The 141,867-nt window shown below is 45.8% G+C and overlaps 4 protein-coding genes across 41 annotated transcripts; 2 read left to right on the top strand and 2 right to left on the bottom strand.

Moving 5' to 3' along the window:
• The first annotated feature begins 2,770 nt into the window (after positions 1-2,770).
• On the top strand, positions 2,771-21,548 carry ROBO3 (roundabout guidance receptor 3). The gene is made up of 28 exons (XM_086382975.1): positions 2,771-3,040; positions 6,022-6,348; positions 6,643-6,800; positions 7,497-7,617; positions 7,715-7,853; positions 8,160-8,287; positions 8,670-8,794; positions 10,802-10,973; positions 11,275-11,480; positions 12,051-12,132; positions 12,432-12,597; positions 12,796-12,962; positions 13,837-13,958; positions 14,138-14,363; positions 14,585-14,706; positions 14,936-15,107; positions 15,227-15,412; positions 17,266-17,289; positions 17,381-17,423; positions 17,631-17,770; positions 18,315-18,509; positions 18,675-18,813; positions 18,986-19,198; positions 19,591-19,739; positions 19,859-19,969; positions 20,150-20,317; positions 20,791-20,975; positions 21,296-21,548. Exons 1-28 carry the CDS (start codon positions 2,881-2,883, stop codon positions 21,305-21,307), a joined length of 4,158 nt encoding a protein of 1,385 aa, XP_086239101.1. The 5' UTR covers positions 2,771-2,880; the 3' UTR covers positions 21,308-21,548.
• A 1,672-nt stretch (positions 21,549-23,220) lies between these two features.
• ROBO4 (roundabout guidance receptor 4) lies at positions 23,221-37,966 on the bottom strand. Of its 2 annotated transcripts, none has more exons than XM_086382973.1 (18): positions 37,860-37,966; positions 36,949-37,278; positions 36,586-36,743; positions 36,283-36,403; positions 35,644-35,771; positions 35,324-35,552; positions 34,955-35,067; positions 34,096-34,264; positions 33,769-33,954; positions 33,601-33,643; positions 31,122-31,258; positions 30,736-30,999; positions 26,440-26,547; positions 26,120-26,258; positions 25,742-25,987; positions 25,255-25,613; positions 24,031-24,237; positions 23,221-23,893 (listed from the first exon to the last, which is right to left on the bottom strand). In XM_086382973.1, exons 1-18 carry the CDS (start codon positions 37,921-37,923, stop codon positions 23,883-23,885), a joined length of 3,012 nt encoding a protein of 1,003 aa, XP_086239099.1. In that variant the 5' UTR covers positions 37,924-37,966; the 3' UTR covers positions 23,221-23,882. The 2 variants fall into 2 exon arrangements, with proteins under 2 accessions (XP_086239099.1, XP_086239100.1); XM_086382974.1 differs by having other exon boundaries at positions 33,769-33,949.
• Positions 37,967-53,796: 15,830 nt separating this feature from the next.
• HEPACAM (hepatic and glial cell adhesion molecule) lies at positions 53,797-91,518 on the bottom strand. Of its 3 annotated transcripts, none has more exons than XM_086382972.1 (7): positions 91,380-91,518; positions 60,333-60,674; positions 59,129-59,410; positions 58,739-58,838; positions 57,424-57,653; positions 57,211-57,281; positions 53,797-56,012 (listed from the first exon to the last, which is right to left on the bottom strand). In XM_086382972.1, exons 3-7 carry the CDS (start codon positions 59,259-59,261, stop codon positions 55,710-55,712), a joined length of 837 nt encoding a protein of 278 aa, XP_086239098.1. In that variant the 5' UTR covers positions 59,262-59,410; positions 60,333-60,674; positions 91,380-91,518; the 3' UTR covers positions 53,797-55,709. The 3 variants fall into 3 exon arrangements, with proteins under 3 accessions (XP_086239098.1, XP_086239096.1, XP_086239097.1); XM_086382970.1 differs by lacking the exon at positions 91,380-91,518 and adding an exon at positions 70,791-71,842; XM_086382971.1 differs by lacking the exon at positions 91,380-91,518 and adding an exon at positions 70,791-71,842 and having other exon boundaries at positions 57,580-57,653.
• Positions 91,327-140,626, top strand: CCDC15 (coiled-coil domain containing 15). Of its 35 annotated transcripts, none has more exons than XR_015157300.1 (18): positions 91,327-91,558; positions 91,920-92,108; positions 94,498-94,647; positions 95,482-95,673; positions 100,965-101,078; positions 103,696-103,818; positions 105,843-105,959; positions 106,214-106,627; positions 107,561-107,680; positions 110,260-110,334; positions 110,636-110,758; positions 111,228-111,350; positions 116,624-116,682; positions 117,913-118,005; positions 118,305-118,408; positions 137,641-137,817; positions 138,303-138,451; positions 139,716-140,626. XR_015157300.1 is itself a non-coding variant. In XM_086382953.1 (18 exons), the coding sequence occupies exons 2-18, from the start codon at positions 91,929-91,931 to the stop codon at positions 139,835-139,837; spliced, it is 2,400 nt and encodes a 799-aa protein (XP_086239079.1). In that variant the 5' UTR covers positions 91,327-91,371; positions 91,920-91,928; the 3' UTR covers positions 139,838-140,626. The 35 variants fall into 35 exon arrangements, 19 of the variants coding, with proteins under 19 accessions (XP_086239079.1, XP_086239078.1, XP_086239085.1 ...); XM_086382953.1 differs by lacking the exon at positions 116,624-116,682 and adding an exon at positions 115,934-115,957 and having other exon boundaries at positions 91,327-91,371; XM_086382952.1 differs by lacking the exon at positions 116,624-116,682 and adding an exon at positions 115,934-115,957.
• The last annotated feature ends 1,241 nt before the right edge of the window (positions 140,627-141,867 follow it).

Below are 141,867 nucleotides of genomic sequence, written 5' to 3'. Positions count from 1 at the left end.
TGAAAATGTACAGGGCAGAGACTTGGCTGGTGGCCAACTGGTTAAGACTCTGAGCTCCCACTGCAGGGGCCGAGGTTCAATCTGATGGTCAGAGAACTATGATCCCGTGTACCATGAAGGGTGGCCAAAAAAGAACAGGAAGGAAAAAATGGTGCAAGGCTACTGTCAAGGCTGTCCATCTGACCTTAAGGAATGGAGGCTGGGCTTTTTCTGCCCACCCTCTGCCCCACCCTCCACTAACTCCAGGGTTCCAGGGGCCCTGCCTGGAGGGACTGGGACTTAGGCTGCAGTTGGGAGGTATTTATTCTTCAGTACACCCCAGCTGAGTACTGTACCCTCTTGGTATTCAGTTGAGCTGATTCAAAGGGAGCGTATTCTAGAGATACAAAGAAGTACAAGGAGGAAAAGAGCAGAGAGAAACAAGAACAAAAGGGTATGGAGAAGAGGTGAGGTGTAGAAGAGGGCCGGGAGATTTGGCCCAGGAGAGTCTGGGAACGGAAGAGAGTGGCCCCACTTTGTCCAGCCTCCACACCTAGGATGCCAGGCATTAGGAGGCAGCCTGGCCCATGGGCTGATTCGCAGCCTCCGCTCAGGGAACCCTGAGCAAATAGCCCTGATCCCCACATAAAGGGCCAATTAACTGTGCTGTCTCTGGGAACAAATCCGCTAACAGGGTGACAAGCCCCCAGACGCTGGCAGGCCCTGTGTTTGCTGAGAGGCCGACCGGGAGCAAATCAGGGGATTAGGATGGGGCAGGAACCACATGGCGGGATGCAGATTTCTGTCTGCTGCAGCCAGGAGGCTGGATTCCTGTCCCGGCTCAGCCTCTGGTGTGATGGAACCCAGGTGACCCTGGTGGGTCCGCAGGAGGGGGAGCAGAGGGCTCCTGAAGCATCAGAGCAGAGCAAGTGGTCCGATTTTTCCTGAACAACCAGCAGACCGGCCCGGAGTGTGAAGTCTTCTCATGGGCAAATACAGGATCGGGCCTTCTGGGTTTCTCATTCCTGGAGGGGTCGATTTCCGACGGAAAGATCTACCCCTTACCACTTCTCTTATCTGAATGCAACTTCGCCCTGGAGCAAGGACCGGATCGTGCCTCTTAGGATCCGGTGCTTTAGAAGGAATGTGTCACCAGCGCCTCTCCCACCTACCCCACCTCAAGGTCGGCTCGGATTTAAGTCATCTGGAGGGCCCCAGATTCCTAGTCCAACTAGGGGAGACAGGGTGCTGAAAGAACAGTTCCCAGGGTGCAGCCTCCCTCTGCTTCCCCCTTCTCTCCCCCATCCCGCACCTCTTGCTTCTGGCCTTGCTACCTTGCAGGCAGAGCTGGGTGGGGAGGGAGGGAAGTGGCAGCAATAAGAAGACACCCAAACATTTGTTCATTTGCCCTGAGGATTGAGGGAGGTGTTTTGGGACAAGCCCTCACTCCTCGACTAAGTCTCTGGTTCCCTTGAGAGCTGCCTGCCTGAAATACTCAACTCTTGACTTACCTTAGTCCTTCCCTAACGATCTTGACCTGTTCCCCTGCCTCCTCCCACTTTGGAAGCAGCCACCCCAAAGCTTATTTCATCCTAGAGCCCTCTGACTGAACCGGAACTGCACCATCAGCAGGGCCTTAGCTCAGATATTAACTAATAGAATGCTTCTGGTCTCTCTTCCCCTGATATCCCAAGACCACCTACAGCCTAAGAAACTGTGTGTGTGTGTATGTAGGTAGGTAGGTATGACTTGGAGGTCTTCAGGTATTAAGAACTCCAGGAAAGTTGGAAGCATGCTGGGAGTGGGCGGGTGTGTGGGGTGGGCGGGGATTGTTGTGACCTCCTTCCCACCAAGGAGGATCATTATTAAGTTTGAACAGATTTCTGCGAGTTCTCCATCAACCCCATCTCTTCTCTTGCACTTGCCTTTACAAACACGATATTGCTCTTTGTCTTAGCCCCGGACACCCTAGTTCCCCGTCAGTCTCCTCCAAAAAGTAAAACAACTTAATAAATCAGAGCATAAAATAAGTCAGAATAGAGCAAACAGATGTGAGCTGCTCCTGGATTTCCCTGGGCTTTCGCTTCAGGTTTTATCCCTGTGGAGTATCCTCCAAGAACCACGAGATTAAGAGGTCTGGGGTAAGGATTCTGGGGTCAAGACGCAGCGTCTCATCTCCGGGTCTCTAGGCTACAAAGCAGCGACTGCTGGGCAAAGAGGTGGACGCATCGCGGAATTACTCTCCACCCAGCCCCAGCTCCCGCCCCAAACCACCCAGCCGCCCGCACTCCCGCCGCAAAATCCAGGGACGTGGGAGGAAGTGGCAGTCAGTACTTGGAAAGCCAGAGGAGCGATCTGGGCTTTGCCTCAGTTTCCTAAGGGCTGGGAACAGAGATAAGGGTCTCCTCCTTTGAAGTCAGGCACAGGGGCAACTCCGACAGAGTCTCATCCCTCATCTTGGGTGCTTTGAGAAAGGAGAGAAACTCTCCTGCGGTGCCCAGAAACGACGCGGGACTCCTGGAGCCGGGCGCAGGCCGCGGGGCGGGGACTCCAACTCGCGCGCTAGGCGACTCTAGTCTCTGCCCCTGCTAGTGGCCGTCGGGGCGGGGGTGGGAGGGCGGAGAGAGGCGGATTAATCCCTTAATTACGCGGTGATCGGCGTGGCACCTGCTTTCTGCTGCTCGGCTCCCAAGGGACCCCGGCTCTGGGGGGTGGAGAGAGAAGGAAGGAGGAAGGGCGCGCGGAGGCACGCACGGTACCCAGGCGCGCCGGCAGGAGAGCGGCACCGTGGCTGGGGCAGCGTGTAGAGGCTGTGGAGGGGCTTACGGCTCCCGGCCCGCGGGTCTTAGACCCAGGGGCTGGGCCCCGAGCCCCCAGCCCCGGTCCCCATCTGGTCGCGCCATGCTGCGCTACCTGCTCAAAACGCTGCTACAGATGAACTTGTTCGCGGACTCCTTGGGCGGGGACATCTCCAACTCCAGCGACCTCCTCTTCGGCTTCAACTCCTCGGTGGCGGCGCTCAACCAAAGTCTGCTGCCACCCGGAGATCCTTCTCTCAACGGTAAGACCCTGCCCCACCGGGACTTAAGATCCAGGGATGGGGGTAAGGTGGGAGGGAGGCGCGGACGGGGTAGTCCAAAGCGCTCCTGACTTAAGGTCCGGGACCTAGCGGCGCCCTCCAGCGCTTCCCAGCGCCTCCCGGGTGGTGGGGACCAACGGGTAGTTTGGGACTTAACGCATCTTAGTGAGGACATCGTCGGGAGGTCGAGGGTTTGGGAGGAGATGGCTACTGAGCCCACCACTTCTCACCTCCCCAACCGACGCCCACGGCCACCCCAGGTGAGAAGAACCGGAGTATGAGAGGCCCGGACCCACTGCGCCGAGGGTAGAGGAGGGGGCGCAGTCACCCGAGGGCCTGGGCCAAGCCGGGCCACTCGTTGACCCACCCAGGGCGCAGGTTTCCCTTCGGGAGTCTAAGTTTTCCAAGAACTCACTTAGGACGAGGGTGATGACGCCAAAATGTTTAATGTGTTTGCTACAGAAGACGACAGCGGCGGCGACCATTTCAGGGAAACTTACAAGTTTGCCCCTCAGAGGTAGAACTCACTGCAGGCCCACCCCGGCAGAGCTGCGGCAGGCGGGCAGCGCCGGCGGGGAGGTCATTACCTCTAATTACGGTGATTAATAAATGACTGAGACAGCGCGCTATCCCGGAGCGCGGCGGGGCTGCGGCGAGAAGGGACCGCCGGGGGCTTGGGGAGAGAGAGCCCGATGGCGCCCCTGCCGGCCACATCGGAAACTCGCGCTTCCCTGAACACCTTTGCGGTTGATCCCTCTTTGGAGGTCACAGCCTCCATCCCTCTGCCTCTACCCACCCGAATCTATCAGCACTGTGCTGGGGACTGCAAGGTGGCCAGAAAGAAGACCCGGCCAATGAGTGTGTTTGTGAGCGGGGTGCTCCAGGTGCTGGGGGAGGAGCCCCAGAGCCCCATTAGCATGGCCATTAGCTATTCATTAGCTGCTGCGAAGCATCTCCTGAGACCGGGAATGGCAGGGAAGAAATTCCAGGGAAAGGGCGCCCACAGCTGTGTCTACAGGAATTAAGGGGAAAGAGCCGATGAGAAGGGCGTGGTATGTATGGAGGGAGCAGGGAGGAAGAAATTGGGGGATGATCTGGGATTCCCTAGTCTCTTGACCCTCCTAGGTTCCTAGGGGAGTTAAGCACAGAACCCTCCCCACAGACACTTTGGAAACCTCTCTGCTCCCCCAGCGCTCTTACAGAGTGTTGTCGCCGCACATTGCCTTCTTTAAACTCGAAAATGTAAGGAGGTGCGTTGATGGTCACATTTTGTGACTGAGGAAACAAACTCAGAGAGGATGAATAATATCCCAATAGTCACAAAAGCAGTGTAAAGTTTGACAATATCCAATTCCCTGAGGTTATGTGAAGGGCGGAAAGGGAATATTGGAGCCTGGAAAAATCTGATTCAGGTGGAGACTGTAGAGATCAAGATAAGGTAAGGCGGGCCAGAGAGAAAGAGCCCTTAACTAATGGTAGATTAGCCATATTCTTGGTGCCTTCTCCCAAGTTCTTTACATACACCATGGTCTTATGACAATCCATCACAACTCCCACATACAGGTAAAGAAACTTCGACCCAGAGAAGTTCATAATTTGCCCTAGTTCTTACAGCTAGGAAGTATTGGCATCTGAGATTCCAACACTGGTCAGTTCTATAACATTTCTTGAGCATTAACCACTAAAGGGTTGCCCACCGAGGGTCTGGTCTGCCTGAACGGGAACTGGAATGGGACAGAGGAGAAGAGACGAGTGAGAAACAGAGATTTCCATCTAGGATGGAGGAAATCGAGAAAAATTTCTTCCTTCCCTAAGTGGGAGGGAAACTGATCTTGTCCCAAACTGGTTATACACTCTGCCCAGGATAGCACCAGGCTGGGGCAAACCATGCAGCTTTGTCTCAAGAACTTCTGAGAGCCGGGGCTGAAAATGAAACTCAGTACACCACTCAGTGGCTGGAAGCAAGAGGTCCCCGTGTGTGTTGGAACAGGGCCAGGGTGGGGATCGGCGGGCAGGCAGAGAACCGAAGTGTGGAGTGGTCCTTGGTTAGTTAAGGACACCAGGTTAGGCGAGGCGGCAGCGACGCCTACTGGCCACTACGGGGTACAAATCCATTTTTGACGAAGCTGGGGGGTGGGGTGTCTGAGCTCAACTGGCTCCTGGCTCCTGGGCCCCAAACTGAAGATGAAAAGTGAGCCGAAGTCTGTAGACCAAGTGCGGGTGAACGAATCTGAGTGACCAAGAAAAGTTAGACGAATTCCTCTCTCAATGTAGCCTCTCTTGGCTACATCAACCTGTAGAATAATCTGTTGAAAACTATGCCTTCTTAGAAAAGAAGCGTTACTCACTCTTCGAAGCATCATCATTTGTGTTCAATTCTTGTGACTTAAAAAGACCAGGAAACGTGGTTATCAGGGGTGTCAGTGAAAAGGGCACTCTGCCCAGTTACAGAATCCAAGTTAAGGGCCGCTTCCAGCCCCAGGCCACAGCCCATCATTCGCTTCTTCCCTTTCCTAAGGGGATCCCCGGGCTGGGCCACAGTCTCTCCATTTCAGTGGACAACCAAGTGTCACCTTTTCACAGATCAGCGCGTATAACTATCGCGTATAACAGCGCGTGTAACTATCAGAGTGTATAACCAGCGCGGCTGGGGGACTGAAAACCAGTCGGCTAGAGTCGTGGTCTACTTGCCAAGCCATGGTCCAGTTACTCTGCACTTGAACTTGGCAGGAGAGGAGGCAGGAGTCTTCAGTCTTCCTAGGCGCTTGCGTGCTCTACTGATCATCTGTTCTCAGGCACCTCCTTTCCAGCCTAAGAACATGCGGGGCAGATGCCTAGGAGGAGAAACTCGACCTTACCCAGAGAGAGGAGGATGGGCGGGTCGGCTTCTTTTTCTCTCTGGAGGCTCGCGCTCTCCCCTGATCTCCGGTTCTGAATGCTCTGTGCCATCCACCCCACCTCAGGGTCAAGGATCGGGCCGGAGGACGCGATGCCACGCATCGTGGAGCAGCCGCCAGACCTGCTGGTCTCCCGAGGCGAGCCGGCCACGCTGCCCTGCCGCGCAGAGGGCCGGCCCCGGCCCAACATCGAGTGGTACAAGAATGGGGCGCGCGTGGCCACGGCGCGCGAAGACCCGCGCGCCCACCGCCTGCTGCTGCCCAGCGGCGCCCTCTTCTTCCCGCGCATCGTGCACGGGCGCCGCGCGCGGCCAGACGAGGGTGTCTACACTTGCGTGGCGCGTAACTACCTGGGGGCAGCGGCTAGTAGAAACGCCTCTTTAGAAGTGGCAGGTAGGAGTCTGCTGGTCGTTGCCAGAGCTTCGGAGGGGTGGGAGGGCAGCGGGTAATCCCATCCGAAGCCACTCCCAATCTCATCCCATCAGCAGCCTCCCTTAAACCTTCTCCTTGGCCAGAGGAGGAAGCGGGCCTGGCCTTATCGCAGCCGGAGAAGAGTTCCGGCCTGCGGTGGTGATCCGGCTCTTGCCCCAAGCAATTTCCTAAGTCCTCACCCAGTTATGTCACCCCACACCCTATTTATTCCTCTGGTCATTCATTCTGGCTTGCTTTCTTTCTCCCTTTCTCCAGTCCTCCGCGATGATTTCCGGCAGTCTCCCGGGAACGTGGTGGTGGCAGTGGGGGAGCCAGCCGTAATGGAATGCGTGCCCCCCCGCGGCCACCCAGAGCCTTCGGTGTCCTGGAAGAAGGATGGTGTTAGACTCAAGGAGGAGGAGGGGAGGATCACGGTGAGGGGTGAGACCAGGGCTGGGATCTCACTGGAAGCCAGGTCCTGACCAGGAACATCCTGAAGGTCAGGCCCCTAGGCTAGAGATCTGGGACAAGTGTCAAAGGAGGAAGGTCTGAATCTAAAGGTCTTGGAAGGGTGGGGGTGAGGGGGGATGTCCTGGAAGCAATAAGAGTTTTTAAATTGGGGCATTAGCTGACCAGAGGCTGAGAGTCAGCTACTGAATGGGAGATAAATCAGCATGGGTAGGATGGAATTGGTGTAAGAAGGTGGGGGTATGATGCCCCATGGACTGGTGGGAGGTGCTCTGGGCTACAGGAGCAAAGATACACCTGAGCCCTACCTTGGGCAAATCACTTAAGGATTCCTTAGAGGGCTTCCCTGGTGGCTCAGATAGTAAAGAATCTGCCTGCAGGGCAGGAGACCTGGGTTCGATCCCTAAGTCAGGAGGATCTCGTGGAGATCCTCCAGTGGGTTGCATGGCAACGAACTCCAGTATTCTTGCCTGGAGAATCCTATGACAGAGGAACCTGGCGGGCTCCATGGGGTCACAAAGAATTGTACACAACGGAGTGACTACTACTACTATAAGTGGGTCAACTTCACTAGTCGTCTTCATTGGCTTGCTGCGAGGATCAAATAAACAAGTGTGCTTTCATGGCTATAAAGGACCGAAGTCTCCATGATTACTCTGCAGATCCGTGGAGGGAAGCTGATGATGTCACATACTTTCAAGAGCGATGCAGGGATGTATGTGTGCGTGGCCTCCAACATGGCAGGAGAACGGGAGAGTGGGGCAGCCAAACTTGTGGTCCTGGGTAGGCTTGTGCGGTCTGGGAGTTACGGGAGTGGGCAGCCCGGGAAATGAGTAGCTGTGCAGACCCACTGACTCTTCACTCCCCCACCCCTCAACAGAGCGTCCCTCCTTCCTGCGTAGACCAGTCAATCAGGTGGTCCTGGCTGGTGCCCCCGTGGACTTTCCGTGTGAGGTGCAGGGGGATCCCCCTCCTCGTCTACGCTGGCGCAAGGAGGATGGGGAACTGCCCACAGGCAGGTGAGAAGCCCCTTCCTACTGCCTGTAAGGAGACCCAATCAGCTCGAGAACATACCCAGCCCTAGAAAACTGGAAAAAGAAAAAGAAGGTAGATGCCTCTCACTGGACCATGCAGTCTGTTCCCAGAGCCTGTGGCCCTGCCCCAACCAGTCCCCACCTCCATTCATGAGTCCATGAGTACCAGCTTCTGTCCCTGCAGAGGTCTACCTTGTCCTTACGTGCCCTGATTCTGGTGTCCGTCCTGGGGGATGCTAGATGGGGTCTGTAGTTGTGGCCAACCCAGCCTGGGGGTGGGGAGGGGAGCAGGTACGAGATCCAGAGCGACCACAGCCTTCAGATTGGGCGTGTGAGTGCTGAAGATGAGGGGACATACACCTGTATGGCGGAGAACAGCGTGGGCCGCGCCGAAGCATCTGGCTCCCTCATTGTTCACGGTGAGGGCCCCCCTGGGCTGGCCTTGGCGGGCATGGGACGAGGGCAGATAGAGGATGGGTGGAGGTGGAGAAGGCGGAGAAAGGACAGAGCAGGAGATATGAGTGGGTCCCCTGAGACTCCAGTATTCTTGCCTGGAGAATCCCCGTGGCCTGAAGAGCCTGGCAGCCTACAGTCCATGGGGTCACAAAGATTTGGGCATGACTGAGCGACTAAGCACACATACCCTGAGACTTCTAGGAGGAGAGGAAGGAGGAGAAAGCTAAACAGGCTTGAGCAGGAGACAGATATCTGCTCCTCCCTAAGCCAAGCTCAGGCTTCTTTCTCCTGTTCCTCCCTTAGTGCCCCTGACTCCCTGTTCCTTTATCTCCCTCCCCTTCCCAGTCCCACCCCAGCTGGTGACCCAACCCCAGGACCAGATGGCAGCTCCTGGAGACAGCGTGGCTTTCCAGTGCGAGACCAAAGGCAACCCCCCGCCTGCCATCTTCTGGCAGAAGGAGGGAAGTCAAGTAGGTGGCCAGCTCCCAGGGCCTGTCCACAGCTCCTCCTCTGGGTCTCAGCCTCCCTCCTCTCACATTCTGCAAACTTCTCTCTGGGCTTCAGTCTTACCCTTCCTCCCAGAAACCCATGCAGGTTATTTGGGAGGATTAAATAAGATAATGAATATAAAAGGCCTGGAACAAAGGAGAATATAGTTAGGTGGTAGGGAACAGTCCTATATGGGAATTCTTTGGAGAATCTTTCTGTTTTGGACAAGGCTATCCAGAGGATGTGGGCTTTCTAGGTGGCACTTGTGGTAAAGAACCCGCCAGCCAATGCAGGAGATATAAGAGACTAGGGTTCAATACCTGGGTCAGGAAGATTCCCCTGGAGAAGGGAGTAGCTACCTACTCCAGTATACTTGCCTGGAGAATCCTCATGGACAGAGGAGCCTGGTGGGCTACAGTCCATGGGGTCGCAAAGAGTTGGACACGACTGAGTGACTTAGCACACACGCACGTGCTGAGGATGTAGCAGATCCAATTAGATCCTTCCTCCTCCCCACGCCTGGGCCTGGACTTTAACATCCTGCTCTGGAAAGCAAGTTCCATACCAAAGCTGCTCAGGGTAGAAAGTGACAGGCTCATCTACTTACAAAAGACTTCCACCAGGGGGAGCTCACAGCCACCCCTCTTTAACCTTCACAGGCAAATCTCAGAGTTCTGAGATGAGCCTGTGATGGTTCTACCCTGAGCAGCTTTGGTATGGAACTCAGCATAAAACAAAATTGAACCGGGGTCTCCCGCATTTCAGGCTGATTCTTTACCAGCCGAGCTACCAGGGAAGCCCATAAAACAAAATTTAAGTCTGATTAAACCCACACCACTAGGAAACCAGGCCACCACCACCTCACTGCATATCCACACCCCCGATTTTTCAATATCTTTTCTAGCACTGCGAACTGCTACATTTTAATTATATTTTTAAGTGAATAAAAATGCTGATAATAGGAACTTCCCTGGTGGTCCAGTGGCTAAGACTCCGCACTCCTAATGCTGGGAGTGGGGGAGGGTGGGGGGGGGTAGGGGAATGGGGGGGTGGGGGGGTCTGGGTTTGCTGTCCGGTCAGGTAACTAGATCTCATGCCTCCACTGGGTTCACATGCCCCAAGTAAAGATCCCACATGCCACAACAAAGACCCAGTGCAACTAAGACCCGGCGCAGCCAGATACATAAATGTTTTTTAAATGCTGATGGTAGTAGAGGGTGGGAGTAGGTATCAGAGAGGGGCTCAGCGTGGTGTCATTTTCCCTGAAACCCAAACCTGCTTCCCTACCTTCTGTGTATCTAATGTAAAATGTTAGAACCAGAAAGAAGCAGAACATACTTAATATTTCTCACTCAATCTATTGAAAGAGTTTCATGCAATTACTTGATTTAATCCTTATGCTGCTACTGCTGCTGCTAAGTCGCTTCACTCGTGTCCGACTCTGTGCGACCCCGTAGACGGCAGCCCACCAGGCTCCCCCGTCCCTGGGATTCTCCAGGCAAGAACACTGGAGTGGGTTGTCATTTCCTTCGCCAGTGCATTAAAGTGAAAAGTGAAAGTGAAGTCGCTCAGTCATGTCCAACTCTTCGCAACCCCATGGACCGCAGCCTACCAGGCTCCTCCGTCCATGGGATTTTCCAGCAAGAGTACTGGAGTGGGGTGCCATTGCCTTCTCTGTTAATCCTTATAACTACTCTCTAAGAGTCAAATTTGGGGAAATTGGGTCTCAGGAAGGTTGCTCAGGTTTCCCCAACTAGCTTGCTCAGATTTCCCCAACTAGTAGAGCTGGGATGTGTACCCCCAAATCATCTAATAAAACTCCGTTACTATTGTGAATAGGCTTAACTAGTTTCCCTCAGGTCACAAAACTGGCTAGGGACAGCGTTATGAACTAGAACCTTAGGAATTCTCTGGATCCTGGGGTTGCTGAGAATGCGGAGTTCTCCCTGGCAGCTGCCACTGGGCTCTGTTGCTTGCTCTGTCCCCAGGCTCTGCTATTCCCCAGTCAGTCACTTCAGCCCACGGGGCGCTTCTCAGTCTCTCCCAGAGGCCAGCTCAACATCACTGAAGTGCAGAGCAGGGATGCAGGCTACTACGTGTGCCAGGCTGTCAGTGTGGCTGGCAGTGTCCTGGCCAAGGCTCTGCTGGAGGTAAAAGGAGGTACGTGCCCATGGAGATAGGGCTGGAAGAAGGTAATAGCTGAAAGAAGTCTGTTTTTCTTGAATTCTATGTAATATGTCTGCACGGGGAGGGGCATGTTGCTGGCACATGTCCGTGAAGTTTGGGAACCAGGTACAGAAGCCACGAATGGATGGCTGATCCCAGGCAGAGAGAACACATGGTTATAGAAATCCCTCCGACATCCAGGGGAGGGGAAGTGAAGGGGTAGAGACGAGGACAAGGGGCTGGGTGCCTGAACCCAGGACCCTCCCCTGAGACACCCAAGTTCTTCCTCTCTTAGCTTCCCTGGAAGGACTGCCTCCCATCATCCTCCAGGGACCAGCCAACCAGACGCTGGCACTGGGCTCCTCCGTGTGGCTGCCATGCAGAGTGAGCGGGAATCCCCAGCCTAGTGTCCAGTGGAAGAAGGATGGGCAGTGGCTGCAAGGGGATGACGTCCAACTCAGCGTAATGGCCAATGGTACCCTGTACATCGCCAGCGTGCAGGTTAGGCTCACTCCTGGAGCCCAAGTAACTGAGAACGGCCGCGTGGTCCATGTGCCCCACTCTAGTGCCTGCTGCGACTTGAACTCCATCTCTGCCCCTCTGCTCTCAGACCACCTAGAGCAGGGGTCCCCGATCCCCAGGCCATGGACCGGTACTGGTCCGGGCCTTTTAGGAACCGGGCCCCACAGCAGGAGGTGAGCAGCAGGTGAGCGAGCAAAGCTTTGCCTGTATTTACAGCCAATCCTTATTGCTCACATAACCGCCTGCTCTCGGCCTCCTATCAGATCAGCGGTGGCTGGCATTAGATTCTCACAGGAGGGTGAACCCTACTGTGAACTGCATATGGGAAGGATCTAGGTGGCGTGCTCTTTATGAGACTCATCCCCAAACTACCCCCGCATTCATGGAAAAATTGTCTTCCATTTTGGCACTGGTCCCTGGTGCCAAAAGGGCTGGGGACCGCTGACGCAGAGTGGACAGCATCCTCCCCATCCTCCTATATGCCCACCTCCACCCTTCGCCCTGCCCTGCTCACTCCCAGTGTGCCAGTTCCTCCACCCTCTCCTGCAGGAGGGGCACATGGGATTCTACAGCTGTGTGGCCAAGAGCTCCACAGGGGAGGCCGCCTGGAGTGGCTGGCTTAGGAGGCGGGGTGAGTTTTTCCTTTGTTCTCTCATTTTTTGCCAGCACTCTTCTCCAAATTGGCCTCAAAGTTGGTCAGTACCTCCACCCCAACCCCCAGAACTGGTTTTATCTTCCAAAGGCCATGGCTCTAGCTGTCGGGGGGAGGAGGACAGAAGTGGTACCCGTGGGAGCAGATGTGAGCAGGCTCAGTTCACTCTGTCCCTGGCTCCGGTGTCACCATTCTCACAGCTCCTCTGGGGAGGAGGAAATGACACTGGGGCCATCTTTTCCCCATCGTTCTACTCAAAGATTATCTCCTCACTGCAGAAGACTGGGACGCAACACCAGACCCCCCTGCAGAACCCAGTACCCCTCCGGGACCTCCCTCGCAGCCTGTGGTCACTGAGATCACCAAAAACAGCATTACTCTGACCTGGAAGCCCAACCCACAAGCTGGGGCCACAGCCACCTCGTATGTGATTGAGGCCTTCAGGTACAGAGGAAGTTTCCAATGCAAACCTGGAAAGCTACCGGGAGGCTCCACTGTGTCTGAAAAGTCTTGGCTGTGGTGGGAAGAGGTTTACCAGTTCTGTCTCCTGAGCTGAGGCGCAGTTAGAGGGGGGTGACAGAGAATGGATGAGAAGGAATAGACAGCTTGGGCTGGCACAGCCCTGTCACCTCATTCTTGTAGCCATGCCTCTGGTAACACATGGCGGACAGTGGCGGATGGCGTGCAGCTGGAGACACACACGGTCAGCGGTCTGCAGCCCAGTACGATCTACCTATTTCTCGTGCGAGCTGTGGGAGCCTGGGGCCTCAGTGAGCCCAGCCCTGTCTCTGAGCCTGTCCGCACCCAGGGTGAGTAAAGCCTGGATCTCTGGATCACAGGCATGGCATGCAACACCACAGAGCACCCCCTGACTGCAAGTTATGGCACCTATCTGGTTCCAGTTTCTGTGCTGGTGGCCGGGCCTGGAATAGGGAGTCATGCTTCCCTTTCACTGAGGGAACAAGAAAAGAGGCGAGAGAGAGAAACAGAGAGAGAGATTGATTCAGTCATCTTGGTAGCTCCTCCCTTCTGAGCCTTTACTTATAGATAACAGGACTAGAAGGAAACTTGGAGGGACATCTTCATGTGAGAGATGAGGAACAAGGCCTTTAAAGGTGCACATGGGGAATCCCCAGGCGGTCCAGCGGTTAGGACTTCGTGCTTCCTTCCACTGCAGGGGGCACAGGTTCAACCCCTGTTCAGGGAACCAAGATTCTGCATGCCATGCATTTAGGCAAAGAAAAAAAAAACATATCAATCTGCAAAGAGCCAGCTCATTGGAAAAGACCCTGATGCTGGGAAAAACTGAAGGCAAAAGGAGAAGAGGGTGGCAGAGGATGAGATGGTTAGATAGCATCACCAACACAATGGACATGAATCTGAGCACTAACTCTGGGAGATAGTGAAGGACAGGGAAGCCTGGCCTGCTGCAGTCCGTGGGGTCGCAAAGAGTCGGACACAAGTTAGCAACTGAACAACGACAACAAATATATGCAGAAAGCAGGATACCCTGGCCCACCTCTGGAAGCTCTTCCCCTGACCAGCCATCTCCTGACCCTGGGATGGGCTCCAAAGTACTAAGTAGCGGTCTGTGGGGGAAGGGCAGGGGTGGGACATACACATGCCCTCAGTCCTGATTCCCCATCCCAGAGGCCCTTGCTGAGTGGACTGTTTGGTCAGCAGACAGCAGCCCATCCAGGCCAGTGGAGGACCCATGGAAAGGCCAGCAGGGACTGGCCGAAGTGGCTGTGCGTCTGGAGGAGCCTGTAGTCCTTGGGCCTCGGACTCTGCAGGTGTCCTGGACCGTGAGTGTGGCCCAGGGATGAGCGCAAGGGCAGGCATGATGATGGGGGACATAGGGGAATGCATATGGGAGTGTGCAAGGTGCGTGCTGGGGAAGACTGCTGGGTGAAGGAGGGGCTGGGGCAGGAGGACTTGTTGGCTCCAGCCCCTCCTCTGGCATCCTCTGTCCTGTCTCCCACAGGTAGATGGCCCAATCCAGCTGGTGCAAGGTTTCCGGGTGTCTTGGAGGGTAGCAGGACCTGATGGGGGAAGCTGGTCGGTGCTGGACCTACCATACCCAAGCCAGCAAAGTACAGTGCTAAGGGGACTCCCCCCAGGGACCCAAGTCCAGATCAAGGTGCAAGCTCAAGGCCAGGAGGAGCTGGGGGCTGAAAGCCCCTTGGTGACCAGGAGCATTCCTGAGGAGGGTAAGGGAGTGGGGCACAGCGCTGATGGGTGGACAGGAGGGAAGAGAGAGAGGGGAGGAGGAAGGTTTGCCTCCAAGGGCAAGGTGTGGGGGATCAGGGGAGGAGACACGCCTCTCAGTTCTCTAAGAGGTTAGCACTGGGAGGATGAGCAAGGTTGGGGCTGGAGGGACAGCTTGCAATGACTGTCTGTGTCTTTCTCACCATGCTCCACCCTGGCCCAGCCCCCAGTGGTCCCCCCCAGGGAGTGGCCGTGGCCTTGGGGGGTGAAGGCAACAGCAGTATCACTGTGTCCTGGGAACCTCCGCTCCCCTCGCAGCAAAATGGGGTCATCGAGGAATACCAGGTGCAGGGGTTGAGAAGGGCCTGGGTGGGCAGGCTGGGCAGTGGAGGGAGAGGGTTAGGATCAGGGAGGAGGGAACCTAGGACTGGCTCTGGAACTGGAGACGAGGTCCGGGTAGAGGAGAGAGGTTTCAGAGTGCTCTCTCCGAGTGAATTACGACTGGCCGAGACGTCATTCCCACCATTCAGAGATCCACTTCTGACTCTCTAAGCCCGGGTCTCGGCCTCCCCAGATCTGGTGCCTGGGCAACGAGAGCCGCTTTCATCTCAACCGGTCCGCGGCAGGCTGGGCACGCTCGGCGGTGCTGCGGGGCCTGCTGCCCGGTCTCCTCTACCGGACCCAGGTCGCGGCGGCCACCAGCGCGGGCGTGGGCGTGGCCAGCGCCCCGGTGTCGGTGCAGCTGCGTGAGTCCGGAGCGGGTGGGCGGGAGGAGCTGGGGTTTCGGGAGTGGGGCGGGGGGTGTCATGGGGTAGGGGTGCCTCTACTCCCCTCACCACTCTGACCCCCGGACGCCCCCCAGCAGCGTCCCCGCCGGAGCTGGAGCCTGGGCTCGAGGCGGGCCCGGGGCTGGCGGAGCGGCTGGCGAGGGTGCTGTGGGAGCCAGCCTTCCTCGCGGGCAGCGGCACCGCCTGCGGGGCGCTGCTCCTTGGGCTCTGCGCCGCCCTCTACCGGCGCCGGAGGCAGCGCAAGGAGCTCAGTCACTACACCGGTGAGAACCCAGCCCGGGGATGCCCGGGCGGCTGGGAGACTCGATGGAGGGGTGGGCGGAGCCTTGAGATCTCGCTCCCCTAGAAGGGAGGCGCGGAGAATGGAAATCTCGAGAGTTCAGTCGCTCAGTCGTGTCCGACTCTTTGCGACCCCATAGACTGCAGCACGCCAGGCTTCCCCGTCCATCACCAACTCCCCAGAGCTTGCTCAAACTCATGTCCATCGAGGCGGTGATGCCATCCAATCATCTCATCCTCTAACCTCCCCTTCTCTTCCTGCCTTCAGTCTTTCCCCGCATCAGGGTCTTTTCAGATGAGTCAGTTCTTCGCATCAGGCGGCCAAAGTATTGGAGTTTCAGCTTCACCATCAATCCTTCCAATGAACATTCAGGACTGATTTCCTTTAGGATTGACTGGTTTGATCTCCTTGCATTTCAAGAGGCTCTCAAGAGTCTTCTCCAACACCACAGTTCAAAAGCATCAATTCTTCGGTGCTCAGCTTTCTTTGTAGTCCAACTCTCACATCTATACATGACTACTGGAAAAACCATAGTTTTGACTAGACGGACCTTTGTTGGTAAAGTCAAGTCTCTGCTTTTTCATATGCTGTCTAGGTTGGTCGTAGCTTTTCTTTTTTTTCTTTTTCATAGCTTTTCTTCCAAGGAGCGTCTTTTTAGTTCATGGCTGCAGTCACCATCTGCAGTGATTTTGGAGCCCAAGAAAATAAAGTCTGACACTGTTTCCACTGTTTCCCCATCTATTTGCCATGAAGTGATGAGACCGGATGCCATGATCTTAGTTTTCTGAATGTTGAGCTTTAAGCCAACTTTTTCACTCTCCTCTTTCACTTTCATCAGGAGGCTCTTTAGCTCCTCTTCACTTTTCACCATAACAGTGGTATCATCTGCATATCTCAGGCTTATAGACTTTTCTCCCAGCAATCTTGATTCCAGCTTGTGCTTCAGGAGGGACTCAGCTGCTGGCGGGGGCGGGTTAGGGGGGTGGAGGTCATGGGAGGGGTCGCACTGGAGCTCAGCCCCTTGGACAGAGGCAGGGTGCCCACGGTGGAATCGCCAGCTGTCTGGAACAGCGCGGAGGGGGAAAAGGGCAAACTCCAGAGGGGGCGGAGTCTGCAAAGAGGGGTGAGATTTTGTCCTTCAGACTTCTGGTGTATGTGGAGGAACAGCTTTGCAGTCAGCCCCAGTAGAGAAGTGGGCTTCCCAGGTGACACCAGTATAAAGAACCTGCCTACCAATGCAGGAAATGTAAGAGACTCGAGTTCGATCCCAGAGTCGGGAAGATGCCTTGGAAGAGGACATGGCCACCCACTCCATTATCTTTGCCTGGAGAATTCCATGGACAGAGGAGCCTGGCAGACTGCAGTCCATGAGGTCATAAAGAGTTAGACACGACTGACTGACAAATACTCTCAGTAGAGAAGGGGCAAGTCTGATGGAGGGAGGGAAACTCACTTCCTGGAGCCTGGGGGCTGGCAGAGGGAGTGTCTCCAGGATCCCAGGTGATAAATTATCAAGCGGGGCCTGGATGGAAGGGAGGGGGGCCCGCTGAAAGGAGGATACTCGAGTTCTCCTTCCTGGGATGGTGCCTGTCTGGAAAGATCTGAGGTCTCTTAGATAAAAGGTTCTGTCTTGGCTACATGCAGGAATCACTTGGGGAGCTTTAGAAAAATACTGATGCCTGAGTCAAAGCCTTAGGAATTCCAATGAACTTGGTCCAAGGTACCGCCCAAGTGGCGTAATTAGGACCAGAGCCAGGGAGTGGACAGGAATATGGATATTTCTGACTTTTCTTCCCATTTCCCCTCTTCTTTCTCCCACCGGTTCCTTTTCGGAAGCCTCCTTTGCCTACACACCTGCAGGTAAGACATCTGTCTCTGCCTCCGGGGTGGGGAGTAGGGTTCAAATCCCAGGAAGGGGCGCTTCTCACAGTCTCCCCCTCACCTTCCCCAGTGTCGTTCCCACATTCAGAGGGCCTGTCGGCGGCCAGTTCCAGGTAATTCTCTTAGCTCAGCTCCCAAGAATGATCCCCTCCCCCAAGAGACCAGGCCCTCTGTCCCTGCCTGCCTCCTGGTGCCAAGCTTCTCCCTCCTCCCACCCCTACACTCCCCATCTCAGTCCTCAGCGCCCATTGCCCCTGTCTCCCTCACTTCGCTGGCCTCTGCAGGCTCTCTGTCCCCAGTCTTCACCCACTGTCCCTCAGGCCACCAATGGGCCTTGGCCCTGCTCCCTACCCGTGGCTGGCAGACTCGTGGCCTCACTCATCTCGGAGCCCCTCAGCCCAGGACCCCAGGGGAAGCTGCTGCCCGAGCAATCCTGACCCAGATGACAGATACTACAATGGTGAGGAGGTCTGCTTCCCCCCGGGGAGGGGGGCGCAGCAGCAGGAGGCCCCACACCCTCTCTCCTCTCCACTGCTGGGGTAAACTGAAGGGGACCAGGGCATCCCGTCTTGCTGAGGCTGCTCCATCCTTGGGAGGCTCTTGGGAGTTGAGGGAGACTCTCTTGTGCCTAACCTTTACCCCAGCTTGGGGTTGGGGAAGAAGATCACCAGCTTCCCTGGTGGCTCAGATGGTAAAGAATCTGCTTGCAATGCAGGAGACCCAGGTTCGATCCCTGGGTCGGGAAGATCCCCTGGAGAAGGGAATAGATACCCACTCCAGTGTTCTTGCCTAGAGAATTCCACGGACAGAGGAGCCTTTGGGCTACAGTCCATGGAGTCCCAAAGATTTGGACACAACTGAGCAACTAATACACACACAAACTTTACCCCGGCTTGGGGTGGGGGGAAGAAGTGGGATCTCCTCTCACCCTCCATTCTTCTGTCGTCTATTTTCCTGTCTCTGCCCCACCTGCTCCCCTGGGGCTCCCACTCTCTCCCCCTCAGAAGCAGGGATCTCCCTTTACCTGGCTCAGACGGCCCGGGGCACAGCCGCCTCTGCTGAGGGTCCTGTCTACAGCACCATTGACCCGGCCGGAGAGGAGCTGCAGACCTTCCACGGGGGGTTCCCCCCACATCCCTCAGGAGATCCAGGCACCTGGAGCCCATATGCTCCCCCAGAATGGAGCCAGGGGGACAGTGGTATGACTCCAGTTCCCAACACTCCCCCTTTGAGCCCTGAGCAGCACCTCCCCAAGAGCATCCTCCACGCTTCCCCTCTGGGACCTAGAGCAGCACTTCCTTCTGATGTGTCTCCCCTCTGCCTCTTTCCTGCCTGTGTCTTGTGCTCCCCCATCCTGTTCTCAGGAGCCAGGGGAGGCAAAGTGAAGCTTCTGGGAAAGCCTGTACAGATGCCCTGTCTCAACTGGCCAGAAGCCCTGCCTCCCCCGCCGCCTTCCTGTGAACTGAGCTGCCTAGAGGGGCCTGAGGAGGAGCTGGAGGGCAGGTAAGGATGCTCGCTGCCTGCAGATGCCTGTACACAAAGGACCAGCCCAGGGCCTCCTGCCGATGCAAGGAGGGAGAAGATGCTGGGAGAAGAAGGGAAGGGGCAACAGAAGGTCAAAGGGAGGGTATGAAGCTACTCAGTCATCTTTACCCTCCTGCCTCTTTGCCCCCAGCTCAGACCCAGAAGAGTGGTGCCCACCGATGCCTGAGAGGAGCCATGCAGCAGAGCCCAGCTCCGGTGGGGGTTGCTTGGTCCCTCCGTCCCGAGGAGAAACCCCCTCTCCCACACCTTCCTATGGGCAGCAGTCCACAGCCACTCTCACCCCTTCACCTCCTGACCCTCCCCAGCCCCCCACTGACCTTCCCCATCTCCACCAGATGCCCAGGTAGGGAGGCATATAGTACTTTGCATGTTATAGCCCTCTGTACATATCTACTCAGTGTGTGGATGGATGGATGAACACATGGATGGATGGGTGAATCTGGGGTCTGGAAGGTCTCATGACCGTATCGGGGTGGAAGTGTGACTTGAGGAGAAACGTGGAGACAAACGAAGCCTCTCACTCTCTCCAGACTTTCTCCATCACAGACACCCTGCAAGCTTCCTGGGGCCTTTTAGAGATGGCTTCCCTCATACTGCACTAGGGTGGGAGCTTTGTGGGAGACGTGCTGTGTCTTATTCATCTGAGTATTAGGCTGACTGATTAGCCCACTGCCTGCTCCAGAGTAGGCACTTAGTGTTTGCTGAGCAAACAAATGCAGTCTCGTGTCATTGCAGGAGGATGCCCCTCGGGCCCAGCTCCCCTCTTAGTGTCTCCCAGCCCACCCTGAGTAGCCATGAAGGGAGGCCCGCCGGCCTGGGTGCTGGCCCCTCTGGCCCCCATCACAGCCCCAGCCCCGTCCCTGCTACAGCTGGCAGTGCCCCCGGTGAGTCTGTAGATCCCTCAGCTTGCCCCACACCTCCGCATCTTCCCAAAAGCTTGTTTCCCCTTCACCCTCAAGCCCCTTTCCTGACCCCCTCTCTTATCCATCTCCCAATGCTGCAGGGAAAGCCCGGCCGGTGCCTGGAGAGCTGACTCCTCCATTGCACGGGCCCCGTGCCCGAATCCGGAAGAAACCCAAGGCTTTTCCCTACAGGCGGGAGCACAGTCCTGGAGGTGAGGGGGCCGTGAGCCTAGGAGATGGTGACAGGAGTGGGTTCAGGCTGGAGGAGGGAGCCAGTGAACCCAAACCTCGGGCTGTTCCTTCACAGCCTCCTAATGCCAGGGAGTGGGAGTGGGAGAAAGACTGGGGTCAGGAGAAGCAGGGGACCCTGCTGACAGCGGGTCTCTCCCCAGACCTGCCCCCGCCACCCCTGCCACCACCAGAGGAAGAGGCCAGCTGGGCCTTGGGGCTGAGAGCAGCAGGCAGCGTGTCCTCCTTGGAACGGGAGCGGGAGCACAGTGGGGAGAGGAGACTGGTGCAGGCCACGCCCCTGGGGGCCCAGCGGCGCCCCCACCCAGATGGTAAGGAGGGCCATGGCTACAGAGAGGGTGGGCTTTGGGAGGGCAGCCTAGTGTACGGAGGGTGCCAAGGGTGCGCTCATTTTCAAGCCAGCTCACCCTTGGTCTCCAGCTGGGTTTATGCATCAACGCCAAAGACACTTGTCTCTCTAGCTTTCTCTGGGCAGAATTTCCTCCAGTTCCCAAATCATATCCTTCCCCAGGACTGGAGCCCAGGTCCAGAGTCGGGGCTGGGCGCTCTGTCCCTCCTTTCCCAAGGCCCTCTCTTCGTGGGGGGCTCCCTGCAGGCTTCTGAGCACGTGTTATGTCAGGGCTATGGGCTGGGCCAGCTGCTGCTGCTTCTCAGTCCCCAGGATGGTCTGCCCTCCACTCTTCTTCCAGAGCTGGGGTGGCGGTCAGGGCGGCGTGAGGCGGGGGGAAGCAGCCCTGTTAGGCCCCCTGCCTGAGTCCAGCTGCCCTTCTATCTCTTGCTGCAGAAGAAGCCTGGCTCCCCTACAGCCGACCGAGCTTCCTGTCCCGGGGCCAGGGCACGAGCACCTGTTCCACAGCCGGCAGCAACTCCTCCAGAGGCTCCGGCAGCTCTCGGGGATCCCGGGGCCCAGGACGGAGTCGGAGCCGGAGCCGGAGTCAGAGCCAAAGGCCCGGACAGAAGCGTGGAGAGGTGGGGGCTGGGGCTGGCCAAAAAATGAGTGGAGGGCTAGGGAGGCTGGGCCAAGGAATGATTACAAATAGGAAGGTATCGAGGGCTTGGGGTGGGCTGGGGGAGTGTCAAAAGAAAGGGACTCTGTGAGTAAGGAGGAAGGGAGGAGCCCAGAGCAGAGGTGACAAAGGATGGACACAGATGACCTAACAGAGGGGCCTGGGCTCCATAGGGGAGCAGGATCAGGAGAGGAGCTGATTAGGGAAGAGGCACATCCCCAAAGGGGCCTGTTGGTCCTGGGCCAGGGCCTTGCAAGCCAGCCTCTCTCTGTCTCTCTCTAGGAACCAAGATGACCTTTGACAATAAGCCAGAAGTTCCATGGGGAAGGGCTTGTCCCTGGGCCAGGGATCTGAACTTGAGCCCCTCCCCCTGGTGAATGAGGGCTGAGCAGAGAGGAGCGAGGAGGGGTCTCCTCCTTCTCACGATGATGCCTGGGGCTCCCTGAGGAATTGGCTTAGAAGCCAGAGAGCCAGATCTTTCCTGGCCATCTGAGACCCTTTCATAAAAAAAACACAATAAAAAGAACAGATCAGAGCCCTGAGCCCTGTTTGTGTGGTTTTGTGCAGGACGTAGGGAGGAAGGGGCCTGCGAGCGGGTGTGTATCCTTTGAAATCCTTCAGCCGAAAGCACTAGGTGAGGGCAGGGCTAAGATGCCACCTGTCCTACCTCCAGAAGGAGCTGAACCACTGTCTCCCCAGTTACCACCAGAGGGACTTTCCACATAAGCAACCTCGAGAAACTCTCTCATCCCACCATCCCAGAGCCCCTCCCTTGGCGCCCTCCTCCACAATCCGGAAATACGCCCTTTACAACAACAGCAATCTTTCAAAATTCAAAGAAAGGAGGAGTTCAAGGGGGGAGTCCTGGCCAAGAAGGAAAAACAGGCTTTTTCAGACACCCATCCTCACCCTTTCACAAAGAGGTACAGATGGCCACCTCTTAGCCAGATTAGTGTGCTAAGTTGCTTCAGTTGTGTCTGACTCTTTGCAACCCTGTGGACTGTAGGCCACTGGCCTCCTCTGTCGGGGGGCTTCTCCAGGCAAGAATACCGGAGTGGGTTGCCATGGCCTCCTCTAGGGGATCTTCCCGACCCAGCGATCAAATTCACGTCTCTTATGTCTCCTGAATTGGCAGGGGGGTTCTTTACCACTAGTGCCACCTGGGAAGCCCGATTAGCCAGATTAGGCTCATATGTAATTGGTTAGGCTGGCAGAGAAATTAAAAAAAAAAATTTGGCCACAGGACTTCACTGGTGTTCCAGTGGCGAAGACTCCGCTCTCCCAATGCAGGGGGCCGGGGTTCGACCCCAGCTCGGGGAAGTAGATCCTACATGTGACAACTAAGGCCTGCTGCAACCAAATTAAGAAAAAAAATCAAAAGAAAATTTTGGCCATGAATGCCATAGTTGCCATCACTCCTGATCCCACGGTCCGCACCATTCACTGCATAGACCTGGGTATTGCTCAGTGACTGCCCAGGGCTCTCAGGGAATGACCGCTGACCCCCAACCCCAAGCTTTGACCTCTCCTGCCAGTTTGACCGAAGTGCATACAAATCTCTTTTTCTCATGTGCTCTGCCATATGAAGTTGGCATGTTTTCAGAAGGGGTTTGACCAGGAAACTAAAACAAAATCCTAAAAAGGAAAAGCAGACAGTGGAACGGATGTGTATCCGGCGGGGCACTGAGTCCTCATCCTGAGATCACGACCCTGGTCGTGCTGAATAGCATGCTCGCAGCGTGTGGATTCTGCCCCTGACCTTTCCCTCCAAGAGAGGAGGATAAAGCCCTGCCTGCCCTCCGATGGTTTTCTGTGGCTTAGGCTCTGCAGGTACTGCTCCTCCTCCATTTCTCTGTCCTGTTCTTTGAAGGGTGTCCACCAGCCAACCATTACAGGTGGTTCCTACCTTTCGTGAAATGGAGCTACTTCGTACATTTTAAGAAACTATCTGGGACTGGTCTTGGGGGCTGGGATTGCTGAAAGCAGGAGTCATCTTCACGGGATGAGTTGCTAAGACCCGCAGAACCTGGAAACCCCCTCATCCCTGCCTTTTCTGGATTCTGCTTAAAATCTGAAAGATGCAGGTAATTCTCCCCTGGATAACAGAACAGAAGGAGCGACACCGGAGGATCAGTGAATGCCTGGTGCTGTTCTAACCCAGGCGCCCTCTGCAGGATATGGTGCTCCACGGAGCGATCTCACAGAACTCAAGTCATGGCAGCTTTATGGTATCAAATTCCTCAGTGACAACTCATAGTGACAACAGTGTCAGGAGGGTGCATTTGTCCCACACTTGTCCCACTTCAGCTTCCTCCCTCGATTCATCTTGAACCCTTTGCCTTGGTGCCGAGGCCGGGCCTCACTGCCTCAGTGGAGCCCCTCTTTATGTCCCTTCACAGTGTGGTTGGGGCGAGACCAGGAATGGACCGGAAAAGGCTGAGAGGAGGCCCTGAGACGCTCCCTGCTCCACAGTCCTTTCCCGTGAGCCAGTGTTGTCCTCCAGGAAGACGTCTGGCTCCCCCACTTCCTGTGACCCAGGCAGGGGTGGAGCGGGGAACACACAGGATTTAGGGCTGCCTCTCAGGCCAAAATGACCTGACTGTGGGCATGGATGGAGCAGAGGGAAAGGCAAGGGCTGCAAGCCAGGTAGAGATGACATTTTGCTCCTGGAGGCTGCAGGTCCGCTTTGTTCTTGTTTTGTTTTGCTTTCATTTGTTCCCACAATCCGGAAGGGAGAATGCCAGAAGCCAGGCAAGGTGGACCCCCCAACTGCAGCGAAGCACAGGCCAAGAGCCGCAGTCCACAGCCCCGGCCAGTGGCTGATGGGAGAGGAAGGTCTCGTTCTCATCTTGGCAGTCGGGCGGTCAGCTCAGGAGGAGTCTAGGAGAAGTTGAAGGAGGGTGGAGTTATCCCCCCCTGCTCCTTATCGCTCCTTCCAGACCCCTCTTGACTCCCCCGAACCACAATAAAACCCCTCAGTCAAGATGGATCGCTGCATCAGCCAACCAGACACTTACCGCCAGCTTTGGGCACAGGAGAGCTGAGCTGACTTTTCTGGGAAGAGATCCGAGTTTCAGGCAGCCAGGGAGGCAGCCCCCTTCCCAGCCACTGGGTAGGATTTTTCTCAATGTCCTCCAACCAGTCTGACCTCCACTCCCACGGGGTCAGGGAAAGGGTGGAAGTCAGAGAGAGGTCGTCCCGGGGGGAGGGAGGTGACGAAGCATCTGTTAGGGAGGGTAGAGATTTCTGTGGAGGGTTGGCCTTCAGTCTTGGGGACTAGTTTAGGGCAGAAGATGTGGGGCTGCTTAAGGCATACACTCGACCCTAGACATAACCCAGTCCCACTCGGTCCATCACCCCAGTGGACACATCCCCAGGGTACTCCGCCCCAGGGAAAGGAAAACGTTCATTGATTTCTTCGAGAGAACAGCTTGAACTCTCTCCTCCCAGCTTGGCCCTGGCTTTCTGTCCTAGGTAATTCCTGCTCTCCTGTTCGCCACAATCCTGACTGCTTTTTTAGGGGGAAGGATGTGGAGTTAGGGTTTCAAAGCTAGGTCTAGGGGATATATGTCTGAGGAAGGGAACACCGAAGGGGCCTTGGAAGCCCTCACTACCTGCCGTTGACTAGGGAACGATGGTCCCAACCTGCTAGACACACGAAACAGGGAGCCCAGCATCACCTCACCCAGCCATAGATGGGAGAGGAGGAAGGCTTTGACAGCTCAGCGGGATGTAAGAGACAGAACAGAACTTCCCACAGTGGACAAATCTGTCACTGGGCTGGGGAGGGCAACCTTTCCTGCACCCCACATTTGGTAAGAGGAAGGTCCTAGAGGTAGCTGTATGGACCATGTAATTGGCTGCCTCTGGGCCTTTTTTAAAAAGAAATATTTATTTATTTGGTTGTGTCAGGATGTGGGATCTAGTTCCCTGACCAGGTTTTGAACCTGGAACCCCTGCACACGGATCATGGAGTCTTAGCCACTGGACCACCAAGGGAAGTCCCTGCCTCTGGGCTTTTAACTTGCACAGTTTATCCTTGTTCTGGGTGATCTTGGGCAAATTAATAAACCTATAGGACTTATAGTTCCCTCATTTGGAAAAGAATGATAAAGAATATTCCTCAGAGAGCCGCTGCTAATGCTGAATGTATGTAGTAAGGCACTTGGCCTGGGGGCTGGGACATAGTGACGATGGTGAGGATACTTCGACTCTTTGTTGGGGACAGTGATCTCACGTACCTGTGAAGACGCAGTCTGCCTCCCTCGGCTCCAGACCAAAGCCAAAGCTGTCCGCAGCCACGGCCAGGGCCCGGGCAAAGTGGGCATCAGCGAGGAAGGAGCCATCTGAGGAGCTGACCAGGCTGGCTCTGGCGCTGGGGCCGTTGTCCTCTGAGGCTGAGCCCCAGCCATTGGCCAAGGAGCCCTCACTGGGGGTGGGCGTGAGGCAGGGCCGAGGTGGGCACAGCAAGCCCCTCACCTCGGACCCCACACCTCCTCCAGGCCTGCCCATGTCCGCTAGGTCTGAGGCCGTGGGGACGCTGATGTAGCCATAGGTGATGGGAGGGGAAGGCGCCCTTGGCATCGGAGAGACACTGTTCCTAGGGAGAGGTCAAAGGGGAGATGGCATGCTGTTGGGCAGGGGCAGAAACAGTCCAGTGAGGAAAGTGGAAGGCACACTCCTGTCTCCAGCTTATCTGTATCCTCTGGCTCCCCTCCGGCCACTCACCTGGGGGTCTCCTCACCCTCACTGAGCTCCAGGCACAGGGCCACCTCCTCAGGGGTCAGCACGCTGTCCTGATCCTCCCCCAGGGATGACAGCGACGAGCTAGACAGGCGGCTGGATGCTGGGCTGGGACCAGAGAGGGAAGAGGCCTGGGGGCTGGAGACGTGGAGGGTACCAGAGGGAATGAGGGCGGGGACGGGGGCTGCTGGCGGTGGAGGGGAGGTGGGGGCTGGGGGCTCCCCCGAGTGCCTGTTTGGGGTAAGACAGCAGGATGGTTAGTGCAGTTCTTCCGGTCCCTGCCACCCCTCCCCCAGCCCCCTCAGCAAACACCTCCCACATCCCCAGTGCCCCACCCTGCTTCCTGACCCCAGGTCCTCTTACTGGGTCTGTTGACTCTGAGTGGGGGGTCCACGGGGAGCGAGGGGTACTGGGGGCAAAGGGCGAGTCATCAGCTCACTGGAGGAGCTGAGGAGCTGTGGTCCCAGCGCCCGCCAGGCCACTAGAGCACGGGGCACAGCTCCTGGGGAACAAGAGCCTGGGCGTGAGATTGCAGAACCCTCACTGCCCCCAGGCCGCAGCTTGTCTGTCCCCACCCCGCACCGAGCCAGCCTCCTCAGGGACAGAAGAAGCCAGATGGAGGGGCTGGTGGGCCCCACACCACGCCTCACTCCCTCATTCGCCTCCCAGGGCCCTCCACTCACCTGGGCTTTGGGAAAAGTTCTTGGAGCCTCTGTTGCCCAACTCGCAGGCCCAGAGCTCTGCAGGGTGGCTGGCCCGGAGCAGTGGGGAGCTGTTGGCCTGGTGCAACTCTGCAAAACAAAGAGTTGGGGAGCTGGTGGCCAATCCAGGTGGGCCTTTCAGATCCCAGCCATAGGCTCTGTCTTCAGCCTGATCATCCACTTAAGCTTTTCTCTGAATCTAGAAACAAGAGAGAATAATCTCCCTCCATCCAGGCAGCTGTGATATAATAATGGAAGGAGCACAAGGCTTGGAGTTAAATCACCTGACTCATAGCCTGGCTCAGCCGAGTATTAGCTGTGTGACCTCAGATAAATGCATCAACCTTCCTGAGCCTGTTTTGTTTGTAAGCAGCCACTCCAAAGGATGGTTTTACCAAGCAGTTGAAAAGAGATTGGAAAGTTGCTGGCATCTGATGGTTTTAAAAACAATGTCTGGGGATTTCCCTGGTGGTCCAGTGGCTAAGACTCTGCACTCCCTATGCAGGGGGCCCGTGTTTGATCCCTGGTCAGGGAACTAGATCTCACATGCTGCAACTAAGAGCTGGCTGCAACTATAATAAAAGATCCCACGTGTTGCAGCTAGGACCTGGTGCCAAATAAATAATTTTTTTAAATTTTTTAAAAATTAAAAAAAAAAAAAACCTCTCTACTGTGTACATGACAATTTCCTGATCTCTGTACCCTCTCATCACTACCTCCTACTTTCATGAATTTTGACTCTGTAAAGGCAAATCCTCTTTCTTTCCTTGAAGAGAATCTGTTCATTTCCACTTCTCACATGGTATATATTTCACTTGGCTCTGGATAGTCTTGTCCTGATAAACCTGGTGTCTCTCACTTGGAGAGATGAGTTGAGCTCTCAAGTTGAGTTGAATGAGGAAGACAAAAGATGGGAGCCCCAGACCAGCCAGGTGTGATGGGAGAGAGTCAGCTGGTGGGAAGAGGAACTTTAGAGTAGGACAGTGTGTTGTTCTCACCCGGGTGGGCAATGCCTTGCCTGTGGACATTCAATACGTGTTGAGTGAATGGGTGAATGCACGGATGATATTAGAGGTGCAGGTGTAAACACAAGGTGAGAAGAATCACGTATGAGATGGCAGCTACCATCAGGCCCACGTGGCCGCTTAGGAGACCGGGCTCTGAGTAAATCGTGGCAGTACAATAGCCCCGACTGTGTGCAATGACTTCGTCAGGCCAAAACCAAAATGATCTAAGTTTAAGCCAGAAGAGAAACAGAGTGATAAAAGGAAGGGATTTCCCCAAGACCTGGACTAGAACATCAGTCAAAGAAGAAAAGAAATAGCCTTCAGGTTAATGCCACATGATCAAAAGCCCAGTTAGCAAAGGGGAGCAGAGACCAGGCAGGACTCTCGACACAGAGCTGTCTCGTCAATGTAATATAAAAGATGTGGGGGCCACGATGGGCAGGTTCAGAGTGGGACAAGGCATTCATCAGGGATCCATCTGGGCCCTAGAAACCCATGTACAGTGGCCGAAAACTCACACAATGGCTAGACTTCCTCCACCAGAGTTTCCTCTTGTACTTTGGCTGGTTTAGCTTTTACTCATTTCCTTTAATTGTTGTATGACCCAGGGAGTCCTGGAGGCCAGCTTTGAGTGCTCCAACCCCCACTCTCACCAGCTTTGTCTTGTCTTGGGCCTGGCTTCTTGCCTAAGCTCACAAGTGGTGGCACATGCTGTTGGTGTTGATTTGTGTGGAAGGTGAAGGGAAAAGGCTGTATTTATCCCAGCTCATTTTATTTCTTCTAAAGGATTTTTGGTAACCACCCCCCCAAAAAAAAACCTGCTTTCCACCTTGCTTGGAATTACTTGAATTTAGTGTCAATATTGGAGAAGGCAATGGCACCCCACTCCAGTACTCTTGCCTGGAAAATCCCATGGATGGAGGAGCCTGGTGGGCTACAGTCCATGGGGTCGCTAAGAGTCGGACACGACTGAGTGACTTTCCTTTCACTTTTCACTTTCATGCATTGGAGAAGGAAATGGCAACCCACTCCAGTGTTCTTGCCTGGAGAATCCCAGGGACGGGGGAGCCTGGTGGGCTGCCGTCTATGGGGTCGCACAGAGTCAGACATGACTGAAGCGACTTAGCAGCAGCAGCAGTATCAATATTATTTGAATTAAACTATACACTAATGTTATCAAACTGAGGTGGAATCTTGTTGGGTATACCTGAATTGCGATAGATATTTGAGTGAATTATTTAACGAGGATATTCAAATATGTATTGGCAAAGTGAAGTAAGAATCTGACCTAATGGATGAGACAGCTGTTTTCAGACTATTAGTACAGAGGCAAAAAAACCCAACTAAGGTCAGATAATAAGAAAAAGGAATAAGCAGCTCAAGGAGGGGCACTGAGAGAGACTGCCAGCGTTCGAAGACAAAGAATCAGCAGACTTTTGGACTAGATGACAGCAGTAGAGGAGCTCCATGCCTCTGGATGAGATTTTTTTTTCCCCCACCATCAGGCTGTACCGCGTGGCCTGTGAAGTCTTAGCTTTCTAACCAGGGATTGAACCTGTGACCCCTGCAATGGAAGTGCGGAGTCTTAACTGCTGGACCACAAAGGAAGTCCCTCTGGATGAGACCTTGTGGCTGTTGCTGTTGCCCACCAGCGCAAGGGAGTTACTATGCTGACCCCATCCTGGAGCAGTCATGGCGTGGAGCCGGAAGACGGAGAAAAGGGCTGTGATGAGGACCTAAATCTCTAAGTGAGATTAGGAAACTTCGTCTCAGAATGGGAACCTTTCTTAACAACTGACCATAGGAAATTGCTCCTCTTTTGGGGCTAGCATTAATGTTTTCAAGTAGGACATACATTATATTCAAATCAGTGTGGTTATCCATGAAAAAGCTACTTTAAAAATGAGATTTATGCAACCTCTTTTTAGCTGGTATTTCATGATCACAGAGAATTTCTAATGCAATAGCTCTGAGGCAAAGCTGGAAAGGATGCCAGCTTTGCTAATATTTAGAGTCATAAAATTCTGGATATTGGCCAAGCCCTTAATTACTCTAAATCTATCTTTATCTTGATAAAAGTTGGATTATATCCTCTTAACAAAACTGGCTGCTGAATGTTTATAAATCTTACTAATCAGTACAGGAGGCTCATGGAGATGGCGGAGAGTGAAGTCAGGGTTCAGAAATGGAGAAACAGAGTCAGTGAGAGGACAGTTTCCCCAGGGGTGCTCCCAGAGAGATTCAAAGTAACTTTTGGAAGCAGATGATTCTGGTTTCAAATTTGAGATCTGCAGCTTATCGACGTAGGGTTTAAAACAAGCTACCCCATTCTGATCCTCTTATCTGTAAAATTAGAGAAATAACACCTTGCCAATATGTTGTGAGGATTCAATGAGATAACAAATATGAGTAATGCACCTAACATAGAGTAGTTGCTGAAGAAATAGAGACTGTACTTATTTCTCTCTGGAAAGTCAAAGCAGATAGCTAGAAGTCAGGAGAAAGTTGGACAGAAAGGAAATGCTCATTCTCTGGGAAGCAAGCTGGGAGTCAGTACCTGGGCAGGACCCGTACATGGTGCATAGCACATATGTACACATTACATAGTACAGAGGTCATGCAAGCCTGAGGTTTCGTGCTAGCACTGGTCACACTGCTCCAGGTTCTAGAATTACCCCTGTGCTGGTCAGGCACTTTCATTAGACTTGGAGCTGGTAGAGAGCAAGGATTCTGTTTAGTATCACTGTGTTCCCCTATCCCCTATCCCACCCCTAGTGGTGCTTATTCAGTATTCGCTGAATTGAGCTGACTGCAGAAACAGGACTCACTGCTGGTGTGCAAAACCCAAGCAAGAGCCCCGTGTAAAGAAAATCTGAGGCCTAGGGCTTCCCTGGTGGTCCGGTGGTTAAGAATCTGTTGGCAATGCAGGGGCCATGGGTTTGATCCCTGGTCGGGGAGGTAGGATCCCACATGCCTCGTAGCAACCAAGCCTACTGGCCACAACTACTGAAGCTCCCACTCCACAGCTAGAGAGAGAGAGTCCGTGCACAGCAACAAAGATGACGCATGAATGAAAGAAGATCCTGCGTGGCTCAACAAAGACCCAAAGAAAGAAAGAAAGGAAAACTGAGGCCAGCATACTCCTGTCTGGGTTCGTGGTAATAGGTGGCCATTAGGACAGACTGCGGGTGGAGGGCAGCCCACGACTAGCACCAAGGCTCCCGTGCCCCGTAAACCCTGATTCAGGCTGCGTGCATCCCCCCATCCTTACCCTGCTTCTTTCTGGCCTTCCAGGCCTCTGCAGGGGCCAGAGACAAGCGCGGGGAAGAGAGGCCCCGGCGGCCACAGAGGCTGTCTGAACTGGGCCAGGGGCTGGAGAGCTGGGCCAGCTGGGGTGTGAGCCGCCTGGCAGCTGGGGCCTGGGGGCTTGGCCGGGCTGGGGGGCTGGAAGGCCCCTCGGCGATGAGGGAGCCATAGAAAGTGCTGGTGTCAGGAAGCAGGGGCACCCCAGGGCTTCGGGGATCCCAGGAGATCACTGCGGTAAAAAATGACAGGAGGGATTATGGTGAATGCAGCCCACCCATGGCCCCCTTTCTCCAGCACCCCCGCTCAGCTGCTAGGCCCCCTACCCCCACCCCTGGGGGAGGGCATGCTCACAAGAGCGGCGACCGTCTAGCGGGTCCCGGGGGTCCACTCCCAGCCGACTGCTGAGGCTGCTGCTGCTGCTGAGGTCTCGAGAGCCGGAGGTGGAGCGCCATGTGTCCGCCAGCCAGGGGGAGTCGCTGTGATCCATCCTGGACAATGGGGGTGGGGCAGAGAAGCAGGTGGAGGGAAAACGTGATTGGTCAAGACCTGAGCTCAGCAGATAGCAGAAACGGTAGAGTAGATGGTGGTACCAGCTTTATTCTCACTGCTTTTCAGGCCCCCACAGACTCCGTAAGATCTCTGATCTGCTGTCCCAAACGCAGCGCCCCTTTCTTATCCTGAGATCAGAGGACGTCCAAGTTGCCCCAGAGCTGGGAGGTATCACAGACAGATGGCTGTGTGCTGAGATGGAAAGAATACACATCGGGAGCCAGATCTGGTGCCACCTAGCTGTGCAACCCTGGGCCAGCTCAGTCTATTAGCCTCTCTAAGCTCTGGTTCCTCCAACAGTAAGACCTTCCTTACAAGGCTGATGCTGTAAGCTGAGATGAAGAAGTGAGAGATCACTCAGCCAGCAGTGCAGGAGTTTGCTACCTGAATATTGGCTTCTCTGTCTCTAGCCTGGTTCCCTTTGGATGGGGCGCCATGCCGGCGGGGATCAGACCAAAGCACTTCTCTGCCTAAAACCCTCAGTGGCTCCCCATGTACAAAGATGGAGCACAGCTGCCTAGTGTGGCTAACAGGGCCCTTGTTGGCCTAGCTTCCAGCTCCTCAGCTTTATCTTTTGCTTTGACCCATCCTATACCAGAGGCCCTAGCCCAACCAAAAGGCTTGTCTTTCCCTATAAATAGCAGGCTATTTCTTGCTATTCCCTTTGCCTTCCCTCTTTATTTCAGCTTTAACTTTTTTGTGTGTTTTTAAAAATATATAATTGCTTTACAATGTTGTCTTAGTTACTGCTGTACAATGAAGTGAATCAGCCACATACTTACATATATCCTCTCCCTCTTGGACCTCCCTCCCCCGCACCCCCCTCCCACTCCTCTAGATCACCACAGAGCCCTGAATTGAGCTCCCTGTGCTTTATAGTAGCTTCCCACCAGCTCGCTATTTTACATCTGCAGTCAGGGGAAATGTGAAATCTTCCTCCCGTGGTTCCCCACCCAGCCCCCTCCTTGTACTCCTTGTACTTGTACTCCTTGTACATGTTTCTGTTTCTGCACTCCCAGCTCGGGATTGCATTTACGCGTGTGCCTGTCTCGGCTAGACTGAGTGTTCTCCTGGCAGACAGTGACTCCTCTAAAGAAATGAATGAACAAGGTGATCAGAATGGAATCTCCCTTGAGGAAAAGGATGATGTTCCAGGGGAGACAGGGAAAGTTCAAGAAGGCACAGACTAAGCCCAGGAAGTAGCTGGAAGAGAAAGACCAGGGAGCACAGAGCAACACAGGAACACAGTTATCAGCCAGTATGGAACCTTGCTCTGGGCTGAGAAACTGACAGCAAAATGGGAGCCTGAGAGCTGGCCCATAATAGGTGTTTGATACACTCCTGTGGAAAGACGCAGATCTGGAATGTGAAATCTCTCAGATGAACTCTAATGAGGTAAGGAGCAGGAGAAGGTGGGCAGAGGTGAAATGGTTTAGTGCAAAACTCAACCAATAGGAGAAAAAAAAGGATGTTTTGTTTCTTAGCGTCTTGTCTCATAACTGGAGACTTGCTCTGGCAGCCAAACGCACTCAGAGCAGATGGATGGATACCTGCAGGCGGGCAGGGTTATTGAGAACAAGGAGTAAGAAGCATCACATAGGGACAGAGTGCCCTCTGCTGGAACTGTGGGTGGATTAGTGTGAGAGAAAGATGCCTCAATGGTGGTAGGTGATTGCTGAACTCAAAGGTACTGCTAGGTAGATGCTGGATGTACAGAGAGAATTAGAAATCAGACTGGTCCTCCCGTGCTAGTTATTCTCCATCCAGCAGGAGAGTGCAGTAAGTATTAATGAGATCTCAGTAACAAGAGCACCAGATTAGGGCTTTGGAAGGCAGGTACTGGCCATGTAACCTTGTCTGGGTGGGGCCAGTTACTTACCTGTCAGATGGTGTGATAGTGACATTAATGAAAGAGAAATTAATTCTCACTTGAAGTTCAGGGGAGATTCAGGTGTTAGGATGACAAATTGCCTGGCAGTAGGGGAGACGGGGCTTCCCAGTTTGCGCTAATGGTAGAGAACCCGCCTGCCAATGCAGGAGATGTAAGAATCGTGGGTTCAATCCCTGGGTTGGGAAAGTCCCCTGGAGGAGGGCTGGGCAACCCACTGCAGTATTCTTGCCTGGAGAATCCCACGGACAGAGGTGCCTGGTGGGCTACAGTCTGTGGAGTCGCAAGGAGTCAGACACAGCATGCAGGGGAGACGAATGCTTCAGCCAGTTCTCTGTCCCAGCTCCACTGTCCCTCGGCCCCTCCCTCACCTCTGCCCCTTTCCTGTCTCACCTGTGTTTTAAGATGGCATCCTCACTGGTGTACCTGTACAGACCTGGGAGAGGGCAGGAGGAAGGGTCAGCCCAGAGTCTCCAGCACCTGGCCCAAAGCTCTGTTGCATTCTGGCGGGACCCAGGAAAGGCCAGCCAGTCGACCTGCGAGTGCTCGTCACCTGCTCACCTGGGCCCAGGCGCACCCCAGCTCGACGCCGGCGGTGGATGCACACGGCAATGCCCAGCAGCAGCAGCCACAGCACGACACCCCCGCTGGCAATGACCTCTGGCCGCTTCAAGGCTGCCCACAGCTGCTCCAGGGTCCATGGGCTGTGCGCACTGGGTTGCTGGGCAGCTCGCTCCATGGCCTGCTCTGTAGGGGAATTTGAGCTCAGGACAAGGCAATGAAGGTGGGCAGACAAGGGGGAAGGAGCTGGAAGCATGAGTGGGGAGAGAGAATGGTGGAAAGGGGGCCTGGATGGGTCTGGGTGGGGCCCGAGGGCACTGTCCTCACCTAATAGGAGGCAGACAGGGCTGCTGGGCTGCCCAGCGCCTGCGCCAGTGACTGCAGCCACTTGTACACAGTAGGAACCTGACATGCGCGTGGCAATCTCCAGCTGGGTCTGCTCACCCACCACAGTCCAGTTGGCTGGGGGCAATGAGGTGTTGCCCAGGCTCCAGACCTGAGACACAAACAGAGGTGAGCTTGCCCCCCTCCAAAACCATCACAGCAGTTAAGCCCTTTCACCTGCAGATCAGATTCTGGGTATGTGGCCACCCTGTCCTAGCATTCACCTGGAGACACCCCCACATGCACCCACCCTTCCTATTTCCTTCTCCCCTACAAAGCGGGTGAAACTTCTCTCTAGACTGACAGAGGAGGGACAAAAGCAATCTTCCGAAGTAGGTGTTAGACCAGTGGTTCACACAGATCAGTATGATTTGGGATCGCTTGGAGGGTTTGTTAAAATCCAGATTGCCAGACCCATCTCTGACATTCTGACCCACAAAGCCTGTCAACGGACCAAAGGATCTGCGTTCTAACAAGTTCTCAGACAATGCTGATGTTGCCGGTCCAGGAATCACACGCTGGCACTACTGCCTTAGAAACAGAGAGTCAGTCACAGCCTGGTTTCGTCCTGTTCTGTTTTCCCGCACTTGTGACCCTGGTCTCACTTTCCACGTCTGTAGACTGGGGATAACAACTCAGGAGAGACTGTGAGATGAGATGAGGTCATGTGGGTAAGCGCTTGGCAGTGTCTGGCAAACAGGAGAGTCCCTGCTCTGCAGGTGCCATTTCTTAGTGCCCAGAGCCAGGGAAGAGGGAAGTCTTGGCAACACCATGGAGGGGTGCGTCAGCTTGTGGGGGGTACCTGGTAGCCACGGATGATGCCATTGTGGTTTTCAGCAGGTGGTGGGATCCAGCTCACAAGGATAGTGCCGTTGCCAGGTTTTAGGGTCACCTCCTGGGGAGGAGCACTGGGCACTGGAGGGCAGGGAGACAAACTGTCAGGAATGCTGAAGGAATCCTCGGGAATCTCTTTCTAGGGAAAAGAGCAGGACTGGGGACATAAGGTCCCAGCCATACTGACAAGAACAAGAGCTTCTCTCAGCTCTGCTTTCAGAGCCAGGACAAGAGGGGGCCCAGGAATGGAAGCCACTATTCCTCTTCCTCCTGACTACAGAGGGATAGAAAGGGGCTGGGGGTATACCACTGGGTTCTGGAAGCATCCGTTCCTGACCTTGTTCAGGCAGCCTCAGGAGCAGCACGTTGCTGTCGGGGCCCTGAGCGCGGCCGGAGGACGGTCTCACTTTGAACTCGTAGTCCTGGCCCCAGTGGAGGCCCCCAAGCTCTGCGCTCTGCCAGCCAGCCAGCAGGGCCTCTGCCCACGGGGCTCCCTGGCCCCCAGGGGCGGCCTGGGTCCTGAACAGGGCCGTGTAGGACTGAGCAGGTGCAGCGGGGCCACTCACCTGGAAGACGGAGGGCGGGGAGGACTCAGGGCTCTTGTGAGCAGCCCTTTCTGGAGCTGTGACTGTTTCACCCCTAGGTCCCGGGCCTCACCTTCCAGCTGAGCCATACAGCTGGCCCAGGCTTGGTGCCCTTCTTGGGGTCTGGGTTCAACAGGGTCACGTTTTCCAGCTGAATGTGCACAGCCAGAAGCTCCAGGGGCTCCTTGTAGTCCCGGGGCTCTGGGAGCACACAGGGTGGGGATGGGCTCAAAGGTCAGAGGGAAGAAATTGAAGAGTGGAGCATCCCTCAGCCACAGAGGAGCCAGAACTCCCAGACTGCCCCCGTCGTGAGCTCTCCAATGTCTATCCTCAGATGGGGGATGATGATGATTTAGCAGCTCAGTCGTGTCTGACTCTTGCGACTCCATGGACTGTAGCCCACTGGGCTCCTCTGTCCATGGGTTTCTCCAGGCAAGAACACTGGAGTGGGTTGCCATTCCCTTCTCCAGGAGATCTTCCCAACCCAGGGATCAAACCTGGGTCTCCTGCACTGCAGGGAGATTCTTTACCAACTGAGCTATGAGGGAAGCCCTTGGATGGAGGAACTGCCTCTAGATGAGGTCCCCACCACTCTGACCCTGATCCTGGGTCGAACCCCCACATCGCCTAACCCCAGCCCAAACCAGAGGGCACCATGCTGACTGGTGCCCCCCACCTTGGCCCTGGCGTCAGCTGACCGCCTTCCCCTTACCCTGGATGGACACCCTAGCCCCCCGGCTCTTCCGTTGTCCTGCGCTGTTGGTGGCCATACACACGTAGGTCCCCGCGTCACTCTTCTCTGCTCTTGCCATCAGCAGGGAGCCCTGGGACACCTGTCAGGACCAGGTGTCTTGAGAAGTCTCCCACGTGCGGAGGAAGGCCTAAGGCCTCACGGCCGCCCCTTCCTCAAATACTGCAGGAGACATGGGGCTGGGGCAGGGGGAGTGGGTCAGGACCTCGGGTGTGCACAGCTGTGGCCCGGACAGGATGAGGTTTGGGAAGGGGCTACACTCACCGAGTGCCGCCCTGACTGCAGGGCCAGGGGTTTCTCATCCTTCCACCATGAGACAGTGGGCTCTGGGTGGCCCCAGGGCGGCTCACACTGCAGAAGCACCTGCTCGCCCACTGCAGCGACTGTGTCCCGAGGCTGGACCTGGAAATCCTCCTGGAGGACTGTGGGGAGGACAGAGCGTTGGCACGCAGCAGGCCCCAGCCCTTCCATCTGGGCCTCACCTTGGCACTTCTGACCTGCTTTATATCACCTACCTTTGGGCTCTGCCTTGTGCTGAACTCTTCAGAGCCCCACCTCCCAGGTCTCCCACCTAGGACCGCCCCGCACCCAGCCATCCCCTCCCAAGTCTCCCCACCCAGGCCTCACCAGCCATGGACAGCCGCGCGCCCCGGCTGACTGCCGTGCCCAGCCGGTTGCTGGCCTCACAGGTGTAGACTCCCAGGTCCGTGGATCGGGTGTGGTCGTCGTGGGCACGTCCTCGGGGAGGGGGCCGCAGCAGCAGGAGGGTTCCATCAGGGAGGAGGTGGTGAATGTCTGGGGGCACCATGCTCAGGGGGTGCCCGTCCAGCAACCAGCGGATGGTGGGAGGTGGCTGACCTGAGGCCCGGCAGCTCATCTTGGCTGGGTCAGGGCCCTGGAACAGCTGATCCTCAGGATGGACTAGAATCTGGGGTGGGAAATCCTGGGCCATGCTTCCTAGGGACAGGAAAGGAGGTGGGGCCCAGTCCGACTACCAGTAGGGCCCCCAAACCCCTGCATGTCTCATCTGCCTCCTCGTGTCTGAAAATGAGTTCCCAAATAACATACTGGGGACGTGAGGGTGATCTGCTTATGACATCTGTCACCCCAGGGTTGATTCAGCTGATCTGGCTGGCTAGGCGGGTGTCCCCTTCTTCCCTCACCACTCTGTGTGTGTCCCTCCCGAAGCTATGCCATCAGTCAAAGAGGACGACCGTCCATGATAGAGAAGGACCGGTCTTCGGTCAAGAGTATAAGCTGTGCTGTCCTGCTGGCACCTCCAAATAAGCTCCTAGATAACATGCTGGGAGGGAGGCGAGAGGGCCAGTGTGCACGCGTGGCACGCAGTGAGGGTCCATGGAGCTCTCAGTCTGTTTGTCTCTCTGTCTCGCACTTAACAGCACCACCATCATCATCACCATTGTCTCTGCTACCCCCACTGCCCAAGGGAAACAGAGGCGTAAGGGCCTCCCCTGCCTCGGCCAGGCCTTGGATCAGGGGTGCGCGGGTTAGGAGCGGGGAGGCCCGGCGGTACTCACCCGTGAGGAGCAGGAGAGGCAGGGCCCAGTGGACCCCGAGGAGGCGCGCTCCTCCAGCGCCCATGGCTGCTCGCGGGGCTCTGACCTGGTCCGCAGCACTTGGCCCTACTGCTCTGAGCTCACAGCGGCGGGGGAAGGAGGGGCGGGGCGGGCTGGTGGTGGTTGTTTGTGACCGAGACTCTGCCCCAGGAGGGAAGCAGCTTTGAGGAAACCGATGCTTCCTGCCCGGCCTTCAGGGCCTTGGAGAACTGGGAGGAGACCAGAGGAGAGAGACTCTATGACCTTGACCCATTAGTCATAACCTCTGACTCTAACCTCAAACCCTAGTCTGGGATTTCTTAGAGGTAATCCTAACTGTAACTCCAGGAGTTTCGTTCCTTTAACTCCAAGCCTCTAGTGAACCATTCAATCCCAATCCCAATTCCTTTGTTTCCAGATGACACCCCTCACCCCTACCCCACTGCTAGAGTGGATTAGAAATCCAGGGCTGAGATCTCAGGGCACAGGCATTCTGAGGCTAAAGGTAGAGAAAAGCGACAAGGAAGATAACTTCATGGGGGGCAGTGCCTCATGTCCATTTCCCAGGGAGAGGTGGGGTGGTAATCCAGAAGATAAGGAAGATAAGAGACTCTGGGACAGTCTGGGAGATGCCTATAGTTCACGTAGTCAGCCCAGAGACAGACATAAACTTCTGAGAGACCTTGAGCAAGTGACTTAACCCTTGAAAGTCAGTTTCCTTATTTGTAAAGAGGAATACAACAATTTGTAAAGAAAAAACAACAATAATAGTTCCTACCTTGAGAGATGGAGTAAGAGAAGAGATGAAGCATAAAATCAACCAGAACAGTGTCTGATGCTTCGTATTGACATTGACATTGACATTGAAGTCGCTCAGTCGTGTCCAACTGTTTGCAATCCCATGGACTGTAGCCTACCAGGCTCCTCCATCCATGGAATTTTCCAGGCAAGAGTACTGGAGTGGGTTGCCATTTCCTTCTCCAGGAGCTCTTCCCGACCCAGGGATCGAACCCAGGTCTCCTGCATTATAGGCAGACACTTTACCGTCTGAACCACCAGGAAGTCCACTTGCTTCGTAAGTGATCAGTAAAGCTTAGCCAGTACTGTGATTTATTTATTTTTATGCACACCGCATCACTGAAACTATTTGAGCATCCTTGGCTGGGATATTTTTCAGGCCCTGGAAAGATAGCTGGAGTAAATGACCTTTAAGATTTTTTTCCAGCCCTGGGACTTCCCAGGTGGTCCAGTGGTTAGGAATCCACCTTCCAATGCAGGGGGTGAGGGTTCAATCCCTGGTTAAGGAACTAAGGTCCCACATGAGTGTGGCAAAAAAATAAAATAAAAATAAATTGTTTTCCCAGTCCTGAAATATTGTGTTTAGAGCAGACAGACCTGTAGCTTCTGAGCCTGCAATGTCAGCGCACACCCCGCTTCTCCCCACCCCCTCCCTAGAGATCCGCTGCTCTCCCCTTTCAGAGCCCAGCTCCTGTTTACAGGTCTCTTCCTTCCAAATCTGGAATCTCAGATATTTCCTGGAGCTGTTCCCGGAAGACCAAGGCCAGGCTCTGGGGGCTCAGCGGAAGAATGTCCAGCCTTTGTTCCCCATTGTTCCTGGCCAGCTCCTTTGTGGGGCCCCTAACCCAGCCGACTGCCTCCCTTCCTCCCCCGTCCCAGCCTGGCCTCCACGCCAGCCCCAGTCTCAGCCCCAGCCCCAGCCTTCATAGCCTGAAAGAGGAAGGCCTCCTTCACGCCTTCTTCTCCCCTCAAATGCAGAACAAGTCTGATTAAGACAATCAGGGCAAGAGAACACTGTGTTCTCTACAAACTGGGCATTTCCAAGGGGTAAAGAACAGACAGAGTGAAAGTAACAGAGGGTCAGAGCTGGAAGAATAGAAATTGGTGTCAGAAAATAGAGTTTGGTATTTCAGAAGTGGAGTAGCACAAGGGAAGTGATAATTCCATGGGGCGTGCAGGGTACATGCATGCAGGCAGAGCAGAGGAGAATTTACGGGGTCAAGGATCTGTGGGGCCAGCATGATGAAGGGGGTATTCAGATGGAGACTGAAGTCCGCCAAGGATGAGCAAGTATTAGAAAAATTAAACAGTTTTGTCTGGGCTTCAGAGACAAAGCAGAGCAGGCCTTTCACCTTGCCTCTAACCTGCCTGAACACTGCCCTGACTGTGAGTGCCCTAACTGCCCGATGCGAGGGCAAGACTTGTGGCACCATAGACAAGATAGGGGACAAATCTTGAAATTTTTGAGTCCTTGGAGTGGGGGTGGTCAACCAAGCCCCAGGCTTAACAACATTCCAAGTTTTACAAGACAAAACAAACAGCATTAACAAGAAGCCAGAGATGCAATTTGCTCAGATTGATGATGATATCTGTTTGCATCCTGGAATTATAAATGGGAACCCGAAAAAGCAATCTTTAAGTCTCACACACTGAGCAGATGAGCTGCCTGGGACCTTTTCCCAAGTGGGATTCCAGATGTGCCGTGACATGGGACTTCCCTGCGCTATTTGAGTCTGGATGTTGGTCAAAACCCAATTTGGTGAAGTATCCTCTGCTGTTTCTATTTCACCTTTCTTTTAATGTTACTATACTGAAAGTAAGCTAGGTAATTCTCTAATAAATATTGGTATTGTTTATTTGTGTATAACAAGTGGTTTATTTTGTTAACATAACCTTTGAACCTGAGACGAAAGTGAAAACTTTCGGCAAAACGACGAGGAAGGATGGATTTACTGCTGCTGCTGCTGCTGCTAAGTCGCTTCAGTCGTGTCTGACTCTGTGAGACCCCATAGACAGGAGTCCACCAGGCTCCATCGTCCCTGGGATTCTCCAGGCATGAACACTGGAGTGGGTTGCCGTTTCCTTCTCCAGTGCATTAAAGTGAAAAGTGAAAGTGAAGTTGCTCAGTTGTGTCCGACTCTTAGCGACCCCCTGGACTGCAGCCCACCAGGCTCCTCCGTCCATGGGATTTTCCAGGCAAGATACTGGAGTGGGGTGCCATTGGAGATTTACTGCACATCCAGCCAATTTGGGATTTCCCAGGTCCAGAGCCCCCCAAGCCTGTCTGACTGCGTGACTGCCTGCCCTGCAGGAATGCTGCTGTTAGCAGTCCTCTCTGGTCTCTTTGGCTTATACATTGGACTTGGGGAGACTAACCAAGTTGTCTCCTAATGATTTAATGGCAGCTTGATTTGACTCAAATCTCTACACTCTAGAAAGATGGTGTGTTTCTCTTGGGGAAAAGGACAAGTCTCAAAGGAATTCAGATTCATGTCTAGGTGGTCCTCAGGTGGGTAGGAATGGGCAGGTGACTCAGGGAGAAGTGCCTGGAGGCTCTGCAGCTGGGGGAGGACTCTCTGCCCCACAGTCACATGATCCCTCCCTAGAGATGCTGTCAACACAGCCTCTTTCCATTCCCAGACTCTGCAGACCCAAGTGCTAAGAACTGATGGGGATTGAAGGGTCCCTTCACTCTGAGCTGTTCCTTTGGATATTAAGGCTTTCTCCTCTCTCAGTTCAAGCATCCAGGGCCCTCAGGGATCCGTGGAGTGAAGGCCAAGGGGACTTCCCCAAAGCAAGGCATGTCTGGATGGCTCTCAGAGGCCGTGATGCTCATTTCCAGCAACCTGCCCCCCACCCCCACGGCATCCTGATTGTCTCATTCCCACACACTAAGGAAGAGCTGACTGTGTGAGTCATGGGAATGACGTTGGTGGATGGGAGCTGTCTCCAGCTATTTCGAGGAGGCTCTGCTTTGGGACCCTGGTGATGTGCTGACCAGTGACCACTTTAAACAGTATCTTCCTTACCCCCTGGTCTTAGAGTTTTGTGTTTTTGTAACTCTTTGACTGCTTGTAAGAGGGAAGAAAGAGGAGAGAGATTGTAAGGTGCTCTTTATAAGCACCCTCCAGAGGACATTTCTTCCTACCTCTGGCTCCTGGCTTCTCTGGCTTCTTCTGTGTTTTCTGGAAATGAAGCCAGGGCTCCTGCTGACCAGGCTGGTGGGGTAAATGATACTAATTCAGGTGGGATTGGATGTTGCAGTCTTGGTTCCACCTCTTACTGGCAGAGGGACCTTGAAAAAGTCATATAACATCTCTGAGCCCCACTTTCATCTGTAAATTTTCTGTATGAGGTTGGAGGACAGCGGTGCTATGAAGACACTAGGTCTGTGTGTAAACCAGCCCTTGAGTGTTCTGGAAACGGTACAGCCCCTCGCTGACCACTAGAACCACAGCCCCCACCACCCAGGGCACTCTCTTTGGCCGTGAGATCCTACACTTTCTGCCTTCTTGTTTTTAGTTTGTTTCCCTCTTTGTGTGAGTTTGGTCCCAATTTCCAAATCTTCCTCTGTTTCAAGATGCCAAAGGTTGGAGGGAAGTTGAGACAAAAGAGAAGACAGGAATGATCTCCTCTTAGCTGAAGGGGAAGTTGCCCAGACATCATTTCACTGGCTGAGCTTCTGTCCCCTCATTCCTGGGCAATTTCAGTGTCCATGTGGAAATCACGTCTAATACTCTCAACTCCACAGTTTCTTGACTTCCTTAGCACCAATGTCTGTGAGTCACATCTAGATCACACACTGGAGATTGGACCAAGTGGAGATTTCAAAGGCTGTTGATGTCACTATTTGTCTGCTCATGTGTCCAGGAAGAAAAAGAGACCAGACCAGTTATTGTACTTTGTGTTCAGCTTGTCAATGCCTAACTCCACACCCCTACCCCAGCCACCAACCCGGCTAAAGAAACGACCACCAGGAACACACTCGTTGTTAACATGTCAGGATTCTTACTCTTTGCAGCTAAGGGCATTCATATCATGGGGTCCCTCAGTAAGAAGGTGCATCTGTGCTAAGTCAAGTCTGATTCTGTGACCCCAAGGACTGTAGCCCACCAGGCTCCTCTGTCCATGGGATTTCCCAGGCAAGAATATTGGAGTGGGTTGCCGGTTCTTTCTTCAGGGGATCTGCCCAACCCAGAGATTGAACCTGGGACTCCTGCTTGGCAGGCAGATTCTTTACCACTGGGCCACCTTGGAAGCTCTAGTAAGAAGTTGTCAGAACCTATTATAAGATTTGGGTTTTGACTGGGTAATAGGAAGCGGAGCTTTGGTCTAAATTGGTTGCTTTTGGGGATCTAGGACAATTCAATGATTCTTTGCAGCAGAATGTCTTTAATAATTTCCTTACTATGTAGTAAGGAACTTCCCTGGTGGCTCAGACGGTAAAGCGTCTGCCTGCAAGGCAGAAGACCTGGGTTCAATCCCTGGGTCAGGAAGATCCCCTGGAGAAAGAAATGGCAACCCACTCCAGTAGTCTTGCCTGGGAAATCCCATGGACAGAGGAGCCTGGTAGGCTACAGTCCATGGGGTCGCAAAGAGCCGGACACGACTGAGCGACTTCACTTTCACTTATTATATCAAATGGTTCTTTTTCTTCCTCTTCTATTATAAACATTACTGCTCTGAATCTTTATTTTGTATGTCTCCCAGTATCATTAAGATTTTCTTTACAGAATACCTAAACCTAGTTGTCGAATTTCTGGGTCTGCCTTAGGGCATACAAATTTCAATTTCAGATGCTAATGACAAATTGTTTTCCAAATCAGTTGATTGCCCCAATGTCCTTAAAGTCACATCTTCATAATAGTTGGTGGATTTCTTAGTTTTTGACAATCTAGGATGCAAAATAATGTTTTATTATTGTCTTAATTTGTATTTTCCCGATTAAATAATGAAGCTAAGCATCTTTTCAAGTGTTATCCACCATTTGTGTTTTTCACCTGAAAAGTATTTATTTCTATCTATTGCTCATTTTTCGGAGGCTTATTTTTCTTTTTCTCAATAACTTTCAAGAGTTTTATATAGCCTGGAAAATAATTCTCTGTGAATTAGAGATGTTGAGAGAACAAGTTTGGCCTCATATTTTCTCTTTCTTTATGCTGTAATAAATGTTCTTAATTTTTCATAGATATATTTATTAATATTTGTTTTTATGTTTAGTGCATTTTTTCTATTTTTGAAGAAATTCTTCTCTATACTAAAATAAGGAAATATTCTCCCATTGGTTCTTCTAAACATATTCAAATTTTACTTTTAAGTCTTGGATCTATCATGAATTGATTATTTTTTAGGGCTTGAGGTAGGGATATATTTTTTTTTGTTTTCCAGGTGGTAACCAATTATCCCAGCATGACTTATTGCTTAGTCCCAGTGACCTGCAATTATTCCTTGATCGCACATCAAATACCCATATATACATGTATAGCTTGTTTCATTGGTCTATTTGTCTAATTCTGCATGAATCCCATGCTATCTCAGTTACTAGAGGTGTATAATGTTTTGCTATCTGGTAGACTTCACTTTCACTTTTCACTTTCACACATTGGAGAAGGAAATGGCAACCCACTCCAGTATTCTTGCCTGGAGAACCCCAGCGACAGGGGAGCCTGGTGGGCTGCCGTCTATGGGGTCCCACAGAGTCGGACATGACTGAAGTGACTTAGCAGCAGCAGCAGCAGCAGCAGAGTGAATCCTCCCCAGTTACTTTTCAAAGCTGTCTTGTCTAACCTTGCACCTTTAGCTTATCAAGTCCTTGAAAACTTTGTGGAATTTAAACTGAATTGTCAGGAAAAACTGACATTTTATAACATTAAGTCTTCCTATTCATGAACTTCAGTTTAGTTCAGTGGCTCAGTCGTGTCCGACTCTTTGCGACCTCATGAATCGCAGCACGCCAGGCCTCCCTGTCGATCACCAACTCCCGGAGTTCACTCAAACTCACTTCCATCAAGTCGGTGATGCCATCCAGCCATCTCATCCTCTGTCGTCCCCTTCTCCTCCTGCCCCCAATCCCTCCCAGCATCAGAGTCTTTTCCAATGAGTCAACTCTTCGCATGAGGTGGCCAAATTACTGGAGTTTCAGCTTTAGCATCATTCCTTCCAAAGAACACCCAGGACTGATCTCCTTCAGAATGGACTGGTTGGATCTCCTTGCAGTCCAAGGGACTCTCAAGAGTCTTCTCCAACACCACAGTTCAAAAGCATCAATTCTTCGGCGCTCAGCTTTCTTCACAGTCCAACTCTCACATCCATACATGACTACTGGAAAAACCATAGCCTTGACTAGATGGACCTGTACACCTGTTAATTTATTTGGTTTTTCTTTATTTTTTTAAATTATTTTTAAAAATATTTATTTATTTCTTTTGCTGCATCAGGTCTTGGTTGTGACACATGGATTTGCTGCTGTGGCCCTCAGACCCTCTAGTTGTGGCGCTGGCTTACTGGCTCCACTGCTTGTGGGATCTTAGTTCCCTGACCAGGGATTGAACCTGCATCCCCTGCATTGCGGGCAGGTTCTTAACCACTGGATCATCAGGGAAGTCCCTGCTTGGCTTTTCTTTAATGTCTTTTAATAAAGCTTCATAACTTGCTCTATATAGGTATTGCACATATTTTGTTCAAAGTATTCTTAGCCAAATTGTTAGACCTCCTGTTGAGATTATTAGCAAAGATAGATGCAAGAATCTCTACCAACCTGTATGCTTGTCCCTTTGCAATACTAGTTGTCCCTCCCATAAGGAAGCGGAATCTTTTCCCCAACACCTTGGAGTTAGGCTGACCTTGTGAGTCACTTTGACCAATAGAGTATAGTGGAAGTGATATGTGGAACTTCCAGCTCTAAGCCTCAAAAGGTCTTGCAGATTCTGTTCTTGAAACATTGCCCTGAGACAATCATATGAAGAAGCTCAATTTACCCCCACAGAGTAAAAATGAACTCTTCTAGCTGATGCCTAAACCTGCTAGCCAGCTGTAAGTATCAATCACTGGACTTGTGAGTGAGGCCATCTTAGGCTCCAGCTGCAGTTCAAGATGCCAGAGGATACAGACACATAAATGATGTCACGCAGCACCTGCAAGTGAATTACCGAGCTGGGTCCAGCCCTACCCGCTGACACAAAGAACTGGGATAGAATAAAGTGGTTATTCTTTTAGGTCATTCCATGTTGGAGTGGCTTGCTACAGAGCCTTAAAGAAATGGGACACTGTGACATTACGTCTAGTAGTTTGTAGATTCCTTTCAAATTTCTATATAGAAAATTTTGTAATCTAAATCAATTTTTGGTTTTTAAATTTCTCATCTTTATGCATTTTGGTTTCTTTTTCTTGTTTTACCAGTACAATGTTGAAACCAGGAGTGAATATGAGTATCTTTGTTTAACCTCTTCATTTTAAAAGGAATATATCTAGTGTTTCACAATTAAGAATGAGGTTTGCTGTTGTTTTTTTTTAGGCATTATTTATCAGGTTTTAGAAGTTTTTTATTTCTAGTTTGGTAATGCTTTTATCATTATTAAGTTCTCCAAATGTTTTCTTCAGGTATCTAGTTTGTCTCCTTTAATCTATTAATGTGGTGGGTATCATTTAGTAACTTTCTAATTTTAAATTATTCTTGCATTCCTGGCATAAATATAGTTTGGTCATGATACATACATTCCTTTTTACACATTCCTAGATTACATTTGTTTAGGGTATTTTGTATGTATGTTTATGAGACTGGCTCATAATTTTTTCTCTCATACTTTCCTTGTCTCATTTTGTTATCAGGGTTTCACCAGTATCATATAATGAGTTAAAGAGTATTCACTCTGTGTTTATTTTCTGGAAGAGTTTGTATAATTTAGAAATTATCTGTTCCTTGAACAACTGGGAGGACCTACTCATAAGAGCATTTGAGCTAATGTTTGCTTTGTAGGAAGATTTTAATTTCTTTTTTCTGATTCAAATTCTGTTGTATATAGGATCCCCAAACTTGTTGATCTTACAAGTGGAAGTTTGTACTCTTTGACCAATATCTCCCATTCCCCTACCCCTCAACCCCTGGTAAATACTACTCTACTTTCTGTTTCTCTGAGTTTGCCTTTTAAAAGTTCTATATAAAAGTAATATTGTACGACGTTCATCTTTCTACGTCTGATGTATTTCACTTAGCATAATGCCTTCAGGGTCCATCCAAGTTGTCAGAAACAGGAAAATTTCCTTCTTTTTCATTGCTGGATAATATTCCAGGGCATGTGTATATCATATTTTCTTTATCCATTTATCCCCTGATGCATGAATATGGAAACCTAGGTGTTTCCATATCTTGGCTATTGTGAAGAAGACTGAAATGAACATGGGGGTGCAGATATCTCTAGACATCTAGATTTCAATTCTTTTGGATATATACCCAGAAGTGGGATTGCTAGATCATATGATAATTCTATTTTTAATTTTTAAAAGAAGTTCCACACATATTTTCAGAGTGGTTGTGCCAATTTGCATTCCCAACAATGGTGCACTGGGGTTCTCCTTTTTCTCTGCTCTCTCGTCAACACTTAGGTCTTCTATTTTTTTTCTTTTGCTGGTAGTCCTTCTCATTGATATGAGGTGATATCTTATTGTGGTTTTGATTTGCATTTCCTAGATGATTAGTACCATAGCTTTTTTCTTTATTTTTTATTAACTAAGTCCATACTTTATTCGGATTTCCTTAGTTTTTACCTAATGTCCTTTTTGTATTCCAGGATCTTATCTAAGATACCACATTACACTTAGTCATCTGTCTCTTTAGGTTCTTCTTGCCTGTGATGGTTTCTTAAGCTTGCTAGTGTTTTGTTGTTGTTTTGTTTTGAGATGATATGAAATTTTTTCTTTAATATTTTAAAACTGAATTGAGTACCACTGTTTCTTTATCTAGTCACCTACTAAAGGACATCTTGGTTGCTTCCAAGTCTTAGCAATCATGACTACAGCTGCTATAAGCATCTGTGTGCAGGTTTTTGTGTGGACATGTTTTCAGCTCATTTGGGTAAATACCAAGGAGTGCACTTGCTTGATGATATGGTAAGAATAGGGCTTTCCTGATGGCTCAGTGGGTAAAGAATTCACCTGCAATGCAGGAGACACCAGAGACACTAGTTCTAACCCTGTGTTTAAAAGATCCCCTGGAGAAGGAAATGGCAACCCACTCCAGTATTCTTGCTTGGGAAATCCCATGGACAGAGGAGCCTGGAGAGCTACAGTCCATGGGGTCACAAAGAGTTGGACACGACTGAGTGACTAAGCACATGGTAAGAATATATTTACTTTTGTTTAAAACTGCCACACTTTTTTCAAAGTGTGTGTACCATTTTGTATTCCCACCAACAATAAATCAGAATTATTGTTCTGTATCCTTATCACATTTGGTGTTGTCAGTGGTTTGGATTTTGGCCACTCTAATAGTTGTGCAGTGTTGTTTTTTTAAAAATAATTGTTGTTTTAAATTGCATTTCCCTGACGACACATGAGATGGAGCATCTTTTCATGTCTTTACTAACTATCTGTATACCTTCTTTGGTGAGGTATCTGTTCAGATCTTTTGTCCATTTTTTAATCAGGTTGTCTGTTTTCTTATTGTTGAATTTTAATTTTGTATATTTTGGGTATATTATTGTATGTATTAACTTTGTATATACTGGGTTACGGCATTTTGTTTCTTATATTTCATCAGAGATGTCTTTTGCAAATATTTTCTTCCAGTCTGTGGCTTATCTTCTCGTTTGGTTGACATTATCTTTCAGAAAGCAGGAGTTTTTCATTTTAGTGAATTCCAGCTTATAATCATGTCTTCCATGGATTGTGCCTTTGGTGGTGTATCTTAAGCATTGCTGTATCCAGGGTCATCTAGGTAGGTGTTTTGTTATCTTCTAAGAGGTTATTTATTTATTTATTTTTTGCCACTCCATCCAGCATGCAGGATCTTAGTTCTTCGACCAGGGACTGAAACTTGCAGTGGAAGTGAGAAGTCATAGTCATTGGACTGCCAAAGAGGTCTCTTCTAGGAGTTTCTTTTTTTTTCCTCCCCCCTCCTCCCCTCCCTCTTCTAGGAGTTTCAAAGTTTGATGCAGATTTAAGTTTTAAAATTTCTATAATAATTTCTTCTTTAACACATGAGTTATTAAGAAGTGTTCTTTTGTTATCTATGTGATAACAACCCTCCAAAATTTATTCAGATTTATGCCCTAGTCAATGCACATGGTCAATATTTGGAGAACATTTTGTTTATTCTTCAGAAGACTATACATTCTTTAATTGGCATAGATCTTTATATATTTTCAAAACAAACGTGTATTAAACTACGGAAATCTTGCAAATCTTTACTATCTTTTCAAGTCTGTTTTACCAATTGCTAATTGAAGAGATGCTTTGAGATCTTCCACTGCAAAAATAGATTGGTAAATTTCTCTCTGTAACAGTATCAATTTTTACTTCATATATATATATATATTTGGCCATGCAGCATGTGGGATCTAGTTCCCTTACCAGGGATCAAACCCAGGCCCCCTGCACTGGAAGAAAAGAGTCTTAACCACTGGACCACCAGGGAAGTCTCTTATTTCATATGGTTTGAAATTAATTAATTAGATGCACATAACTCAATTTTAGTGTTTGTTTTTGGTGAAAACAAACCTTTTGATATTATGCAGCTACAAATACTATTGAGGCTTCACTTATAATTCACCAGAGTTTCCCTCTACACTGAAAGCTATTTTGTGTGCGTACCTGCAATTCTGTTTGGGGAACATATTGGGATACGTGAAAGTCAGGCTGGGAGTACCAGGAATTAAGGTCATAGAAGAAGCCCTAAACTAATGATGGATAGGGATTCACTGGATTGACACCCCAGTTTCCTTGTCTCTCAGTGGGGACTATCCTCAAATCTGTTTTAACGCCATCTCCCAGGGCTCCCAGCAGCATTGAGCTCCACAGTATTAACTGGTTTGATAACATATCCCTTATTGGTTTTGATCTCTTTGCCGATCCATTTCTTTACTCCTCTACTGAAGTCTCCTGAAGTAAACTATTTGCACTCAAATTCAAAGTACCCCATTTATTCCTAATAACAAAGGAGACATCTGTTTAACAGGAGTAAGCCAGGACTGTCTTAGCAAACACGATGTGGGGACATCCTACTATAATGAGACTTTTGGTCCTAAGTCCATTTATCTTTTATTACTAGCTATCCCTGCTTCCTTTGGCTTACTATCTGCCTGGCACATCTTTTTGCAGCACTGCACTTTCAACTTTTCTTTTGGGATGTGTATCATTTAAACATTATGACTAGTGAAGTCACTCAGTCGTGTCAGACTCTTTGCGACCCCAAGGACTGTAGCCTACAAGGCTCCTCTGTCCATGGGATTTTCCAGGCAAGAGTACTGGAGTGGGTTGCCATTTCCTTCTCCAGGGGATCTTCCCAAACAGGGATTAAACCCGGGTCTCCCGCGTTGTAAGCAGACGATTTTACCATCTGAGCCACCAGGGAAGTCAACATTATAGCTGGATTAAAAAATGCTGTCCATCAGGTTGCATTTTAACTAATTCAGGCCATTTATAATTTATTTATAATCTATAATTTAGCTGTGTTTCTATCGTCTTATTTTTTTTTTCACGGTCTATTCTCCCATTTTTCTATGCTTCTTTTTTTTTCCTTCTCTTTGCTTTAAAAGAAATTGATTTTGTGTTTGTTTACAATCTATCATTATGGAACTTATACCAATTCTCTTATTTTCTTCTTTTTGCAGTTACTCTGATAATGTTCCCTTGAATACTCAATAAAATCTGAAATTAATATTTTAACCACCTTCTCCTCCAAAAGTAATTTAAAGATTTTGGAATAATTTAATTCTGATAACTCTCTTCCTGATTTACATCCTATTATTTTCCTGTATATTATTTATAAGGTTTTGAAAGCCACAAATAGATATTATTTTCATTTTATAAGATATTATTTAATTTGTCAACATTTTTACTAATTTCTTTGGTCACTATTCTTTCTTCATCTCAAGCCTGTCTTTTGGAATAATTTTCTTTTTTCCTAAGATGTGTCATTAGGAGTTCTTTTGGTGTTGATGGTAAACTGTAGTTTTTGTCCATCTGATAATATATTTTACCCTCATATTTGGAAGACTGCGGTGGTAGGTACAATATTCTAGGTTAATAGCTATTTTTAAGCATCATTTTGAAGATATTGTTCACTTTCTAATGATTTCTTTTATTATTGTCTAAATGTGTAAGACCTTTTTCCCTCTGACAGCCATTAAGATTGCCAACTATAAATTGGCACTTGGCGTCTGCCTCTACAAGGATGCAGTCATGAGCCACTGCGGCTGCTAAACCAACACTCCTCTGAGAGGAGTTCAGGGTGAAGATCAGGAATGAGGCACTCTGTGTTCTGGGAAAAATCTGGCAGAACAGGTCTTCCAATATATATTTTCAGGAGAAGATTTTATGAGCCTAATTCTTTATCTTAAAAAAATTATTTATTTATTTGGCTGGGTCGGGTCTTCCTTGTGGCACAGGGGTCTCTGCAGCTCATGGACTCCCTAGCGGCGGCATGTGGGCTCTAGAGTGTCCAGGATTTGGTAGCTGTGGCTCTAGTTGCTCTGCTGCACGTGGGATCTTAGATCCCAGACCAGAGACTGAGCCTCGTCCCCTGCTTTGCAACGTGGATCTTTAACCACTGGACCACTAGGGAAGTCCCTACGAGCCCAATCCTCGCATCTCCTCGTATCTTCTAGAAAAGCATTAAAATCATTAACAGGGACATCTGCTCTTCATGACTAGCAGCAAGCCTCCACCAAAATGTATGCCTGACTGCAGGTATCCCCCCTTCACTAAAATCATATTACACTCACTTTCCCCATTGCCTCTGCAGCATTCTCAGGGCTATCTGAATGCTGTCTCCTAGGCTATAGTCATTTTGCCCCAAATAAAACTTAACTCACAACTCTCACGCTGTACATTTTTTCCCATCAACAAGATTGTCTCTTTTTCTTTGATATACTCTAGTTTTACTACATTTTAGGTAGGTGTGGAAACCTTTACAAGTATCTTGTGTGTTAACCTTCTTGAATGTGTATATTTATGTTTGTCATGAGTTCTACAAAAATTTCAGTCATTACCTGACTCATTTGAAAAGACCCTGATGTTGGGAAACATTGAGGGCAGGAGGAGAAGGGAACAACAGAGGATGAGATAGTGGGATGGTATCACCAACTCAATGGACACGAGTTTGGGTGGACTCCGGCGGTTGGTGATGGACAGGGAGGCCTGGCGTGCTGGGGTTCATGGGGTTGCAAAGAGTCGGACACGACTGAGTGACTAAACTGAACTGAACTGAACTCTCAAAATACTGCCTCTGCTCCATCTCTCTATTCTCCCCTTTGAACTCTTGATGAAATGTTAGACCTTTTCATTCTACATGAAAGAAAAGTGAAAGTGAAGTCGCTCAATTGTGTCTGACTCTTTGTGACCCCATAGACTGCAGCCTGCCAGGATCCTCCATCCATGGAATTTTTCAGACAACAGTACTGGAGTGGGTTGCCATTTCTTTCTCCAGGAGATCTTCCCAACCCAGGGATTGAACCCAGGTCTCCTGCACTGCAGGCAGACGCTTTACTGTCTGAGCCACCAGGGAAGCCCTCGTTCTACATGACCTGAGCCTTAATCTCTTTTTCTCATGTATTTCATTTCCTTGTCTGTCTGTGTCCTATTCTGGATAATTTTTTCAGGTAAACTAACTCTCTTCAGCTGTATTTAATGTATTTAACCTCTTTTGTTTACGTTTTTATTTTAATAAGTCATATTTTTGTTTATAAAAGTTCTATTTGTTCCTTTTCAAACTTGATCACTTTTGATAGTATCTTGTTGCTTATTCATTTTTTATAACAGTGTCTTTTATTCCTTCAAGCATTTCATGATTATTTTATGTTTTATGTCTGATAATTTCAATATTCGAAGACCTGGGCGGTCTAAATACATTGCTTCTTGCATTTGCTGACTTTCATTCTTGGTGACTTGTTTCCTTCCGTGTTTGATGTCCTTTTCTTGTCAACTCATCTTTGATTGGTCTTAGTCTCTGAACATTTAAGGAGATGGTTTTCTTCAGAGAGGATTTTCATTTTTATTTTGGGAGCCTGGGATGCTACCAACTGGAGGCCAATACCAACGTAATCCAGGAGTCTCAGGTTCAGCTCCCGCACTTGGCCACTGGCACGAGTCTGGTCTTTGTCAGTGCTAATATAAATGTGTGCTGTGCTTAGTGGCTCAGTTGTGTCTGACTTTTTGTGACCACATGGACTGTAGCCTGCCAGGCTCCTCTGTCCATGGAATTCTCCAGGCAAGAATACTGGAATGGGTTGCCGTGCCCTCCTCTAGGGGATCTTCCCAACCCAGGGATTGAACCCAGGTCTCCGGCATTGTAGGTGGATTCTTTACCATCTGAGCCACCAGGGAAGCCCAGTTGAAACATTTGCCCTTGGTTGATCCACATTTTATGAGTGCTAAGAAGTAAGGATTCTACTTACTAAGCATTTTTTACATGCTGCTCCTGTCTGGAATATGTGTCCTTCCATCCTTTTCTTTCCTCCACCCGATTAACCTGTCTTTCTAAGACTAAGTTCAGGCTTGTTCTCCTCCAAGATACCTTTGCTGAACACCCCTAATCTGGGTTAGATGTTGCTTTTACATGCTTCTAGAGCACCTTGTATCTACTTCTGTCATTGCATTTTCCACACTGTATTATGCTAATCTGTTTACTATCTGTGTTCCTTCATGAGACTGTCTCTTTGGTATGTCATGGCATAGTAACACTGTCTCCCAGCTTCTAGCACACTTTATGGTCCATGAAGACATGTTTACTGAATAAAAGAAAGAACATCAGAATGAATGAATGAGTGTGTGATGATTTTGGAATCAACAATTTGGGATTTCCAGAGAAGGTGAAGGATGATGAAGGAAGATGAGAAGAAAAGAGAAAAGGGAAACGACTGGTATTTTTAGGCAATTTGTTTGTTCTCCTTGATTAAGTGGAACAAAGTTTTCACTTTATTTCATCAAAAGTTTATTGAGCATCCAGAATGTGCTAGGCACTCTGCTAGATGCCAGTAATACAAAGATGAAGATCAAAACAAAAAAAAAAACAAAACCACTTCCTTGCTCCACCCCCTCCCCCCAATTAAGGCAGATTTGACTTGAGCCTGGGAAGCCAGCCCCTCAGGGATGCAGCATTGGGGATTAGAGTACAGTTTGCCCTAATCTCACCTTAATCTTCACCCTTGCCTCTCCAGGTTGACTGGGATGTACCTGTCTGAGACCGCATCTTGCATCTTCCACCTGCCTGAGCAACTTGGGTGGGGGTGTGTGGGTGTTCCCCGCCCTGCCCCTGCCCCACATGCATCATCTCCTAGATCAGGCACCTGGGGAAGTGAGGGGAGCAGTTTTGGGGTGAGGAAGCAGAGCTGCAAAGGCACACCTGCGCAGATGAGCCTGGAGAAATGCATCGGGGCAGGGAGCTGGGAGGACCACGACCTGCAAGTTATGGGGGGGAGTCAACTAGAAATGCTGCTGCCCTTGGGCTGGGGCAAAACTTGTTCCATGTGGAGTGGTGGGGAATTGGGACCTCGGGAGGGAGTTCCTCTGTGGGATGGTGCAGGGTCCGAGCTGGAGCTCAGGAAGCTGAGGAGAGACCAGAGATGCACTAGAGGCATCAGGGAAGACAGGTCAGCACACACAGAGGGCTTTTTTCTTTTGCATCATTTTAATCGCCCTCTCTCTTCACAAGGTAGATGACTGTCTTTCCTCCAAACTGTGCAAGAAGTGGTGGCAGCACGGGCATGGCCTAGCTACACAGTGGACCAATCTCTCCATACTCTGCAGGTTTGTGTAATTAGGGCGCTTGCCCTGGCCTGTCTCCTGGGCCCTGCACACCTGGGAGCAAGGCAGGTGAGAGGCCTGAGACCAAGGGTTCCATATGGCCTCTAAGACGCAGTGGTGGGCGGGGAGAGCAATGAGCGTCTTCCTCCTTCCACTATTTCTGGGGAGAGTCGAACTTCATCTTCTTAAACCTACAGGAAGCTCGACAACCTTTCCCGGGGACAATGATTGTTTGAAAGGCTTATTTCATGCAAAGCCAGGGAGAACCAGTAGATAGGAGGGGTCAAAAGACAGATCCTTACTTGATTTCGCTTTCTGGGTCTGGGAATGAGTGAGGAGCCCCTTCTCTAGGGACTAGAGATGAAAAGAACGCTGGGCACGCTGCTGAGGGGGGCTTTGGGAGGAAGCCAAGCCTGGGAGGCTTGAATCCTTTGCTCTGGCTAGACCCGGGTTGTGGGGGGGAGAGTGGCAAAGAAATACCCTTGAACTCCTCCCTGGCCAACTGGTAGGTACCCAGGTCCCAGATGCCTGAGAAGGGTGCCCCAAGGTCCTGTCTTCACAGTGAATTTCTGGGCTCCCCCTTAGTTCAGGACAGTTGTACCTTTGAGGCAAGTGGCCTCTCTAATCTGGGTTTGCCGAGAAAGTTCCCCAGGAACCAGGAGTTCGTTCCTGGAGAGCAAGGGGAGAGGGTGGGTGGGAAGCATAAATGCGCCCTAGGAAGGACACAGGATAGTCATTGGGGTTAGGTTACTGATGTTAGTTTCCATAAGCCTCTCCGGGGATTGGGCCGTAAATTTAATAATCTATGTGGTCCTAAGAGGGCACAACCCACACCCACTGATAACACAGCCAGTGATCAGGGAGCAAACGCACCCCGATTTCACAATCCGGTCCACCCTCCGCCATTCCCGCCTCGTCCCCGGACTCCGCAGGCTCACAGTGGTCCCCGCGCCCTATCCTCTCGCCCGGCGGGACCTCTCCTAATCCCTCGCCCCTCGCGGGCCGCAGCCCCGCTGCCCCGCCCTCCCCTGGACGCGGGCCTCGGTGTGCGGGCGCCTCCGGAGGACGCAAGGAGGCTCAAGCGCTGATCTCCACCGGCCCCGCCTCGTCTTGCTCGCGGATCAGGTGCACGCCCGCAGTCCGCAGTGTGCGCGAGGCGCTGCGCGAGCGGCCAGGCGAGCCGGGGGCCCGGGGCGGCGACGAGTGCGTCCGGCCGGTGGCGGGGGAGCGCGCTGGGGAGCGCGGGTAGCGGCGGGCGGAGCGAATGGGTAGCCCGGGCGATCGGCCCGGCACGGCCGGGGACACGGAGTACCCCGGCGGGCCGGGCTCCGCCGCGCTCCGAGGCTCTGAGGCGGGGTTCTCCTCCGGCTCCGGGGAGTCCTGCAAGGACAGTTGCCAGGAGGGGTCAGGGGACAGCTGGCCAGGGCTGGGAGCACGCCCGGTGTTCCAGGGCCCTAGGAATACCGAGGTGAAAGAGACACAGTCCCCTTCACACTCTCATCTCCCGGAAGGCTGAAGACCTAGGTCTGGTTTCTCTTGCAACATAGGGCACAAAGCAGTGGTTTTTCCAGTAGTCATGTATGGTTGCGAGAGTTGGACTATAAAGAAAGCTGAGCGCTGAAGAATTGATGCTTTTGAACTGTGGTGTTGGAGAAGACTCTTGAGAGTCACTTGGACTGCAAGGAGATCCAACCAGTCCATCCTAAAGGAAATCAGTCCTGAATATTCATTGGAAGAACTGATGCTGAAGCTGAAACTCCAATACTTTGGCCACCTGATGCAAAGAATTGACTCATTGGGAAAGACCCTGATGCTGGGAAAGATTGAAGGCAGGAGGAGAAGGGGATGCCAGAGGATGAGATGGTTGGATGGCATCATCAACTCGATGGACATGAGACTGAGCAAGCTCCAGGAGGTGGTGATGGCCAGGGAAGCCTGGCGTGCTGCAGTCCATGGGGTTGCAAAGAGTCAGGCATGACTGAGTGACTGAACTGAACTGAAGGACACTTAGCATGGTGCCTGGCACATAATAGGTGCTCATTAAACGTTGAAATGCATTAAACTGAGGGCTTTGACCACTTATTTTCTGCTTTCCACCTGGCTTGGACAGTGTGGGACAGAGTTGGTTGTTGAATAGCTGGAAAGTCACCCAAAGCCCATGTCCAGAGATCTGGGTACTGCCACCAATTGGAGAAGGAAATGGTAACCCACTCCAGTATTCTTGCCTGGAGAATTTCTTGGACAGAGGAGCCTGACAGGCTACAGTCCATAAAGTTGCAAAGAACACAACTGAGCAACTAACACACAGACAGACACTGCCATCGATTCACTTGTTTGATTCTGAACAAGTCATTTTACCCCTGTCATTTTACCCTGTTTTATTAGAAGAAAATAATAAAATAGGGTAAAATGATTTTTACCCTATTTTTCTTATCTCTAAAGTGGGGGTGACAGAAATATTTCTCAGGGTTATTCTGAGTCCTAGAAAGGGATGTCAGCATAGCGGGGCTACGGTAGCACCAGAACGTGGCAGGGACTGATGGGGTGTTCGTGGGGCACTTAGCCCGGAGCTGCTTACCTTGTCTTTCAGGATGTAGAGTGCCATGGGGTTCTTCCGTTCCTGCTCTCCACTTCGGGGGAGGGTGTCTGCTGCACGGGGCAAAGAAGGGGGCGGCTGGCGCAGGTCCAGAACCCTCTCCACCAGCCAGCAACTATACTCCTTGCTTCCCAGCGGCCAGTCAGGGTCCCGCCACAACCTCTACCAAAGGATCCGTCATCCCCGGGGTCCTACCTTGGCTGCTCCTCTCCCTGCTCTGCAGTCTTCGTGCAGTTGGTGGAGGAAGGGGCCCTGCAGAGCTGGCTTCCTTGTCGCCCAGATCTGCCTTTTCCCAGCAGCCCACTGCTCTGAGTGACGATGGGATGGGTGAGTGGGCGGCTGGGAGCTCACCTTCTGGTTTCAGGCGGTCATCACTCTGATCCATATACTCCATGGAGTTTTGCTTCTCCAGCTTCCTCTTCTTCCTGCAAATCAACCCAGCACCTGGTGAACACAGCTGCTGAGTGTGAGCAGAAGTTCTGGGCGTGGGGACACAGTGGGGCAGTATCTGATGGCCATAAATGAGGCTGTGTAATAGGAAGACGGGCTGGGTGTGGTGGGATGGGGTATATCCCATCTAGGTTTGCAGCCTGAGTCTGGCCCTGGCAAGTCATTTAACTCATCTGAGTCCTGAGTCAGTATCTGTAAACTGCAGAGAATCACACTAAGATAATCACACTGAAAGGTAGTGTGCTAACCACAAACACAGTGCCTGGCTCACAGAAGGTGAAGTGCAAGTGCAACCATTATTAACAATGCTGGGATTGTTGGGGTTTTGAGCACAGGATGTAATTCCATATACAATGCATGCAATGGTAAAATGGATCTTCTGGGAAGAGCTTTGGCCTGGGAGGAAAGGCATTTAAAGAGACTAAGAGGAGGGGACTTCCTTGGTGGTCTGATGGTTAAGACTTTGCCTTCGAATGCAGAGGGTGTAGGTTTGATCCCTGCTCGGAGAGCTAAGATCCCACATGCCTTACAGCCAAAAAACCAAAACATAAAACAGAAGCAATATTGTAACAAGTTCAAAAAAGACTTTAAAAATGGTTCACATTAAAAAAAAAAGGTTTTTGTTTTTGTTTTTAAATAAATAAAGAGACCAAGAGGAGCTTAGTGGTGGTCCAGTGAATGGTTAAGAATCCGCCTTGCAATGCAGGGGACACGAATTCAAACCCTGGTCTGGGAAGATCCCACATGCCTTGGGGCAACTAAGCCCGTGTGCCACAACTACTGAGTCAATGTGCTGCAACTACCGAAGCCCCTGCACCCTAGAGCCCACGCTCTGCAACCAGAGAAGCCACCACAAAGAGAAGCCCACCCACTGAAACTGGAGAGTATCCCCCGACTCACTGCAACTAGGGAAAGCCCATGTGCAGCAATGAAGACCCAGCACAGCCAAAAATAAATAATTTTAAAAAAGAGAGAGAGAGACTAAGGAAAGAACGGAGCTCGGGGCTGGGGTGGGTGGAAGGATTCGGATACTCAGGGAGGGGGGACCTTGGAGAGTTACCCAGACTTTTTGGAGGGTTTCCAGCAGGCGCAGACAGTCACCAAGGTCACAAGGAGGAAGATGCCTCCTGTGGACAAGATGATGTAGAGGGAGCTTCTTCCTAGGGAGAGAGGGAGGCAGAGAGGTGGGAGAGACTTCAAGGTGAGCAGTGGGTGTGGGGAGAGAGCTCCCTGGGGCCGAAAGAAGACAAAAGGAGCCCCAGGCAGCAGGGCTGGCCAGTGGTGGACTTTCCCTGGAGCTCACTCCCACCGATGGCTGTCCTCCAGGGAGACCTGGCCCAGTCCGCCTCTCTCCCACTCCAGTGGCACTCTGTCTGGGATGTCCTCAGCCTCTCGTGGGCACCTGCCTCTCAGGGTTGTGAGTCCCAAGGGAGGGTGGCGGGAGACTCACGGTACACGGTGATCTTGACGGGCGGGCTGCGGCCCTGGCTGATGGGGTTTTCCACCACACAGCTGTACAGGTCGTCATCCTCCATGAGCACACGCGTGATGGTGAGCACCTTTTGGTCTGGAGACAGGAGCATCCGAGAGTCGTTGAGGAGGGGCTTGCCATCCTTCAGCCAGGTGTAGCTGGGTTTGGTGCCGTTCTCGTGCGAGCAGTTCAGGGTAAAGGCCTCGCTGAGCTCCAGCACCGTGGTTGATGCTACTAACACCTGTGGCCTTGAAATGGGCACTGAGCCCGGGGGTGGGGGAGCCTGTGAGCCAGGGGCCAAAAAGCATCTCCCCTCCCCTTAACTGCCCACCTTCCAGCTGATCTGTGGTCTTCAGAGGTCTCAGTATAGCTCTTTACCACCACCCACCCACCCACCTATACATCCATCCATCCATTTATTCATTTATTTACCCACTATTTATTGAGGACCTAATTGAGCACAGGGGGTACAATGCAGAACAAGACAGCCATGGTCCCTGCCCTTCTGGACCTTCCCTTCCTTTCTTCCCAAATACCTTTCCGAGATATCTTAAGCTGATCAGCCTGGAAAATATTTTCAATGGGCTAGGTTCAGGTCTGTGCATTCTAAGTTGCTAAGTTGTGTCCGACTCTTTGCAACCCCATGGACTCTAGCCTGCCAGGCTCCTCTCTCCGTGGGATTCTCCAGGCAAGAGTACTGGAGTGGGTTGCCATTTCCTTCTCCAAGAGATCTTCCTGACCCAGGGATTGAACCCAGGTCTCCTGAGGCTCCTGCATTGCAGGTGGATCCTTTACTGCTGAGACACAGGGGAAGCCCCAAATAGGTTCCGATATTGACTCTCACTTACTAGTTGAGTAGAGTTGGTCAAATTATTCAACCTCATTGTGCCTCAGTTTTCTCATGTCTTGAAACAGGGCCAATGATGTTAACTATCCCTAGATTATTATAAGCATTAAATGAGTCAATATAGGCAAAACCTTACAATCATTTCTGGCTCATAGTAACCACCCTACACATGTTAGCTGTGGTCTATCTGCCAGTCTCTAAGGTCCAGTTGGCTCACTCTCTGCTCCCCAGTGGCTCTTGTGTGGGTTTTCCTGGGGTCTAGCTAGGGTACTGGGTGGACCCTGTCCCCCACCCCAGCTGCTGGTACCCCCGCTCCTTCCCTGCCTGAGACCTTACCATCTACAGTGAGGTTGATGGTCTTCTCCCCGGTGAAAGTGTCATCGGTGATGGAAATCTCGACCTCGTAGGTGCCCTCGTCGGCCAGTTGCAGGTCGCTGAGAAGCAGGGAGCCGTTTTCGAAGAGGCGGATGCGGTCTCGATAGTCAGGCCGCAGGGTGCCAATGACCTCTGTGCCAATGGACTGAACCACGGTCACTGGCTTGTCCCGTTTCAGCTGCCACTTGACCACAGGCTTGTCACTGCTGGTGCTGCTATACTGCACGGAGAGCAGGGCGGCCTTCCCCACCGTGCCATGGATCAGGCGCACCGGGCTGGTGATGTTCACGCCTTCCAGGGGCTCTGTGAACAGAAGCCCACAGAGAGAGGGCAATGTCAGGCCCTGGCTTCTTACTCCATTCTCATTTCTGAGTCCTCTGGTCTCTCCATGCCTCACCACTCTGGGCTCTTCACTTCCTAACAGTTCTTCCTTTTTCCAAGCCAAAAGGCAATGAAACTAAAATGTTAGTTGTGCAGATCGAAGCAAATTTAATTTATTAAACATATCCAACCCATTTTGGGAACAAGTGCTTTGTTACGTAGTGAGCTCCTCGTCTTTAGAAGTAATCAAGGAAAGGCCAATTGAATGTTCATTCCCCTCCCCGTGCTTTCGTTTTCTCCTCTGAATAATGAGGTATCCCATGGACAGAGGAGCCTGGTGGGCTGCAGTCCATGGGGTCGCTAAGAGTTGGGCACAACTGAGTGACTTTACTTTCACTTTTCACTTTCATGCATTGGAGAAGGAAATGGCAACCCACTCCAGTATTCTTGCCTGGAGAATCCCAGGGACAGAGGAGCCTGGTGGGCTGCCGTCTATGGGGTCACACAGAGCCGGACACGACTGAAGCGACTTAGCAGCAGCAGCAGTAGCAGGACCAGATAATCTGCAACCTGACATTTCAATCCTGACATTCTATCATCATCTGTCAAGAATGTTATAATAAAAAAAACCTTAGGTGTAGAAGACACTATTGCAATGATGAAAGCCACCATATTCATGAATATTATATACTTGTCATTGAGGGGAGTCTCAACAGTGGGGGGAGTTAGAATGGACAAAACCAAGTATTTTCAAATTTTCTTATTAAAGGTATTTTTGTTCCCACAAAACCCTATATAAATTGAAAAGGAATGAAATTTAGTTCTAGCTCACTTGATTTAGTCAAAGAGGTGGTGAGGACCTGAGTCCTGTCCTTTCCAGGATCTCGGGGTGCTGCTAGTGAATCTTCTATGGCTCTGTGCATCAGACTGAAATCTGATTGACCTCATGATCCTTAAGATTCCTCCAGCTCTTGGTTTCTGGGACTATATAGATGGGATTTCCTGCCTAAAAGGTGCTAGGTCCCAGGTTTGGTTTGACTTAGAAACACAAGCTTTCATACTTCCCTGAACAGGCAAACAGGGTTTGGTGTAGGTGACTTGAAGTGGCTCTGAAAAAAATCAGTGAGCTTCACTAAGGGCCAGGATGGGAACATCTACCCCCCTTCTCAGGACCCAATCTGAAGCAGTGGGGTCAGCACATGAGGGTGATGTATGCAGAGCCACCCTGTGGTTTAGCAACCCCAAGCTCCTTGGTTCTCATTTCTTCTTTCCAGGAGGCTGGTCTATGACAGTCCCAGCCCCAAGGAAAAGTGGAATGGATTCCCCTCCCTGCTTCTCTCTTCTTGGACTCTCCCTTGAGTTTCCCCTGTGTCTACTCTGTCTTATCACATATAAGGTCCTGGCAGTGCTTTTGGGATGTCTTGCTCCCTTCAAGTTTGCTCTTTCTACCAATTTGTTTATTTATTTTTGCTGCATCATGCAACATGTGGGATCTTAGTTCCCTGACCAGGGATCGAACCAGGGTCCGCTGCAGTGGAAGCACGGAGTCCCAACCCTGAACTGTCAGGGAAGTCCCTCTTTCTACCAGTGTAAATTTGGTCCTTCTGGGGACTTCCCTGGTGGTCCAGTGGCTAAGATCTCCCACTCCCAATGCAGGAGGCCTGGGTTCCAGCCCTGGTCGAGGAACTAGATCCTGCCTGCCAACTAAGATCTGGCACAGTGAAATAAATAAATATTTAAAAAACAAAAAATAAACTTGACTCTTCTGGATAAAACCATTGGAGAAGTTACTGCATGTGGATCACCCTGGGCCTCACCCTCCTCTTGGTGGGTGCCTTCCCCATGTCTGTGCACAAGTCGTGCCCCTGAGTCATAGGGGTGTATGTAGGCATGTTCAGAAGTGGAGGGAGCAGTCTTTCCCAGAAGCTGACAAAGAGCATTTTCTGCTGAGCAAACACTGTTTCCCAAAATCTAGCCAAGATTGGAGTTGATTTTAAGGACAGGGTCCCACAACTTTCAAGGGACACGGAGAACTAGGACAGGAGCCAAGGAAGGACATAGAAGCGAGGAAATGGCTAATGGTGCAAATAAAAGGAACTAAAACTCTTCAACCTTGAGGAACGATTAACTTAATCATCGTCCTCAAGTCTCGAAAGCATCGTTAGGTAGAAAAGTCTCCGTTCCCGCTGGAGGCTGAACAGAAGGAAATTGACCTCGCTGCAAGATGTCCCTGCCAACTGAAATGGTCACACTGGATCAGGGAGGTGGCCCTCGTCAACTAGGATTTAAACTACTGTGACATCAAACAATGTCAAGCTTTAATGTATAAGAATGTACCTGCCAAAAGCCTTGGGGACCCTTAATAGCCACTTTCTTAAACCATCATCTGTTCATTTTTATGTGCCCTTTTTGGTTGGCAAAGGTTTTCTATTACCAGTATTTGCCTTAAATTTACCTTTTAAACATATCAGTGAGAGGGGTTGCCCTGGTGGTCCAGTGGCTAGGACTCCTCTCTCCCAATACAGGGGGCCTGGCTTTGATCCCTGGGTCAGGAAGATCGCCTGGAGGAAGGCATGGTAACCCACTCCAGTATCCTTGCCTGGAGAATCCCATGGACAAAGGAGCCTGGTGGGCTACAGTTGCAAAGAGTCAGACATGACTTAGCGATTAAGCACAGCACAGGGAACTAGGTCCCACGCCACAGCTAAGAGTTTGCATGCAACGAAGAGTTCGCATGTCACAGCTAAGAGTCTGCAGGTGGCAACTAAAGATTTCATGTGTAGCCAAATGTTGTTCAGTCACCAAGTTGTGTCCGACTCTTTGTGACCCCATGGACTGCTGCAAGCCAGTCCGTGTCCTTCCCTGCCCTTCACTATCTCCCAGAGTTTACTCAGACTCATGTCCATTGAGTCAGTGATGCTGTCTAACCATCTCAAAAGCATTCATGAGATACTGTGAAACATATTACACATAATCCACACACTCTGATACCCCGGACTGCAGGTATGTCCCTTTTTAACTGAAAGGCTTTTTGTTTTGTTTGGATCTGTCTCTATAGGAAGTCCCTCCTTCCCTTGGGCTAGCATAGATACCCTTATTTGGGCTTTCTCCAACTCTATTATTTCTTTTTTGAGGTGTGGTGACCAGAACTGCATACAATAACCCAAAGGCAGCACACAGCATGGTTTTCTTTTTCTTTTTGGCTGCACTCCACAGTACGTGGGGCCTTAGTTCCCCAGCCAGGAACTGAATCCACATCCCCTGCATTGGAAGGCAGAGTCTTAACCACTGGACTGCTGGGGAAAGTCCCATATGCCATAGTTTTCTAAAAGCAAAAAATATTACTTTCTGCTCTTCATTTTTATTTTTATTATTCTGAATGAATTAATAATAATGAATATTAAATGCTCTGAGAAAATAGCACCCCTCCTCTGGCCCTATTATAGAGGAGCTTCACTGTTGGGGTGACTGTGTTAAGAGTTTTCTCTTGTTACTACGTTGAGGCCTACAAGAGTGTGAACTCATTTTAAGTGTCAATCACTCAGGAATATAAGGCAAAATCAGGACACAGAAATTGTGAAGAAGGCCCTTGGGATCCAGGAAGAGAAGGGTAGCTTTCTTCCTACCCTGTAAAGAAAGCAAATGTTCAGTAACGTGTATCTAGCTAATAAGTATAAAGATAGCACACAGAGATACACTGTGCTTTGGATAGGAGTAATCATTAATGTTAAGCTGTCAATTCTCCAAAGCTGGCTTATAAATTTAATACAATACTGATCAAAATCTCAAGAGATTTATCCTTGGCACTACAATAGACAAGTGTTATCAACAGAACAGAATGAAGAGTCCAAAAACAGACTTAAACATGATAGCCTGACTTTTTATTTTTGGTGTGAGGGTTGTGGGATCTTAGTTCCCCAACCGGAGACTGAACCCATGATACCTGCAGTGGAAACCTGGAGTCCTAACCACTGAACCACAGGTGACATGCAGTCAGGTACAGAAAGGATTTTTTTAAATAGATAGTGCTGGGCCACGTTGGAATAAAAATGAATTTTGGTCCTTACCTCACATCTCACACAAATACCAATTCTAGGTAGATTGTAGATCTAAATGTGAAAGGTAAAACAAGGTTTTAAAAAGACAACATAGGAGAATATCTTTGTGACTTGAGGACACAAAGGTGGTACCCGTAAAAGATGAAAATGATACAGTGGACAATAAAATCACGAGCTTCTGTTCATCAGGAGACATCATTAAGAGAGTGAAAGGCAAGCCGTACAGTGGGAGATGGCCTTCCCAGGTGGCGCTAGCTGTAAAGAATCTGCCCGCCAGTGCAGGAGACAAAAGAGATATGGGTTTGATCCTTGGGTCGGGAAGATCCCCTGGAGGAGGGTATAGCAACCCAGTTCAGTGTTCTTGCCTGGAGAATCCCATGGACAGAGGAGATTGGTGGGCTACAGTCCATAGGGTCGCACAGAGTTGACATGACTGAAGCGATTTGGCACACACACACGCACAGTGGGAGATAGTTGTAATACATATCTCCTATAAGTGACTCGTATCTGATATATCTATTTTAAACTCCTACAAATTACCACTTTAAAAAAAAAATCCAGGAAACTCAAAAGAAAATAGGCAAAAGATTTGGATCAGGTATTTCACATAAAAGGATTTTCAAATAGCTATTAAGTATATGAAAAAGACACAACTGCATTCATCACCATAGATTTGCAATTTAAAACCATAATTTAATGCCACCTCATACTAGGATAGCTAAAATGAAAAAAGAGAAGATTCAGTTATTGGTGAATATATGGAACGAACATCTGGGACTCTCAGTCAGGGCTGGTGGGAATGTAGCTTGATACAACCACTTCTAAAAACTCTGGCTATATCTACTAAGCCTAAGCGCATATATATAACTTGACAAATTCTACTCCTGGGTATATCTGTTCATCAAAAGACATCTACTAGAATGTTTTTAACAACTCTGTTCATAAAGGCCCAAACTGTTAACAACCAAAGTGTCTATCAAAATTGAATAGGTAAACAAATTTTGGTATATTTATATGATGGAATACTATATAGCACTGAGATCAAACAAGTTACAATTTCAACAACAACATGCATGAATCTTACAAATTTGGTGTTCTGTGAAAGAAACCAGGCTTAAAAGAATGCATAGATACAATTCCACTTTTAAGAAGTTCAAAGACACACAAAATTAATCTGTATTAGAAATTAGTACACCACTGTGACCCTGGGGGGAAGGCAATAATAACAGTATAGTGTGGAGGTACTATATCGCTTCTCAGTACTGAAATATTCTTTTCCATGACCTTGGGGGATAATTAAATGGATTTATTCACTTTTTAAAGGTTCTATAAAACTGTATCCTTATGCAAAATTGCATGTTCCTGTATATAATTTTCAATTGCAATTTTAAAAAAATACAGCACCTACAATATGGAAGGTGATCTTAGAACTCAGAGGGTGGAACCTAGCCAAGGGACTTCTTCTAATGGGAGTGTAGAGGACAGACTGGCTCTAGGATCCCAGAGAGTAACATCTTGCACATCAGATTATTTAGATGTATGGCATGTTGTGTTTATGATTGTAAATTAGTATCCTAGCCTCTAGAAAAGCTGTGTTTGAATGTTCCAGGAATAGGGCTGTGATGGATTTAGGGAAGCCTCTTTAGCTCATATTAGGTTCAGAGCACCAAGGACTAAGTGCTACTTGTCTGAGGCAAGTAAGGTGGCTGCTGCCACACGGGAGTATTGTTGCTGTTCAGTCGCTCAGTCTTGTCAGACTCTCTGCGACCCCATGGTCTGCAGCAGGCCAGGCTTCCCTGTCCATCACCAACTCTTGGAGCTTGCTCAAACTCATGTCCACTGAATTGATGATGCTGTCCAACCATCCCATCCTCTGTTGCCCCCCTTATCCTGCTCTCGATTTTTCCCAGCATCAGGGTCTTTTCCAATGAGTTGGCTCTTTGCATCAGGCAAAGTATCGGAGTTTCAACTTCAGCATCAGTCCTTCCTATGAATATTTAGGATTGATTTCCTTAATGGCAAGGGATTAAGGCAGATCTCTGGAAGCCAGAGTCATATGGTCTAGGCCACCCTTTTAGTGCCAGCCTTAAAGCTATATCTCCCAGCCTCCCTTGCAGTTAATTATGGCTGTGTCACTACTGATTTCTACCCAATAGTACTAGTAAAAGTGGTAGATTCCACTTATAGGCTGGTGTACTTCTTTCTTTTTTTTCCCCCCTTAATCCTCTACCTAAAAGAAATAGAGATAAATCTCAGGCTGACCATTGGAAACACATGTGAAAGTTGATAGCGCTCCATGAGCTTGGTCTATGGAAAACCTCATGGAGCAGTCTTTGTTCATATCAGGCCTTGCTTGAAATGGTACTGACTACTCCAGGGTTAATGCCAGGAGAACTTAAATGTTGGAATTTATTTGTCACAGAAGCTGACATTTTCCTAATAGATTGAGGATGGCGGAAATTCCTCATAGAATCTCAGCCTTTATTGCTTTTGAATCCACAGCAGTCCAATGGCCTGACCCCACACTTACCTCTTACCTATCTTAGTTTGTAACTAATATTAGCATAGTTTATATTTAGAATTTTTTGTTATACTTTTTTTTTTTTGACCATGCAGCATGTGGGATTTTAGTTTGTGGACCTGGGATTGAACCTGTGCCCCCTGCAGCAGAAGCACGGAGTCTTAACCATTGAACCACCAGGGAAGCCCCTTGTTAAATAATACTCAGTTCCATTGTCTCTCACAGAAGTTCCTTTTGTTTCTACCTAATCACAGTGACTGACAAGATCCTTCCATAATTTTTTCTTTACCATATATGACCTGAAAGAGCTTAGGGACACCCCTGATTTCTACATGTCATTGTACATTTCCTAGTCCCGGTTCGCTGCCTCCATACCGCTAGCTCTCATTTCCTCCATTCATTGTAATTTCCACTGACACTGCTGTCACTAAGGCTAATGGTAACTTCTTTATGGCCACATCAGATGGGCTCTTTTAGGTCCTTATTACACCAGGTTCCTTGATACCTTTGATGTCGACTCTCTGAGAATAGCCCAGCTCCCTTCACTTTCTGGACACCACAGTCTTCAAGATCTCCCTCTGTCTCTCTGATTGTTATGCACCTCCTCAATGGGCTTTTGTTCTCTGTTTTCCTCTGCAAATCTTGGGATTCCTCAGATTCACACAGACTTAGAGAATGAACTTATGCTTGCTGGGGGGAAGGGATAGTTAGGGAGTTTGATTGACATGTACACACTGCTATATTCAAAATGGGTAACCAACAAGGATCTACTGCATAGCACAGGAAATTCTGCTCAATGATATGTGGTAGCCTGGACGGAAGGGGAGTTTGCGGGAGAATGGATACATGTATATGTATGGCTGAATCCCTTCACTGAAAGCTATCACAACATTTAACTGGGTATACTCCAACACAAAAAGGTAAAAAATTTTAAAAAGTTTTCATTGGTTTTAAAAAAAGTCTTGGGGTTCCTCAGTGTTCCATTTTCAGCTCATTTATTTCTTTATTCTCACTGTTTTAAGTCTCACCTCTTAGCTGACAGCTTCCAAATACCTCTTCCTAACCCTCCAGTTTTAGGTTCAACATTTCCCCACAAATGTCTTACAGCCATTTCAACCTCAGCATGAGTAACACTAATCATTATATCTCCCAATCTTGCCCCATTTTTTAGCTTAATGTTTCACACAGAAACCCTACCTCCTTCCCTAGATTCTTTAACTTCCTATCAATTACTAGGTCCTGATTTTCCCTCCAAAATATTATCTCAATATCCTTCCCTCCCTCCTTCTTTATTCTAATTCCAGCCTGGTTCATTTCTCTCTTGAACTATTGCGGTAGCCTCGTTATGGGTTGACTTGTGCCCCCTATAATTTATGTCTTGAAGTCCTAATCCCAAGTATTTCAGTGTGTCTGTGCTCAGTCACTTCAAATGTGTCTGACTCTTTGCGACCCTGTGGGCTGTAGCCTGCCAGGCTCCTCTGTCCATGGGATTCTTCAGGCAAGAATACTGGAGTGGGTTGCCATTTTCTGCTCCAGGGGATCTTCCCGACTCAGGGATCAAACCAACATCTCTTATGTCTTCTGTATTGGCAAGTGAATTCTTTACCACTGAGCCACTTGGGAAGCCCTATCTCAGAATGTGACCTTATTTGGCACTGGGGTCATTGTCAAGGTAACAAGCTAATACTGGAGGGAGTGGGCCCCCAATCTAAGATGAAAGCGAAAGTTGTGTCTGACTCTTTGCAACCCCATGGACTGTAGTTCATCAGGCTCCTCTGTCAATGGAATTTTCCAGGCAAGAATACTGGAGTGGAAAGCCATTTCCTTCTCTAAGAGATCTTCCCGACCCAGGGATTGAACCCAGGTCTCCTGCACTGCAGGCAGATTCTTTACTGTCTGAGCCACCAGGGAAGCCCAATCCAAGATGACTGGCGTTCTTATAAAAAGAAGAAATACGTATATACACACAAGCACAGGGAGAATGCCATGTAAAGATTAAAGTTAACCTGTCACAGCCAAGGAACTATCCAAAGACAGCAGAGAGGCCTAGAGAAGAACCCTGCCTAGCACCTTCGGAGGGCGTACAGCCTTCCCACCACCTTGATCTTGAAATTTTACCCTCTGGAACTGTGAAACACAACGCTTCTGTTGTTGAAGTCATCCAGTTTGTGGTTCTACCAAATGGATACAGGCTTCCTTTCCTATCTTGCCTCCAGTTTTGCTCCAACGCCTCCTGGCCCTGCCTGTTCCCAGACTGAAAACCATTCCATGCCCTCCCCCGGCCCCCATTGTTTGCAAATTATCTTCCTGTTTCCTTAGCAAGGTTTACATATCTCACCTAACTCCATTCACTCTTTCCTCTCCAGAAGGAGTGACTGACTGGGCTGCTCCTAACACGCAATACCATTTCAAGCTGTTGACCTTGGCCCATTTTCCTAACTATAATGCTCACTCCCACACCTACCTGTTTTTCTCATCCTTTAAAATTCAGCGCAGACACTCCCAAGTAACTTCCCCTCATATTCCCCTACTCGTATCCTGTACTACCAGCACCAGCTTCCTGATGGTGTAGGTGACCTCTCTCTGTCTCTCTGACTCATAGTAGTCTCTGCTTTTATTAAAATGATTTCTGCATCTATTTGCCCAATGAAACTGTAAATTCCTAGGCTCTCTGGAATGGTTTGTGCGTGTGCACATGCGTGTGTGCTCAATCACTCAGTCATATCTGACTCTTAGTGACCCAATGGACTGTAGCCCGCCAGTCTCCTCTGTCCATGGAATTTTCCAGGCAAGAATACTGAAGTGGATTGCCATTTCCTACTCCAGGGGGTCTTTCTGACCCAGGGATCGAACCTGAGTCTCTTGCGTCTCCTGCATTGGCAGGCGGATTCTTATCACTGAGCCACCTGAGAACCCAACGTGTGTATGCGCACATAAGCACATGTATTGAAAATCAGATCATTTCTCCAAGAAGTTGGTAGGGGGCAGTACAGAAGATAGGTTTGTCTGTGGCGTGCCTGAGTTACGGATAGGTTGGTGTTAGAGTCCCAAGCCAGGAGACTCATTATCTCCAAAGCTTCTTTCATCTCCCTTGCTGTTTTACACCCAGAGAAGCCAGGGTGTGGGATTGAGGAGGCACAAAACCAAGATTTCCCCACCCCTCCAAGCCCCACCATAATCCCGACTGGGGATTATAAAGGATGCCTGACTGGCCCACGCCAACAAGACGTCCCATAAGCAGTGGCTCGTTGCCCTCCATCTAATGTACTGAATGCCGTGGGAGCTCCAAAGTCATGCAGGCTTTGGGGGCTGGGGGGCAGGGGCCAGGCAGGAGGCACACAGAATGAAGAAATACATTCAACACGAATGCCTGAATTCACTGAGCTGCTTCCCACGGTGGCTGGGCATTCTCCCCTCCTCCTGCCCCAGAGGCGTTCTGGCCCTCAGCTCCCCCCTCCCTGTCCTTTGAAAGCCCCAGGCCCCTCCTGCAGACCCTGTCCTGCCCTCTGGTTCTCCTACCTGTCTGGATCAGAAGCAGGTAGACAAAAGGAGCGAGGCGCAGCGCACTGAAGGCTCTGGACGGGGCTTCCCTTTCTCTCTTCATTTTGGGTGGCGTTCTCCAGCTCTGGTGCAGACAATTAGCATGATTTCTCCACTCTGGGCACGTCCCTTTGTACCACTCGGAGTTTCTCTGCCCGGACACAACCCTGCCAAGTTCCCTCTGAATACACAGAGCTCTGTGTGTTGCTGGACTTGTTCTTTCCTCTCTTTCAGACCTGGCATTTTCTAGTTTCAAAGCCCTGCATCCCGGGTTGGGAAGAGGGTATCTGCTTGGAAGACCATCTCCAGCACAGCTTCCAGTCTGAGGGGTCCCAGCAGTTTCTTCACCTGCCTGAGCTGAACCCCACTGCCAGGGGGAGATGAGAATTTGGGCTCAGGGAGGGACCTTGTGTGTCCCAGCAAGCCCTGTCTCCACCTCTTGCTCCTCGTTCCTGCGAGGGAGGGTGCATGCCAGGGACACACCTCCAATAAACTCTGAAAAGGCAGGGAGAGGAGTTTTTTGGAAGCTTGGAATGAGAGATTTCAGAAACGGCTGGGGACGCGGAAAACCCCTCTTCTACCCCAAAACAAGAAGATTGGAAAATGGCTTGAATTGTATTATTATCATAACTGTCAAGTTTGGGTTTCTCCCTCCTATCATAGAATCTTGTAGATGCTGGGGATCTTTTTCCAGTAGCTACTCTGCTCAATCCCCAGCCTCCAGTCCATTTTCTAGAACATGTCAGAGCAAAGATGATGGTAATACCCCAAGACCTTGGGGTTCGGCCACCAGCTGCAGCCCAGCCGTCTCCTCAAGTCTTGAAGTGTGATGAAGAAAAGCAGCCCAGCCCTGCCCTGCACCCCCATTACCATGTCCACAGCTTCTCCTGCGGGTCGCCAGTGGAATGCTTGCTCGCTCACTGTGTGATCTGGGGCAGACAGCCATTCAACCTTGTTAATTCTCCAATTTCACATCTGTAAACGGGGTGGAGGGGGGCAGTAGCTTCCTTGTAGAAACTGTTGAGAGGACTGATGAAGATTTAGTACAGTGGAGTGCCTAGAACATTCTTTGTTGGAGAGGTGATATGCGTATGTTTGTGTGTGTGTGTGCATCTCGGTCACCTCAGTCGTGTCTGACTCTTCGAAACGCTATGGACTTGTAGCCTGCCAGGCTCCTCTGTCCGTGGGATTCTCCAGGCAAGAATACTGGAGTGGGTTGCCGTGCCTTCCTCCAGGGGATCTTCCAGACTCAGGGATCGAACCCGCATCTCTTGAGTCTCCTGCGTTGGAGGGCGGGTTCTTTACCACCAGCAACACCTGAGAAGCCCTGGAGAGGTGATAATTTAAACCTAAAAGAAAAATCTTCTTCTAATTCCTTTAGGGATTTTTATGCCTTGGTGAGACCAAACTTTACAACTCCTCCTCTCAGCTGTCTCTAACACTGGAACTCTGGTCGTAATTTTATAAGTGTGGAAGTTATCTTTCAAAGTGTTCTTTTTACATACTAGAGAAAGCCTGTGTAAGCCAGGTTTCTATTTTTTAAAAATTTTTATCAGAGTATAGCTGCTTTACAATGCTGTGTTAGTTTTTATTGTACAGCAAAGAGAATCACTGACATGTATACATATATCTCCTCTTTTGGGGATTTCCTTCCCATCTAGATCACCACAGAGCATTGAGTAGGGCTCCTTGTGCTCTACAGTAGGTTCTCATTAGTTATCTATTTCATACACAGTATCAACTCGGAGAAGGCAATGGCACCCCACTCCAGTACTCTTGCCTGGAAAATCCGATGGGTGGAGGACCCTGGTAGGCTCCAGTCCATGGGGTCACTAAGAATCGGACACGACTGAGCGACTTCACTTTCACTTTTCACTTTCATGCATTGGAGAAGGAAATGGCAACCCACTCCAGTATTCTTGCCTGGAGAATCCCAGGGACAGAGGAGCCTGGTGGGCTGCCATCTATGGGCTGTCACACAGAGTCGGACATGACTGAAGTGACTTAGCAGCAGCAGTATCAAGTCAGGTTTCTAGAACTTAAGATTTAGTGCATGGTCCGTCTGAGCTGAAAGATGGGGGAAAAGAGATGGACAGCATTGGTTTTGGACGTCACAGAGGAACTCCAAAAAATATTCTGAAATGCATAAATGAGATTTTTTTTTTTCCTTTTGCATCTCTATGATTGCAACTTCTTCCTAGACAGCTTATGGCACTTGTCTGCCTCTGGTAGAGTTAGTGGAGCTTCAGCAGGAATACAATGAAAAAGCAAAAGGCAATATTCAGCTTCTGACATTTAAAACAGTATGTTAGAGTCAGTAGCAAGATGAAAGGCTTGAAAGCCAGTCTCTGTAAGGAACTGAAGGATATTTTAATTTCTTTTATCTGTTCCTTCGATGTATCATGGAGAGCAGGTTGTGGACCGGATCATAGTGTTCTATAGTGTAGAAATGGCCTCTTTTGCTTGTGATGATTAGACCTGGAGGCTTATAGTCTGAGGTAAAAGGATATGAGGGGCTTCCAGGTGGCTCAGTGGTAAAGAACTCTCCTGCCAACACAGAGAGTTCCCCTCTCCAACCTCCAGGGGAAGTTTCCCTGGAGGAAGGCATGGCAACTCACTCCAGTATTCTTGCCTGAAGAATCCCATGGACAGAGAAGCCTGGCAAACTACATGAGGTCCATAGGGTCGCAAACAGTCGGACAAGACTGAAGCAACTTAGCACAAAAGAATATGACGTTCAGGAAATAGAAAGCCTGCAGTCTGCCGTTTTCAGCCTGAAGGATTATGGGAAGAGAACTGTGACAGAAGACAGAAGCAGGAAATAAGTTCTCCCCCCAACCCTCACCCCAGGGATGAACCTCAGGCTCCTTACCCCCACACAGAATACACGAGTGCTCCCAAAGAGCCGCACACTTCCTGAGGGGACCCAGAAGTGCTGGAGAGAAAGAACCAGCAGAAGGAAGAACAGGGAGGGAAGGGGCCGCACTAGGTACCTGAGGCCAGGCCACCAACTGCCCCTCAGACCAGGGAGCAACCGAGACTCGAGCAGAGACCAGTGGGAGTCCTGAAAGCCACACAGGTCCCCAGGCACTGTCTCCTCTGCTGTCACAAGGAGTCCTAGGCCCCACCAGCTGCTGTAGGAGACAGATGGGCTCCAGGCTAGACATTGACAACTGGCCTCCTATCCGCATTTCATGGGGCACAAAGAAGTGGGCTTCAGGCTGGATACTTACAGCTCTTTAGCATTTCTTGAGACAAGAGATAGGTGGGCTCCAGTTGAGGCATTTACAGTCAGCCTCCTGTTTGCCCTCCGAAATGGAAGCAACAAAAGAAACAAGGTAAATAGCAAATGTTTGTCTTTTATAAACACCTTAAGGTAATAGTCACAGCAAAAGTCAAGGTAATAGTCATGGCAAGGACAAAGAGAGGCAAAACCCTGTTTTAATAAATGATGAAGGGATCTCCGTGTCCCCCTCTTTTGAGACAAGTGAGACACTACAAATGCACCGAAAGGTTCTTTGTGGGTCAAAAGTCAAGAGACAATGCCAGGCCGTAATGAGTCTTGCTCCTCCCAGAAGCCTTCACTTGGATATCCATCTTGGCTGAGGGCGGTGTGCACACCCAGGGGAGTGTCCCAGGGTAGGTCAGGTGTAGAAAAATAAACCAGATAATTGGCCTGAAGGAAGACAAAGACCCAGAAGAACTGCCTGATATAAATGACTTAACTGCCCGCCTCTTTACTTCACTCCTCCTCACCAGAGGGGATGCCCGCACCCTTCCTCTCTGGGTGTGCATCTCCGTCTTGTTTCTGTCTTAACTAATCAAACCGTTTCTCTGTGTGCTCTCCAACTTGTTGTTGTGCTGTGTCTCTAATAATAAACTTTGTACCTGCCTCCATGATACATACATTTTCCAGTGGGGGCAAAGATCCAGGAAAAAATAGCTTCTAGCCTGAAGCCCTTGCTGGTCTGGTAGCTAGGATTCCTGGTTCTCATCCAGGCTACCCAGGTTCAATTCCTGGGCAAGGAATTAAGATCTCACTTCACGAAACCACTCACTGCTGCTTCGCCAAGATCACAGCTACGCTCACCCTAAACCTTCTCAGAGAGGAGCTGGGTTGGGGGTGGAAACTGAAAAGATTGATTGATCCAAGCAGAGGCTAAGCTACGGAGACACGGGTTCGATCACTGGGTCGGGAAGATACCTGGAGGAGAAAATGGCAACCCTCTCCAGTATTCTTGCCTGGGAAATCCCGTGGATAGAGGAGCCTGGCAGGCTACAGTCTATAAGGTCACAAAGAGCCAGACATGACTGAACGACTGACACACACACACACAGCCCTACAGAACCTCATATCATCTGCTTCTGGGCTCTTCTCTCCTCAAGAACACAGAAGGACAGTGTCATCGGCCTCTGAAGCCCTACTGTGTTATACAGGCTGGGGCACATAGTAGGTACTCAGCAGACAGTTGCTGAACACTGAATGGGAGAGAACCTGTCGGGGTGGGGGAGCTGGATAGAGTAAGGGGCAGCTGTGCGTGTGGGGGCTGGACCAGAGGAGTGACAGCGAGGAGGGCACCAAATAGCAACTACAGAGAACAGAGCAGGGTGTGAACACACAGGAGGCATTCCTTGGTGAATTCCCAGAAATAACTGGAATGCACTTTGAGCGCGGCCACTGATCTACTAGGCAACTGGGTCACAGAGACATAGGTAACAGCCCAGGCAACTTGGTCTCGTACACGACACGTGTCGGTGATCTCACTTGCCCTGGCTGACCTTGTTTTAACCTCCCACCTGCCCTGTTTTAACCTCCCGGGCATCCCCTGGGTTTTTCCCTGCGGGTGTGTCTGTTCCAGCTAATTGTTGATGAGTCAGGCTGAGGTTTTGTGTTTTATTGGTAGGGATATCCTGATTATAAATATTACATGTCTTTAACTTTGAAAGTATATTTGTACTGGTCAATCAGCATGTCCCTCTTTGGGATCAGAAAATATGGTTACTGTGGCCATCTCCTCATTAGCCTGGGAGACCTCTTCAGGGCCCGGGCTGTAGCTCTTTATTCTTATGGGTCTCCTCCCAGGACCCAGTTCTGAGAGCTGCATAACGTGGCTGTTAAACAATGGTGGAGACACACCTCTTGACCGACGGCAGCCAAGGCCCATGCCCCTTCCTCCTCTGAGCACTTGAGTAGACGCATTTCCATGGGCATCTTCCTCTCCTGAGCTGCTCAACCCAGTCCTCTGGCCCTTCTGTTGCCCATGGTGGCTTCAGGCCACTCTTATTCGGCACTTATTCTGGGATTCTGACCCTACCCCGCCCCTGCCACCCTCCACCCAACACTCATGGCAGCCCTGGCCTGCTGTTCTCAGGCCCTGTCCTGAGCAACCAGCGGTCCTGCAGCTTGGAATAGAAACCCTCCCCCAACACACACACACACACACACACACACACACACACACACACACACACCTCCCTGCTGGCTTAAACTCAGAAGTGTTCCGTTCTCCAGAATGGGAGGCACTGTTTTTGACTGAGTCACCACCTTATACAGACCTCTGTGAATTGCGGAGAAAAAAATCAAGCTGACTGGAGAATTTATAAAATGATCTCTGCCCTTGAAGAACTGAAGATCTAGCAGGAGTGGCAGAACAATCACAGAGCGACAGACTCACACACTGCAAGAGACACTTAGGAGGACCTTGTCTCACGTCTTCATTTCTCAGATGAGGGATTAAGGGACAGAGACGTTAAGGAATTTTCCCAGAGTTAACCTGCTACTTAACAACAGATCTGGGACTCCTAAAGTTACTTAACAGTACAGGCAAAAAGAGATAAAACACACACACACAAATCATGTATAAATAAGCACCAATTTTAATAACCCTACCGTTAGATTTAGGAATGTCCCCACCTACTTGGCCTGTTTTATTTTTTATTTTTTTGTCTCCAGGATCCAGGAAGAATGCTCTGGCACTGTTACTGCTAGTGGGTTCAGTCCTTACTAATACCGTAACATCACTGGTGATTTTATAGTTAGTGTCTTCCCCCTCCTTTCCTCATTCACTTCCTACTATTAATTGAGTCATTTCTGTCTCCTCCACTAACTTGTAATTAATCTTTGGTAGCAGAATGGAAAAAAAAAAAAAAACCTTTAACAAATGGCACCTAAATTCTTCTTGCAGAGAAGACACTTCTTCTTGTCTTTAGCAAGAAAAATATCTGGATATGCCACAAGGAATGGAATGCAAGGTCTTAAGCCTAGGGAGTCAAGGCATAAAAAGATAAACTGCTGTGTAACAGAAACAGACAGGAATTTGGGGATGGGGAAAGAGCAGAGAGGGAGAATCAAAGAATGAGGTGGGGGAGGGAGCAACCAGGGGTGGGGAGTTGAAGAAAACTGAAGAACAGTTTGGGGACTTTCCTGGTGGCCCTGTGGCTAAGACTTCATGCTCCTAATGAAAGGTGCCCAGGTTCGATCTCTGGTCAGGGAATTAGATCCCACATGCTGCAATTAAACATCCTACAGGAGACAACTAAGATCCAGCGTAGCCAAATAAATTAATACAATAACAAAATAAAATACATTTAAAAAAGAGAAGCTGACATTGTTATACTATAAAACTCTTTCTCCTCTGTCTTCATCAAAACTCTCAGAAAAGTTTACTATACACAGTTGGAGTATGTGTGTGTGTGCTTCTAGCTAATAAATATGGCAAAGGTGATGGAACAGCCACTCCCTTGATTAGGTTATGTTATCTAAGCCTCTGACTTAGCACATTAGAGACAGATGGTTTTGCTGACTTTGAAGAAGTCAGCTTCCCTGTTGTGAAACAGCCTAATGGCAAGGGAATGCTAGGGGCCTCTAGTAGCCAAGAGCTACCCTCAGTTAATAGTTGGCAAGAAAATAGGAACCTCAGTCCCACAGCTGCAAGTAACCACATTATTCCAATGACTATCTGAGCTTGGGAGAGGACCTCGAGCTTCAGAAGGGAACGCAGACCAGCCGACATCTTAATTGAAGTCTGATGAAAACTTGAGCAGAAAACCCAGCTAAGCTGTACCTGACCCACAGAAACTAAAAAAATTAATGTATGTTATTTTAAGCCACTAAATTTGTGGCAATTTGTTACACAGCATAGAAAACTAATACAGGTGTGTGTGTGTGTTTATATACTGAGCCAAGGACTGAGTTCCTGGTCCGGATCGCCACTGTGGGTAGGAAGCGGCACATGTAGAACAGTGAAATGATCTCTGAACTGATTAAATCAGCTGAAGCAGAAGTTCTGAGTCAGCGGTGGTCCTGAGAACGTAGCCTTCAGAAATGTCGAGAAATATCGGTGTCTTAGCCTCCCCCACAGGCAAACACTGAGTCAAGAAGTTAAATTTCAAGGGCCTTCCTTGGTGGTCCAGTGGCTAAGACTCTGCACGCCCGATGCAGGAGGCCCAGGTTTGATCCCTGGTCAGGGAACTAGATTCCACATGCCACAAGTAAGACCCAGTATAGGGAAGTTAATTTTTTTTAAGTTAAATATGGATATTTTATTTGAAAATTGATCCCAGAAAACCAGGTAGGATATTGGAGGAATGAGACAGGCAAAGTGAAGGAAGCTAGGGAAGGCTGCACATCAAGCAGATTACTACTGCGGGCAGCTAGAGCTTAATCCTGTGGGAAATAATGAAGAACAAGCCCCAGAGTTATCACACCCAAGGAGCATTTATCCACTGTAATGTTTATCCACCACCTGCCATCAGATCTGGGCTGAGGGCTGCTTCTGATGGGTAAGGAGAAATTAATTCCCCAGACTTCTGGGTGACCCTCTCAGACAGGCATACCGTCCAAGCCTTCTGCCCTTCTCTAACTGCTCTCAAAGTGTGTGTGTAAGCTACTCCTCCTGTCAGGCACTCTCTATCTATTTGTTCATTTAATCCTCCCAGTATCTTCTTCTCAGCAGATATCACCACCCCATTTTACAGACAAGAAAGACTAAAACTTCAAGAAGTCAGCAACTTGCCAAGGTTATATAGTGGCAGTTGTTACTAAGTGGCAGTTGTTTTGTTTAGTTGCTAAGTCCCTTTTGCAACCGCATGGACTATAGCGTGCCTCCCCCCAGCCCCTTGACCAGGCTCCTCTGTCCATGGGATTTCCCAGGCAAGAATACTGGAGTGGGTTGCCAGTTCCTGAGGGCAGGACAAATTGAGAAAGTAGCATTGCCATATATACACTGTCATGCGTAAAATAGAAAGCTAGTGGGAAGCTACTGTATAACATGGGGAACCTAGCCTGGCACCCTGTGATGACCTAGAAGGTTGGAATGGTGGTGGGAGGCTCAAGAGGAAGGAGATATGTATATAGTTATGACTGATACATCTTGAGGTATGGCAGAGACCATAGCATTGTGAAGCAATAATTATCCAATTAAAAATAAAAAGAACTTGGATTAGAAACACAAGTTGGTCACCAATAAAGTTCAGGCTTCTGACCACCTGTCTGAGTCATCAGTCAGAAGTCCACCTCCTGGTCTAACCTTTGCTCCCAGGACCTACCCTCTGACTAAGCTCCAGGATGTAATGTGGACCTCTCTGCCCACTCCTGGTGCCCTCTCTTCTGGCTGAAGCTATTTTTGATTCTTGCTTCCATAAACCTGTATGTGAATGGTGCCAAGGTTGTCCCTACCATCAGTTCAATTTGCCAGAGTGGAGGGAGTAGGAGGACCGGAGAGTCTGTGGAGCTGAGGCACGTTGCCTGGGAAACGAAGAATTTGTGTGAGGCTTTGTGTGGGGAGGAGGCAGCGCTCCGCTGCTCCAGCAACCACGGAACAAGAGACAGATTAGCTGGCCAGCTCTCTCTGGAACAAAACAAGCTTTCTGTGGGCCTGGACAGTGAGGGACGGCCCTCCCCAAGGACTTTTTTTTCTTCTCCTTTTTCTTTTTAAAGCTCTCCAACTCTGGCTCACTTCTGAGAAACATCAAAAAGAAATGGAGATAGGGCGGGTGGGTGTCAAAAACTCCCTTGCCCTTCCTGGGGCCTGCATACTGCAGGTTGGTTTTGCTGCCTGCAGATGTCTGTAACTGTGAGGATTAACCCGGAAGAAAAGCATCCTATAGGGATGTGTGTGTGTGTTAGTCGCTCAGTCGTGCTTGACTCTTTGTGACTCCATGGACTATAGCCCGCCAGTCTTCTCTGTCCACAGGATTCTCCAGGCAAGAATACTGGGGTAGGGGTTGCCATTTCCTTCTCCAGGGCATCTTCCCGACCCAGAGATTGAACCCAGTTCTCCTGCATTGTGGGCAGATTCTTTACCGTCTGTGCCCCCAGGGGAGCCCTCTGCAGAGATGGAGTGTCTCAAAAAGACACGGGGCATATTAGGAGAAATGTGTGATTCTGGGAGAGCATGGGGTCCTGGGGTAGATTTCCATAAGGCTGGGAGGAGGAGCTCCCAGTTCCAAACTGGAATACTGAAAAGCATCCAAGTGTTTTATGCTGAGAGTCAATATTTGATTTCTGAATAGAATTCCTGCCCCCTCAGAAGCTGAGAGGAACTCAGGCTTGAGTCCACAGCTGATGAACGTGCCCTGTTCAGCAACTCTCCAGAGGAACAAAGAGGAGCAATTCACTGGCATTACAGCATGGAGAGATCCAGCTTTCACTGGCCTATTTAAGATGTGGCAAGGACATTCTAGAAAACATCTCTGGATTTCTGTTCATGTAAAGCTTCAGGAAGATCCCCTGGAGAAAGAAACAGCAAGCCACTCCAGCATTTTTGCTTGAGAAATCCCATGGACAGAAGAGCCTGGTGGGCTGCAGTCCATGGGGTCATAAGAGTCAGATATGACTGAGCCCACTAATCAACAACAACAAAGTTTCAGTGCTCAAACAAAAGGAGGTTGAAAAATCATGGGGAAGCCACAGATTACCCTCAATTGGTCAAAGGCTTCATTGTTTCTCTCCTAGATGCTCAAATGGTGTCCTCCCACCAATGGTATCTGGGAAAGTGTTTGCTCCCATCCTCCCTTCCCTGCCCTCCTCCCAGAGAGGGAGGCTCGTTAATGGAAGTCAACTGCCTACTGTGTGAAAGGCACTCTGTGTTCCAGACTTTAGTAAGAGGAGTGGGATGTGGGGAAGGGGACCGGTTCGAAAGTAACAGAAAACACAATCCTTGCGGAGGTATTTAACCCTACCTGGGAACGTGGCATCTATTAATAAATCTACAATGCCGTTAATAATGCAGCTCTACTGCCCTTACAGTTTGTCTTTTATTATTTTTTTAAGGTTATTTTTATTTACAAGTTTGGAAAAAGGTACACTTTTTACATGGGTACTTGTGCAAAATTAGAAGTGATAAAGGCACACAAATTGACAATGGGACAAAGGGACATTTGCAAGCCTTGTCTGCACTGCTACTTAAAGGTACTTTTTATCTAAAAGTATAAATACCCACAGGAAGATCGCAGTGACTTTAAGGTTCTTTACTACGGAAAGGGACGAAGAAACTGAAGCATGCAGCATAGACTGAGGATTTGAGGGGAAAATAGTTTACCACTGATATGTGCCTTTCCTTGGGCTAATTAAAACTTAAAAAAAAAAAAAAGCCACCCCAAACAAAGAGGGATTACACACTTATCTAGAATAGAACTGCTTCTTTAAAAAGATTAAAGGATCCCCAACTTTCCCTACCTTAAAAACTAATGATTGTTTCCATTCCTCTGCCAAACTGTCTTTTAGAATATTGTCTTATTCTAACAACTCTGTGTGGCAAGAATTTTTTTTCCCAAGGAGGGACACGAAGCTCAGAGAAGTTAAGAAACTGGCTCAAAGTCACATAGGTTATGTCAACATAGAGTATACTTAGCCCATGCTTCTTGTTCTAGTGTTCACACCCTACACTCCTGAAAGAGGTTGCTTTCAGTCAAGCCCAGAAGTAAAAAATGGGTAGAAAAAACGATGTCTCTGAGACAAGGTATGAAACAAGGAAGGATAAAGGCAAGCAACAGGAACTTATGAAAAAAAAAAAAAAAACAGATTTAGCAAGAGAATGATTGAGTCCCCTGTGGTGACTCTGAGGACACTTAAGACAATGAATTTATGATACATGGGATTCAACGTAGGGAGAGACAAGGTTTCTTTTCTTTATATAAGTATATTTATTTATTTGACTGTGCCTGATCTTAGTTGTGGCACTCAAGATCTTCGATCTTTGTTGCAGTATGCAGAATTTTTTAGTTTAGTTGTAGGATCTAGTTCCCTGACCAGGGATAGAACCCAGGCCCCCTGCATTGGAAACCTGGCGTCTTAAGCACTCGACAGCCAGGGAAGTTCCCTATAAAAGATCCTTGAAATTCCTCTTTTGAAATTGTTTTTAGACCCTTCAATATATTTTTTAAAGTATCTCTTAAGATTGCAATTTTTGTATTTTGGTGCTAAGTCACTTCAGTCATGTCCGACTCTTTGCAACTCTATGGACTGTAGCCTGCCAGGCTCCTCTGTCCATGGGATTTTCCAGACCAGAATACTAGAGTGGATTGCCATGCCCTCCTCCAGGGGATCTTCCCGACCCAGGGATCAAACCTGTGTCTCTTATGTCTCCTGCATTGGCAGGTGGGTTCTTTACCACTAGTATTTAGGAGTACATTTTCTAAAAAAGCCAAAATATGGTGAATAATATAGGCAACACTTTATTGACAGATAAAATCATTTTGACCCAAACTGGCTTTGTGTTAAGGCGAAGTCTCTCATCTTAGTGAAGCTTCTTCGACTACAAATAGTCATCCCAGGGAAGTTCCCATCAGAGGCAAAGCATGCCACATGGGTCTAGAATTGCAGCGCTTATACACTGGAACCAATTTTTGTAGGCAGCTCTGAATCTTTCTGCTTATCCACTCCATTCTCTTACCTTTACCAATAGCCTCCCTCTATTTTGCTCACCTAGGGGCTGTCTATGTTACAAACAACATAAAACCTAATGCAAACTGGCATTCATATAAGGGACTTTATTGGCTCACATTCGCTCACAGTCTAGAGGTGGGATAACCTTGAGAGTTAGCTTAATCCACAGGCTCAGAAGTGACAACAGTGAATAGGAAGGACTTTAAATTGTGGTTAGACCATCTCTTTGAAATATTGCCAGTCTCTTTGATGAATAAGAAAAGAATAATGATGATGCTAGTGATAAAGAACATACATGTCTGCTGATACAGGAGGCATAAGAGATGGAGGTTTGATCCCTGGGTTGGAAGATCCCCTGGAGGAGGGCATGGCAACCCACTCTAGTATTCTAGCCTGGAGAATCCCATGGACAGAGGAGCCTGGTGGGGCTACAGTCCATAGGGTTGCAAAGAGTTGGACAAGGCTGAAGCAACTTAGCACATACACACAAGGACTATCTATGGATTTTACACTGGGAGTAACATGGCCTGAAAGCTGTTCGTGCCTTGGTCCCTGAGGCGTAACAACACTCAGAGGGGGTTGTAGTTGGGTTCTCCAGGAAGAAGACTCTGAAACGAAGTTTCAAGTTCAGGATTTTATCAGGGACTGGATATTGACACCTGTTGAAGGGAGGAGGAGGAAATAGGAGGAGGCAGAAGGATCGATTGAACTGTGATTCAGGCTGGACAGCCTCAGCCAAGTCCATGGGGAGCTCTGAAGCTGAAATGATGGCTCATCGGAATTGCTCCAGGTTAGGCAGAAACACCCACACCTTATGTATCCAGAGAAAAACATGATCGAAAAGGATATATGTGTCCCAATATTCATTTCAGTAGTGTTTACAGTAGCCAAGACATGGAAGCAATCTAAGTGTCCGTTGACAGAGGAATGGATAAAGCAGACGTGGTACATGTATACACAATGGCATATTACTCAGCCACTAAAAAGAGTGAGATTAATGCCATTTGCAGCAACATGGATGGACCTAGAGAGTGTCATACTGAGTGAAGCAAGTCGGACAGAAGAGGAAAATACCATATGACGTCACTTATATGTGGAATGGAAATAGAAATGATACAAATGAACTTACTTACAAAACAAAAAGAGACTCACAGACTTAGGAAACAATTTAGGGTTGCTGCGGGGAAGGGATAGTTAGGAAGTCTAGGATGGACATGTCCACACTGCTATATTTAAAATAGACAACCAGTATGGACCTACTGTATAGCACAGGGAACTCGGCTCAATGTTATGTGGCAGCCTGGATGGGAGGGGAGTTTTGGGGAGGGTGTATACACGTATATGCATGGCTGAGTCCCTTCGCTGTTCACCCGAAACCATCACAACATTGGTAATCAGCTATACCTCAATCCAAAATAAAAAGTTTAAACAATAATAATAATAATAGACAAAAACCATCTTGTCTTTACATTCCCAGACCCATCGATCTTGGGATGAGTCTCCTCAGAGAGAGAGCAAGGCTGCTCTCTGAAGCTGATGTTCCTTAAGGAGCCGACAGCTCAAGGGGTTACAACGCTCTCAGAAGCTGGGCCATCAAGTCCTTCCTTGATTCGGGATCTGGGAAGTGCATCTCTATGTCCATGTGAGATGAGTATTTGGTAATATGGAGGACAATGAAGTTCTTGTGTTAATATATTTTTTAATCACCTACGAAGAGAAAGGGGAAAATGCGTCTTCATCTTTGATAAATTTAGAGAATTTTTTGCAAAGATGAGTACAGCAGATGCTCTTGACACAAGCGGGCTTAATCGGAACACTCTGTAATTGATGCCATTTACAAGGAAACACTGCTTGTAAAAAACTTGGTTGGCACAAACAAGCAGAAGGACCCTTGCCAATGACTTCAGTTAGAAAGTTTATTTTGAGACTGATACCAAGCAGGGCCTTGTGGGGCTCCTGGGCACAGAGCCTTTCTGTGTCTCCCATTTCCTTGATCACAGGAAACAGCCTTCATTCAACCTTCATGACCTTCCCTGAGTTCCAGTGGGCAAATTCAAACAGTTGTTAATTAGGGAAGGGAGGGGACGCAAGACCAAGTAGAAACAGTCAAGAGCAGCCTTGGGGCAAGGTCCTCTTTCCCCATCAAAGGATACACACGACAATATCTTTGAGGTAGTTTGTAGATATGGAAACCCCTTCCAGGTGGGAGAAGTTATGATATGCTCCCCTTAAGCATGTTGACCCCAGACCATTTGGACCTGAAGGCTGATGATGTTGACACCTACTTAGCTCTCCACCAACCCATCAGAAGAAAGTCAGGAGCTGACATTTACTATTAAACTTGTCACTGTCTTCCCCAAGGGGGGACACACGGTTTTGAGGGCATTAGCCCACTGTGGCCCCCTTTGCCTGGCAAAGCAATCAAGCTACTCTTTTCTGCTTCCCCCAAAACTCTGTCCAAGATTTAATTCAGCACCAGTGTACAGAGGAGTTGTTTTTGGCATCAAGAGGTAGGCAAAGAGGAGGAGGAACAGAGAAGACTTGGAGGAAACAGCCCAGAACATTGGATGCTAACCCTAGGGAATCCTGCTCAAGTGTGGGGAAGAGACTGGAAATGGGTGACGACACAGCAGTCGAGCATCCAGGTCCCTAGAGCAGGGAACAGGCAATTTTCCCACTTAAGGAAAAGTTCTCCTTAGGACAGACCCTTGGGACAAACAGGTGACCACGTTTTCCAGTGTGTTACAGGTCGGGGGGAGGGTCAGTCAGCCACAAACAGATTAGCGGCAACCAAGCAGCACATTTCATAGTTCTGTGTGGGGTGGACCCCTGCCAAGGATCCAGTGACTCGGGCTCTGTGCGCTGATGGCCAGGGATTCCCCAGCCACACACATCAGAGAGCATCCCCCCGAGGAGCAGTGATTGAAGCAGGGCCGCAACACTCTGGTGCCAGCAGCACCGGTTCTTTTAAGTTCTTGAAGAAGACAGACATTTCCAAGCAAACAGTTCCCTTGCTGAGAAAACCAACTCTGGCCACGAAAGATAAGCCTTGTGAAAACGTCAGCAAATGGGAGCTGGGCTCAAGATGAGATCTCTCTGGAAATGCAAGAATATAGATTTATAAGAAGCCACTGGCACAGAAGCTAGTGGGAGGCACAGACCTGAGTGAGCAGGTTAGAGGAGCTACCTGATAACACTTCTTCCTAGTGTTGGGGTGTGTGTGTGTGTGTGTGTGTGTGTGTGTGTGTGTAGGTGCATCTCCCTCTGGCCCTCTCCAGCAGTAGCTGTTTTCTGTTTCTCACCACCCTGGGTGGATGTGGGGTGTGTTTTCTTTTTTTTTTTTTTTCCCCTTTCTTTTTTTAAAATTAATTATAAAAAATTTACACTACTTTCTAAAATTGGAGGATAATTGCCCTACAATGTTGGGTTTCCTTCTTGTTACTTGATTACTCAGTGCTATCTAGAAACCATTTGTTTTTTAATTCTATTATTTATAAAAATGGAGCTCCTTTTTCTCTGCTTCGCCCTTCGCTTTGACTCTGATATTAGGCTATGCCACGCACTAATTTGCCAGCTACACTCATTCACCAACCTCCAGGTCTTTAACTGGAATTCCCTGCAGACTGTTGCTCCTGGCTCTCACCAACACTATTCTGGTCATGGATCTTGGTGATTTCAATAACCTCAGGAATAATCCATTCAGTGCTCTTACCCTCATTTCTCTGACCTCTTCTTCTGCAGCAATTTTGTTCTTCTACTTGAGCACTCTCTCCCTTGGTCATACCATAGACTTTGACAGTACCAATATTGCGGTTTCAAGCATCTTGAGGTCACCACCTATTTTTAAAAATAGGTATTTATTTGGCTGCATCAGGTCTTTGTGGTGGCATGTGAGATCTTTAGTTGTGACCCACGAACTCTTAGTTATGGCATGTGGGACCTAGTTCCCTGACCAGGGATGGAACCTGGGCCCCCTACATTGGGAGCTGGGAATCTTAGCCACTGGACCACCAGGGAAGTCCCTCAACCACCTCTTATTTTTTCGGTGCATCTCGTTCTAACAAACCTTAGACCCACCACTGGACCCTACAAGGTCTTGATCCTGACAACTTTACCAGGTCCCTTATCTATTTAGTAGCTTCCCTTGTGGCTCCTATGGTAAAGAATTTGCATGCAATGCAAGAGACCCGAGTTTGAACCCTGGATTGGGAAAATCCCCTGAAGAAGGGAATGGCAATCCACTCCAGTATTCTTGCCTGGAGAATTCTATGGACAGAGGAGCCTGACAGGCTACAGCCAATGGGATCGCAAAGAGTTGGACATGAGTGAGCGACTAAGCACACAAAACAAATATGGGAAAGGGTGACAAGTAGGTAAGATGATTTTTAATCACGCAGTCATGTCTGACTCTTTGCAATCCCATGGACTGTAGCCTTCTAGGCTCCTCTGTCCATCGGGATTCTCAGGCAAGAATACTGGAGCAGTTTGCCCTGCCCTCCTTCAGGGGATCTTCCCTACCCAGGGATTGAACCCAGGTCTCCCGCATTGCAAGTGGATTCTTTACCATCTGAGCCACCAGGGAAGTTTCAATTCCATGGTCAGTCATTTAATTACTCCTTTGTACTCATCTTTAACTCTTTTGCACCTTTCTTGCTTGTGAGTAATAGTTTAGTAAAACCTCAACCCTGGTTAAAATTAAAACCCCCGTCTATGATTATGCCTGTAACCATGCAACTGAAGGAAAAGCCTCAAACATGCTGACTAGTCTCACTTTAAATCCATAATCATGAACCTCACATGGGTCCTTAACGCCGTCTGGCAACTGTACATGTTTCTAGTTCATACTTCTACTCTTCTGGACAACTATTTTATACCTTTTCAAATGTCCAGCATCTCTTTTTTTTCTATTTTATTCATTGATGAACTTGCTTTCTATTTGTAATAGTTATTACAAATAGTTTGTAACCAGTTACCTCAGTATCTAGCATCTTGAAACAACAAATATTATCTCACAAAGTTTCTGGCTGGATACTCTAGCTCAGGGTCTCTTATGAGATTGCAGTCAAGTTGTTGGTCAAGACTACAGTCTATGAAGACTTGACTGGGGCTGGAGGATCCACTTCCGAGATCATTCACCAGGTTACTGGCAAGAGCCTTCAGTTCACTGCCACGTGGTCCTTTTTATATGACTTCTCATGACATAAATGGCTTCCCCCAGAGCAAACGTTGGGAACGAGTGAGAATCACAGCAAGAGCGAGAGATGGAGAGAATGAGAGTACATGGTGGAGAGAAACACAGCATTTTTTTATAACCTAATTTCTAGTGACGTGTCATATACTGTTGGTCACACAGAACAATTTGACACAGTGTGTACAGTGTGAAAGGGGACTACACATGGTGTGAATACCAGGAGGTGGGGCTTATAAGAGTCAGCTAACAAAAATACTACTTTACAGAGAAAACAGAGCAATCAGAAAAGAACTTCCACAAGCTCCCACTGCCACATTAGCCAGTTACCAGTATATATTCTATTTCACTGCTAGTGTTACAATGAACTCTCTCTCCTGCTATCTAAGGCCAATCCCTCCAACTGTTCACTAGATCCATTCCCTCTTGTTCATTACATCCTGTTCCCTCTTACCCACTTAAGGACACAGATACAAAAATTCCCCCATCTCTCTCCTGCATTGTCAGTTTTCTTTTGCTTACTGGATAGTTAGCATCAACAGTACACATGGACTGCAATATTAAAGAAAAGAATCCTATGATCCTATCTTTCAGATACACATTTTCTCTGTGTCACTTTACAATTCAACTCATTGTAAGAGTTGTCTAAAATGGCTGTCTCCAATTTTTCCTCCCTCTCTAGGTCTACCCAACAGAGCCTTTTGATCTCAAGCTACCCCCAAAACACTGCTCTCATAAAAGTTATCTATGACCTCCATGTTGTTCAATCCAACAGTTAAATTTCAGTCATCATCTTATTTGACCTATCAGAATTTAACACAGGTCAAATTCCTCTTCAATAAAACATTTTCTTCAAGGTATTACACACTCCTGGTTTTCTTCCTAGGCTGACTGGCTGATCCTTCCAATCTCTTTGCATTCCCCTCTTCTTCCCAGCCTGTTTAATGTGAGGAAGCCCCAGGGCTCAGGTTCTCAGCCAGGCAGGGAGGCACTCACTCTGGAGCAATTGTACTTGCTGTTCACTTTGCCTGGAACTTTTAGAAAGCTCTGCAGTGAAAATCGGCTTGTTCCACTAGTCCATGGAAATTTGTATTGGAGTCTTTGCTCAAAATTATTTCAGTGAAGCCTTCTCTGGTCATCCTATCTAAAATTCCATCTCCTCTACCCTCTGACACACTTTTTATCCTCGTCCTCAGCTTTATTGACTATGCCAAAGCCTTTGACTGTGTGGATCACAATAAACTGTGGAAAATTCTTCAAGAGATGGGAATACCAGACCACCTGATCTGCCTCTTGAGAAATTTGTATGCAGGTCAGGAAGCAACAGTTAGAACTGGACATGGAACAACAGACTGGTTCCAAATAGGAAAAGGACTTCGTCAAGGCTGTATATTGTCACCCTGTTTATTTAACTTATATGCAGAGTACATCATGAGAAACGCTGGACTGGAAGAAACACAAGCTGGAATCAAGATTGCCGGAAGAAATATCAATCACCTCAGATATGCAGATGACACCACCCTTATGGCAGAAAGTGAAGAGGAACTCAAAAGCCTCTTGATGAAAGTGAAAGTAGAGAGTGAAAAAGTTGGCTTAAAGCTCAACATTCAGAAAATAAAGATTATGGCATCCGGTCCCACCACTTCTTGGGAAATAGATGGGGAAACAGTGGAAACAGTGTCAGACTTTATTTTTCTGGGCTCCAAAATCACTGCAGATGGTGACTGCAGCCATGAAATTAAAAGACGCTTACTCCTTGGAAGGAAAGTTATGACCAATCTAGATAGCATATTCAAGAGCAGAGACATTACTTTGCCAACAAAGGTCCGTCTAGTCAAGGCTATGGTTTTTCCTGTGGTCATGTATGGATGTGAGAGTTGGACTGTGAAGAAGGCTGAGCGCCGAAGAATTGATGCTTTTGAACTGTGGTGTTGGAGAAGACTCTGGAGAGTCCCTTGGACTGCAAGGAGATCCAACCAGTCCATTCTGAAGGAGATCAGCCCTGGGATTTCTTTGGAAGGAATGATGCTAAAGCTGAAACTCCAGTACTTTGGCCACCTGATGCGAAGAGTTGACTCATTGGAAAAGACTGATGCTGGGAGGGATTGGGGGCAGGAGGAGAAGGAGACAGCAGAGGATGAGATGGCTGGATGGCATCACTGACTCGATGGACGTGAGTCTGAGTGAACACCGGGAGTTGGTGATCGACAGGGAGGCCTGGCGTGCTGCGATTCATGGGGTCGCAAAGAGTCGGACACGACTGAGCGACTTATCTGATCTGATCTCAGCTTTTAATCTACAATGCTCATCACTCAGACACATTTGTTTACTTATTCATGAGTCTGTTTTGTTATTTCTCGTCACTTCCATGAACAAGAGATATTTATATGTTTTGTTCACTACTATACATTTCCAGTGCCTAAAACAGTAGGTATATAAAAATCTCTCAATTATAAGTTACACGAAAGAATGAATGGGTGTCTCACAGGGATAATGAAGTGTCCCTGGGTTATACTAAAGCTTGGAGCAGACAGGGAGACCACTCAGGAGGCTACCATACTTATGCATAAGAACATGTATGAAATAGCACTACTAATGTAAGGAGGTGTACAAAGGATCAGCATGATTTACAAGTGGCTTGAAAGTGTTAGTTGCTGAGTCGTGTCCAACTCTTTGGGACCCCATGGACTGTAGGCCGCCAGGTTCCTCTGTCCATGGGACTTTCCAGGCAAGAATACTGGGGTGGGTGCCATTTCCTTCTCCAAGGGATCTTCCTGAAGGGATCGAAGCTTGGTCTCTTGCACTACAGGCAGATTCTTCATGGTCTGAGCTGAAGCTTAGTTCATTCCTCAAGGAAGCCCTGCGAGGCCCGCCTTTGCCCATCCTTTTCCTGTGCTTCCTTCAATTAGGCCCCTGGCCAGCTCAGTTATGGGCTTCTCTGATGGCTCAATGGTAAAGAAGCCGCCTGCCAAGGAGGACACCCGGTCCGATCCCCCCTGTCGGGAAGATCCCCTGGAGAAGGAAATGTCAACCCACTCCAGTACTCTTGCCTAGGGAATCCCACGGACAGAGGAGCCTAGCGGGCTACAGTCCATGAGATCGCAAAAGAGTCAGACACGACTTAGCAACAACACGCTCAGTCAACCAGCTTTTCAGCCCGACGTACTCCTTTTCCGGAAGATGCCGGACGTTCCCGGCGCTGGGATATTCGAAGCACTGCCGGCAGACCTACATTTCTGATGGCCGGTTTCCCAGCCGCCGGGTGGACCCACCCAGGCCGCACCCATTCCACCAGCATTCACAAGTCCCGCCCCCTCAGCGAGACGAAGCGGAGGTGACGCACATCTGGAGCGCTAAACTCCGCCCCTCACGCTTTCCCAGTCCCTGGGAGATGACGCAAGCCCGGTAGAGGCGGCTACGAGGCCGCCGAGGGGCGGGGCGGGGCAGCGCGGCGCGGCCTTCTCCAAAGCGGCGGTTTACTGGCGGTAGTTACCTTAGTATCCACGTTAGCTTGAGGTGTGGCCAGCTGCGATCGATACTACTAGGCCGGTGCAGTCTCAGCCAGAGTGTGACCCCGAGGCCGGAGAAACAGGATTTTCTCTGGTCCGGGACTCCCCGGCGTTCAGCGCTGTCCCCATAACCGGATACCAATTATTTGAACTTCAGACCCAGGTTCCCACCCCGCACCCTCCCAGTCCCGTCGCCCTCCCGCTGCTACGCTCTTTTCTTCCTTTCCCATGTCGCTGCGCCACCAATGGCACAGTTTCCTTCTCAGTCAGGTTATTTGTCCCCCGCTCTCTTCCGTGTTGCTTTTCGAGGGCGATCTTGAAACATTTCCTGCCTTTATAACACTTCTTTTGTATCTTCCCTTTCCCCTTCTTTTCCCCCTTCCTTCCTTCGCCAGAATCTTTGTCAGACTAGGGTCTCCTGCAAGGCTTCACTCATTTTCAGAAGTCTGTGGCACAGCTGTTAGGGAATTGAGTTTTTAAGGCGGTCATTTGAAGATTTTGAGCTTTTCCTCTCTCCTAACCAGGAGTCACAGATGCCAAGAAGTATGGCCCCCCTCAAGAAGCCTCGAAATACCTCAAAGTTGCCCCTGGCTTTAAACCCCTTGAAGAGCAAGAATGTGTTGGCAGTGCTGGCTGAGAGGAACCAGGCTATAGTACCCGTCGGGGCCTGGGTGGAGCCTGCCCCGCCAGATAGTTCAGAAGTCCCGGCAGCTGTGAGTGTCAGTTTGATGCCTATGTGGTGCGGTTTCTTCTCCCATCTTTCTTTTTGTTAGCCTTCCCTAATTCCTTGTGCTCGGATAAGCAGTCTGGGGTTGCCGTTTGTATTCCGTCATAAATAGTTATGTTTTTGCTTTACGGTTATTGAACGAATATGTAGTTGTTAATTAAATTATCATACAAAGATGTTTAGTTGTTTCTAAAATGTGGTACACTCTTAATCTTTGGTTTACGCTTGAAAGCCACAATTTGGAACCAGTCATGCACTTCAGGAAAATGTTTGGTAATCTCAAGGTGAGGGCAAAAGAAGGCAGACACACAATGGGAGTTAAGGAAAGAGGCGCCGGTGGCTTCAGTTTGTCTGGTCTTAAGTTAACTTGAGTCACTTGTCCAGACTTTATATATATATATATCTCCTTTGGAATTGTGTTACCTAATTGTTCATTGATACTTGTACATTCTACTCTCTGGTACATATGTTCTAGAATAGTTTATGGGACAGATTTCTTGGAACTCATATAATTTTAATTGGAATTTAAATTCACTTGATTTTGAGAATTTAGAGACTGTGAAATAATTTGAGGCACCCCTCAGAATTAGAATTTGGTATCACTGTGTTAGAAGTAGGGATAGACAGGAGGTATGATGGGTTTATTTAATTTGGAGATTCCTTATGACTTCACTTTCACTTTTTACTTTCATGCATTGGAGAAGGAAATGGTAACCCACTCCAGTGTTCTTGCCTGGAGAATCCCAGGGATGGGGGAGCCTGGTGGGCTGCCATCTTTGGGGCCGCACAGGGTCGGACACGACTGAAGCGACTTAGCAGTATGGAAGAGAAACATAGTCTAGAGAAGAGCAATACAATATAGGACATAAGTGTTGGAGTCAGAGAACGTTCTAGCTTTGCTACTTGCCAGCTGTAGGATCTTTGGCTGCTACTAAAGATGAATGTTTCCTCATCTTTCATGTAAGAGATAAGAATACCTAGTATTGGAGCTAGTTTTGAGGATTCAGTGATATGAGTTAAAGTGTTTATGCTAATAGATCCTTAATCATGGTGACTACTATTATTTTCATTCTTTGCTATTCAGAGCACTTAAAGGAAGTGAACAATGATCAAGGACTCATGTAATAAAATGTTCCAGATTGTTTTGTAATTAAGCATTATATAAATATTGAGTATCTTTGTATTATAGGCTCCATTACAGTAGGGGAAACAAAGGAGAATGAATTCATTTCCTATCCTCAAAGGATTCATAATCTAATAGGGAGTTAAGAATTATTGTACTCAATGTTAGTAAGAATGAGAGGTGGTGGGTGGTGGCGGTGGTGTATTCGCTAAGTCATGTCTGACTCTTGGGACCCCATGGACTGTAGCCTGCCAGGCTCCTCTGTCCATGGAATTTTCCAGGCAGGAATACTGGAGTGGGTTGCCATTTGCTTCTCCAAGAATGAGAGGTACCAGATGGGTATTGGATGTTCTTGAAGACTGAGTAGGCCTTTTCTAGGTAGAGATGACAGGAAGGGCATGCTTGGTTAAAAATGCAGCATAATTCTCATTTTATAATAGCACATAGTGGGTGAGTGGTGAGCCACCTGGTATGTTAGTGTTAGTTTCTCAATCATGCCAGACTCTTTGCGGCCCCATGGACTGTTAGCCCACCAAGCTCCTCTGTCCATGGAATTCTCCAGGCAAGAATGTTGGAGTGGGTAGCCACTCCCTTCTTCAGGGAATCTTCGAGATCCAGGGATTGAACCCAGGTCTGCATTGTAGGTGGATTCTCTACCATCTGAGCCACCAGGGAAGTTGAGCAGTCTGGTATATGTGGACTGTTTTACTCACTTTAGAAACTGAAACATAAGATAGGTTTGAATTGGTTCATTGAGAATTAATGAAGAAACTTTTAGTTCTCAGTACATGAAAAATTAAGATTTGATTTTTGTGTTCACAGATTCTAAGTTTTAGTTTGTGATTTGGTTTAAGTTCTTGGTACTCACTTGAGCTTCCCTGGTGACTCAGATGGTAAAGAATCCACCTGCAATGCAGGAGACCTGGGTTCAGTCCCTGGTTTGGGAAGATCCTCTGGAGGAGGGCATGACAGCCCACTCCAGTGTTCTTGCCTGGATAATCCCCATGGACAAAGGAGCCTGGTGGGCTATAGTCCATGGGGTTGCAAAGACTCAGACATGACATAGCGACTGAGCACAGCACAGCTATGTCTAGATTATCAGCTCTGAACTACTGTGACTTCTTTATTGTACAGGGAATTTTGGATTATAGAACTGAATTATTTTTTGGGGATTGTATCCTGACCACTTTGTGTTTACAGTAGGCAAAACTAGTGGGACAGTGAATTTATTTTCTATCTTTCATCTTTAAAGACTTCAGCATATATAATTGAAGAAGAACTGAAGGAGCAGCTAAGAAAGAAGCAAGAAGCTCTGAAGCGTTTTCAGAGACAAGTCAAAAGCCGAGTAAATCAGCAAATTAGGCTGAGGAAAAAGCAACAACTTCAGCGGTCTTATGAAGCTGTAAGTTCAAAAGTGAGCCTGAGTAAAGATTGGATGGAACATGTGTTTGTTATGGGAAATGCTATTAGGCAATAACAGAATCACCTTTTTTGAGCCCAGGCTTTGTATAATCTGATTAACTAGTGAGGGCAGTCGATTTGTAGGCAGAGAACCTGTTGTTTGTGTTTTCCTGTGTTGTTCTGACTACCTCTTTTGCTTTCACCAAATAGTAATAAATAATGTCAGAGTTTGGGCTGGGGTTTGAATTCTGGCTTTGCTCCCTACTAGCTATGTGACCTTTGGAGAAGGCAATGGCAACCCACTCCGGTACTCTTGCCTGGAAAATCCCATGGATGGAGGAGCCTGGTGGGCTGCAGTCCATGAGGTTGCTGGGACTGAGCGACTTCACTTTCACTTTTCACTTTCATGCATTGGAGAAGGAAATGGCAACCCACCCCAGTGTTCTTGCCTGGAGAATCCCAGGGACGGGGGATCCTGGTGGGCTGCCGTCTATGGGGTCGCACAGAGTCGGACACGACTGAAGCAACTTAGCAGCCACAGCAGCTATGTGACCTTGGGCCAAGTGCTTAAATTCTCTCAGCATGGTTTCTTTTTCTGTGAAGTGGGGATATAATACTTGTCCCACAGTGTTGTTTTGAGAATTAGATAATGTAGATTATTAGCACCCAGTAGGTACCTGGTAAATGTTAGTTTCTTTGCCAACTAAAATTTCCCATCCCTCTCACCAACCCTGGTTTTAAGACTTTTGGGCTGCTTGTAGATATTAGTTGATTATACTGGGCTGGGGGGAATCACTCTCAACTAGAGAATCTCATTCTTTCTTCTTTCGTCTAGGCAGAGAAAGAAGGCTCTATAGCCATGTACTCTTCAGATCCAGCACACTTAACTCCTAAAAGAACCAGCGTTTTTCCAAGCAATTTGAATGCTGCTATTGGAAGGGCCAGATTACCTCCTCCCCAGATGCTTGAGGGTGGAATAGAAGACCGAGAGAATCAGAGTGAACTGTTCCACCAACAAGCCCAGGCTGTAAGTACATTTTCATTTTATTTATGTCTCTGGTTTCTTTCTTTTTTTAGATATATGACATACCTGGCCTATGATGTAGAGATTAGGTGTCACATCAACTTGGATTTTTATCATGTCCCCCCCTTTTTTTACCTTTCTAAAGTGAAGATGAATGGGATGATGTTTATTTTTAATATATATTTAAAGTTATATAAGAGTCCTTTGGACAGCAAGAGGATCAAATCAGACAATCCTAAACGAAATCAACCCTGAATATTCAGTGGAAGGACTGATGCTGAAGCTGAAGCTCCACTACTTTGGCCACCTGATGTGAAGAGCCAACTCATTGGAAAAGACCCTGATGGTTGGGAAAGGTTGAGGGCAGGAAGAGAAGGGGGAGACAGAGGATGAGATGGTTGGATAGCATCACCGAGTCAATGGACATGAGTTTCAGCAAACTCCAGGAGATTGTGAAGGACAGGGAAGCCTGCATGCTATAGTCCGTGGGGTTGCAAAGAGTTGGACATGACTTAGTGACTGAACAACAGCAACAAAAATTTATATTTATTGATTGGACACTTATGATACCAAAGTATTCGAGTTCAAAACTTATGAAAAAAAGCTTTAAGTCAAAGAATGTAGATTTTCCAATTATACTTAAGTTGTTATGGGTAAGTGACTCTCAGTTTATAGCATATGGACAAAAGTGATTCCTAACCTCTATTCCACAAAGGTTCAGTACATATATGGGAATTTCACTGACTGTTTTTGTTTCTTTTTTCTGTCCCTCAGTCTGATTATCACAATAAATTGATCTATAAGTCAAGTAATAATAAGTAAACTCTAAATTGACATACTCACAAATTTTTAATATAATTTTTCGCTGATTGACTTTGTATACCTAATATTTAAAAATTAATCGCCATGAGTAGCTCCATCCACTCAAGTCACTTGATGCCATCTAATCAGCACCCCCACCCTGCTGACTGTACCTTGGCTTTTGTTCACTTGGTCACATTCTTCACCTTCGTTGTGGGAATAATCTTTCATCTTATCATTTTATTTTATTTCATTTTATTTAGTTCTACAAGTTTATTGCTACCAACTCATCTCCCTCCACCCTCCTCATGCGTATGTGCTCAGTCATGTAGCCCCATAGGCTGCAGCCCGCCAGACTCCTCTGTCCATGGACTTTTCCAGGCAAGAATACTGGAGTGGGTTGGCATTTCCTTCTCCTATCTTATCCTTTTAAAATGTAATCCAAAGTGTTAGTAAGAGGAGAAAAAAAATGTAGAAAGTTATGATTATGTGAAAATAAAAGTTGTGTGATACTAACATGCTTGGTCATAAATATAAAGCTAATCTTTTTGTGCTGTTAGGATAAATAGAGAAAGCTTTATAAGTACATGTGTGTTGAAATACTTTTTAAAAAGATTTTTTTCTCTTTCCCAGACTATGACTTTTTGTTGTTATTGTTTGGCTTGTAGTGATCATTTTTTATTTTCTTTTAAATATTATGAACAATTTACCAAGCCAGTATTTATTGAGCCAGACACTGCATAAAGTACAAAGGATAAAACATTGACCAAGACAGACACAGCCCTTGCTTTCATGGTGCTGGTAGCTATAAATCTCATTGTAGTGAGGCTTGTACTTCATCTGTATAATACTTAAATAGGACACATCAGTCCACAGATATTTGAATATACTGTGTTTGTTAAGCATTGTGGGGATACTAATGATATGTGAAATAGGACCTTTCATGGGTTTACATTTCCAAGTAGAGATACAAAGCTGCTGCTGCTAAGTCGCTTCAGTCGTGTCTGACTCTGTGCGACCCCATAGATAGCAGCCCACCAGGCTCCCCGTCCCTGGGATTCTCCAGGCAATAACACTGGAGTGGGTTGCCATTTCCTTCTCCAATGCATGAAAGTGAAAAGTGAAAGTGAAGTCGCTCAGTCGTGTCCGACTCTTAGCGAACCCATGGACTGCAGCCCACCAGACTCCTCCGTCCATGCGATTTTCCAGGCAAGAGTACTGGAGTGGGGTGCCATTGCCTTCTGTGAGATTCAAAGCTAACAGACTCCGAATCTGTTGGTTAATAATATGGAAATATTTGCTGCATTTGGTGATAAATCTGTGCAGTGGAAGTTCAAAAATGTTTTAATTCTAAAGAAATAGTTAGGGAAGAATTCTTGGAGGAGGTGGAATTGAGCTGTATATTTTGAACTGGTAAACTGAGTTGAATTGGTAAATTAAAAAGAATTTTAAGATAGGAACAGTAAAAAGTCTAGAATATAAAAGTTTTTATACCCTGTTTTGTTTTTTTTTTTTTCTTTTTGGGCTGGGCCTTGGGGCTTGTGGGATCTTCTTGTTCCCTGACCAGGGATCAAATCCATGCTGTTTGCTGTAGAAGCAAGGAGTCCTAACCATTAGACCACCAGGGAAGTCCCGACCCTGTTTTTTTCTTTAAAGAAGATGAGCTACTGAGGAATATTCAGTGACTTAAACTACTCTAAGCCTATAAACTTTTGCTTATGCAATCTGTGACAATAGAAGCTCAATTTTTTTTTTTAATCTTACTGTTTCTGTTGCACTTTCTATCCACTAGATGTCACTGAGAACTAGACAGTGAGACAGTGTCCAAAGCACTAACTCCTTTGGGACAGCTCCAGGCCAACTGGGACAGCTGGTCACCCTGTCTCTACGTGTGTTCACTCTTCTTTACTTACTTTTCTACTACTAACTGGTATTCTCATCATCACAGCTCCAAAACTTTGGCATACTTATAACTCCTTTAGCCTCTTTGTATGCATGTTCATTTTACATAAATTATGTAAAATGAACATTTAACAAATAGGGGGATTTGTAAGCCCACAAACTTAGTAGCTTAAAATGACAACAACTTTTTCTCTCACAGTTGTGGAGACCAGAAGTCCAAAATCAGTTTCACTGAGCCAAAATCAAGGTGTCTGCAGGGATATGCTCCTTCCACAGATTCTAGGGAAAATTTGTTCTTTGACTCTTCAAGCTTTTGGTGTCTGCTGGCATTCCTTTGCTTGCGGCCACATCAAACCAATCTTTGGCTCCATCTTCATATCATCTTTTCTGTATGTCTAGTTTTCCTCTATCTGTTTTATAAAAACCACTTGTGATGGCTTTTAGTGTTGGTCTAGATAATCCAAGATTATCTCATCTCAGGATCCTCAACTTAATCACATGTGCAAAGGCCCTTTCTCCTTATAAAGTAACAATTACAAGTCTAAGGAATTAAGACCTGATACCTTTGTGTGCGTGCTAAGTCGCTTCAGTTGTGTCCAACTCTTTGGGACACCATGGACTATAGCCTGCCAGGCTCCTCTGTCTGTGGTATTCTCCAGGCAGAAATACTGGGTGGGTTGCCACACTCTTCTCCAGGGGGTCTTCCTGATTGAGGAATCAAACCCACATCTTTTGTACATCCTGCATTAGCAGATGGGTTCTTTTACCATTGATGCCGCTTGGGAAGCCCCTTGATATCTTTGGGTGACTGTTACTCAGCATACTACATCCTAATAGCAGGTCATTGAAAGGGCTTTTGGGTTGATTTAATGACAGAGAAACTGAATGTTAGATATAGTCCAATTGCTGGACCAGCTGAAATATCCTGCTTAAGGGACTAAAGTCAGTCTGCGATTCTAATAGAGGTTGGACTTGATGGAAAATGAAGACTACATAACTCTTATTTTAAATCTGTCACACCAAGTATTTTGCATCCTTGGTCCCATTATACAGGGCAGTTATGTCTGCCATACCTGACAGTGAGTTAAAGCAGGCCTGTTCTTGGCTCTATTTTTTCATAACTTCAACTGCAAATATACTGTGTCTTATTGCATTGTAATTAACTCTATCTTGGGGAGTTGGTGATGGACAGGGAGGCCTGGCGTGCTGCAATTCACGGGGTCGCAAAGAGTTGGACACGACTGAGCAACTGAACTGGACTGACCCCTTTAGCTACTCTACTAACTAAATTTAGCTACTCTATGGTGAAGTCGCTCAGTCGTGTCCGACTCTTTGTGACCCCATGGACTGTAGCCCACCAGGCTTCTTAGTCCATGGAATTTTCCAGGCAAGAGTACAGGAGTGGGTTGCCATTTCCTTCTCCAGGGGATCCTCCCAACCCAGGGATTGAACCCGGGTCTCCCACACTGCAGGCAGATGCTTTATCGTCTGAGCCACCAGGGAAGCCCAGCTACTCTACTCTAACTAAATTTAAAAGTCCTCCTTTTAATAGAATAGAGTATAATGTTTCAAGCTGGTTTCTCTGGCTAGAGGTATAGACTTTCTTAGAAGCAAGGTCAAAACAGAGGTAATACGCTGTAAGGAAACTGGACTGGTAACAAGAGAGAATTTTCATCTCTAGTCACTATTAGTAAATACCATAAAATATTTGTTATTTATATCTGTAAACCATAATCATTATTTCCCTTTAAGGAAGAAATGATGTCATTAAACTTTCACTGGATGGGTTGAAATTGGTCCTGGCTTTGCCATAATTTCACTGAATTGTTTAAGGATACACTTTCCTGGATTTTCCTTAAAGGAACATTCTGTGCAAATATGTGAAATATAAAATAGGCAGTGCTTCTCTGAAAAAGAAATCAAAGTAGGTGCTTACTGAAACTGCTAGGTAGAAATACGGAATAAACACAAAATTAACATATTTGATATTAATATTTATTACTAATTGTTGTCTAGAGTACTTGAAACAAATTGGTTCTGTTGAGATGTTTGCGTTTGTGTTCTAAATTAATGTAGGAAGGCTTCCTGGAAGAAGAGACATTTAAGAAAAGACAAGTAAGTACAGTCTTCAAATGTTACAGGTGAAAAAGGAGCCCGTGTAAATAAGAAAAAACAATTTTAGGGAAGTAGGAATGATAAAAGTGATCAGGCATGCAAGGACCAGTTGAAGAAATAACTCTTTATTAAGAAGATGGATAAAAGGTAAAGAATATCTGCTGAAGCATTTCCAAATTCAGATCTTTAGGTTCTAATATTTTTGTGTACTTACTTAATATAAAGCATACATTATTAAAAAATGATTTGAGTAACAGCACTTAAATCAAGTTATGAAATGCAGTCTCTTAGAATAATAAAACAGTGTTGTAAAAGCTTATCAGCACATCAGAAAGTCTTCTTTGCAGGTAATCCTCTGGTCTCAGGTCTGGCATTTTTTAATAATAGGGGCCTGTTTTCCTGTTGGAACACTTAGTGAATCTGGTATTAAGACTGTAGCCTGTTTTTGTTTTCTTTTTTTCCCTTTTCCTTGGCAGCTTAGTCAAAGCATGAAACAAGCACGTCACCGGCTGGCATCATTTAAAACTGTGAATCAGAAAGATGCACCAGAGTTTCCAGATGATAAAAAGAAAAGCTTTCCCACCCAGGAGGTAACCTAAGTTCTCATGAGTTGTTTCTAAAAATACAGGTGAAAAATAGGATAAAGATTAATTTATACCTCAGCATTATTTAGAACTGAAAAATAATTGGAAATGACCTTAATTTTCCAATAGTAGGGAGTGGTCTACAAACATGATATATCCATATATAGCTGTTATCAAAAATATCATGCTTTCAAAGGATATTTGAAGCCTTGGGAAAGTGTTTGTGATATAAAGGTAAAAGGAAAAAGTAGGATATAAATTAGATATAGTATAAGCTCAATTTAAAAAATTCATCCAATAAATATTTATGGACTATCTGTAGTTTCCAGGCATTGTTCTAGAAGCAGAACTTAACAGCAATGAAAAGATCCCTCAAGGAGCTCCTGTGCTAGTAGGGAAGCATATTCTTAAACAAGCGCATAAATACAGAATATTGTTTCCAATGATAAGTGTAAGGCAAAATATCGAGATGGGGAGAGAATGCTATATGCATAGACAAAGACCTGAAAAGAAATGAACCAAGAGGTTCATGCTGATGATTTCTGGGTAGTGTTATTACAAGTGATTTTTTTTCTTTTTTTTAATCATAGAAATTTTCCGTAATGTATATATTTTAAATTTTAATCAGGAAGGAAGAGGTCAATGGCATTTTTTTTAAAAAAGGAAATTCTCTTGGTTTTTTGGATTTTTTTTTTTCACCATACCAAACAGCATGAGGAACTTCCCTGACCAGGAATTGAACCTGTGCCTTCTGCAGGAGAAGCATGGAGTGTTAACCACTAGACCACCAGGGAAGTCCAGAAAGAAATTCTTTTGTTTCAAAATATAGAATAACTTTCTGGACGTCCTGGTATATATTTTACCATAGTGAAAATAAAGACTGTGATTGCAGTGAGAAAAGCTATAGAATAAAGTTAGATCGAATTGGAACCTAAATATTAAGTTAGAGTTAAAAGAATATTTAAAGCCATGCTTATAAAATCACATTGTTTTGGTGTCTCCTTATTTCCATATTCACAAATTTGGATCCTAAACCAGTATATTTCCCTGTGTTTACTTAATTTTGGAAGTTTTGATAGGCAGCATCGATAAAATGGATTATTAATCAGTCTTTTTTTTACTCTTTTTTGGTACCTTTACCAGCTGTCTCTTGTTTAGTTCTCTCTCAGTTTTCCTACCTAATTGGTATTTTTTTTTTACATTTTCCTAGATTACATATATGTTTATATTTTATTTTTGTATTTTTTCCTTGAGTATCTCAGTGCAACCAGCAACTATCAAAGACATGCCTCTATGTTTGTAGTTAGTAGAATACTTCCTCTATAGTGATAATTAAGAAACTTATAGTTAAATATGGACTTCCCTGTAGCTCAGATGGTAAAGAATGTGCCTGTAATGCAAGAGATCTGGGTTTGATCACTGGGTCAGGAAGATCCCTGGAGAAGGAAAGTGGCAATCCACTGCAGTATTCTCGCCTGGAGAATCCCGTGGACAGAGTAGCCTGGCGGGCTACCGTCCATGTGGTCACAAACAGCTGGACACGGCCAAGTGACTGGCACACGTCGTGAAATGTGAAAAGCAAGTAGGCATGGGTGTGCCGAGTATTGCGTTCCACCTTGGATGCATTAAGTGTGCTTACCTCTAGGATTGCATTGTTGTGACTCAAGACACAGTTTCATTTGTAACTAAATTCTTGCCTTGGTTTCTTGACAATTTTCATACCTCTTCCGCAGATTTGGCAGTACTGTAGTTTTGGTCCATAAGACTGACTTCCTGGTACTGCGAAAAGGAAATGGTTGGACCCAGTTTATTTAAACCAGAAAAAGAAGGATGACCAGATCCCAGAGACTGATACTTTATAACCTTTCAATTGGTGTTTTTCCAAAAAGAGTACTGTTCCTAGGTCTGACTGAAATAATTATCCAATAGAAGGGAGGAGGTTAAGTCTTTTATAACATCCTTGTATAAACCAGTTTTATACGTCAAAGGTGCCATTTAAGTGTAGTTCATTATGATAATGATGAACTCTGGTCTAGCTGCTTGCTTTCAAATAATGCATGTGCTATTTCAGATAAAGTACCACAAACAAATCTATGCCATATAATTGACAGCGAAATTTTTCTTATCGAGTATGTAGTCTTTGCTTTAAATCTGAATAGTTCTACCCACTCAGTTGTGAGCAGGAGGAATCTGCTGGTCAGAAAGGAGAACAGCCTATAACCCAGTTGAGCTCTGGTTTCATTTGCTTGTTAGACTTATTTTTACTGACATTAGAATCTGTTTGGTTGTTACCGTTGTTCTAGATTTAGAGATACACGTGGAAGATAGGTTTGTTTGCCCACTGTTAGATCACCAAGACAAAATTATAAGCATTCTGAAGTTGTTACTGGCTAGGATAGGGCAAATTGCAAAGAAAGTTAAAGTATTCTACTATCTTATTTCACTCCTTACGTTTGTTATGTAAATGGTTTGTTTGTATACTTGAACTAGAACTCTATTCTGTATTAGATTACCATAAACTGGTAAGATTGTATCAGATATTTCACAAAAACTCAACTTAGTGTTATGAGCATATTGCTTTCTCTAGACCATTTGTATTTGTATTAGTTTTTCTTTTTTGCAGAAAGCACTTTGTAGGAAGCCATCATTTACCAGGATAAATATAGGTGTAAGAGGAGAACTGCCCTTGGAGGTCCATCAAGGTCTTTTAACTCCTGCAGATTACCAGAAATTTATGGATGATCAGGTAGGTAAATATAAAGAGTAGAGGGGAAAAAAGATGCCCTGTTATAACTAACCATACAAGATGGAATTAAGTACTGAGATTATAATATCCAATAATTTTTTTCTAATGGTTTTATTGAGCTATAATTCCCATACCACACAGTCTACCTACTTTAAAGTGTACTCTTCAGTGGTTTTTGGTATATTCACAGGATTGTGCAACCATCATGTGAAGTCGCTTAGTCATGTCTGACTCTTTGCCATCCCATGGACTGTAACCTAACAGGCTTCTCTGTCCATGGGATTTTACAGGCAAGAGTACTGGAGTGGGTTGCCATGTGCAACCATCACCACAATCTAATTTAGAAGATTCTCATTATCCCTAAAAGAAACACTGTACCCATTAACTGTCACTCTCTAGTCCCTTCCTGTTTCTGTCCCCAGTACTAAACAACCACTAAGCTACTTTCTGTCTCTGTAGATTTGCTTATTCTGGGCATTTCATGTAAATGTATGTGTCATATAAATGGAATAGTATAAAATGGGGCTTTTGTGACTGACTTCTTTTACTTTGCTTAATGTATTCAGAGTTTATCCACCTTGTAGCATGTATCAGTACATCAGTATATTACACTTGGTATATCCATTCATCAGTTAATAGACATTTGGATTTTTTCCACTTAGCTTTTATGCATAATTGTGCTGTAAGCAGTTACATGTATTTGGGTGAACATTCATTTTTCTAGTTATGGAATTTCTGGGTCACATAGTAACTCTTTGCCTAATATTTTGAGGAACTGTCAAGCTGTTTTCCATTAGCAATATATGAGGTTTCCAGTTTCTCCACATCCTCTTCAATCGTTGTTGTTGCCCATCTTTTTATAGCCTCCTAAGTAGGTTTGGAGTGGCATTTCACCATACTTTTAATTTGTATTTTCCTGATGACTAATGATCTTGAGTATCTTTTCATGTGCTTATTGCCCATTTATTTATCTCTCTTGAAGAAAAATCTGTGTTCAGATGCAGTACCATTTTTAAGTTGGGTTGTCTTTTTATTATCAAGTTGTAAGAATTCTTTGGGCTTCCCTGTGGCTCGGCAATAAGGGATCCACCTGCAGTGCAGGAGACACAGCTTTGATCTCTGAGTTGGGAAGATCCTCTGGAGAAGGAAATGGCAACCCACTCCAGTATTCTTGCCTGGGAAATCCCATGGACAGAGGAGCCTGGTGGGCTACAGTCCAGGGGGTTGCAAGTTACATGATTTGCAAGTATTTTCTCCCATTCTCTGGGTTGTTGTTTCATTTTTTCGTGTGTATGTGTGCGAGAAGCCTCTTTATTGGGGTCCCTTCCTTTATTGGTGTAAGAACAAAAGTTCCAAATTAACTATGTCACTGCTTTATTCTCATAATAGATTTTTTTATCCAATTCTTTTGAAATTTTAGACTCATTTGTAAATATATCTTTCTACATTAAAACTACTCCTCATCTCACAAAGACCCCACTTACCTTTGATTTCTATGGACACATTTTCAATTACTCATTTTATCCACTATACAAAAAAATCCCACCATTTTGTAAGCAGTTTAAAGGCCCTCAAACAACTATCCACCAATTCATCAAAAGAAAATTACCAAAATAACAAATCTTTTTAAAACAATAAAAAATTTCTGTTTCTAAAACCGTATTTACAAGACTGACATTCCATCAACATAACAATGAAATTGTATCAACATTGCCATCAATGTAAATATTCATTTCACTTTTTTAATGCTATCATTTTTTAGCACAAAATTTTTAGTTTTGGTGTCATCTAACTTACCTGTTTTTCTTTTGCTGCTTGTGCTATGGTGTAGGATCTATTAAACCATCGCTTAATTCTACGTGTTCTAAGAATTTTATAATTTTAGCTCTTATAATCCATTTGGAGTTTTTTTTTATATGTAGTGTGAGGAAGAATTCTAACTTAATTCTTTTACATGCATTCTTGTTTCTACCTGTAATAGATACATTTGTTTGTTTTTCCATTTTTGTTTGTATGTTCTTTAGGAACCTGAGGAATCTTCATCTGTTATGATAGATAAGAAAGGGAAAAAGCATTTGTCTTGGGGGGACCAGGAGGCTCTCTTTCCTGAAGACAAAGATATACCTTTCAGCAGAGCTCAGGTAAAGCAGAGGGAAGGGAGATGGTATAATAGAAATGAAAGTAATTATGATTTGGACTTGAGCTGTTGGTATTCTTGTGCCTGGTTTGGGATTGTAGATTCAGGTTCTGTTGAGCAAAGACTGTAATTTTGCATTTTATCTTAGTAATTTGTTTGACTACCATATCCTTTTAAGATTATTTTAGGAATCTCACAGAAAACCTGAGTGTTACTGCTACATGGCATTCTATATTCAATGTTCCTGTTCACTTTTAGAAAGTACAGTTCAAAACCCCACTATTTGATGTGATAGAAGAGGAAGAAGTAAAGCAGTTACATCAGGACGTTTTGCCAGAAGCCCAGGATTATCTTCCAGAAGCTCAGGGGGATTTGACGAGTGTCCTTGATGTTGAGTGGGAAGCCCAGCGCTGTGAGCCGAGACTCAGTACCCAGCATATCGACCTGGAAGGCCACACTGTTGAGCCCAAAGCCCAGGCCATTAAGACAAAAACTAAGAGTTGTATCCTGAAAGACCAGACTGTTGGACTAGAAGATGGGGATATTGCCTTGGAAGTGCAAGATTTTCCACTCCAAAATCAGACTTTTCTACCCACAGATCAGCACATTCTCCCCAAAGACCAGAATATTCAACCTGAATGTCAGGACCAGGATTTTCTACCCAGTGATCAGGTAAAATAAAATGGAAAGAAGATACAACAAAAAGAAATAAGCATGTTAAGGCTTGTAGTGGGATTTGCAAGAACTATTGCAGCTGATTTAGAGAGTCATAGTTGGGGAAGAAATAACTTGTCTGATTGATTTCTTACATGTCCAGCATTCTTATTAAGTGTTAAAATTCTTAGCAGCAGCATATTACCCCTGTCTGGACAATTTACTTTTTAAAAAAACTTTCTTTGTTAGATGAAGTATTTCTCGCAGCTTTTGTCTGTTTTGAGAGCTGAAAGATGGGAAAAAAGAGTAGATCACAAGTGTCCCAACAGTATTTTTAACCCAGGTCCCAAGGCCAGCCCTCCAGCAGAGATTGATTAGACTAAGAGGAAAAGAAAGGGATCAACAGGAAGTAAATTACTTAGGGCTGTGGCTAGGCTTATGTGGCATAGAGTATAGTGTATTAACTTATTCTCTTAAGATGATGGCCTCAGTTAACTTCTGAATTCTCACTGCAACCTAAAGTATTATTGATTACCTTGTGTTTCTTAACTGAATAACTGCTATTTATATTTGTTCTTTTTTAGAAAGCAGATTTGAAGCCAGCAGTATCAATGTTGATAGGTAGGAGTCAGGGAGAGGTGTTTCCTCTGGATATCTGTCAGGATCTTTTACACAGGCGTGAAGATGAGGCCTTCATCAGTGGCAAGGCAGAGCAGAAAAAGGAGAGAACATGAGGAATTGCATTATTTGGGCTTAGTTTGGAACTTTTCAAGATTGTTCTCAGAGAGATTTCAGGAAGTGTGGTTTGTGTTTTATTCCATATTGTTTCACATCATCTGGAGTTGAAAAAATTACTGTAAGGTTTCTAATAAAGCCTGGACTATTATTTCTATTATTTCATGTTACTCCCGTTGAACAATTGACAATTTATGTTTTTTTTTTGTCTTTTAGAAGGTATGCTTCAAGGAGACATACTGTGATATGAATGAGAAAGGGAGAAAAGACTTTTCTCTGGCAAGTTATCAATATCTGCCTCCTAAACTTCAGTACCAGGCTTCCATCAGAGATCAGGTAGAGCTCAATCAAAAAGATATAGATGCGGGACTTCCCTGGCGGTCCAGTGGGCTTCTGTTGTGGCTCAGACTTTAAAGAGTCTGCCTGCAATGCGAGAGTTCTGGGTTCTGTCCCTGGGTTGGGAAGATCCCCTGGCAGAGGAAATAGCAACCCACTCCAGTGTTCTTGCCTGGAGAAACCCATGCACGCAGGAGCCTGGCGGGCTATAGTCCATGAGGTCACAGAGTCGGACACGACTGAGTGACAACACTATTCTAGTGGTAAAGACTCTGCACTTCGACTGCAGGGGGTGCAATTCAATCCTTGATTGAGGAACTAAGATCTCACATGCTCTGAGGTGTGCCCCTACTCCCCATCCTGCAAAAAAAAAAAAAAAGAGATAGATGGAAAAAAAGTAACTGGATTTTATACATTTCCAACAATTGGTAATGTGAAATATAGAATCAGACCCTTGTTTAGTGAACTGTATCAATCAAAGCAGTTCTGTCATTCAGAAGGCTGATAAATCATACTTGTATTCTTATTGTGGAATCAGACGATTTTAGTTTATTATTTTGGTGAGGCATTGTTCCCACAGGTATACTGCTCTTACATGAACAATGTAGGGGAATTAGCAGATTCTAAATTACTTAAATTTTGAGGAGGTTGTCAGACTGTTCTGTGAATGTTTCGGGATTAAAAAGTAAGATCTATAGACTTGGGTTAAAAGTTTAACATCCCTGTTCAAACTAAAATGTATCAGAATACCCTCATGTGGTACCATTTCTCTGGCGTTCTCACTGAAGCCCAGAGTGTTAAGGTTAGCATGTTGCCCTGGTTAGACGATTTGTTTTCTGTTTTTGTTGTTTCCTTTAAACGTATTTCTGAAGCAACTGTCATCTCTAATGCGAGAAGAAAGATGAATTGACTCTGGGGTGTCATCAGTATATTCAACCTAAAATGTAAGACCCGCCCCCCTCCCCCCAGAGAGCAGGTAGAGCAGAAGACAGTGGGAACTCTGTCTACTTTCTAAAAAAGTAACTGCAGATGGTGACTGTAGCCATGAAATTAAAAGACGCTTGCTCCTTGGGAGAAAAGTTAGGACCAACCTAGACAGCATATTAAAGAGCAGATATATTACTGGAAGAAAAGTTATGACCAACCTAGACAGCATATTAAAGAGCAGATATATTACTTTACCAGCAAAGGTCCGTCTAGTCAAAGCTATGTTTTTTCCAGTAGTCATGTATGGATGTGAGAGTTGGACTACAAAGAAAGCTGAGCACCCAAGAATTGATGCTTTTGAACTGTGGTGTTGGAGAAGACTTTTGAGAATCCTTGGACTACAAAGAGATCCAACCAGTCCATCCTAAAGGAAATCAGTCCTGAATATTCATTGGAAGGACTGCTGCTGAAGCTGAAACTCCAACACTTTGGCCACCTGATGCGAAGAGCTGACTCATTTGAAAAGACCCTGATGCTGGGCAAGATTGAAGGCAGGAGGAGAAGGAGATGACAGAGGATGAGATGGTTGAATGGCATCACCGACTCAATGGACATGAGTTTGAATAAACTCCAGGAGTTGGTGATAGACAGGGAGACCTGGCGTGCTGCAGACCATGGGGTTGCAAAGAGTCGGACATGACTGAGCGACTGAACTGAACTGAACTGAGATTACTTAAGATTTGGGCTAGAGCTTGTCAAGCTAGCTTGTATGTAGGCTGCATAGAATTAAAGCTTCTGGCATTAGGCTAAGAGTATGATGTCTTCAGTTATTTCAAAATGTGTCAGATCTAAAGAGAGTCCAGGTGACAAAGCATAAGTCTGTCATTTGGGCCAAATAAGAGGTAGAGTTTACTTGTATAATATTGATTGGTTGTCAGTAAATAGTTCTTGGTAAACTCAAGTCCTTCAGTAAATTTGGCTTTGAACATTTAGTCTTCTATACATTGAAGGAATTCTACTCTTGGGCAGCTGAAGCAGTATACCAAAGCCAGACATCCAGTTTGCAGACCAATTATGATGAAGAACAAAACAAGCTGTTTGCCACTCAAAACTTCCCAGACTTCACCACTTCTGTTGTTTATGCATGGAATTATCGGGGACATTGAGTAGGCGTGCTTAAGGGAAGTAACACAAGCTTATTTCCTGGCTTTACCTGAGAAAATGTTGGCAACTTTATAAAGATATTTTCTTGTTTCCTTATCTTATTCTAAATGTGTTGTTGAATAAAGAGTTACCCCATGCAAAAAAAGAAAAAGAAAAAGCCAGAATAATCTAGGATTTGCTTTCAAATACTCTAGGAATAATGTGGGAGAAAAGATATATGAAAAAACATGATGTTGCTAATTGCTGGGTGATGGGTATCTTTAGATTCCTTATACTATTTTTTTTTCTACTTTGATGTATGTTTGGAAATTTTATATTAAATACATGCATGCACACACCTGTTAAATTATCCTCCCCTAGTATCATTATTTTGGGTTGTCACTGAAGTATACAGTACTATTATTAAACTACTATTATTATTTAATAGGTTATTAAATAATAACCTGTTATTTTTGCTCAATTAGTTTTGTATTTTGTTGTTCCTTTAGAGCAAGTGTATTATGCAACCCTCATGTTTCAAGAAATCGGAGCTTGGAAGAGGAATTGCTTCTGGAGTGTGGTTGGTATGTCTCACCCAGTGTTCAAGACCTAGCCTTTCCCAGAGAGTAAGTAGAACAGAATATAGTGGGGAGTAAGTTACAGTAGATTCCTTAGGTTTGAATTCCAGATTGGCAGGGCAAAGTCATAACTGCTTCAGGGGTTTAGTGTTAAGGTCAATAACAATGGGCAAAGGTATAATGCCCTCTTGTTCTGTGACTGTTCTGCCCTGTTGAGACTCGTTCTGGCCTCTTCACTGAAGCTTTCGCTAGGGCCCTGGCCTGATGCTGCTTCTTGGACAGTTGTTCAAGGTTTCTTTTCTTTTAGCACAGGAACTTCGGGCAGGCCTCACATAATGTGACAGATGAGAGATGGAGAGAGGAGCTATTTCTGGAGCACTGTGAATGTGTCGTTCATGAAATCCAGGATCCAGTTTCTGCCAGAGAGAAGGTAGAGCCTAGTATAGTGAAGAGTAAGCAGCAGAAAGTCAATTAGTGAGAGTTTGATATGGGCTTGCTAGAGCTATGCTGCCAGCAAGCGATGATAGTGTTATCTCTTATTAATAGTATTAGTAATGTTATTAGTATCATTATGAATAACAGCTTAAATTCATTAAACATTTACCATAGCCACAATGGTTCTAGAACTTTGTATCCTTTGTCTCATTAAACTCTCAAAATAACCCTGGGAGATCGATGCCATTATTCCTTGTTTTACCAGTAGAGAAACTTAGGATTGCTTCGCAGATACAGTTAAGATCCGTAGCAGTGGCAAGAGTAGTGTCTGCTTTCATTCCCTAATGCATCAGACTCTTCTGACATGTTTAGATTACATCAGGGCTATCACTGCAGCCTAAAGTATTTTTACCAACATCATGTCACTGCTTATGCAATTTGGTGAATGCTTTTGTATCTTTTAGAGCTTATGCTCCGTACAGCAACCATGTGTTGGAACAGCTGAAAGATGGCAGGAAGATTTGCTTCTGGATGGGCATCACCATCTTGCGCCCAAGCAGCAGAGAGAGGCTTCCAGCAGAAAACAGGTAGAGCAGACTGTGGAGCGTGAGCAGTGGAATTTAGATAGGGTCATAGGTACCTACTGAGCTGGGAACAGTAAGCCTGAGCAAAAAGCAGATTCTTGGTTTATTTCATGGTGTGTGAAACCTGTTTTGACCTAAGATTACTCCCTGAAGGCTAGGGTATTGTCAGAAACACTTGTTACCTATTGGAAAATTGTATTTTTTACATGTGTATTCTCTTATAAAACGTGTATTTTTGGTGTCTCTTCTTTTATGAGAAGGAAAGAAGTAAGTGGTTTCTGAAGGGTCGGGGTCAGGAGAATCTTGCACCCAACAGCCAGGACTAGATCCCCATCAGGAACCTGGTAGGGCATAAGGCAGATCACTAAGACATTTAGGCTGGAACTTGTTAGGGTTATGTTTTCCAAGAAAGTGTCACGGTACTGTGGCCTACTGAGATTTCCCTATGACTGAAGTCTAGTTTATTCCCATCAGAATTTTACACTGTCTGCATAATTTCTAACTCGTGTTTTTTTGTTATTTTAGAAACAGAGCCTTCAGGCAACTAGCATTGTTAGAATATATGAAAGAGATAAAGAGAAATTTTCCCTTGGTCCTTTTAAGAGAGCAGAAAGAAAAGGAGGAAGAAAGGCAGAAAGAAGCACTAGGGCTGAGCTTTTCAGACTGAACTGCAGCTTCTTTATTATTTTTGGTTTGGGTCTCTAAGGTTGGTCTAAGGGAAGGCTGTTGTGTTTTATTCTGCATCACCATTTCTATATTCTGCAAGCCCTTTCTACTTGCTGTCCTTTGCCTATTTTTTCCCTCTTTTTGAGAGTCTTCTCTTTTTTGCTTCTCATCCTTTAGATTTCAACTTTAACTTCTGCTCTGACCACCTTATCAAGATTAGGCCTCCTCCCCTTTTGTGTTTTTCCTCTGTCCCTGTATTCTGTTTGTTTCCTTCTCCATACACAAGACAGTTGGTAATTACTTATTTGCATGTTTCCCAGTAGTCTGTAAGCTTTATGAAGAGAAATAGCATACCTGTTTTGTTTACTGGAGTGTGGACAGCCTTTAGCATGGTGCCTAGTACCTGCTTGTCTCTTGCTAAATTTGTTTAGAAAGAATTGGTCAGTCAGTCAAACGTTTATTGAGCACCAGTTTGATGTTAGCCATTGTTTAGGTTTTAAATATTAAAGATATAGCTGTGAATAAGACTTAGCACTCAAATTTCAGACCGTCTGAAGAAGAGAGACTGATAAATAAGCGATAATTATGAAGCAGCGTAATTAGTGGTAGAGAATGGATAGGCCATTAACTGAGCAAGAAGAGGGGTACCTAATCCTGACTGTTTGATTCAGGGTGCCACTTTAATAGCCAGAACCTCTCCTTGTCCTTCTGTCACACCAGCCCTGAAAATCCTAGATCAGTCCTTTGACCTTTCAGACTCCCGAATAATCCAGGTTTATTGTAAAGAAAACCCTCTTTAATGGAATAGATACAATTATACACATTCATACTTAGGGTTTTACAGTCACAGCTAGATCCCCAGTGCTGCTTAGCGTTTTTCTTAGTTGCTACTTGTTAGCTCCCTCACACATGGCCCACACTGATAATTCCAAACCTTAAATACTCCATAAAGTTCTTTCTGCAACCCTGTACTCTCTGACTTTCATTAAAAAAGGGGCCATCATTCAATAACTCCCTTGACCATTTACTCTTTTGCCATTCTTCCCTGTTTCTACTAATCTCAGGGGAAGAATTGTCCCTTTTTTTTTGGACCGTGTGGCACATGAGATCTTAGTTCCCTGACCAGGTATCGAACCCAGGCCCCCTGCATTGGGAGCGTGAAGTCTTATCCACTGTACCACCAGGAATGTCTCATCCCAGAGTTGTCTTTCTTTGGATCCATATTCTGGATTCACTTTCCATGTTTTCTTCTGGGTCCAATTTTGAACATTATATTCTTGTTAAAATCCTCTGAAGAACGTTCCTTTTTTTGTTCTAGCAGGCAGCTGACCTGGTTAAGTTCAGGCTCCAAGTTCTCTCTCATCTTCTGTGAACAGCAGCTCCAATGTTAGTTCAGTTCTCAGAGCCTTCTTTATACTGCATTAAGTCCATCCCAGGCAGCACAGCTCAGGGGTGATGCTGGGGTGTGTGCCATTTCATACACAAAATTAAGGAATCCGCTTTTCTAACTCAGCCTTCTTTTTTTTTTTAGTTAATTTTTATTGGTTTATAGCTGATTTAAATGTTGTATTAGTTTCAGGTGTAGAGCACAGTGACTCAGTCATGCATGTACATATCTGCATGCTTTTTTAGATTCTTTTTCCCATTTAGGTTATTACAGAGTATTGAGTAGCATTCCAAACTCACCCCTCTTCAGGGTACCCCACCCATATACTCTGCAGATACTTAGAGCCACATTTCCTACAATTTATACTTAGAATCAGTGAGAGAGAGCTAGAGGCTCAGAATGGGCTTACTTCTTGGCCAGTGCTGGAAGTCCAATTTTTCTTAACCAAAAAAAATGTTTTTTCCTATACTTATTTTTGGCTGTACTGGGTCTTGGTTGCTGCACGCAGGCTCTCTGGAACTGAGGTGTGCTGGCTTCTCATTGCGGTGGCTTCTCTTGTGGCACACAGGCTCTAGGGGTTGAGACTCACGGGCTTAGCTGCTCCATAGCATGTGGAATCTTCCTGGACCAAGGATCAAACCTGTGTCTCCTGCATTGGCAGGCGGATTCTTAACCACTGGACCACTGGGGAAGTCCTTTCTTACTTTTATGAAAGCAGAAAAAATGATTTCATTTTTATTTCAGCAAAAAGTAAATACAAAGGATAAAAGACCCCAAATTACAGAGATAGCCACCATTAACCTTTTGCTACGTACTGTTTTTAGATTTTATCTGTAACAAACAAACTTTATTGAGGTATATAGTCAGTTCTCTTTACTCATAATAGTTATGTTCTATAAACTTGCCATAAATACTGCAACTGAATTTTAGTCAATACTGAACCATTGCTTAACTGTTTTGTGTGAATTTCTGTTTAGACACCTTATTAATATGTATTGTTGATCCATTAACATTGGACTCAGGGCCAACGGCACTATAGCTCATGGCTGAATGAAGCTTATCTAATAGATGTATTTTCTCCATAAGGCCCATCACAACCTTCTTATGCTAGAAACACTAGGTAGTACTTGAGCACAGTGCTTGAGGGGTGTTTTAAATAGCACAATAACAAAAAAAGCACAAAAATGCAAAAAGCTTTGGACTCAGTGTACATTTGAAAGGATACTGTTTACAGTATGAAGGCTGAAAGAAGAAGGCAGAGCATCACAGTGTTTGACCTTAGCTGACAACATGTCCATCTGATGACTCAGATTTTTCCCAGTACTGTTCATGTCTGGAGGCGACCACAAGCACTGCAAGCATTAATTCTATGATAAATACATCTTGGTGAATAGGCAAATTCACAAATAAGGAGTAGTCAAATAATGAAGCCTAGCTGCTTTGTATACCATACAGGTATACAACCCATTGAAAATGTACAATTCACTGTTTTTACTATATTCAGAATGTTGTGCAAACTTTGCCATAGTCACTTCTAGAATATTTAATCACTGCCCAGAAGTCACATACCCTTTAGCAACCACTCATCCCCTTTTGCCCTTTACCTTCAACCCCAGCCCTAGGCAACCACTAGTCTACTTTTAAATCTCTCTAGATTTGCCTATTCTGGACATTTTATATAAAAGGGATCATAGAATGGCCTTTTATCACTGAGTTCTTTAACTTAGCATAATGTTTTCCAAGTTCATAAACCTTGTAGCATGTAGCAATGCTTCATTCCTGTTCGTTGGATAATATTCCATTGTATGCATGTAGCATATTTTATTTATCCATTCATCAGTTAATAGGCATTTGGATTGTTTCTACTGCTTGACTGTTAATAGTGAATAGTGCTGCTGTGAACATTCGTTTATATGTTTTTCTGTGATATGTGTTTCCATCTTCCTTGGGTGTATAAGTAGGAGGGGAATTGCTGAGACTTCTGGTATCCATATGCTTAACCTCGGGAGGAACTGCCAAACTGGTTTCCAAAGTGGCGCAGCGCTGTTCATCCTTACCCGCAGTATTACGAGGTTTCTGTTTTTCCGCGTCCTCACTAACACTTGTAATTGTCTTTTGTCTTTTTAATTATAGCTCTTTTAATGGCTGTGCAATGATAGCTCATTGTGGTTTTGGTTTACATTTTCTTGATGATTAATGATGAGCATCTTTTCATGTGCTTATTGACCGTATGTGTATTTTCTTTAGAAAACTATTAAATCCTCTGCCCAGTTTCTAATTGGATTATTTGTCTTTTGATTATTAACTTATGTGAGTTCTTAATATATTCTACACATAGTACCCTTATTTATTTTGTGATTTGCAAATGTTTTCTCCTGTCCTGTGGGTTGTCTTTTCACTTTGTCAGTGGTTTCTTTTGCAGCACAGAAATTTTTAATTTTGATGAAGTCCATATTATTTACTTTTTTGTGGCTTGTGCTTTTGATGTCATATCTAAGAAACCATCACCTAATACTCCTTTGTATTTCTCTAGGAATCTTACATCTCTTGCGTTCAGGTCTGTGATCCACTTTGCATTAATCTTCATATATGGTGTTGGGTAGGGGTCCAGTTTCACTCTTCTGCATGTGGGTATCCAGGGTGACCCAACAGCATTTGTTGAAAAGATTCTTCTTACCCACTGAATTCTCATCACTCATGTCAAAAATCAGTTGATTGTAAATATGAGTTTATTTCTGAACTGCCAGTTCTGTCCACTGATCTGTGGGTCTGTCCTTAGGCTAGTGCCACACCGTGTTGATTAGTGTAGCTTTGTAATAAGTTTTGAGTTGAAAAGAGTGAGTTCTCCAACTTTGTTCTCTGTTTCAAGATCATCTCAGCTATTCTGGGTAAAGCTCAGCTAGTAAAGAATCCGGCTGCAGTGCAATGCAATGGGTTCGATCCCTGGGTTGGAAAGATCCCCTAGAGAAGGGAAAGGCTACCCACTCCAGTATTCTGGCCTGGAGCATTCCATGGACTGTATAGTCTACGGGGTTGCAAAGAGTCAGACACGACTGAGCGACTTTCAATCGTATGAATTTAAGGATTACCTTGTCAACTTCTACAGAGAAGTAAACGTAATTTTTTTTTAATGTGGACCATTTTTGAAGTCTTTATTGAGGGTTTTTTTTTTTTTTTTTTTCGATATTGCTTCTGTCTTATGCTTTGGTTTTTGTGCTGCAAGCCCTGTGAGATCTTAGCTCCCTGAACAGGGATCGAACCCCCCGTCTCCTGCATTGGAAGGTGAGTCTTCAGTGCTGCAGGAAGGCTTTGTCTGGTTGTGGTGTACAGGCTTTTCATTGCCGTGGCTTCTCCTGTTGCAGAGCCCAAGCTCTAGGTGTGCAGGCTTCGGTAGTTGTGACACACAGGCTCTAGAGCGTGGGCTGAGTAGCTGTGGCACGTGGGCTTAGTTGCCTACGGCATGTGGAATATTCCTAGACCAAGGATCAAACTCATGTCCCCTGCTTTGGCAGGTGCAGTCTTAACCACTGGGCCAGCAGGGAAGTCTAGAAGGTGAAATATTAACCACTGGACTGCCAGGGAAGTCCCATCAACTTAAATGTTGATGCAGACTGCATTAAATCTGTTGACTCATTTGCCATCTTAACAGTATTAAGTCTTCTGATTCATGAACAAGAGATGTCTTTTCACTCAATTAGATCTTTTATTTCTTTTAACATGGTTTGTAGGTTTCAGTGTATAATTTATATTTCTTTTATTAAATTTATTCATAAGGTGTGTTTTGATGGTATATTATATAGATTTTACCTTTAATTTCATTTTCAAATTGTTTGTTGCAAGTACATAAAAATGTAATTGATTTTTGCATACTGATCTTGTATCTTGCAACTTTGCTGACAGATAAATAACTTTTTTTTTGATAAATAACTTTTAAGCTAAAAAGATCAAAGTAATTTAAAACTTGTATTTCTAAAAGTTAGAGATCATAATTTGAGCCACATAATGTGAAAGTAAGTATACTAAGTTATGTCAACAGGCTTTCCTAGTATTTTGGAAGAAAATAAGTTCTAGTTTCTTCCCTGCCATGACAGCTGATTGCTATAATCTTTTCTTTCAAGCTTTTATTCTCTAAATTCACACCATCAAGAATGTGTACAAATTGAAAATTATTATAGATATGAGATAGTAAGAGATCTAATTTTATATCCTATATTCGATCCCAAGCACACAGTCATAATAGAATTATTTCAAGTGACCATTGTAGAAGGCCTCTGTACATTTTTATTTGTCATGAATTCATCCATATCTTTGACCTGAGTCTTTTGTTTTTGTTTAATGCCTTTATTCTTTCTTAAAATTTTATTCTTTTATATATATATATATTTTTAACTTTTTAAATCTAGTTGAGCTCAAGATTGCAGGGGAAAGAATTAGTAGATAAAATTGTCAAAAATGTGCATAGGTCTCGCTTTTGGCAGTTTTGTCACTTTGTGTGACTGGACTTCCTAACAGGTTGGTGATGAGTATCAATCAAGATTGAACACTGAATTTCAAACTCCCCTGGCACTTCAGTCTGGAGTAAGTCAAGAGGAAGACAAGAAAGAGGTATGTAGTGGTAATGGCTTTTGGACATCAGTATATGTGAGATTGGAAGCAATTTGTTGTGTCCTAACATACTGAGCCGGAGAAGGCAATGGCACCCCACTCCAGTGCTCTTGCCTGGAAAATCCATGGACAGAGCAGCCTGGTGGGCTGTCGTCTCTGGGGTCGCACAGAGTCGGACACAACTGAAGCGACTTAGCAGCAGCAGCAGCAGCAACCTACTGAGCTAGTAGTAAGGATATTTCCTTTCTTGGAAAGTCTCTGAGAGCAGAGTCTTAAACATTTTTACTTCTCTTCTTTAGCGTCAAAAGCAGTATCTGAGGTATAGACGACTTTTCATGGATATTGAAAGAGAACAAGTGAAAGAACAACAAAGGGAAAAAGAACATAAGAAGAAAATTGAAAAGTAAGTTCTTTGATCCTCAGTGTGAGCTGTGAATTACCAGTTAAGATCATTTTGGAAGCTAGATTTTAGAAAGAGTCAGGCAGTGGTTTTACCTTCTTATCCATAGTGGAAACAGCTATTTTTGATCTGGGTTGCAATATTAAAAGATGGTTAAGAGTTATATTTTTTAATAGGTTTATTTTTTTGAAATAGTTTTAGATTCATGGCACAATTAAACAAAGTCCAGAAAGTTCCCGTTTACTTCTTACCCTGCACATGGACTGCTTCCTCCACTGTCAATATCCTGTACCATAGTGGTGAATTTGTTACAACTCATAAACCTACACTGACACATCATAATCCTATTTTACATATGGACAAATAATACTCTAATATCTGGATATACTACAGTTTTGGAGAAGGCAGTGGCAGCCCACTCCAGTGCTCTTGCCTGGAAAATCCCATGAACAGAGGAGCCTGGAAGGCTGCAGTCCATGGCATCGCTGAGGGTCAGACGACTGAGCGACTTCACTTTCACTTTTCACTTTCATGCATTGGAGAAGGAAATGGCAGCCCACTCCAGTGTTCTTGCCTGGAGAATCCCAGGGACGGGGGAGCCTGGTGGGCTGCCGTCTATGGGGTCGCACAGAGTCGGACACGAGTGAAGTGACTTAGCAGCAGCAGCATACTACAGTTTATTTGTCCATTTACCTCCTGAAGGATATCTTGTTTTTCCCCCCAAGATTTGGCAGTTATAATAAAACTGCTTTAAACATCTATGTGTAGGTTTTGTGTGGGCATAAATTTTCAGCTCCTTCGGGTAAATAATGAGGAGTACATTTGCTAAATAATATGGTAAGAGGATGTTCATTTTTCTAAGGAACTACTGCACACCAGGATCAAGTGGAATTTATTTTAGAGATGCAAGGGTGGTTCACATCCACAGATCAATCAATGTGATACACCAAATTAACATACTGAATGATTAAGATCATGTGATTGTCTCAACAGATGCAGAAAAAGCACTTGGCAAAATTCAGCATTCATTCAGGACATGTCCCTTGACATAATAAAGGCCATATGTGACAAGTCCATAGCTGACATCATACTCCATGGTAAAAAGCTGAAAGCTTTCCTTTAAGATCAGAATGCCTATTCTTGCCACTTCTATTCAACATAGTATAGGAAATCCTAGCCTGAGCAGTTAGGCAAGAGAAATAAATAAAAGACATTAAATCAGAAAGGAAGAATTAAAACTGTTACTTGAAAGAAGGCATCATTTACCAATATTAGGAATGAAAAAGAAGCCATTACTACAGAGCCTAGAAACATTAAATGTTAATAAGAAGACATTAGAAAATTTGAACACTTTGATGAAATAGACAGACTCTTCAAAAGAACAAAATGAATGCAAGAAAAAATAGAAATCTGACTAACCCCACAAAAAGAAATCACTTATGGAATGTAAACAAATTAAATCACTTTTTGAAAAAAATTTTACCAAAAAGAAAAACTCAATGTTTAGATCCAGGCTCAGATGTCTGCATTCAGTTCAGTTCAGTCGCTCAGTTGTGTCCGACGCTGCAACCCCGTGAATCGTAGCACACGAGGCCTCCTTGTCCATCACCACCTCCTGGAGTTTACTCAAACTCATGTCCATTGAGTCGGTGATGCCATCCAGCCATCTCATCCTCTGTTGTCCCCTTCTCCTCCTGCTCCCAATCCCTCCCAGCATCAGGGTCTTTTCCAATGAGTCAGCTCTTCGCATGAGGTGGCCAAAATATTGGAGTTTCAGCTTTAGCTTCAGTCCTTCCACAGAACACCCAGGACTGATCTCCTTTAGAATGGACTGGTTGGATCTCCTTGCTGTTCAAGGGATTCTCAAGAGTCTTCTCCAACACCACAGTTCAAAAGTATCAATTCTTCGGTGCTCAGCTTTCTTCACAGTCCAACTCTCACATCCATACATGACCACTGGAAAAACCATAGCCTTGACTAGATGGACCTTTGTTGGCAAAGTAATGTCTCTGCTTTTTAATATGCTGTCTAGGTTGATGTCTGCATTAGGGGATCCCAAATATTTAAGGGAAAAAATAACACCAGGGTTTATATAAGCTATTCTAGAGGATGGAAAATAATGAATACTTCCCAAATAATTGTAGAGGCCAGCATAATCTTAGTACCAACCTGACAAGGACTTTATAAGAAAGCAACATTTATAGACTTAATTTCTCTTGTGAACATAAATTTTACTTGAAATTAAAATAAGAAGACCTAGTGACCTATTAGGGTCACTGCTTCACCTATTAGCCCTTGACCTTAGGGCTTCTGCCCAAGCATCTGCCTTCTTCCCCAGGACAGCTTCTTAACTACCCCTGAACTTCTCCCAAGCCATGGACCCAACAGAAGCAAAGCTTTTTGCAAGAACAATGATGATGAACACAATGATTAAATTAAGCATTCCAAGATGTTTAGGAATTGTCTTTCACTGGGGGAAATAAGTAATTTTTTTCTGTTCTTTCTGCATTTCAATTTTTTATTATTTATATGTTTGACTCTGGGAGCCTAAGCAGAAAGGGCCCCCTAGATTAATGTCTTGGGGTTTTTTTGCTATAAAGACTACAAAGACTCTGAAATTTTTATGTGGCAGTCCACTGGTGAGAGTGGTTTTCCTGTGAGGTGTTTAGTAGTTCCTTTGGTATGTTTTTATTCTCACATTTTTTTCCCCTTTGAGACATGTTATAACACTGTTGTCCTAAAAGCGACTTGGCAAAAACTGCTACAGTAGAAAAGTGTATGTGTATGTGTGTTTTGGATTGGGATTAGAAGAGAGAGGCTTGGAAAAATCCTTGTGAATTTACCAAGGGTAGCCTTTAGGCAGAATTCTGTTTAAATAGTTCAGGGATCTTTTCTGTTCTTAATGTTCTTTGGGACTGTAATTATTTAATTCCCTGGATAATAGTTTCAGAATCTAAGGACATTGGCTCTCAGGAAGTCCATTCTTATATCTAGGCCAGATTTGTCGTACTATAATTTAGTCATTTTGCCATAATTTTGATCTGATCTCCATCAAAAAGAAAAAAATCTGAATTCTGTGGTGCCCATATATAAGCATTTTACAGACTCATCAGGCAAAACACAGAATAGAAATTTTAGTTCATCTAATTGAAGCCAAGACATCTCTGCTGTGGGTAGTTTATGTCTACCTTAAATCTTCTTATGACATGCCTACCACATGGTGTAGTCAGTGGGGAATTCTTCTTTAGCTATTCTGCTGACCTTCTTTAAAAGCTTTTCTGCTTAAGGCTTTTGTTTTATTGCCATTTTCTCACTGGATAATCTTTTTCTTGTTGGATTTATACTCTTGACCCCAGAAGAAATATGAAGGTCTCTGTCTTACAGATGGTATCAGAACATTCAATCTGCTGTCAATGACAGTTTGAAAATAATATAAAATTATTTTTTGCTTTTTACTTGTTGAAGAAATGAAATGTATGCCCTTCTTTGCAAGGGAGTTATTTGTTTTAACTTAAAGACAAAACCACTTTAGCAGCATTCTAAAGTAAACATATACCTGCTTTCTACATAGGAGTTGATAGTAACCACTTTACCTCACCCAGTTGTACGAGAATCAAATGATATGTCTTCATTTATTCATTTAGCAGCTGTTTATTGAGCATATATTAATTGGTAGACATGATGCTAGCTTTAAAGCATACAAAATATGGAAGATATGATCCCATCCTTCAAGGATCTTAGTAGATAGATTCTACTGACTAATGGAGAGGCAAATAAATGAATAATTATAGTGCGATATATTTAAGTATTACAAGACAATATAGCATGTGATTAAGAACCTGGGGAGATATGTGTTCAAGTCCTAGCTCTGCTGCCCACCAGCTTTGTGACTTTGGGAAAGTTACTATTAGCCCTAGTTTCTTCTCTATAAAACAGATATAAGAGGAATATACGCCTCAGAAAGTTGCTGTGATGATTAAGTGAGGTAACATGGCAAATGAACTTAGTGTAGAATCTGGCATGTGGTACATGCTCAATAAATGTTAGTTGCCAAATATTTAAGCACTAAGTTTTACATAAAATATTCCAGAGAATGGAAAACAGGAATACTTGCCAAATAATTATAGAAGCCAGTATAACCTTAAAATCAACCTGTCTTGGATATTAAAAGATAGCGATATTACAGACTAATTTCTTTAATCAACATAAATGTAGAAATATCAAGTAAAATATTAGTAAAATAAAATCTTTCTTCTAATGTCAGTAGAAGGAAAACATTACAAGAAGGTATGAGAGCACAGAGACTGTTTTGAACTCAAAATTGGGGTCCCGGTATAGCAGTACAGGGAAGACTTCCTGGGCTGAGCTGTGAAGGGTCAGAAGAGTGTATGAGACGCAGCTGGAAGCGGTGCACTAGGAGTAGACAGGAACTCCAGGCAGAAGGGCCAACACTGTAAAAGCAGGAACACGAAGGAGCACGACACTTCTGAGTTGGATGTGATTGGAGCTAATAGAATGGCAAGAGGTAAGCCTTATAAAATGAGGAAAGATCATAAAGAACTTTGTATGTTATAAGAGGGAATTTGGATTTTATCCTGAAAACGGGAGCCACTTAGACACATTGTGAGGCATGGGTAAAATGGCTGAGACTAGATGTTAGGAGATAATTATCCTTTTTATTTTACAGATGAGAAAATGAGCCCCCGAGAGGTTAACTAAGTTGCCTACGATAAAGATCATACTTAACAGTGGCAGAACTGGGATTCAATCCCAAATTTATTCAGTTCCATCACCTAACTGCTTTGAAGTCTGTAACTTCAATAAGTTATAAGCCAGGGCCAGGGAGGCAGTGAGGAGGAGGCAGTTTTAAGAGCAAAAGACATAGAATTGGTAAGATACTGCTAGAGGAGAATTCAAAGATAAGTTCCAGGTTTATGGCTTAGGCCACCCTTAGCCTATTTACCTAATGAGCTGCTTTGAAACAGATTTTCCAGCAAGGAGGTAGAGGTGGAGAAGATAAGTTTAGTTTGGGGCAAATTGGATTTGAAGTGCCTAAAGGAAATTCAAGTAGAGAATCTAGTAGGAAATATTACGTTATTTTTAGTAATGATTTCAGAAATCACTAAGGAAGAATACTGTCAGAATCAAGAAAGAGAGAAAAAGGTTGAACAGGAAAACAGGATTGGCAGGCAGAGATTTAGACTGTGCTAGATTAGACATTAATCCTGTTGTACCGAAGAGGAAGATTTCTTTCATCTCCTTAAGAAGTTATTTTTCTAGCAGACACCTCTTTTAACCCCCGAAATAAAGCTACTTCTTATTCTTGAATGCAGAGTTCCCTTTATCTGACAGTGTTAGTGTTGGCAGATTTCTGTGATTGCTTAAGAAGTATGAATTCATAGAGCCAAAAAGTCTCCAATTCTAGTTCTAGATCTCTATCTATTACGAAATTTAACTTTGTAAAGGATTAGTGGCGTGACCTTATATGAAAGATGACGAACAAGATGTTGAGTTGTTGTAGTTCTAAGAATGTATTTTTACTGTACTTTACCTGTGATACTGCTTTCTCTTCAGGATGCTTTCCAAATGTAAATATTGCCATCTACTTGTTGTGCAGACACTCAGTGTAGCAAGTTGACAAATCAGTTTGCAGAGTTTTATATTCTTCCTCTCTTTGACTGAAAGTTTGATACTGGGTTGAGAACCACTGTAATTGTATTCATGTCAGTGCCCTGGGAAAAACCCATGTGTTGACATCTTGATTTCCAACCTAGTTAAGTTTCTATTGTGTATCAACTAAAAAGTGTATTTACGTAAGAAGCTTTAAAGACATTTGAGAGGTTTATAAAGTAATTGTTTTCATCAACTTTTTAAGTTGATTTTGCCATTTTTTATTGTTATGATCCTTTCTGCAACTACTGTGTGGCAGTAGTTCTTAACTTGAGAATCTAACCAAAGCTGTGGATCCTTTTCCCAGATAAATACCTTTGAGACACTCAACTGGAATGTCAAACTGGCAGCCAGTTAACTAGGTTTAAATCTCAGAGGAATGGTCTATGCTGGAGCTGGAGCTTAATGAGTTACAGATGATAGGGGTGGTCACAGAAGCAGATGGTATGCAAAAAGTCACCTAGGGAGAAGGCATAGAATAAGAAATGGACAATGCCTTCTTCTAGAGTAAGAAATAGACATGGTATATTTCTGTTTATGTACTATGACCTTTTCGAGGGCCACAAACTATTTTAACATCTAAGATATTTTGCTCCCTTGAATCAATTTTTGCTGCCGTGGGTATAATGTCACCCCTGTTGAGAATGTAAATGCTAGATGGATTAACCTGTAGGCCACCAATGACCTTAGAAAGAGCTGTTTTGTGCAGTGATTGATGGGTCTTAAAAGCCACATTGGAGGAGAGAGGAGATCAGAGAGGAAAAGGCTAGACTCTTAAGATGTTTGACTGTGAGGAGAGGACTAACTAGGGGGGAAGAAGGGGAAAGGGCTGATTCCATCACTGCTAGTAATTGTCCTGTTACCAACAATTTCGAGTAATTTTCCTGTTACCCACATTTGAGAAACAATGCTGACATGTTTCCTTAGCTCTTAGTTTATAGGTATAGAGAATAAATGGTATAGAGAATTATGTGTGTGTGCACTAAGTCACTTGAGTTGTGTCTGATTCTTTGTGACCCTATGGATTGTAGCCCGCCAGGCTCCTCTGTCCATGGGATTCTCCAGGCAAGAATACTGGAGTGGGTTGCCATGCCCTCTTCCAAGGGATCTTCCTGACCCAGGGATGGAACCAGCGTCTCATGTCTCCTGCGTTGGCAGTTGGGTTCTTTACCACTACTGCCACCTGGGAAGCCTATGGAGAATGATACCAGTAACTAAACCGTTCTGTTATTATTCACTTGGCTTCATTTAAGTTTCACTCTTGAAAACCTAAGGCTTCCCTGGTGGCTCAGTGGTAAAGAATTCGCCTGCCAATGCAGGAAACGAGGATTTGATCCCTGGGTGGGGAAGATGCCCTGGAGAAGGAGATGGCAACCCACTCTAGTATTCTTACCTGAGAAATCCCAGGGACAGAGGAGCCTGGTGGGCTACAGTCCACCAGGTTGCAAAACAGTCAGACACAACTAAACAACAGCAACAACTGAAAACCTCAGTTTGATTTCTCATCTGTAAAAAATCTTTTCACATTTGCATTTTTCACCAGCTCAGGAGTTACTGAACTAATCAAATATGAATGTCCTGAAAACATTTACTTTTTTAAACTGGCTCTCTTTGGGAAAAGATCTTTATGTAAATAGATCCTTGGCGAAGGGCACCTATGATCCTAGGCTCATATTTAAACTTTTATACTTTTTTAACCTCTTCCTTTTATTCTCTTACTTATATCACGCATTCTATTTTAAGAGAACAAATTGATGTATATTTTGAAGTTAATTGTGGGGAATTCCCTGGCCATCCAGTGGTTAGGGCTCGGCACATCTACTGTAGTGAGCATGGGTTTGATCCCTGGTCAGGGAAGTAAGATCTTGCATGCTGTGCAGCATGGCCAAAAAAAGAAAATTCAGATGTGAATAAGTATGTGTGCCGTGGCTCTTCTCCACATTACCTTTCTCATGTTCCTAGTACACTGCCTGGTATGCCTTTATATCTTGATCCTTACTAGGAATAAAACATCTCTCTACACAAGTTGGAGTATTGAGATTTCTTACTTCTTCCTTGTTCCAACTTTATATTGCATTTGAGTTTGATTGTGATCCCCTTCATGGATCACAGCCTTGTCATGGTGAAGGGGCTTATGTAATGCAGTGAAGCTATGAGCCATGCCATTACAGGGCCACCCAAGACAGACGGGTCATAGTGAAGAGTTCTGACAAAACGTGGTCCACTGGAGGAGGGAATGGCTAGTATTCTTGCTGCGAGAACCCCATGAACAGTATGAAAAGGCAAAAAGATATGACACTGGAAGATGAGCCCCCCAAGGCCAGAAGGTATCCAGTATGCTACTGGAGAAGAGCCAAGGACAATTACTAATAGCTCCAGAAAGAATGGAGCGATGGGGCCAAAGCAGAAACAATGCTCAGTTACAGATGTGTTTGGTGGTGGCAGTAAAATCCAGTGTTGTAAAGAACGGTATTGCATAAGAACCTGGAATGTTAGGACCATCAATCAAGGTAAAGTGGACATAGTCAAGCAGGAGATGGCAAGAGTGAACATCGACATCTTGGAAATCAGTTAACTAAAATGGAGAGGAAAGGGCGAATTCAGGTGACCATTATATCTACTACTGTGGGCAAGAATCCATTAGAAGAAATGGAGTAGCCCTCATAGTCAACAAAAGAGTACAAAATGTAGGACTTGAGTGCAGTCCCCAAAACACCAGAATGACCTTGGTTCATTTATAGAGTAAACCATTCAGTATCACAGTAATCCAAGTCTATGCCCCAACCACTAATGCCAAAGAAGCTGAAGTTGACTGGGTTCTGTGAAGACCTACAACACCTTCTAGAACTAATACCAAACAAAGATGTCCTTTTCATCATAGGAGATTGGAATGCAAAGATAGGAAGTCAAGAGATACCTGGAGTAACAGGCAAGTTTGGCCTTGGAGTACAGAATGAAGCAGGACAAAGCCTAACAGTTTTGTCAAGAGAACACACTGGACATAGCAAACACTCTTTTCCATCAACACCAGAGATAACTCTGCACATAGACATCACCAGATGGTCTCCATGTGGTCATGTTTGACTCTGTGGGACCCCATGGACTATATCCCGCCAGGTTCCTCTGTCCATGGAATTCTCCAGGCAGGAATACTGGAGTGGGTTGCCATGCTCTTCTCCAGGGAATCTTCCCAACCTAGGGATCATACCTGAGCCTCCTGCATTGTAGGCAGATTCTTTACCGTCTGAGCCACCAGGGGTTGCTATCCCAGATCATCAATATCAAAATCAAGTTGATTATATTCTTTGCAGCCAGAGATGGAGATGCTCTATACAGTTAACAAAAAGAAGCCCTGGAGCAGACTGTGACTCGGATCATCAGTTTCTTATTGCAAAATTCAGGCTTAAATTGAAGAAAGTAGGAAAAACCACACAGATATGACCTAAACCAATCCCTTATGATTGTACAGTGGAGGATCAAATAGATTCAAGGGATAAGATCTGGTAGACAGTGCCTGAAGAACTATGGATGGAGGTTCATAACACTGTACAGGAGACAGTGACCAAAACCATTACCAAAAAAAGAAATGCACGAAGACAAAGCGGTTGTCTGAAGAGCTTTACAAATAGCTGAGGAAAGAAGAAACACGAAAGGCAGGGGAGAAAGGAAAAGATATACCCAACTGAATGCAGAATTCCAGAGAATAGCAAGGAGAGATAAGAAGTCCTTTTTAAATGAACAATGTAAAGAAATAGAAGAAAATAATAGAATGGGAAAAACTAGAGATCTCTTCAAGAAAATTGGAGGGATCAGGAGAAAACCTTACGTAAGGATGGGCACGACAGTGAGGACGGAAGCAACCTACCTAGCATCTTCCTAGACAGTGATGCTGTTAAAGTGCTGTACTCAGTATGTCAGCAACTTTGGAAAACACAGCAGTGGCCACAGGACTGGAAGAGATCAGTTTTCATTCCAGTCCCAAAGAAGGGCAGTGCCAAAGAATGTTCAAATTACTGTACAGTTGTGCTCATGTTACATGCTACCAAGGTTATGGTCAAAATCCTTCAAGCTAGGCTTCAGCGGTAGGTGAACTGAGAACTTCCAGATATAAGCTGATTTAGAAAAGGCATAGGAATCAGAGATCAAATTGCCAGTATTCGTTGGAGAAGGCAAGGGAATTCCAGAGAAATTTGTACTGTTGCTTCTTGGGCTACGTAAAGCCTTTAACTGTGTGGATCACAACATACTGTGGAAAATTCTTAAAAAGATGGGACTACCAGACCTACCTGTCTCCTGAGAAACCTGTATATGGGTCAAGAAGCAGAAGTTAGAACTGGACATGAAACAACTGACCAGTTCAAAACTGGGAAAGGAATACAGCAAGACTGTATATCATCACCTTGCTTATTTAACTTCTGTGTGGAGTACATCATGTGTAATGCCAGGCTGGATGAATCGCAAGCTGGAATCAAGATTGCCAGGAGAAATATCAACAGTCAGATATGGAGATGATACCACTCTAATGGCAGAAAGTGACGAGGAACTTCTTTCCTCTTTCCAGAAAGTGAAGGAAGCTCTTTAGAGCTTCTTAATGAGGGTGAAAAAGGAAAGTCAAAAAGTTGGCTTAACACGCATCATTTGAAAACCTAACATGACATTCGGTCCCATCACTTTATGGCAAATAGATGGGGAAAAAGGGGAAGCAGTGACAGATTTTATTTTCTTGTGCTCCAAAATCACTGCAGACAGTGACTGAAGCCATGAAATTAAAAGACATTTGCTCTTTGAAAGAAAAGCTACAACAAACCTGCTGCTGCTGCTGCTAAGTCACTTCAGTCGTGTCCCACTCTGTGCGACCCCATAGACGGCAGCCCACCAGGCTCCCCAGTCCCTGGGATTCTCCAGGCAAGAACACTGGAGTGGGTTGCCATTGCCTTCTCCATTGTGTGAAAGTAAAAAGTGAAAGTGAAGTCGCTCAGTCGCGTCCGACTCGTAGTGACCCCCTGGGCTGCAGCCTACCAGGCTCCTCCATCCATGGGATTTTCAAGGTAAGAGTACTGGAGTGGCTTGCCATTGCCTTCTCCAACAATAAACCTAGGCAGTGTATTAAAAAGCAGAGATATCACTTTGCCGACAAAGGCCCGTATAGTCAAAACTATGCTTTTTCCAGTAGTCATGTACAGATGTGAGAGCTGGACCATAAAGAAGGCTGAGCGCTGAAGACTTGATGCTTTTGAACTCCGGTGTGGAGAAAACTCTTGAGTAGTGTTCACTGGACAGCAAGGAAATCAAACCTAAAGTCCAAACCTAAGGCCATCCTAAAGGAAATCAACCCTGAATATTCATTGGAAGGACTGATGCTGAAGCTAAAGCTCCAAAACTTTGGCCACCTTATGCAAAGAGCTGACTCACTGAAAAAGACCCTGATGCTGGGAAATAATTGAGGGCAGGAGAAGAAGGGGATGGCAGAGGATGAAGTGGTTAGATAGCATCACCAACTCAGTGGGAGACAGTGAAGGACAGGGGATCCGGGCATGCTGCAGTTCATGGGGTCCCAAAGAGTCAGACATGACTTAGTAACTAAGCAACAACAACATACCATATAAGCTATTTTTATGTTCTAGACTGTTTGAGGAATACTCCTAGTAGACTTACAGCTCAAGAAAGAATGGCAAGTGTGCAGAACAGTTATAAGAAAATCCTTGTTTAGAGTGGACTTGTCACCTCTACTGGAGGTGACAGAATCTGGATGAACTTAGTCGCACATCAAGTTTCTTGTACTTTTCCAGTGCCTGATCTTTGAGCCTTTGTAGGACAGCTTCCTGGTTTTTAGTATATACCTGTATTAATCTAACAAAGGAAGCCCAGAATTCCCCTGGAGTAAACAGGCTGCTACAAATGGATGGAAGCCCAGAATTTTCAGCAGACCATGCTTTGTTGAAGAGGTGTGTGAATTGACCTCATACTACTGTTCAGAAAATAGCAGCTCATTTGTTTCAAAGTCATTTTTAGCAACTGACATTATCAGCATACATCTATAAGTTCAAGTCTTGAATTATATTGCTTTTCAAAAAATAGTTACTTACTTGGCTATGTCAGATCATAGTTATGGCATGCAGGGTCTTTCGTTGAGGTGCACGGGTTCTCTCATGGCACGGGTTCAGAAGTTGCAGTGCACAGGCTTAGTTGCTTGGTGGCATGTGGGATCTTAGTGTGCCAACCAGGGATTGCATCTGTGTTCTCTGCATTGCAAGGCAGATTCTTTACCACTGAACCATGAGGGAAGTCCCGAATAGTTATATTTCTTAACAAAAGCTCTTAAATTAGATTTTCTGGCAATTTTCTCATTGTGCAACTAGAAGGTGTTTTTTGCTCTCTGCTAGAAGGTGTTTTGTTTAAAATAAGTATAATTGATGTTCAGTAAACTACATTGGAAAAGACTCTGATGCTGGGAGGGATTGGGGGCAGGAGGAGAAGGGGACGACAGAGGATGAGATGGCTGGATGGCATCACCGACTCGATGGACGTGAGTCTGAGTGAACTCTGGGAGTTGGTGATGGACAGGGAGGCCTGGCGTGCTGCGATTCATGGGGTCGCAGAGAGTCGGACACGACTGAGCTACTGAACTGAACTGAACTGAAACTACACGTATAAAATTTCACACATCCGTAGACAGACACATGAAATGACTGTCATAGTCAAGACAGTGAACATATGTATCACCCTCAAAAGTTGCTTCATGCCCTTGGTAGTACCTCTTACCTGCGCAGCCCCCTCTTCCTCAGGCAACTACTTGTTTGCTTTGTGTCACTGTAGATTAGTTTGCATTTTCTGGAGTTCTGCAACATGTCCTCTTGTGCCCAGCTCCTTTTATTTTAACTAAATTTTATTGGAGTGTAGTTGCTTTACAATGTTGTGTTAGTTTCTTGCTGTATATCAAAGTGAATCAGTCATACATATGCATATATCCCCTCTTTTATGGATTTCCCTCCCATTTAGGTCACCACAGAGCACTGAGCAGGGTTCCCTGTGCTCTACAGTAGGTTCTCATTAGTGATCTATTCAGTACACAGTAGTGTATATGTGTCAGTCCCAGTCTCCCAATTCATCCCATCCCCCTTGGTAGCCGTGAATTTGTTCTGTGTATCTGTGACTGTATTTCTGCTTTGCACATAAGTTCATCTCTGTCATTTTTCTAGATTCCACATATAAGCAATATTATGCAATATTTGTTTTTTTCTTTCTGACTGACTTTGTGTGACAATCTCTAGATCCATCTACATCTCTGCAAATGGCACTATTCTGTTCCTTTTATGGTTGAGTAATATTTCATTGTATATATGTATCACATCTTCTTTATCCATTCCTCTGTCAATGGACATCTGAATTGCTTCCATGTCCTGACTATTTCCAATAAACATTAAGAGTGCATGCATCCTTTCCAATTATGATTTTCTCTGGATATATACCTAGAAGTGGGATTGGCTCAGTTCCTTTTTTAAAAGATCAATCAATTTTATTTTGTGGGGGTTGCACTGGGTCCTCATTGCTGTGCATGGGCTTCTCTAGTTGCGGAGAGCGGGGCCTACTCTCTAGTTGCGGCGTGCGGACTTCTCATTGCAGTGGCTGCTCTTGTTGGGGAGCACAGGCTGTCAGTGCAGGGGCTCAGTCGTAGCATCTCACAGGCTCTAGAGCATAGGCTCATGGGTTTAGTTGCTCTGCTGCAGTTGGAATCTTCCTGGACCAGGGATTGAACCCCTGTCCCCTGCACTGGCAGGCAGACTCCTTCCTAGCCACTGTACCACCAGGGAAGTCCTGGCCTACCTCCTTTTATTCAGAGTAATTATTTTGAAGATTTGTCTTTGTTGTGGTGGTATCAAGCGTTTATTCCTTTTTCTTATAGATAGCATTCCATTGTTTGGATATACCACAATTTGTTTATACATTCAAAGGTTGATAGACATTTGGGTTGCTTCCAGTTTGGGGCTAATACAGATGAAGCTGCAGTGAACATTCATGTGCAAGTCTTTGGAAATATGTTACCTTTTCTCTTGGGTGAATACCTGAGAGTGGACTGGATCATCATGGTAGGTATATATTTCAGTTTTTAAAGAAACTGTCCGATGGTTTTCTAGAGTAGTTGTACCACTTTATGTTGCCACCAGCAGTGTGAGAGAGTTCGAGTCCCCTTACATCATTGCCGACACTAAAGTGTGATCAGGCTTCTTCGTTTTAGCCATTTGAATAGGTGTGTAGTGGTACCCCATTGTGGTTTTAGTTTACATTTCGTAAATGACTGAAGAGATTGTACTTTCGGTGTCATAGTTAAGAAATCATTGCCTAACTCAAGGTCACAAAAATTTGTTGTTGTTTTCTTCTAGAAAGATTATCATTGTAGGTTTTACATTTAAGTCTGTGATCTAGATTGAGTTCATTTCACATGTAGTGTGAAGTGGTTTTTTTGTATATGGATATCCTCTTGCTGAAGTTATTCTTTCTCCACTGCATACTTTAGTGCATTTGTCAAAAATCAATTGTCCAACGAACAGTAAAAGAGAAGATTGATATAACTTGGACTTCATCAAAATTAAAAACTATAAAGAAGGTGAAAAAAACAACTAAAGATGGGAGAAATTATTTGCAAATCATATATCTGATGAGAAACTTGTAGTCAGAATATATAAAAGGACTCTTACAACTCAGTAATAAAAAGATAACCCAATTAAAAAGTAGACAAAGGATTTAAATAGACATTTCTCCTAAGGAAATAATATATAAATGGCTAATAAACACTTGAAAATATACTCAACAGCATCAGTGCTTCTAATGAATATTCAGGGTTGATTTCCTTTAGGATTGATTGATTTGATCTCCTTGCTGTTCAAGGGACTCTCAAGAGTCTTCTCCAGCACGCAGTTCGAAGGCATCAGTTCTTCAGTGCTGAGCTTTTTTTATCGTCCAACTCTTACATCCATACATGACTACTGGAAAAACCATAGCTTTGACTATATGGATCTTTGTAGGCAAAGTAATGTCTCTGCTTTTTAATATACCGTATAGGTTTGTCATTGCTTTTCTTACAAGGAGCAAGCATCTTTTAATTTCATGAGGATGTTGATCAAGTCTATATCTTTGCCATGTTTATGCCTGGTTTTTCTGTCAATAACTGAGAGAGGGTATTAAAAATCTCTGCCTTAACTGTGGATTTATTGTATCTTCTTTGCAGTTCTGTAAGCCTTTGCTTCATGTATTTTGAAGCTCTTTTATTAGATACATAAATGTTTGGAATTGTTATGTCTTCTCAGTTAATTGACTCTATAATTATGAAATGACCTTTATCTCTGATAGTTTATTTGCTCTGAAATCTACATTGTCTGATATTAATATAGTTATTCCAAACTTCTTTTAACTAGTGCTAGCATATATTTTGCATTTCTTGTATTTTTAATCTGTTTCTTTCTATTTAAAGTGCATTTCTTGTCAGCAGTGTGTCGTTGAATCAAATCCTACGATTTTTATCAAATCTGACAATCCTTTTAATTGGGTGTTTAGACTATTTACTTTTAACGTGATTATTGGTAGGGTTTGATATATTATCTTGCTGTTTGTCCCATTTCTTCTTAGTTCTCTTTTTTCTCTTTTTATACCTTTTTTGAATTACTTTTATATTTTTATGATTCTAGTGCATCTCCGTTGTTGGCCTGTAAACTATGACATTTTTGTTATTTTATTGGTTGTTCTAGAATTTATAGGGCTTCCCATGTGGCTCATTGGTAAAGAATCCACCTGCTAGTGCATGCATGAGACCCAGATTCAGTCCCATGGAGCAGGAAGTGGCAACTCACTCCATCTTGCCTAGGAAATTCCATGGATAGAGGAGCCTGGCAGGCTCTAACCCATGGGGTTGCAAAGAGCTGGACACAACTGAAGAGACTGAGCATGCACACACTAGGATTTATAGTTGTATATCTCTTAACTTTTCACACTCTACCTTTAAATGATATTATACTACTTCACAAATAATATAAAAATTTTAGTATAAGAATCTTAGAGTAGTGTACTTCCATTTCTCTCATCCAACCTTTATACTATTGTTATACATTTTACTTTTACGTATAAAATACATTGTTATTTTTGTTAAAGAAGTCTGTTATTATTTCAAAGAGATTTAACTAATAAGAATCTTATATATATTACCTGAAGTATCATTTTGTTCCTGTCTGAAAGATAACCTTTAACATTTCCTGCAGTTGTGGGTATACAGGCATTCCTTGTTTTACTGTGCCGCGCCTCATTGTACTTTGTAGATACTGCATCTTTTTACAAATTGAAGGTATGTGGCAACCCTGTGTTGAGCTAGTCTGCTGATGCCAATTAGTTTTAAATTAAGGCATGTACATTGTGTTATCACACACTTAAAAGACGACAGTGTAAACAGAATTTTGTATGCACTGGGAAACCAAAAACTTCATGTGACTTGCTTTATCTCAATCTTCCCTTTATTACAGTGGTCTAGAACCAAGCCTGTACTGTCTCTGTGTTATGCCCGTATTGGGGATGAAGTCTTTCAGGTTTTCTACGTCTAAAAACAACTTGATTTCATTTTTTTCCCTTCATTTATTCACTTATTTATGTGACACGGTTTTTTCTTTTGATGGTAAAAACATATAATGTATAATTTACCATTGTAACCATGTTTAAGTGTACGGTTAAGTAGTGTTAATAAACAAATAAACATATCCGTATTGTGAATATAGTATGAGGTGATAATCTCATTGAGATTTTGATTTGCATTTGAATGAAGATTCGTGATGTTGAGCAACTTTTCTTATGTTTGTTGGTCATTTATAGATCATCTTTGGAGAAATATCTCTTCCAGTCCTTTACCCATTTTTAATTGGATTCATTGCTTTTTTGTGTTCCTTTTAAATTTTTGGATTTTCTCACTGTGGTTTATTTTGGATAATTTCTATCATTATGCTTTCAGATTTAGTTTTGCAGTGTTTAACCTGCTAGTAATCCCATCCAGTGTATTTTTTTAAATAAAGAATTTATTTTTATAGAGAAGTTAGGTTCATGGCAAAATTGAGAGGAAGGTAGAGCAGTTGTTCATATGTACTATCCCTTGACATTCAGAGCCTCCCCCATTATCAAAAACCCCCACCAGTGTGGTACAACTGTTAACATGTGATAAGCATGCATTGATACATCATTATCAACCGAAGTTTATAATTTACATTAGGGTTCACTCTTGGTGTTGCACATTTATGGGTTTGGGCAAATGTATAGTGACTTGTATCCATCATTAAGTATCATAGAGAATAGTTTTACTACTCTAAAACTCCTTTATGCTCTGCCTGTTCACCTTCTTTTCCTCTCTCCAACCCCAGCTTCTGGCAACCACTGATCTCTCACTGTCTCCATTGTTTTCCTCTTTTCAGAGTGTCATATGGTTAGAATTATATAATATGTAACCTTTTGAGATTGGCTTCTTTCACTTAGTAATAGGCATTTACATTGAATGTCTCTTCATGTCTTGATAGCTCATTTCTTTTTAGTACTGAATAATATTTTGTTGTTTGAAAGTACAACAGTTTATTTATGTGTTCATCTACTGAAGGACATCTTGGTTTCCTTCCAGCATTTGGCAAATGAACTATTTCAAACATCCATGCGCAGGTTTTGTGTGGATGTAAGTTGTGTAAATACCAAGGGTACTGCTGGATTGTATGGTGTTTGATTTTGTCAAATGCTTTCTGTACATCTTTTTATAGAATTGTGATTTTTCCTATATAGCTTTTGATATGATCTATTACATTAATTGATTTTTTTCATGTTGAACCAGCCTTTCATTATTGGCCTGAATTCCTTTTGATTGTGATATATGTGTGCATTGTTAGATTTGACTTGATAATATTTTGAGGATTTTTGCCTCTTGTTCATGAGAAATATTGGTAATACTTTCTAATATCTTTATCTGGTTTTGATTTTAGAGTAATGCTGACCTCATAGAATGAGTTAAGCGTGCTTTCTGTTTCTGTCCACTGAAAGAGACTGAAGAGATTTGGTGTAATTTCTTCCTTAATTGTTTGGTGAGCCCATCTTGGTCTGGTGCTTTCTGTTTTGGAAGGTTACTAATTATTAATTCTATTTCTTTAATATACAGAATTATTCTCCAGTGTATTTTTTATTTCAGAAATTGTAGTTTTCATCTTGATAAGTTGATCTCAGTCTTCTTTATGTCTAAACTTTTTGAATGTATAGGATCTATTAATAGTTGTTCTATCTTGTTTTCATTTCCTTCTATGCTAATTCTAATCACTGTCTATTCTAGGTTGATTTTGAGTGGTTGATTACTCTCTTCATTATTAATTGTATTTGTCTGCCTCTTTGCACGCCTGGTAATCTTTGATTAGACGTCCAACATTGAATTTACTTCATTGGTTGGTTACTGGTTATTTTTGTATTCTTATAAAATTTTTCTGAGCTTTGTTTAGGAATGCAGAAGGAAATGGTAACCCACTCCAGGATTCTTGCCTGGAAAATCCCATGGACAGAGGAGCTTTGTGGGCTACAGTCCTTGGGGTTACAAAGAGTCAGACTAACACTTTTATTTAAGTTACTTTGGGGCCTTGCTTTTACAGTGTTGGTTGTGTCTGGAACAACCGTTACTCCCCACTACTGAGGTGAAGTCTTCCTGAAAACTCTACCCAATGCCTGTACGTTATGAGTGTTTCAAGGCTTAAGTGGTGGGAACAGTCTCCATTCTGTGCTGTGTGAGCGCAGGACACTGTTCCCTGTCCCTCTTTAGGATGGCTCTGTCGTTGGTCTCAGATCGCGTCCTCACATACATGCTCAGTGCTCTGCTGTGTATTAGGAGACCCCCTAGATCTCTGGGGTTCTCTCTCTGAGCAGCTCTCGCCCCTGGGTTTTCTGTCTTAAGTACTCTAGTTGCTTTTGTGTCCCTGTACTTTCAGCGTCATCTCCCCAACTCAGAAAGTCTCTCAGGCTCCACCTCAACTCTCCTGCCCTGTGCTGCTGCTGCCTGGAAACTTTGAAGGCAGTGAACTTGGACACTTGTAGGACTCACTTCATTTGTTTTCCATCTGTCAAGGATCACTGTCTTTCATCAATGAATATCCAGTGTCTAGAAAACCATTGTTTTGTTTGTTTGTTTGTTTTTGGTCTGGTTGGTTTCTGGGTTGATTTGTTGTTTTATTTATTTGGTTGTTTAAGGTGGTAGGGCAAATCTAGTTCCCGTTAATCCATTTTAGCTAAAAGCCGAAGTCCTGTCTGCTTGTAATTTTAACCTCAGAAAGTTCTTGTGTTAGAATTCTTCCGGGAACACTCTTTTAGTAGTAACTATTGGTCATTTCCATTCAAGAGAATGAGCAATGAGATAAACTTAAATCAGCCAGCAGGGGGTTTTGAGGCTTTTCTAGGGTTGTTAAACTGATTTCCTGATTCCCCTCTTTCTGGGAATTTCTTGAGGTATTTGGACCTAAAAGCTAATTCTAAATAATGACGTGATGAAATTCCTAACCATGTTATGATTTTATTCTCAGAATTAAGAAAAAGAAAGAGCAGCAACGTTATGCTGAAGAACAGAGGATATTAAGAATGAAATCCCATAAAGAGCCATGTTCAGGGGAGAAGATGAGTGAGATATTAGCCCAACTACAACTTGAGGAAATAAAAGGAGCCAGAGAAAAACAACAGCAGAAAGAAAAAGAATACCAAAGGTACTTTGGAAAGTTCTGCATGAAGTTTTGGCCCTGGAGGAGACCTGTTAGGAAGTCGGGGTTCTCATTTTCCCTAAAATGAATTGACTGTGTCTTCTTATGCTTTAGGAGGCACAGAACTTCATCACATTTCTTTTTTTTTTTTTACATGGACCCTTTTTTAAAGTCATTGAATTTGTTACAATATTGTTTCTGTTTTGTGTTCTTTGGCTGTTTTTGGTCATGAGGCATGTGGGATCCTAGCTTCCCAACCAGGGATCAAACCCTCACCCTGTGCATCAGAAGGTAAACGGATTTCTTGGTCGCCTAATACCTCTCTGGAATAGCACTGCGCTTTTCCTTGTACTGCCTCTTAGTACACAGAGGAAGGGTTGAGGCTCAGTGATAAGAAATAGTTTCACAGTTTGAGCTAGGAGTAAAATAAGGACTCATGTGCATTCTCTTCCTGGTGGTTCACTTTGCTTGGTCATACTGTATTTTTATAGATATGTAGAAGCTTTAAGAGCCCAGATCCAGGAGAAAATGCAACTATATAATATTACTTTACCTCCACTCTGCTGCTGTGGTCCTGATTTTTGGGATGCTCATCCAGATACCTGTGCCAACAATTGTATTTTCTATAAAAACCACAAAGGTAAGTATCTTTAAGGAATGGTTGGGGCCTGGTGGCAGATAAAAAATAACAAGAGTAGAAGTAGTGATTGTAGTAGAAATTTAGCATTTATTGACTAAGTGCTTATTATATATCAAAGACTGTTATACCCCCCTTTACAAAACAACTCTGAGGCAATAAAAATAATTATAGTGAGTTATATTTCTCTTTGAGATATGTTATCTTCTTGTCTTCATTTATGCTGGGGAAATAGTCCTAGCCCATTGTACAGTAACGAGACTAGGGTTGCAGGTCCTCCTGTAAATGAAGAAGATTAGAGGTTTATAGCTATCTAAGTTAGGCCTCTGTCCAGTTGAATACCCTGTTATCCAAATTCTTGAATGTTATCTAACGAAGACTTATCATCTGTATATTATTTATAATGTGTGTATATCCACATTAGACTGCCAGTTCTGCTAGGGGTCACTGAGAAACATGAGGACCAATATAAACTCTGTTAGGAATACCAGCTAGAAGAAATGGAGTCATTTCCTGTTGTCACTAATATGTCTGTTTCCTGTCCATTCCTAAATGTATTGATTTACATAGTGTGGAGATTATAGAGGCTTCATACAAACACTGAAAATGGTGGTGGTGTTTGTATCCCTAATGTTCCATCTGCGATATGAGTTTCTTATCAGTCCTGTGAATTATGTTTTAAAAACACACATCTGATTGTGCCATTCCCTTATCATCAGATCTGTCGGACTTACCACTGAAGTACAAAATACGGTGCATAAACGGCATGTTTTCTCTCTGGCCCCAGGCCATACTCCAGCCATATCGAACCTGCTGTTGTCAGTACACACCACATAAAAAATGTATCCTTGTACCCCCACACACTCATTTCTTTGCCTAGAAGGCCTTCTTTCCTTTACTTCTATTAATCCTTCAAGACCATCTTAAATGTTACCGATTCTTTTTTTTGGAATGTTGCCACTTTTGGGAATCTTTTTCATCCTTTCCTAGTTTCTTTTTCGTTTTGAACTTCATGCTGTGATGACATTTTGTATATGCCTCTGGTTTGGAAATAGTACACTGTAATTTAATTTCTGTGTCCATCCTCTCATGATCTTTTCTGTAATCACAGAGTACTTGGCATGTGGTAAATACTCAATACTTATTCAACGGATTGTTAAAGTTAATGCCTTTAAGACTGGGCAGAGAAGCAGTACTAATAGGAAGAGGTTGGGAGAAATGTTTAGAATCCTACTTCATTGATCACTATGTTAATCTTTATTTGCAGCGTATACCCGGGCACTACATTCAGTCGTCAACTCCTGTGACATCCCTGAGGGGAACTCAGATCTTCGAGTTGCCATTCATAATTTTGCTTCTGCACATAGACGGACTTTGAAAAACCTGTAATAAGAATCTGAAATCAACCATCAGTATTTCAGCCTACTTAAAATCTACCCCAAGAGATTATTTTAGGAAAAACTGTCAAAGTGTATAAGATATGTAACTTGGAAAGAAAGACTGTCCCACACAATTGGTATCTTTTTAATTAAATCATGACCATTATTTCACTCTGTGCTTGGGACCAAGATGGAAAACTGGCTTCCAGACTTATGTCATTACCGTAAACCATCTGGTATGTATTGTTTTAAAAATGATCACTCAGGCTGGTGAGTTTTCTCTCACTTTGCTCTGCTCTGCTCAGAAGATATTATTAGAAATCTTTGAGATGATCTGATTTATTATCTTTATATAACTGTACCACTTGAATCTTGACAAAACTGAAAATGTTTGGATGAAGGAGAAGAGAAGACGAAGAAATGAATTTCTGAACACCAGTGGCCATCTATATTGCTGTTATCTTTTCTAGTTGTGTGCAGCAGTTAGAGATGAGAACAATCTGAATTTGATGTACGTTTTTTCCTCAAAATTTTTTCTCTCGTGTTTTTAAGTTTATTACCTCTTTCCCCATTCAGTGACGATGAACAGAGGACTTTTTAATTTTATAGTTTTTATAGCAAAAAAGGCAAATAAACCCTCTGCCTTTTGAGCATCTTTTATGTGAAATAATTGTGAGTGACATTTCAAAAAGTGAATCTGAAGTCAAAGAGAGTAAAGTCCTTTATTTTCCTATCTATAAAAAATCTGGTGAATGCCATACCTACAGAGCAGGTGAAATAAAAATTGCTATAGTTAGTATGAATTTGTTATTTCTTTACAGTGTTTCTTGACACAATATGAAAAGTTTTAATATTGTGAATTAAGGTGAGGTACTGACATTTTCTTTTTCCTACTTCTAATGGTCAGTGTTGAAAAAGCACTGAAGTTATGTCTCAGAAAACACCTAAACATCTAGCCAGGTCATTGACAATAAGTGTCAGAATTACTCGTGTGACAAGATTGACTGGTTATTTAATCAGATTAATTATCCAGTTCAGTCAAAATCCTTATGCAACTAAATCCTTCTTTAGCCTTTCTGAGTTGTGTTTTTTAACACCTTTGTTGAGATATAATTCATATATCATTTGATTCACTGACTAGAAATGTACAATTCAGTGGTTTTTATTATACTCTGTGGTTGTACAGCTATTACCACTATCAAATTTTAGAACACCTGTCACTCTAAGGAGATGCCCAGGTGATCCAGCAATCCCACTGGGGGTATATATCCTAGATAATTGAAAGCAGAATCTTCAACAGATATGTTCATAGTGGCAAGAGGTGGAAGCAACCCAAATTTCCATCACCAGATGGGTGGGTGAACAAAATGTGGTACATACATACAGTGGAATACTCTTCAGCCCTACAAAGGAAAGAAATCCTGTCATGTAGTGTAACCTGTACTAGCCTTAAGGACAGTGTGCTAAGTGAAGTAAGCTAGGAACAAAAAGACAAATACTGTGTGATTCCACTCATACTAGGAACCTAGAATAATGAAATTCATGCGGACAGGAAGTAGTGAGGGAGACTTCCCTGGTGGTCCAGTGGCTGGGAATCCACCTTCCAATGCTTGAAACATGGCTTCGATCCCTGGTTGGGAACTAAGATCCCACATGCTGTAGGGCAGCCAAGGCCGTGGGCTGCACCTGCTGAGCCCTCGCATTCTAGAGCCTGTGCTCCTCAACAAGAGAAGTATGCACACCGCAACCAGAGAAAAAGCCCATGTGCTGCTATAAAGACGCAGCACGGCCAAAATTTAAAAAAGGAAAGCAGAGTAGTGGTTGCCGGGAGGAAATGGGAAGTTAGTAATGAGTAGAGTTTCAGTTTTGCAAGATGAAGAAGTTCCAGAGGTCTCTTTCACAACAGTGTGAATATAAATACACTTAAGATACACTACTGAAAGTATACTTAAAAACTGGTTGCAACTGTAAATTTTATAGTCTTTTTTTTTAACAATAATCAAATTTTTTTAGTATAGAAAAGAAAAATCCCATACCCAC

Source organism: Bos grunniens, chromosome 29 (genome assembly GCF_055505025.1).
Source record: "Bos grunniens cultivar Pamir isolate PY7600 chromosome 29, Bosgru_T2T1.0, whole genome shotgun sequence".
Taxonomy (NCBI): domain Eukaryota; kingdom Metazoa; phylum Chordata; class Mammalia; order Artiodactyla; family Bovidae; genus Bos; species Bos grunniens.
The sequence above is the reverse complement of the archived record's forward strand: the minus strand, read 5'-3'. Positions and strand labels throughout refer to the sequence as shown.

Coding starts and splice junctions, on each gene's coding strand:
- ROBO3 (XM_086382975.1), top strand. CDS start 2,881: ATGCTGCGCTACCTGCTCAAAACGCTGCTACAGATGAACTTGTTCGCG. Junction 6,349..6,642: donor CGCCTCTTTAGAAGTGGCAG/GTAGGAGTCTGC, acceptor CCCTTTCTCCAG/TCCTCCGCGATGATTTCCGG. Junction 12,133..12,431: donor TGGCTGGCTTAGGAGGCGGG/GTGAGTTTTTCC, acceptor TCCTCACTGCAG/AAGACTGGGACGCAACACCA.
- ROBO4 (XM_086382973.1), bottom strand. CDS start 37,923: ATGGGCGCTGGAGGAGCGCGCCTCCTCGGGGTCCACTGGGCCCTGCCT. Junction 34,265..34,954: donor GCATCATCCGTGGCTACCAG/GTACCCCCCACA, acceptor TTTGTGTCTCAG/GTCTGGAGCCTGGGCAACAC. Junction 33,955..34,095: donor CCCTGTCTGCCTCCTATTAG/GTGAGGACAGTG, acceptor ATTCCCCTACAG/AGCAGGCCATGGAGCGAGCT.
- HEPACAM (XM_086382970.1), bottom strand. CDS start 70,875: ATGAAGAGAGAAAGGGAAGCCCCGTCCAGAGCCTTCAGTGCGCTGCGC. Junction 60,675..70,790: donor CCTGCTTCTGATCCAGACAG/GTAGGAGAACCA, acceptor TTCTGTTCACAG/AGCCCCTGGAAGGCGTGAAC. Junction 57,282..57,423: donor CAGGGAGAGGAGCAGCCAAG/GTAGGACCCCGG, acceptor TGCCCCGTGCAG/CAGACACCCTCCCCCGAAGT.
- CCDC15 (XM_086382949.1), top strand. CDS start 91,624: ATGTCGCTGCGCCACCAATGGCACAGTTTCCTTCTCAGTCAG. Junction 91,666..91,919: donor ACAGTTTCCTTCTCAGTCAG/GTTATTTGTCCC, acceptor TCTCCTAACCAG/GAGTCACAGATGCCAAGAAG. Junction 95,674..100,964: donor TCCACCAACAAGCCCAGGCT/GTAAGTACATTT, acceptor TTTCCTTGGCAG/CTTAGTCAAAGCATGAAACA.